Source organism: Apodemus sylvaticus, chromosome 6, assembly GCF_947179515.1.
Source record: "Apodemus sylvaticus chromosome 6, mApoSyl1.1, whole genome shotgun sequence".
Taxonomy (NCBI): Eukaryota; Metazoa; Chordata; class Mammalia; order Rodentia; family Muridae; genus Apodemus; species Apodemus sylvaticus.
The window spans coordinates 68,018,278-68,123,541 of record NC_067477.1 but is presented as its reverse complement, the minus strand read 5'-3'; the positions used below and the strand labels follow the sequence as shown (position 1 = coordinate 68,123,541).

General features: G+C 44.9%; 1 protein-coding gene, 1 long non-coding RNA gene and 4 other non-coding genes across 7 annotated transcripts; 1 reads left to right on the top strand and 5 right to left on the bottom strand.

Annotated features, from left to right (window-relative positions):
* Positions 1 to 14,414: 14,414 nt before the first annotated feature.
* Positions 14,415 to 14,578, top strand: LOC127688107 (U1 spliceosomal RNA). Its single transcript, XR_007978561.1, has one exon. It is a non-coding gene; the product is annotated as a U1 spliceosomal RNA (small nuclear RNA).
* A 2,557-nt stretch (positions 14,579 to 17,135) lies between these two features.
* Positions 17,136 to 17,299, bottom strand: LOC127688292 (U1 spliceosomal RNA). The gene has a single exon (XR_007978676.1). It is a non-coding gene; the product is annotated as a U1 spliceosomal RNA (small nuclear RNA).
* A 4,486-nt stretch (positions 17,300 to 21,785) lies between these two features.
* LOC127688094 (U1 spliceosomal RNA) lies at positions 21,786 to 21,949 on the bottom strand. Its single transcript, XR_007978553.1, has one exon. It is a non-coding gene; the product is annotated as a U1 spliceosomal RNA (small nuclear RNA).
* A 10,736-nt stretch (positions 21,950 to 32,685) lies between these two features.
* Positions 32,686 to 32,849, bottom strand: LOC127688083 (U1 spliceosomal RNA). Its single transcript, XR_007978546.1, has one exon. It is a non-coding gene; the product is annotated as a U1 spliceosomal RNA (small nuclear RNA).
* A 3,075-nt stretch (positions 32,850 to 35,924) lies between these two features.
* LOC127687337 (uncharacterized) lies at positions 35,925 to 39,836 on the bottom strand. Its single transcript, XR_007978371.1, has 2 exons — positions 39,343 to 39,836; positions 35,925 to 39,115 (listed from the first exon to the last, which is right to left on the bottom strand). It is a non-coding gene; the product is annotated as an uncharacterized LOC127687337 (long non-coding RNA).
* A 1,064-nt stretch (positions 39,837 to 40,900) lies between these two features.
* Positions 40,901 to 81,422, bottom strand: Snx6 (sorting nexin 6). Of its 2 annotated transcripts, XM_052185858.1 has the most exons (14): positions 81,215 to 81,422; positions 81,022 to 81,069; positions 70,324 to 70,428; positions 69,615 to 69,725; positions 66,026 to 66,147; positions 62,737 to 62,860; positions 57,649 to 57,744; positions 55,668 to 55,773; positions 52,446 to 52,521; positions 49,628 to 49,667; positions 47,204 to 47,290; positions 44,930 to 45,089; positions 44,770 to 44,855; positions 40,901 to 41,016 (listed from the first exon to the last, which is right to left on the bottom strand). In XM_052185858.1, exons 1-14 carry the CDS (start codon positions 81,218 to 81,220, stop codon positions 40,963 to 40,965), a joined length of 1,221 nt encoding a protein of 406 aa, XP_052041818.1. In that variant the 5' UTR covers positions 81,221 to 81,422; the 3' UTR covers positions 40,901 to 40,962. The 2 variants fall into 2 exon arrangements, with proteins under 2 accessions (XP_052041818.1, XP_052041817.1); XM_052185857.1 differs by lacking the exon at positions 57,649 to 57,744 and having other exon boundaries at positions 81,215 to 81,313.
* Between the last annotated feature and the right edge of the window lie 23,842 nt (positions 81,423 to 105,264).

Sequence of the window (105,264 nt, the reverse complement as noted above, 5' to 3'; positions counted from 1 at the left end):
GACTTCAGAAGGTCAGAAAGCATTGGTAGCCGTGGCTTTTATAGGACAGTCAGCTTCAGATATCAGAAAGAAACTTCAGAGGTTAGAAGGAATGCAGGATATGGATTTAAAGGACTTGGTAAAAAAATAAAAAAGCAGAAAAAGTGTATCATAAGAAAGAGACAGGAGAAAGAGCAGAGAAGGAGGAGAGAGATGCTAAGAAAGACAGATGAGAAAAGAGACAGGAGAAAAACTTGACCAGGATCTTGGCTGCAGTAGTAAAAAGAGAAAATAGAGACTTTAGAAGACAGACAGGACCTAGGCAGACTAGGAACCTGGGCAACAGGGCTCCACCTCCAGGTGGTCGGAACCCTCTTGACAAAGACCAATGTGCAATTTGCAAGGAAAAGGGGCATTGGGCTCGAGACTGTCCAGGAAAGAAGCAGCAAGAACCAAAAATTCTTGCATTAGAAGATGAGGATTAGGGGGGACAGAGTTCAGACCCCCTCCCCAAGCCTAAGGTAATGTTATATGTGGAGAGAACTCCAATAAATTTCCTAGTAGACGAGGAGCTAAACACTCCATGTTGCTACAACCATTAGGGAAACTAAAAGACAAAAAGACCTGGGTGTTAGGGACAACTGGGCAAAAACCTTAGTCATGGACTACCCAAAGAACTGTAGATCTGGGAGTGGGATGGGTAATCACTTATTTCTAGGGATCCCAGAATGCCCTGCATCCTTATTGGGTAGGGACCTCCTCACGAAGATGGGAGCACAGGTCTCTTTCAAACAAAGGAATCCCGAAGTGTCCATTGAGAGTAAACCAATTACCATTTTAAGTGTCAAATTAGAAGATAAATATAGATTATTTTCTGCTGAACCAAAGTCAAGTGAAAACATGTAACACTGGTTACAAAAGTTTCTTCAGGCTGCATCCACCCCAGGGGTCTAGTCCAAACCGCCCTAGGGGAGAGGGTGTAGTGGGAGCCTTTATATTTGGATCAAAGTATCCTTCTATTTCCCAGTTGGCTGGAGTCCCAAAGGCTATTTTTCAAATGTCTGGATACAGGGGGGGGGGGGGTCCACCATGTCCTTGGGGGATGAATAGCTGTTACTGACCACATCACATCCCCGGCCTGTGACAGGACCTGTGTCCTTGGGGGATGGATAGCTGTTACTGACCACATCACATCCCTAGCCTGTGACAGGACCTGCCGTGTTAGTTGTTGCAGCAAGTGGGGATTAGTACTGGTTGTTACCATCAGGGTAGGGAGCTAGACGACAGAGGTGAAGCTTGAGGGGCTCTCAGTCCTTTCAGCGTTTCATTCATGGTCAGGGGTTGGTGTTAATTTGACTTGTGAGGTGTGGATTTGGGCAGAGATTCCTTCCACCATTATGGCCGTCGGTGTGGTCAGGAGCACAAGGTAGGGGCCTTTCCACCTGGTCTCGAGGTTCCCAGCTCGGTGGCGCCAGATGTATACCAGTCCCTGACCTGGAAGCAATGTGGGATCTGCAGGTCTCCTTCTCTGGAGTAAGCCTCTTGGAGCCATTTCCACATTCGCTGCCTCACCCACTCAAGTGCCTTGAGTCTAGAGAATAAAGGCTGAGAAAGCACTGCATCAGCATTGTGTACTTGGGCAATTTCGATCAGTGGAGGACCCCCACCCTGTATTCGTAGGACTATGTAAATGACCTCAATGTAAACATGTACATGTGTAATGTAAACTTGTAACATGTAAAATTGTACACTTGGGACCTGCTTGCTTTATATTGCAGTGTGTAAAACAATAAAGTTTGACAGCTTGATCAGAATACTGTCTTGCTGTCCGTCTCTTGCAACTCTTGTCTCTCGTCCTCTCCAAAGTGGTCCGGGGACCCTGTTGACTGTCCTGCCGGCTGGAACAATCCCCAGTACTTTGGCCAGTCCCTGACTTACCTGGGCAACAAAAGCTGGACCATTGTCTGACCCAATTACCTTAGGTATCCAAAATCTTGGGAAAATTTCTTCCATTATCTTTTTAGCCACTACAGTGGAGGTATCCTTCTTGGTGGGATAAGCCTCCACCCATCCTGAAAATGTATCTATAAAGACTAGTAAGTATTTATTACCATATTTGGCTGGCTTTACCTCAGTGAAGTCCACGTCCCAGTGAGCACCTGAGTGGCTCCCTCTCAGTCTTTTTCCAGGAGGCCTTTTAGAAGGATTGGCATTAACCAGCTGGCAAGGCACACAGTGTTGACCACTGAGTCAGCCACCCCCAGTAGTCTCAGGACATAGTAAGGGGATGTTTTAACCAGTCTCTGCAGATGTTTAGCACTTAAGTGGGTCAGGCAATGTATCTGTTGGACATATTCTAACCTCTCTGTAGTGGCTATTCCTGGTTGTCAACTTGATTATATCTGGAATGTACTACAGTCTAGAATTGGAAGGCTCACCTATGATCCTAATTTGGATGCTCAGAGATATAAGTTTCTGACCTGGATCTTGGTATGGAGATCTTGAAGCATAGTGGCTAAGACAAGGAGATCTCCGAGTTCACGATCATCTGGGATTAAAGGCATGGATGACATGCCTTTAATCTGGGCCACACCCTCTTCTGGAGACCTACAACCTTTAATCTGGGCTACACACTGGCTGGAGATCTATATAAAGACATTGGAAGAAGGAAGATTACTCACTCTTCCTTGCCTGCTTGCCTCGTGGGACTGAGCAACTGCTAGATCCTTGGACTTCCATCCACAGCTGCTGCTGCCCATTTTGGGGGAATTAGACTATAGACTGTGTCATCAACAAATTCCCTAACTATATAGAGACAGCCCATACATTCTGTGACTCTAGAGAACCCAAATTAATACAGACGTTGGTTCCAGGAGTGGTTCTAGAGGAGCAGAAGTATAAGGGTGAATGTTTCAAAATTTTGGAGTTGATTGGCATCTTCAACTACTGAATAGCACCTTCAACTACTGAAACTTCTCCAGATTCTCTCCCTCCTGGGAGCTCGGAGAATATTGAAGACCCGTGGATGAAACTATATCTCAAGCTTAAAGAAGCTAATGCCTTTGATTATCTCGATGAATTATGTGATTCAGTGGTATACAATACTTTCTCCAAGTTGGGGAAATAATCGGAAAATGATTTTGCTGGCTGGTTGCTCTTAGCATCTCGAGAAAAAACAATGAAGGAAAGAAAGGGTTGTGTGATAAAATCGAAGAGCTCCAGACTCAGGTAAACAATCTAAAAGTTGCTACGTGTGCCCTTGAAAAGAATCTACTCTCTAGCAGCCATAGAGCTCAAGCAGCAGAAAATCAAACTGAAGCCCTCATTATAAGGTTGGCTGAATTTCAGCGAAAATTTAAGTCTCAACCTCAGAAGGTGTCAGCAGTTAAAGTAAGGGCATTAATTGGCAAAGAATGGGATCCTATAACTTGGGATGGGGATGTGTGGGAAGACCCTGTTGAAATTGAGAATTTTGAATCTTCAGATTTTCAAGGATTTGCTCCACCTGAAGAAGTAGTACCCTCAGCCCCACCCCTTGAAATAATGCCTTCTCCACTTAAGGAAATTAATCCCTCAGAGCCTGATAAACCATCAGTGACTTTTGCTGACAATATTGATGCTTCTCAAGACCCACCAATAGTTTCTTTTAGACCTATAACCAGACTCAAGGCAAAGCAGGCCCCTAGAGGGGAGGTAGAAAGTGTAGTCCATGAGGAAATACACTATACTAATAAGGAGCTTAATGAGTTTGCTAATTCATTCAAGCAGAAGTCTGGAGAATATGCATGGGAATGGATTTTCAGGGTGTGGGATAATGGTGGAAGGAACATAAAACTAGAGCAGGCTGAGTTTATTTGCATGGGCCCTCTGAGTGGAGATTCTAGGTTTAATATGGAAGCTCACACAGTTACAAAAGGTGTCAAAAGTTTGTTTCATTGGTTGATTGAAGTATTTATCAAAAGATGGCCTACTGAAAAGGAGTTGGAGATGCCTGATATCCCTTGGCTTAGTGTTGATGAAGGGATTTTAAGGCTTAGGGAAATCACAATGCTAGAGTGGATACTTTGTGTAAAACCTAATCCTCCACAGTGGGAAGGTCCAGAAGATATGCCCTTCACCAGTCCTATAAGACACAAACTGGTGAGAGGGGTACCAGCATATTTAAAGAGTTTTGTTCTTGCCCTTTTCCTTGTGCCAGACCTTAGGGTTGGAGATGCTGCTGCCCAATTAGATTAATTAAATTCAATGGGTTTAATTGGGCCCTGAGTTAACAAGGGCCAGGTGGCAGCATGGAATCGCCAGAGACAAGGTGATCATAGTTATTAGTGGACCGAGTAGACAAAACAATGTTTATAATGACATATCCCATAATGGGCAGAGAGGTGGAATTTATAGTGGTATGACTCATTTGGACCTTTGGTGCTGGCTAATCGATCATGGTGTTTCCAGGGATGAAATACATAGGAAACCTACTGCATATCTGTTTGATCTGTATAAGCAGGAAAATCCTCAAACAAATGGTAGAAAGGCTGCATTGGATCATGGCAAAAGGCAATTTCGGCCAGTGAATCAATTTCCAGACTTGAGCCAGTTTACAGATCCAGAACCCCTTGAATGAAGGAGTGGCTGGATTCCCCTGAGGAAGGATCTTGATAAGACACCTAAAATTTTTGCTGTAAGTCTTTCTCCAATTCTTCCCCAGAGGGACCTACAGCCTTTTACAAGGGTAACTGTACACTGGGGGAAAGGAAATAATCAGACTTTCCAGGGGCTATTGGATACTGATCCTGAATTGACACTGATTCCAGGAGATCCCAAAAAACATTGTGGCCCTCCAGTTAGAGTAGGGGCTTATGGAGGACAGGTGATTAACGGAGTTTTGACTGATGTGCGACTCACAGGTCCAGTGGGTCCCCAAACACATCCTGTGGTCATTTCCCCAGTTCCAGAATGTATAATTGGGATAGATATACTCAGAAATTGGCAGAATTCTCATATTGGTTCTCTGACCTGTGGAGTGAGGGCTATTATGATTGGAAAGGCAAAATGGAAGCCTTTAGAGTTGCCTCTGCCAAAGAAAATAGTGAATCAAAAACAATCCCTGGAGCAACTGCAAAACTTACTGCCACAATCAAGGACTTGAAAGATGCAGGGGTGGTGGTTCCCAGCATATCTCCCTTTAACTCTCCCATCAGGCCAGTGCAGAAGACAGATGGATCATGGAGGATGACAGTTGACTATCGAAAATTAAATCAGGTAGTAACTCCAATTGCAGCTGCTGTACCAGATGTAGTTTCGTTACTTGAGCAAATTAACACATCTCCTGGAACCTGGTATGCAGCTATTGACCTGGCAAATTCCTTCTTCTCAGTACCTGTCCATAAGGACCACCAGAAGCAATTTGCTTTCAGTTGGCAAGGCCAGCAGTATACCTTTACAGTTTTGCCTCAAGGATATATTAACTCTCCTGCCCTGTGTCATAACTTAGTTAGAAGGGACCTTGATCATTTGTCTCTTCCACAAAATATCACATTGGTGCACTATATTGATGATATTATGCTGATTGGACCAAGTGAGCAGGAAGTAGCAACCACTTTGAATTCATTGGTAACACATATGTGTATCAGAGAATGGGAAATAAATCCGACCAAGATTCAAGGACCATCTACTTCAGTGAAATTCTTAGTACAGTGGTGTGGGGCATGCAGAGATATTCCTTCTAAGGTGAGGAATAAGATAAGTTATTGCACCTGGCCCCTCCCACCACCAAGAAAGAAGCACAACATTTAGTGGGTCTATTTGGATTCTGGAGACAGCACATTCCTCACTTAGGTGTGTTACTCAGGTCTATTTATCAAGTGACTCGGAAAGCTGCTAGCTTTGTGTGGGGCCCGGAACAGGAGAAGGCTCTTCAACAGGTCCAGGCTGCTGTGCAGGCTGCACTACCACTTGGACCATATGATCCAGCAGACCCAATGGTACTTGATGTATCAGTGGCAGATAGAGATGCTGTTTGGAGCCTCTGGCAGGCCCCTGTAGGTGAATCACAGAAGAGACCTTTGGGATTTTGGAGCAAAGCTCTACCGTCATCTGCAGACAACTACTCTCCCTTTGAAAATCAGCTCTTGGCCTGCTATTGGGCCTTTGTGGAAACTGAACGTTTGACAATAGGACACCAAGTTACTATGCGACCTGAACTGCCCATCATGAGCTGGGTGTTATCAGACCCTCCAAGTCATAAAGTAGGGCGTGCACAACAGCAGTCTATTATCAAATGGAAGTGGTATATATGTGATCAGGCCAGAGCAGGTCCTGAAGGCACAAGCAAGTTACATGAAGAAGTTGCTCAGATGCCTGTGGTTTCTACTCCTGTTACAATGCCATCTGCTGCCAAGCATGCGCCTATAGCCTCATGGGGTGTTCCCTATGACCAGTTCACTGAAGAAGAGAAGACTAGGACCTGGTTTACTGATGGCACTGCACATTGTGCAGGCACCACCCAGAAGTGGACAACTGCAGCATTACAACCCCTTTCTGGGACAAGCCTGAAAGATACAGGTGAAGGAAAATCTTCACAGTGGGCAGAACTTCGGGCAGTACACATGGTATTACAGTTTGTTTGGAAGAAGAAATGGCCAGATGTATGATTGTTCACTGACTCACGGGCTGTAACCAATGGATTGGCTGGATGGTCAGGGACGTGGAAAGATCACAATTGGAAAACTGGTGAGAAAGACATCTGGGGAAGAAGTATGTGGATAGATCGCTCCAAATGGGCAAAGGATGTGAAGATATTTGTGTCCCATGTAAACGCTCACCAAAGGTGACTTTAGCTAAGGAAGAGTTCAATAATCAAGTGGATAAGATGACCCGTTCTGTGGACAGTCAGCCTCTTTCCCCAGCCATCCCAGTTATTGCCCAGTGGGCACATGAACAAAGTGGCCATGGTGGCCGAGATGCTTGGGCTCAGCAACACGGACTTCCAAGGCTGACCTGGCTACAGCTGCTACTGAATGCCAGAACTGCCAACAGCAGAAACCAACACTGAGCCCCAGATATGGCACCATTCCTCAAGGTGACCAGCCAGCAACCTGGTGGCAGGTTGACTATATTGGACTACTTCCCCCGTGGAAAGGACAGCGTTTTGTTCTTACTGGAGTAGATACTTATTCTGGTTATAGATTTGCCTTTCCTGCACGTAATGCTTCTGCCAAAACCACCATCCGTGGACTCAGAGAATGCCTTATCTATCGTCATGGTATTCCACACAGTGTTGCTTCTGACCAAGGAACTCATTTCACAGCCAGAGAAGTGCGACAGTGGCCCACGATTATGGAATTCACTGGTCTTATCATGTTCCCCATCATCCTGAAGCAGCTGGTCTGATAGAAAGAAGGAATGGCCTTTTGAAGACACAGTTACAGCGCCAACTAGGTGGCAACAGCATGGAAGGCTGGGGCAGAGTTCTTCAGAAGGCAGTATATGCTTTGAATCAGCGTTCAATATGTGGTACAGTTTCTGCCATAGCCAGGATCCATGGGTCCAGGAATCAAGGGGTGGAAAAGGGAATAGTTCCACTCACTATCACTCCTAGTGACCCTCTAGGAAAATTTTTGCTTCCTGTCCCCACAACTTTAGGTTCTGCTGGCCTAGAAGTTTTGGTTCCAGAGGGGGGAGTGCTCCTACCAGGAGCCACAACAAACATTCCATTGAACTGGAAGCTCAGATTTCCCCCTGGCCATTATGGGCTTCTAAGGCCCTTAAACCAACAGACTAAGAAAGAATAACAGTATTAGGAGGGGTGATAGATCCAGATTACCATGGGGAAATTGGATTGCCTCTCCACAATGGAGGTAAGCAGGATTATGTCTGGAGTGCAGGAGATCCCCTAGGGTGTCTCTTAGTACTACCATGTCCTGTGATTAAAGTCAATGGGAAACTACAACAGCCTAATCCAAGCAGGATGACAAAGGACACAGACCCATCAGGAATGAAGGTATGGGTCAATCCTCCAGGAAAAGAGCCAAGACCTGCTGAGGTGCTTGCCGAAGGTGAAGGAAATACAGAATGGGTAGCAGAGAAAGGGAGTTATAAATACCAGCTAAGGTCACGTAACCAGTTGTAGAAATGAGGATAATAAGTAATATGAATGCTTCTATCTTATTTTGTTAAAGATACATTTGTCTTTCTTCCAATCTCTTTAACAGCAATTGGTATTGAGATACTAAAAGAATGTTCCCAAGGGACATTTCCCCATTGTAAATTTACAAATGTGTTTGCGATTGTACAAGGAACAGTTGTATCTTGTTAGGCGTATTCACAATCTTGTTATTGTTTCATGTGGACATGAGATATTATTTGTGTCAAGTTGACAAGGGGCGGATTGTAGTGGCTATTCCTGGTTGTCAACTTGATTATATCTGGAATGAACTACAGTCTAGAATTGGAAGGCTCACCTATGATCCTAATTTGGAGGCTCAGAGATATAATTTTCTGACCTGGATCTTGGTATGGAGATCTTGAAGCATAGTGGCTAAGACAAGGAGATCTCTGAGTTCAAGATCATCTGGGATTAAAGGCATGGATGCACACCCTCTGCTGGAGCTCACTCTGTAGACCAGGCTGGCCTCGAACTCAGAAATCTGCCTGCCTCTGCCTCCCAGAGTGCTGGGATTACAGGCGTGTGCTACCACCACCCGGCTAGAGACCTACAACCTTTAATCTGGGCTACACACTGGCTGGAGATATATAAGGACAATGGAAGAAGGAGGACTTACTCACTCTTCCTTGCCTGCTTGCCTCGTGGGACTGAGCAACTGCTAGATCCTTGGACTTCCATCCACGGCTGTTGTTGCCCATTTTGGGGGAACTGGACTATAGACTTTAAATCATCGACAAATTCCCTAACTATATAGAGACTGCTCATACATTCTGTGACTCTAGAGAACCCAGACTAATACACTCTCCTTTTGGGGTAGGATCTCTTTCCTGTCTAAGGTATAGCATGTCCCCTCTGGGATCCAGGAAATTTTCTTTCCATCAGAGACATAGTGCAGCCTCTCATGGATCTTAGCAAACAGGTCAATTTTTTTTTTAATCTCCCATATGTCCTCCAGAGTATATTGTCATCCAGGTTCTGGGTTTTGGATTTCTCCATAACAGGCAAAAGGCTAACACCCTGGGCTGCCTGCTTGGCTGCTTGGTCGGCCATCTGGTTTCCTTTTGTGATAGTTTTTAGATCTTTGGTGAGCAGGATAATATATAATTGCTATCCTCCTTGGTAGGTGGAGGGCCTCAAGTAAACTTGTATTTTTTTCTTTATTTTTCTTTTCCTGCTGAAGTCAGTAGTCCTTTGTTTGTAGATGGCCCCATGCACATGCACAGTAGCGAAAGCATACCTGCTATCTGTATAGATGTTTATAGCCTGTCCCTCAGCTAGGCACAAAGCCTGGGTGAAGGCCACCATCTCAGCTTTTTGGGCTGACGTTCCTTCCGGCAAACTGCTAGCCCAGATAGTCTGAGTCTAGTCCACCACCATGGCCCCAGCCACTCTTTTACCTTCTACAATGTAGCTATTCCCATCCGTGAACCAGGTCAGCGCTTTGTCAGGTCAGTGGCTGGTCAACCAGGTCTTTGTGGGTCCCAGTCTCTTCAGCCAGCAGGTGTCTCTATATAGTTAGGGAATTTGTTGATGACACAGTCTATAGTCCAATTCCCCCAAAATGGGCAGCAGCAGCTGTGGATGGAAGTCCAAGGATCTAGCAGTTGCTCAGTCCCACGAGGCAAGCAGGCAAGGAAGAGTGAGTAAATCTTCCTTCTTCCAATGTCTTTATATATCTCCAGCCAGTGTGTAGCCCAGATTAAAGGTTGTAGGTCTCCAGAAGAGGGTGTGGCCCAGATTAAAGGCATGTCATCCATGCCTTTAATCCCAGATGATCGTGAACTCGGAGATCTCCTTGTCTTAGCCACTATGCTTCAAGATCTCCATACCAAGATCCAGGTCAGAAACTTATATCTCTGAGCATCCAAATTAGGATCATAGGTGAGCCTTCCAATTCTAGACTGTAGTACATTCCAGATATAATCAAGTTGACAACCAGGAATAGCCACTACAGAGAGGTTAGAATATGTCCAACAGATACATTGCCTGACCCACTTAAGTGCTAAACATCTGCAGAGACTGGTTAAAACATCCCCTTACTATGTCCTGAGACTACTGGGGGTGGCTGACTCAGTGGTCAACACTGTGTGCCTTGCCAGCTGGTTAATGCCAATCCTTCTAAAAGGCCTCCTGGAAAAAGACTGAGAGGGAGCCACTCAGGTGCTCACTGGGACGTGGACTTCACTGAGGTAAAGCCAGCCAAATATGGTAATAAATACTTACTAGTCTTTATAGATACATTTTCAGGATGGGTGGAGGCTTATCCCACCAAGAAGGATACCTCCACTGTAGTGGCTAAAAAGATAATGGAAGAAATTTTCCCAAGATTTTGGATACCTAAGGTAATTGGGTCAGACAATGGTCCAGCTTTTGTTGCCCAGGTAAGTCAGGGACTGGCCAAAGTACTGGGGATTGTTCCAGCCGGCAGGACAGTCAACAGGGTCCCCGGACCACTTTGGAGAGGACGAGAGACAAGAGTTGCAAGAGACGGACAGCAAGACAGTATTCTGATCAAGCTGTCAAACTTTATTGTTTTACACACTGCAATATAAAGCAAGCAGGTCCCAAGTGTACAATTTTACATGTTACAAGTTTACATTACACATGTACATGTTTACATTGAGGTCATTTACATAGTCCTACGAATACAGGGTGGGGGTCCTCCACTGATCGAAATTGCCCAAGTACACAATGCTGATGCAGTGCTTTCTCAGCCTTTATTCTCTAGACTCAAGGCACTTGAGTGGGTGAGGCAGCGAATGTGGAAATGGCTCCAAGAGGCTTACTCCAGAGAAGGAGACCTGCAGATCCCACATTGCTTCCAGGTCAGGGACTGGTATACATCTGGCGCCACCGAGCTGGGAACCTCGAGACCAGGTGGAAAGGCCCCTACCTTGTGCTCCTGACCACACCGACGGCCATAATGGTGGAAGGAATCTCTGCCCAAATCCACACCTCACAAGTCAAATTAACACCAACCCCTGACCATGAATGAAACGCTGAAAGGACTGAGAGCCCCTCAAGCTTCACCTCTGTCGTCTAGCTCCCTACCCTGATGGTAACAACCAGTACTAATCCCCACTTGCTGCAACAACTAACACGGCAGGTCCTGTCACAGGCTGGGGATGTGATGTGGTCAGTAACAGCTATCCATCCCCCAAGGACACAGGTCCTGTCACAGGCCGGGGATGTGATGTGGTCAGTAACAGCTATTCATCCCCCAAGGACATGGTGGACCCCCCCCCCCCCTGTATCCAGACATTTGAAAAATAGCCTTTGGGACTCCAGCCAACTGGGAAATAGAAGGATACTTTGATCCAAATATAAAGGCTCCCACTACACCCTCTCCCCTAGGGCGGTTTGGACTAGACCCCTGGGGTGGATGCAGCCTGAAGAAACTTTTGTAACCAGTGTTACATGTTTTCACTTGACTTTGGTTCAGCAGAAAATAATCTATATTTATCTTCTAATTTGACACTTAAAATGGTAATTGGTTTACTCTCAATGGACACTTCGGGATTCCTTTGTTTGAAAGAGACCTGTGCTCCCATCTTCGTGAGGAGGTCCCTACCCAATAAGGATGCAGGGCATTCTGGGATCCCTAGAAATAAGTGATTACCCATCCCACTCCCAGATCTACAGTTCTTTGGGTAGTCCATGACTAAGGTTTTTGCCCAGTTGTCCCTAACACCCAGGTCTTTTTGTCTTTTAGTTTCCCTAATGGTTGTAGCAACATGGAGTGTTTAGCTCCTCGTCTACTAGGAAATTTATTGGAGTTCTCTCCACATATAACATTACCTTAGGCTTGGGGAGGGGGTCTGAACTCTGTCCCCCCTAATCCTCATCTTCTAATGCAAGAATTTTTGGTTCTTGCTGCTTCTTTCCTGGACAGTCTCGAGCCCAATGCCCCTTTTCCTTGCAAATTGCACATTGGTCTTTGTCAAGAGGGTTCCGACCACCTGGAGGTGGAGCCCTGTTGCCCAGGTTCCTAGTCTGCCTAGGTCCTGTCTGTCTTCTAAAGTCTCTATTTTCTCTTTTTACTACTGCAGCCAAGATCCTGGTCAAGTTTTTCTCCTGTCTCTTTTCTCATCTGTCTTTCTTAGCATCTCTCTCCTCCTTCTCTGCTCTTTCTCCTGTCTCTTTCTTATGATACACTTTTTCTGCTTTTTTATTTTTTTACCAAGTCCTTTAAATCCATATCCTGCATTCCTTCTAACCTCTGAAGTTTCTTTCTGATATCTGAAGCTGACTGTCCTATAAAAGCCACGGCTACCAATGCTTTCTGACCTTCTGAAGTCGGGTCGAAAGGTGTATTTCCTGAAGTCTCCCATCAGCCTTTCTCGGAATACTGATGGGGGGCTCGGTAGGCCCTGGTGAACTTCTCTTACCTTTGCCAAATTAGTGCCTCCTTGTGGCACCATGGAGACCCGCCACTAGAGCCTGGTGACAGGCTTTCAAGCTCTCCCTACCTTCAGCTGCATTGTAGTCTCATCCGGGATGGATCAGGGGAAACCTGCATCTATCTCATTTTGCAGTTGGGTGGGGTGCCTGTCATTCCCAGGGACATTTTTCCTTGCTTTCAGAAGAATTCTTTCACGCTCTTCAGTAGTGAAGACTGTCTGCAACAATTGCTGACAGCCACCCCAGGATGTGTGATGGGGAAACATGAGAGACTCCACCAGCCCTGTCAGGCGTTGGGGTTCCTCTGAAAAAGGGGGGTGATTCGTCTCCTCACCCCACCCCCTGTGGGACTGTGAAAGGCAGTCTGCGGCCTGGTTGAGTGAGGCTTACTCCAGAGACCCAGTAGAATATTATACAAGGGATGGAACTGTGAGCAATGCTCCTGACCCCAGCTTCACACTCCTGATTCCTCAACTCCACAATCCTGTGGCCATCAGTAGGGTCAGGTCCGGAGTGTTCTGGCTGGACACCACCCCCACAGTCAGATACCATTTAACTCAGTCCCAAGTGTACAATTTTACATGTTACAAGTTTACATTACACGTGTACATGTTTACATTGAGGTCATTTACATAGTCCACGTGGGTTCTTTCACAAGAATGGCCACTCTTGACACAGACAGGGCGTGCAAGATTTGGTGTGTGTATCCTGACTGAAGTAAACACAACGCCTGTGGGACTCAGGGTTGGCCTGGCCCTAAGCTAGCACAGAAGTCACTCAAGCTGTTGGAAAGCACAGGTGACTATCTCATAAGAATGGGTTTTATGGCCTAAAAGCAATGCTCAAGATTTAGGGGAAAGGGCCTGGGATAAGTAAATACAAAAAATTCTGGACGATATGGGAAGAGCCTGTCTCAGCAGACATCCAAGAATCACCAGGTTGTAAAACCACAGCATTCCTGGCGTTTCAAGAAGACCACTTCAGCACCTCATTCCCCTGGGGAGGTGAGCTGTGTGTTTAACTTTACTGGCAAAGCAGAGGAAGGGGCTACTCTGTCCATCCCTTGGTCGATCTTAATGGGAATTTTGTTAAAAGTATTCTTCTCTCTCTTTTTGTTTTCTTTTTGGTTTTTGATTTTCTTTTTGGGTTATTCTGTGTAACCGCCTTGGTTGTCCTGGACCTTACTGAGATTTGCCGTTCCCTCAGCATCAATGCCTCTGTAGCAAGCACTTGAACGGGCTAAGCCATCAGCCCTTCAGGTGAATTATTTTTTTCTTTTGAGACATAGCCCCTGTGAGCCCAAGCAGGCCTCACAGTCTCTACCTGGCCGAAGGTGACTCTGAACTCTTGTTCCTCCTTGTGCTGCACTGTGCTGGAAATATAGGCTCTGGTCGACACCTCATGGACACCCCGGCGTAGCGTGTTTCTGGAAGTTGAGCGCAAACGAGATCCGGACAGTGTCCCCACGGATGTTGTCTAAAGGGTGGTCGGTCCTTCGGCTCCGGTGTCGGCCCAGTGTCGGAGTCCCTTCAGGTTCCGTAGGGGCTGTCCCTTGGCGTTGCGCGCACAGTGGGCGGAGTCCCGGGGCGGGGCCGCAGAGCGGCAGGGAGGCCGGACCGCAGGGCCTCCGCTGTGAGGGCGAAGGCGGGGCGTATGCAGATGAGGTCACGCGCAGAGGCTGCCGGTCCCGTGGATGGAGGCGGGCTGTGTCCCGCGTATATAGTCGTACGAGGTGGGTGTGATTTGCGTAAGGGAGGATAAGACAGCATCGAGTCTGGAGGTCATGACGGCGAAGCGGACGCGCGGACGCGGGGACCGTATGTTGGAAGTGGGTGTGTAGTAAGGGAAAATGTGCACGCGGCGACTACAGCTCATACTTACCTGGCAGGGGAGATACCATGATCACGAAGGTGGTTTTCCCAGGGCGAGGCTTATCCATTGCACTCCGGATGTGCTGACCCCTGCGATTTCCCCAAATGCGGGAAACTCGACTGCATAATTTGTGGTAGTGGGGGACTGCGTTCGCGCTCTCCCCTGATCTCATGCGGTTTGCAAAAGAAGATCTGCTGTGGTGGCTTCTGCACAGCACCAGCCTTGATATCAAGTTTGGAAAGCAGCCCTAGCTAGGCAAGCCTTTAGACGAGAGAGTAGACTGTATTCTGACTTGCAGAGCAAAGGGGGGGAGTAGACTGTATTCTGACTTGAAGAGCGTACCTTGCAAGTCCGGCCTTGCTCCCCCCACTCACCCCCAATACAGCACAGGTAGCCAGTGTTGGACATGGGGATACACGTGTGAGAGAGAAGTAGAAAGTTTTCTGTGTTCCAGGCCTGCTAAAAAGCAATATAGACAAGCAACCCAACCAACCAAAAGTTATGGCATTGGCAAGGACCGGAGAGAAAATTTCACGGTTAGGAGTATGAGTTGCTCTTCCAGAGGAAGCTGCATTCACATGGCAGCTCTCAACTGTTTGTAAGTCCCAACACACTCTTCTAGCAGTCACAAGCATTGCATACATGTGGTGCAAAGACATACACGCAGACACACACACAAACACACACACAGGCAAAATGTCCATACACGCAAGATCCAATATTTTCTTGGGCTGAGATGACCCAGCAGTTAAGAGCACTGACTGCTCCCCCCTAGGTCCTGAGTTCAAATTCCAGCAACCACATGGTGGCTCACAGCCATCCGTAAGGAGATCTGACATAAGGAGACTCTTCTGGTGTGTCTGAAGACAGCTACAGTGTACTTACATATAACAAATAAATAAATCTTTAAGAAAAAGAAAAACATCTGCCTGTAAGGCATTTTCTTAATGAGTGTTTGGTGGGGGAGGGCCCAGCCCATTGTGGGTGGGGCCACTCCTGGACTGGCAGTCCTGGGTTTTATATGAAAGTAGGCTGAGCAAGGCATGAATCCGGAACAAGCCAGTACACAGCAGTCACGGTCCCGAGTTCCTTCAGTGTGGAAGCGTAGACAGATAAACCCTTTCCTCCCCAGGTGGCCTTGCTCGTGGTGTTTTGTCGCAGTAATAGGAACCCTGACTGAGACACCTGCTTTACTTATTAGGTCCGGGTCACCAAGCCAAAACCGGCGGTGACCAGGCCTCTTCTGAGGAAAGGCGCACACATGGAATGCAGACGGCTCTCCTTACAGCAAGGCCTGAGGAGTTGGGTCCCCACGTGGCAAAGACCTGTGGGGATATTCGTGCAGACCTTTCCGAGGGAATGCTTGGTTCGCTTTTGCCTTGCGTTTTCATTTTGGCTTTGCTGTTGGCAGTTTTTATTTTCGCTTTGTCTGTAACAGACATTTCCCCAGAATCAGAAAGCTTGGGCAGTGATTCGTTCCTATTTGTCTCTGAGAGAATGGAACAGACAGATCACTACTCCTTTGCTTGTGGTGGTGGTGGTGGTGGTGGTGGTGGTGGTGGTGGTGGTGGTGGTGGTGGTGGAAGAAGAGGAGGAGGGGGAGGAGGAGGAGGGGGAGGAGGAGGAGGAGGAGGAGGAGGAGGAGGAGGAGGAGGAGGAGGAGGAGGAGGAGGAGGAGGAGGAGGAGGGAGTCAACATGAGAGGCCCCGGTCTGGGTCCATCAGCTAATGTCCAGAGGCTCTCTCCTGATGGGAACTTGGTTCTGTCAACAGTTTGCCCACCGACCTGCTCCAAACAACAGTTAGGTGGGTGATTATCAGAAAGTTAGACGGGGCTTGCTGGATCGTTGGCTTCAAGCCTCAGTAAGAACATTCAGAAGCGAGCCGAGCAAGAATGAGGGACTGACTCCGGTTACGAGTTTGCCAAGAAACCCTGGGCGTTAGAGGATTTAGATCTCCTGATTAGGACGCGGGGAGACGCCAGGTGGCCTGAGTTGTGTCAGTGCCAGTGTGTGAACAGTACTCCTTGGTCCGAGTCTTCTTCGGCCGATTGCGTACACATCATCTTTCGTGTTCTGAGCCTGGACAAACGAAACCAACCAGCCAGCCAGCCAGCCAGCCAGCAAACCCCAAACCAGTCAAACCCACCCAGACCAAACAAGACATTTAGGTAGAGGAGGGGTACCGAAGAAGTGACTCAGTCGTTAAAAGCACTGGCTGCTCTTTGCAGAGGATCGGGGTTTGATTCCCAACACCTACACGGTGGCTGTACCTATCTATATCTCGAATTCTTGGGGAATCCATGAAGCTATCCTCTTTCCGGGGTCACTGTATAAATGCAGTACACAGCCATACTGATGCATTGTTTTCCTTTCTGTACTGGCGACCATGATTCCCAATACTGTCTAGTTAGGGTTTCTGTTGGAACCACTACAGCGAGAATGAACTTGGGGAGGAAAGGTTTAGGTGGGTTATATATATACTTCCACGTGGTAGTCCATGCCACTGATGGGATTGAGAACAGAAACCCAAAAGAGCTGGTGCATAGACCAGGGAAGCGTGTAGCTTGAGCCCCTACTCAGCCTGTGGTCGTACAGAACAGGACCAAAATAATACTCACGAGCAGGATTCTCCTCCAACCACAACGTAGAAGAGCAACATTTCACCCCATGTATGAACCTGCGGGTAAGCTAAGAACTCTTTATCTTTCAACAGGAAAAAGCCAGGGGAGAGCGCGAACGCAGTCCCCCACTACCACAAATTATGCAGTCGAGTTTCCCGCATTTGGGGAAATCGCAGGGGTCAGCACATCCGGAGTGCAATGGATAAGCCTCGCCCTGGGAAAACCACCTTCATGATCATGGTATCTCCCCTGCCAGGTAAGTATGAGTTGCTCGCCCCGCCACCAGCCTCTCCCTCCACACGCACTCCTTTCAAACGCACGGTCGCCCCCTACGCGCGACCGCCTCGACCTCACGCCCTCCGCACTTCTGACGCGATGCACCTCCCTCACGAAAATCACACGCGTGCCACGCCGGACACTCCACCCGAGACGCGGCCCGTCGGGTTCCGCGGGACCGGCAGCCATTGCGCGCATTTATCTGCATACGCCACGCCCTCGCGCTCTCGCGCTCTGGCTCTCTCGCTCTTTTTTGGCGGGCAAGGGATTGAGACCGGCTTAGGGTGACCTCACTATGTAGCCTATAGCCTAAGACGATGCTAAACTTTTGGTTGCACTATGCAATCGGGAGCCTGAGATGACCCTAAACTTCTGATCCTGCGTAGATGCCATCATCCATAGGGGATTTGTATATGCCAAGGTTTCTTACTGCACCCGGGACCTCCAGCCCAGGGCGTAGCACCGCCCCACTCTGGGCTGGACCTTCCCATAGTCACCACGGATTAAGAAAAGGCCCTTGGCGCTTTCCTGCCTGATCTTTTGGGTGAGGCAGTTTCTCAACTGAGGTTCCCTCCTCTCACAGGACGATTACTTGTATCTAGCACAAGCCAGCACAACCCCTGTTCCAGGGGATCCCGTATCTTCCTCTGACGTGCACAGGTCCTGGCACACAGGTTGGTATGCTGCACATACATACGTATGTACATACTTACATACGCTCAGGAGTACATGGATACACATTAAGTAAAAAAAAAAAAAAAAAAAAAAAAAAAAAAAAATTAAGTGGAGGAGGAAAACCGGTTGGGAAGAGGAAAGGAATCTGCAAGAGTGTGAGGGAGACCAGGAGAGTGGCCAGAGCCGTGAGCACAGCACGGTTGAAATACATTGTGTATACGAGCATGAAAACGTCATAATGAATCCACTATTGCGTATAACTGCCGTATGCTGATGATTACAAATAGGCAAAGGAAATTATTGTCACTTTCTCAACTTTGGGGATCCACGTTCGACTTTTCCATGTTTTTGTCATGACAACAAGGCAATGTTCAAGAAACTTTTGTAAAGGGCTGGAGAGATGGTTCAGCGGTTAAGAACACCGCTCTTCCAGAGGTCCTGAGTTCAATTTTCAGCAACCACCTGGTGGCTCACAACCAGCTGTAATGGGATCTGATGCCCTCTTCTGGTGGGTCTGAAGACAGCTACAGTGTGCTCATATAAATGAAATAAATAAATCTTTAAAAAAAAAAAGAAACTTTTGTAAAAGAATTTGTGCGTATGTATGTGTATGTGTGTGTATATATATGTACATGATATATATGTATATGTGTGTATATGTTTGTGTATATATGTTTATGTATATATGTACACACACACACACACACACACACACATATATATATATATATATATATATATATATATATATATATATATATATATATATATAAACATAATTTGTTGAGCATATTGTGAGGCAGCAGAAACAAGAGTGCGGCCTGCTCCTGAAATTTCAATGAAAAAACTTGGACTTTGTGCCAGATAATCCCTCCCAGCACTCAGGAGGCAGAGGCAGTGGGATCTCTGGGAGTTCCAGGCCAGGCTGATCTTTGAAACGAGTTCCAGGACAGCCAGAGCTACACAGTGAGACCCTGTCTCAAATCGCTGACGAACAAGAACTAGGGCTTGGGTAGGGGCTTGGTGGGAGAGGACATGCCTAACATTGAGGTCGATCCACAGCACCAACGAATTAAATAGATAAAAATGCTCAATCAAAAATCCCGGGATCAGGCTTTTGACCAGCACCACATTTGACAGGCCCCGGGTGCCGGGACCCCGGTAGTGCTTCTAAACGGAGGCACTGGCCACCAGACTTGTTGACGTTACCTTGGGACCCTTGATTTAATTGCGACCAAGGTGAAAAACAAAACACAGGACCAGTGCTTCAAACTTGAAACCAGCATGTCAGGAGAACTGGGGTGTGGTTCTCCCGACTTCAGCAGCCCAGGTTAATTGAGATTATACTGAACTCGACTTTTGAGAGTCTCCTGAAGCTGGGAACATGGCTCAGAGGTTAAGAGCAGTGGCTGCTCTTCCATGGAAACGGGGCTCAAGTCGCAATCATACATGCAGGCAAAACATCCACACACAGGAAACGATCTTCCTTTCCTTTCCTTCTTTCCTTTCTTTTTGTTTCCCCTTTCCTTTCTTTCTCTTTCCTTCCTTCCGTTCTTTTTGTTTCTTTTTCTTTTTCTTTCTTTCCTTTCCCTCTTTCTTCCCCCTTCCTTCCATCCTTCCTTCCTTTCTCTTTACTTTCTTTTTCTTTCCTATCTCCCTCCCTCCCTTCTCTCTCTCTCTCTCTCTCTCTCTCTCTCTCTCTCTCTCTCTCTCTCTCTCTCTCTCTCTCCCTTCCTTTCTTCCCAGTACTTGGAAGGCAGAGCCAGGTGCATCTCTGAGTTCCACGCCAGCCTGGTCTCTAGAGAGAGTTCCAGAATGGTTATGGCTATATAGACAAACCCTGTCTGAAAAAAAAAAACAAAATTAATAACAATACTACTACTAATACATTTATTATTATTATTATTATTATTATTATTATTATTTTGGTTTTTTTCGAGACAGGGTTTCTCTGTGTAGTCACGGCTGTCCTGGAACTCACTTTGTAGACCAGGCTGGCCTCGAACTCAGAAATCCACCTGCCTCTGCCTCCCAAGAGCTAGGATTAAAGGCATGCACCACCACGGTCTTGGCTATAATAAATTATTGGTTTGTTTGTTTGTTTGTTTGTTTGTTTTTTCGAGACAGGGTTTCTCTGTGTAGCCCTGGTTGTCCTGGAATTCACTCTGTATGTAGACCAGGCTGGCCTCGAACTCAGAATTCTGCCTGCCTCTGCCTCCCGGGTGCTGAGATTAAAGGCGCGTGCCACCACGGCACGGCTATAATAAATTATTATTAGTATTATTACTTAAGAGATTTGTTGAGTGTTTAAGTGTTTTGCCTGTGTGTCTGTCTTTGTATCACATGTGTACAGTGCCCAATAGAGGACAGAAGAGAGCATCAGATCCTCTAGAACTGGAGCTAGAGTTGTGAGTTACTACTGTGTGGGTGCTGGCATTTGAACCCGGGTTCTCTGGAAGAGCAGCCCAACACTATTAACTGCTGAGACACCGCCCTAACTTTTTTTTTTTTAAAGGGACGTGTCATCTCCCTTTCTGTTCCGGTGACAACCATCTAAGTACGTGTCCCCTGTTCATTTTCACTCCCAGGATATAGATACCTTCTGGACCCAAAAATCCGATGTTCCAACCATAGGTTTGCCCTAGTGATAAAGCTGGACGGCCATTTTCCGGCAGGTGAGGTTACTAAGAAGTGACTTGAACCTAGAAGAGGGCCCTCATGGAAATGACCACTCTGGCGTCCGAATATATCGACTTCCAGCACCTAGAACTAGCTTTTGATTCTGCACGACGGACACTAGAAGCTTGAACCAAAGAGATCGCTGACCTAGAAGCAGCCCCAGAGCCCAGCCTTAGGGATAACGAAGGTGCGGCCTCGGAGGCCTGGAGTTTGAGTGTGTGGACAGGTTCAACTGTGGTCTCAGCCAGCCCCCAGGGTTGACCGTGCTCTCTACTCACTCCATCTTGGGAGAAGCGACTGCCACCTGACCTACCTAGAAAAGAGGGGGTACTTATTCCCTTTTCTTGGGATCATTTCAACCAGCTTTTGGGAGGGAATTCAAGACAGGGTGTTGTCACTCAGCGACCTAGGCTGGCCTGGAACTGGTAGCGACCTCCCTCACCTGACTGACAACAGTATGCAGTATGAGATTAAGGTGTCGCCCCGCTCCGCTCCGCTCCCAGCAAGCACATCATGCGCTTCCTGCCAAGTGTTCTACCAACGAGAACCATCCCCTCATCGGGATTTAGATGTTCATGTGTTTGTGTCTGCCACCTGTGCGCAGAGGCCAGAGGAAGGAAGGAAGGAAGGAAGGAAGGAAGGAAGGAAGGAAGGAAGGAAGGAAGGAAGGAAGGAAGGAAGGAAGGAAGGAAGGAAGGAACTGTCAGGCTGGGTGGCAGTCATCTGACCTGGGGACCTCAGAAAAAGTAGAGGTGCTGGATTAGAAGGTTGATCAGAGAGGAACTGCACAGATGTACCCTGCATATCGGCTGAGGATGAAACCCTTCGAGGAAAAGCCCTCGTCCCTGCTGGCCGGCTTGCGGGTCCTCCAGGTGAAGTTGGCTGAGAAGTCCTACGTCTCCTTTCTCTGGGGTGCCCGAGCTGATTGTAAGGGCACGTGGGCGCTGGTGCTTGGAGCAAAGGAGCTATTTATTAACAGGAAGAAAAGAGAGAGACTTGGCGCTGTCCTAGGACCTAGAGAGAAACAGAAGGAAAAACGAAAGCAGGAAGCACTAAGGAGCTGATAGATAGCATGAGCAACCTCCACCGAATTTGCTTTGTCTTTAGGAACCGTAAAAATCAGGGGAGAGCGCGAACGCAGTCCCCCACTACCACAAATTATGCAGTCGAGTTTCCCGCATTTGGGGAAATCGCAGGGGTCAGCACATCCGGAGTGCAATGGATAAGCCTCGCCCTGGGAAAACCACCTTCGTGATCATGGTATCTCCCCTGCCAGGTAAGTATGAGTTGCTCGCCCCGCCACCAGCCTCTCCCTCCACACGCACTCCTTTCAAACGCACGGTCTCCCCCACCGCGCGACCACCTCGCCCTCACGCCCTCCACAACTCTGATGCGATGCTTCTCCCTCAAGGAAATCAATCGCGTGCCACGCCGGATACTCCACCCGAGACACGGCCTGTCGGGTTCCGCGGCACCGGCAGCCATTGCGCTATCTCATCTGCATACGCCACGCCCACAGGCGGCTTTTTTTTTTTTCTTTTTCCTTCCCCTGGCCTGCAGGAGACAGAGACTCGTGCACAGTGACAGAGACCTCTAGCACCCTTTGTGTGTATGGGATAAACTGACTAAGGTTTCTTTTCTTTCTTTCTTTCTTTCTTTCTTTCTTTCTTTCTTTCTTTCTTTCTCTCTTTTCTTTTTCTTTTCTTTTCTTTTTTTTAAATAAAACAAAAGGAGTTTATTTACAATATGTCGTACTTCAACAACAGTTACAACCAAGAAACAGGGTATCAAGCAACCCTAAATTTTCCTTGAGACGAAGTCTTACCCCAGAAGTTTGTAACACAAAGTCGTGCCCCTGACGACACTCTTCCCCCCTTCTCTGCCTCAAGAAGGACCAAGAAGAAACACCTCTGCTGGGGCTGGCTCCCGGCAGACATCAAACTGATGCACAAACCCAGCCATGACATGTAGCTCAGCTCTCTCTCAACACCCGAGTCATTTTGCGGGATCTGCACGGTGATGGTGTTTTGGTGCTATCCAGTCGACACAGATCCTGCTTCTGGTCTCCAGGATCGCCATGTCGTTTTGTTTGTTTCTTTCTTTCTTCTTTCCTCAGCTGAAACAGCTTTGACCACCCACAGGACACGGCTCTGACCAGTTAAGACACCAGTCAGTTCTTTCCTCAGCTGAAACAGCTTTGGCCAAGCACAGGACACGGCTATGATCAGTTAAGACACCAGTCAGTCCCCAGGGAGAGCATCTGCCAGGAAATGAACATCAAAGGCCCCTTTCCAAGTTTTCTGCCTCCCCAGCTGCTCTACTTGGAGATCAGGCTGAGGCCTTGGGAGGTACGGCGGCCGGCTCCGGGCCCAGTTGGCTGGTTTATAGTGCACAGCTCTCTCCAATAGGTCTTCTCTGAGTGTAGGGCGGTTGGGTGGGGTGGGGGATAGTCCTTCCTGTCTGGGGTGCTCAGTTTTAGTTACCCCCAGTCACAGTTAAATCCCAACAGATGCTTCTTCAGCGCCCCGAGTTTCAAACGAAAAAGACAGATGTGGGTAGACATGCTCCACCACACCACACAACGTAAAGTACACAGAGTTTCTCACCTCACTTCCTGTCACACACTTTTGTTTTGTTTCGTTTTGTTGTTGTTTTAAGTAAGAGTTGTTGTGCAACAAGACTGTTCTCGGGGAGATGCAACACACAGGTCTATGCACCCCGGATAGGGGGCCTACAGCAGACAAAAGTCCGGATACTGTAAGACCCCCCAAAATGAGGGTGCCCCAGCACCCCACGCCCCGGAAGGCGACACCCAAATGACTCACGAGAAACGGTCTCGATGCAATAACATGAGGATTTCTTTATTCCAGAATTCTGGGTTCCACAGCCATACACCGCGCAGGGCTAGAGGACTGTGGACCACAAGTGCCGAATTGCGACAGCTTTTATAAGTTTATGACAAAGCCCTCGAATCACAAACCAATCATTTCTTAGCATGGAGAGCCCGCGAAATGCGAGCCAATGATTTGTACCACTCTATAGTTTTTAGGCCAATCAGTTTAAATTATCAGAGCCCAGCACTCAGTGGACCAATTAGCTTCCTATTTTCTTGAATGTCTATAGTTGCGTGAACTCCTGCATAGGGGTAATGGCATAAGTTTACAGAAGCAAGATAAGCTTAGCCCATTTCCAGTTACCTTATGGGGCCAGGATCACCTATTCAAGGCCTTTCTGCTAGGTCTCAACAAAGGGCGGGCTCTGGAATGTGACCTTTTACCTAGTTTCTAACAAAGCCAGATAGCATTTTAAACTTCTGAGTTCTTGGGGTCATTAGAGTTAGGCTGTATAATTTTTTATCCTTTCATTCCCCAGTTCTTCTCTTGTTAATAGTTCTAATCTTAGAACTATAAAGCTAAATCTCTGACTCTATATATTCTGGATTGTCCTACCCTAAATCTCTGATATTGTTGGCATAGCATAAGAATCTGCACAGCACTTATTCGTTCCCTAATAAAAACTATTAACCGGTTAATCACACAGGTTCCAATTGTAAGCAAAAGGAGTAAAGTTACAAAGGGTCTCATCAAAGCAGAAAGCAGGGTGGTCAAGAGTACAGGATAAGAGCCTTTCCATCAAGTCTCAAGGTATTCTGCGCAGTGGTGTCTAACGTAGACCGAACCTCCAACTTGGAAACGACTTGCAAGTCTCTTTCTCCTGAGTAGGCCTTCCACGCTTGCTGCCTCACCCACTCGAGGGTCTTGAGCCTAGAGAAAAAAGGCCTTAAGAGCACAAAGGGTAGGAGAACTATCTAATCATTAACACCAGTCTCTGTGGTCAATTTGGTGAGGGTTTCTTTCATCAGGGTTCCAGCAACAGTTCTTGAAGCCTTCTTATACAGATCCAGTGCCCATCTGGAAGCAGTGAGGAGTTTCTGGCATGCCTGGAGCATTTACGACAAATCTCATATTGTGGGACACCTCCTGGGAGGGCCCAGTGGACACCAAAGGAGTTGAGGTATCAAAGAGGATCTCTAGGGGGGGTCAGGTTAAAATGGTAGGGGCTCTTCAGAAACGAGGGGAGAGGCACCACCCAGCCTGAGCCAGTCTCCAAGGTCAATTTAGTTAAGGTCTCTCATAGGGTTTTGTTTATTCTCTCTACCTGCCTTGAGCCCTGGGGACAGTACATCCAATAATGTTTCCAATTAGTCCCCAATATCTCTGTCAATTTCTGACTTACCTTAGAAACAAAAACAGAACCATGATCTGATCCAATTACCTTGAGCACTCTGAAACTCGGGGAAAATTTCTTCTAACCTTGGCAGCTGTTTCCTGCTTCAATCCATCTAGAGAAAAGTATCTATAAATGCCGGAAGATATTTTATAACCATATTCTCCTGCCTTAGCTTTTATAAAATCTCTTAATATATTCTAGGCTGTTCTCTTCTAGGTCTTTTGCCCTGTTTACTCTTTACTGCATAAGCATTTACTTGCTGGCATATCTTACACTGTTCCATTATCTCTCTAGCCTAAAACCTGAGTCATAAATATATACATTTGGTCCCTTAACTGCCAGGAAAAAGTTTTTTTTAATCCCCCTAAATGAGTCCATCTGTGCATTTGGACTAGTGACTCTTTGGCTTACTTTCTGGGGAGTATAGTTCTCCCTTCTTGTGTGCACCCTCTCTCGGTAATAGTTGGTTAGGGTGGTTAGCAATCTCAGTCCTTTTTTAAAGTGAGGCTGTTTCTTAATTCTGTCCCATTTCCCAATGGGTGTCTCTTACAGACCCATAATCAGTATAGGCTCCTGCATATCCATTCCTGGAGGTACTTGCTCTGCCTGGTTATTGCCCATTGAATCTTTTCCCTTTGGACATCCTGGGCAGTGAATACTCACAGTGGCTGACTTCATTAGGACATCTAAGAGGTCCAAGATTTCCTGTTGGTTTCCTCTGATGTGAGCAGTCCTCTTGGCATATATCCCTGTGGATGTGGGCTGTGGCAAAGGCATACCTGTTACCCATGTGGCTGTTGATTTTCTTGCTGGTTCCAAGATCCAAGGTCTTGGTGAGGGCAACGAGCTCTACTTTCTGCATTGACATGCCAGGGGGTAAAGATTCTTCTACCCAGATGACATTTGTGCTGTCCACCATAGCAGCACCTGCTTCCATCATGGAGAAAACTGCTCTGGTCTGTAGCGACTTTCAGCAAGGGTCAGTCTCTCTTTTTGGGCCAGTTAGCTGCAGCCCGTTGGGCAGGAAGCATATCTGTCCCCCTCCCCATTTTGGAGAGTATGTCTTACTCCAACAGAGAGTAGGAACAGTCTGGGGTGACCCTAAATGAATGGGCTTACCCATCCCATCCGTAGGTCCGCTGTTCTTCGGGTAGTCCATGAATACATTTTGGTGCCAGGGGCTTCTTGGATCCAAGATCTTTTCTTGGAAACAGCGCCATTGGCTTGGAAGACCGAGTGTTGAGCCCCTGTGTCCACCAAGAACTGAGTGGGTTTCTCTTTCACTCCCACTGTTATCCTGGGTTGGGGGAGGTGGTCAGGAAATCCATCTCCCCTAGTCGCTGTCTTCACCCAGGGCTAACACTTGGGTTTGCCATTTGGGGGCACTTTTCCCAAGACCTGGGAATTCCTGCTCCCGGCTTTTATTTCTTAGGGCACACTCTGGCTCAGTGGCCTCTTTCCTTATAGTATGCACATTGGTCCTTTTCTGTCTCCCTTTTCTGCTTTTTCTAACTATTACAGCCAGGATTCTCTGTAGCTTCCTTCCTTCTCTGTCATTTTCTTTCTTTTTCTCTGTTTCTTCTCCTCTGTCTCCCTGTCTCAGCAAACTACTAAATCTCTCTACAGACTTTCTCAATAACCTGCACTACTAAATCCTTCTACAGACCTTCTCAGCAACCTGCACCAAATCCCTCTAGCCTCTGAAGCTTTTTCCTGATATTTCTACTAGCCCTGTCTATAAGAGCCATTGTCATAGTAGCTTTATATTCCGAGCCCCTGCATTCATAGCATGTATATTGGCAGAATGCCTCTATGAGCTGCTCTAGAAAAGCTGCAGGTGACTCATCTGGTCCCTGCTTAACCTTACATACCTTGGTCAAATTCGTGGGCTGCCATGCCCTCGAGACCTGCCAATGGAGTCTGGTGTTGGTCTGTCAGATGCCTCTTACCTTTTGTCTGAGGGGGTAATCTTTTTGGCTTCCTGTATTACAAATAAAACAGTCCCAAAGAGATTAATTAGTCTCTTGGGAAATATACCCTTAGTGAGAGAGCTACCATGGTATCAGGATAGGTGGTCTCAGGTCCTCTCCTGCTCCATTCTGTGGTCTTCTCTAAATATCAATTGAGCATAATTATTACCATTTTGTAAATTATAAACTATAAGATAGACATAACACCTAGTTTATCATCCTGTCAATTAAACAGAACCCTTTTTATCTGTATTATCTTAAAAGACTGTCAGAATTAACACTTAATGTTGTATTCCGTAGCTGCCTGCCACTACTACGAACTGGGTTGCTGGAACTTTAATGTCAGTCAGACCTTTTACCAGTTTGGGCAAGCCCTTCCCCCCAGACCCCCCAGGCTGAGTTCCGGTGAAGCCATCTGGTGGTTCTTGACTCTACTGCTTGGGCAGCTGGGTGGGTCACCTGCTTAATTCAGGAATTCATGGACCTTGAAGAACAATGAGCTTAACCTTTACTCAGAGCTTCTCCAGCCCAGGTGGAGCAGGATCCTGAAGGAATCCATGCTCAACAAGGGCTGGGAGAAGTTCACCTTGACCAATGTCAAGTATTCTCTTTGCGCTACAGGCTGTCCTGGGTGGGATGCCTAGAGTGGCATATTCAAATAATAATATGTTTAGGCAGACAGAAAAACACATACATATCCACACATTCCAAGCATTTCACATATACACATATGTGTATATATACACATATGCACACATACACATATGCACACATACCTGGTGGGTGTATGGAACAAAGTTCCAACAGATTCCTAGAATTTCACACTTTACACATACAAACATATACACACAACTGGATGAAGCACGCTCCAACACACAGGCAGGCAAGCTTTATATACATACACGCATACATATATGTATAAAGATTTATTGGATGGAGCATAGTTCCAACACATTTTCATACAAACTTTACACATATTCATACAGAACTTTATTTTTTCTCCCTTGTCTTATACATTTCAGCAAAATCTTTCAAGCAGTGTAAAATTACCATGTGATTACATTTTAGTTTTCTTCTAGTGAATGACTATGAGAAAATGATGTTCCCCAATAACTTCACAAGGAATAATATTACATAGTACTGGCAAAGAAAACAAATGATTCCCAAGGACCCACGTGCATTCATAATGAAGCAACTTGTTATAGATTAACAAAGTGTAAATAAGCAAGGCAGTTTTCTCAGCCAGCTTCTCTTACTGTCAGGCAGCAATGTACAGTTAAAAACAAAGGATTGATTATTGTACTATCTGTCTTTAAAAGTAATCTCATAAGAATCAAAAAAAAATCACAAATCTAAACTTTGATATAAAAATGAGACATAGCTACCTTAAATCCTCAGAATGCACATCTACTCATCAGCAATTCTTAATAAATCACATCAGGAAGCCGAGGGCAAAATGTGTATAAGAACTCAATCAGCAGCAGCCCAGCTTCAGTGAGAGTCCAGGTAGCCAGTGTGGCCGCTGTTCTTGGTCCCTGACCATAATCGCTTAACTATTAAGAGTGTGCCTCTTTAGCCGTGCAGTGGTGGCGCACGCCTGTAATCCCAGCACCCTGGGAGGCAGAGGCAGGCAGATTTCTGAGTTTGAGGCCAGCCTGGTCTATAGAGTGAGTTCCAGGACAGCCAGGGCTATACAGAGGAACCCTGTCTCAAAAAAAAAAAAAAAAAAAAAAAAAAAACAAATCCAAAAAAAAAAAAAAAGTGTACCTTTCTGAACTTCAAATTGTTCCCTAAGATTTTCTACATCAGATTCAGTAGCAAAAATATTGTAACCTAGCTTCACTAACAGTTTTATTTTTCCAAATTTTTTTTTAAAGATTTGGGTTTTTGTTATTGCTGTTGTTTTGGTTTTTTGGATTTTTTGTTTTTGTTTTTGTTTTTTTTGTTTGTTTTTTGTTTTGTTTTTTTTTTGAGACAGGGTTTCTCTGTATAGCCCTGGCTGTCCTGGAACTCACTCTGTAAACCAGGCTGGCCTTAAACTCAGAAATCCGCAGGCCTCTGCCTCCCAGGGTGCTGGGATTACAGGCGTGTGCTACCACCGCCTGGCTGATTTGTTTATTTTTATTTTTTATTTTTTAAGATTTATTTATTTATTATACGTTAAGTACATTGTTGCTGTCTTCAGACACACCAGAAGAGTGCATCAGATCCCATTATAGAAGGTTGTGAGCCACCATGTGGGTGCTGGGAAATGAACTCAGGACCTCTGGAAGAGCAGTCAGTGCTCTTATCCACTGAGCCATCTCTCCAGCCCTCCAAATGTTTTACTAAGGGTAGAGGTCATTGTGGACAATCGCCATCTCTAAGTCCTTTCCTAGGGTGGTGATTGAATCATTGATCTACTCCAGCAGCGATGACTGAAAGCGATCCAGCACGATTGTTGTGAGAGCCAGAGATGCTGCCCAGTGAAGTGAGGGGCTGGACGCCCCCTTAGAGTTTCCATACAATTCTTGGGTTAAGAGGGAAGTGAGGGCAGCAAGCAGAGAACTCCTTAACAGCATGGAGTCCTCGGGAGATGTTAGTCGTCAGAGTCGGCCTCAACCAAGGTGTACCCATCGCAGCTGTGCTAACCCGTGGGCAGCATTCCCTGAGTTCTAAAGCCCTTCCTCCTGCATGGCCCTCAGCCGTTTCCAAACAGGAGAGGACTAAGAAGGAAAAAGTCCCTCATCCAACATAACTTTAGACTGGGAACAACGGGAATTACATGCGCTCCCATGAGAAAGACCAGGCCCAGCTGACAGAACCACCGACTCTGTGTGCGGTTTGCACCCCACCTTGGGTCCTAGGGCACCTGGGCAAGAGCTCTTCTTTCTAGCAGACAGCTTTTCTTCTATGCGGCCGTGGTAGCTTCCCAGTGGCTCTGTTGACGAGCGTCTACTGGCCAAGCTAGGGATGGGATCCAGGCAACTATGCTGTGCCTGCATTTTGGAGCGAAGTGTCGTCTGCCTCTGTCCAGCCGCACCCAGTGTATTACATCCAGAAAACCCGGTCACTGTACGTGTGGTAAAGCATTCCATGGATTTTGACTCGCCATTTCAAAAGAAATAAGGAAAGGAAAGGAAGGGGGAGGAAGAAGAGGAAAGGAAGGAAGGAAGGAAGGAAGGAAGGAAGGAAGGAAGGAAGGAAGGAAGGAAGGAAGGAAGGAAGGAGAATCTAGAGACTGGACTCAGGTCATCAGGCTTGTGAGCAAATGCTTTTTTGCCTGTTGAGTCTTCCCTGCCCCCCAACACCCTCACCTCAGGTTTAAAGTGGCAGGGCTTAGCTATGGTGTGGTGACACATTCCTCTGTTGGCAGAAGTCACTAAGTGGGATGGAAAGTTTGTCCTTAGAGTAGGATAATGTCAATCTGCCTTTCAGGTGTGTCCCACCACCATTGGCCCAAGAACGCTTTAGTTTGGAGGAGGTTCTCTAGTTTTGGGAGGTTTACATAGTTTCTCTCTGTATCCCTGGCTCTCTTGGAATTCAGTTGGTAGACCAGGCTGGCCCCAAACTCAGAGACTGGCCTGCCTCTGCTTCCCAAGTACTGGGATTAAAGGTGTGCGCCATTGGAAGCTGGAGAGATGGCTCAGTGGGTAAGACCACTGACTGCTCTTCCAGAGTTCCTGAGTTCAATTCCCAGCAACCATATGATGGCTCACAACTATCTGTAGTGGGATCTGATGCCCCCTTCTGGTGTGTCTGAAGACAGCTACAGTGTAATCATCTAAATAAATAAATCTTTAAAAAAAAAAAAAAGGTGTGCGCCATCACCACCCAGCAAGCTCTAATTTTTAAATTTTGTTTTGGATTCTGGAGAAACAGCTCACTTTACCCCTTAAGAGTAGTTGGTTCTGGGGCTGGAGAGATGCCTCAGTGGGTAAGAGCACTGACTGCTCTGCCAGAGGTCCTGAGTTCAATTCCCAGTCAAGCCATGGTGACTCACAGCCATCTGTAATGGGATCCGGTGCCCTTTTCTGGTGAGTCTGAAGACAGCTCTCATGTAGTCACAGACATAAAATAAATACATAAATAAATCTTTTTTTTTTTTTAAGGAGCACGTGGTTCTCATGTAGAGGGCCCAGCTTTGGTTCCCAGGTTACATCAGGCATCACAACTGCCTATAACTATAACTCCAGGGGGCCCAACACACTCTCCTGGCCTCTGCAGGCAGACACACACACACATACACACACACACACACACACATTTAAAATTTATTTTGGGCTGGGCCTGAGGCAGAGGCAAGCAGATCTCTGTGAGTTCAAAGCTAGCCTGATCTACATAGTGAGTTCCAGGAGGATTTAAAAAAAAAAAAAAAGCAAAAAGCATGTGGATATGTGTGATACGCCTGCAAGTTTACATGTATGAGCACATGTGTTTGAGTGTGGGAAAAAGTTACAGGTTAAGATAGAGTATCTTCCTTGATTTTTCTCTAATGTATTTACTAATGTTCTTGCTGAGCTTGGCACTTTGTCTTGGGAAATACTCCTTCTCTACTTCTGGAACTGGAGTTACAGGGAGATGGACTGGGAGGGAAAGTCCAGTCCTCTGCAAGTGTTCATAACCACTGAACTTTCCCTTCAGCCTCCTGCGCTGGTAACCACGGCTTCAGTGAGGTGATGCGTGCCACAGCTGTGTCCTGTCCAGAAGACAGCACTTAACAGCTCTCCTCCCGCCTGGCCTCTTCCGAGTTCCCAATGTAGACCATTCACCTGCAACTGAGCGCTGTTACTTATTCTTTTTTTTTTTTTTTTTTCCCGAGACAGGGTTTCTCTGTGTAGCCCTGCTGTCCTGGTAGACCAGGCTGGCCTCGAACTCAGAAATCCACCTGCCTCTGCCTCCCAAGTGCTGAGATTACAGGCGTGCGCCACTACGCCCAACTCTGTGCTACTTATTCTTTGCATTTTGACGAGGTGTGGATCTCCGTGGTAAACACATTAATGCGCTGCGGAAAAACGTTTGACGTTTTCAACCAGATAGTTGAAAGCAACACAAATCCTTGGGTATAAATATAAATATTTAGAAGGCAACTTGACAACATGATAATGTAGCAAAACAGCAGTACATTATTAGAGGGGAGACCCATAACCCCCCATATTACATTACATTTCGTTTCACACAGACAAGTCTAATGAAATTAATTGGGTCACAACAAATGATGCCTGTCTTAGGGTTTCTGGCCCGGGACCAAAGGCACTAACTTGGAGAGGAAGGGTTTCTTTTAGAACCTTCAGTACCACATCACTGAAGGAAGCCAGCTCAGACGTAGGATCAAGGCAGAAACTGAAGAAAAGGTCGTGGAGGCACATTGTATACTTTACTGGTCCCTCACACCTTAGCAGGCAGGAGTGCCAGCTCAGGCCCACAATGAGCCTTCCCACACCTCGTACTGACTAAGATGTCCAGTTTTGGCTGGGTAGTGGTAGCACTCGTCTAATCCCTGCATTGAGAGGCAAAGAGGCCATCCTGGTCTACAGAGTGAGTTCCAGAACAGGCAGAGCTACACAGAAAAACCCTGTCTTGAAAAAAAGCAAAAACAAATGAAAACCCCAAGCTTCTCAAACCGAAGTTCTCATGAAACTGGTTTGTCTCACTCCTTCTGGGTTTGATCTGAACACTCAATAGCGTTTAGCAGCTTTAGTATCAGCACTTACTTTTTCTAAAAATCCAACGTGCCTACTAGGCCAGTAATTTTCACTTTCGTGACTGTTTAGTCACATAGTAAGCGAAGGAAAACTTTTAAGATTCATCTTCCAAACTCTACTTTTGTTACTAAAATCTCAGGGGAGAGCGCGAACGCAGTCCCCCACTACCACAAATTATGCAGTCGAGTTTCCCGCATTTGGGGAAATCGCAGGGGTCAGCACATCCGGAGTGCAATGGATAAGCCTCGCCCTGGGAAAACCACCTTCGTGATCATGGTATCTCCCCTGCCAGGTAAGTATGAGTTGCTCGACTCGCCACCAGCCTCTCCCTCCACACGCACTCCTTTCAAACGCACGGTCGCCCCCTCCGCGCGACCGCCTCGCTCTCACGCCCTCCACAACTCTGATGCGATGCTTCTCCCTCAAGGAAATCAATCGCGTGCCACGCCGGACACTCCACTCGAGACATGGCCCGTCGGGTTCCGCGGGACCGACAGCCATTGCGCGTCTTCATCTGCATTCGCCACGCCCTCAGGAGGCTTTTTTCTTTTTGTTTTCCCTGGCCTGCAGGAGACAGAGACTGGCATGCAGTGACACACAGTGACCTCTAGCACACTATGTATGTATGGAATAAACTGACTAAGGTTTCTTTTCTTTCTTTCTTTCTTTCTTTCTTTCTTTCTTTCTTTCTTTCTTTCTTTCTTTCTTTCTTTCTCTCTTTTCTTTTTCTTTTCTTTTTTAAATAAAACAAAAGGAGTTTATTTACAATATGCCGTACTTCAACAACAGTTACAGCCAAGAAACAGGGTATCAAGCAATAATAAACTCAGAGATTCCACTAATCGTGTTTATGGCTAGAGTAGCTTCTCTTGCTGGCTAGATAGGTGTCCGTCCGAGTCCTCCACTTGCACAAGGCTATCACCACGGAACCAAAGGGCGCTGTGCGTGCAGCACAGTGTGACTTCAGCTGGTTTCTTGGCCTTCTTTTTCTCCTCCCTCGTTAGTTTTCTACTTTTCTCCGTCTCTGTTGACTCCTTCCTCTTTTTCTTCTCCGCTATCGGCTCCTTTCTCAGCCTCCTCGTCTTTATAACCGGCTCCTTCCTCTCCTTGGTTGTCCTGAGTACTGACAGAAACTGCTTTGTTAGAGCCTTCCGGTTCCGAGGAATTTCAATGGCAAAAAATGGAATCCTGCTGCAAAGATGGGGTTCTCTGCAGTGTAGTCCCTGGCAACCACCCAGTCGTAGTAAAGTACCTTAGTTATAATCTTCTACGATCCCTTCACATTTTAAGCCGAATGGTCTGCACTTCTCCTTAGCCGATTCTGATTCGCGTTCTTCTGGGTCGGATACATCTACCCCGAGTGTCTCAAAAATTTCACGGGACGCAGAGTAGATAGATGTCCGCATGGTGCCTCGCTCGCATGGCCCAAGCCATTTCCAATGATCGTCGTTGCCCTAGGACTCGGGAGGGTGGGACGGGAACCGGCTCTTCGTTCTCTCTGGCAGCATCCGTGTTGTCCCAAGCTTTCCCTTCCCGCCTGACTAAGGTTTCTTTATGGCCTGGGATGACCCTGGGGGGGGGGGGGGAGGGGTGTTGTGCATGCCAAGGCAAGTAAGTTCGTCTACCCTGCCGAGCTACACACTCAGCCCTAGGAGCTACACATAGAAACTCGCTACAGGTTCTCAGGCACAAAGCATTGCTACACTGACTATGGAGGCTCACGCCTGTATCCTAACGGTTGCCAACCAGACGCAAGGGAATGGCCTTCCTTTTAATATCCAGTCCCACACTACTGGTTTAGGTAGGGTTTTTCTATTTCTTCCACAAAACACCGTGACCAAAAAGTAAGTTGGGGAAGAAAGAAAGGGTTTATTTGGCTTACACTTTCAGATCCTAGGGACAGGAACTCGAGCAGGGCTAGAGGTGGGCGCTGATGCAGAGGCCGTGAGGGAGGGCTGCTTACTGGCTTGCTTCACATGCCTTGCTCTCTTGTGGAACCCAGGGACACCAGCCCAGGGACACCAGCCCAGGGACACCAGCCTAGGGATACCAGCCCAGGGACACCAGTCTAGGGACACCAGCCCAGGGACACCAGCCCAGGGACACCAGCCTAGGGATACCAGCCCAGGGACACCAGCCCAGGGACACCAGTCTAGGGACACCAGCCCAGGGACACCAGCCCAGGGACACCAGCCTAGGGACACCAGCCTAGGGATACCAGTCCAGGGACACCAGCCTAGGGACACCAGCCCAGGGACACCAGCCCAGGGACACCAGCCCAGGGACGGCTGGCATTAATTGAGAAAACGCCAGATCTCACAGAGGCATTTCTTCAACTGAGGTTCCTTCCTCTCTGACCCACAAACTCAGCCATGACATGTATGTAGCTCAGCTCTCTCTCAACCCCCGAGTCATTTTGCAGGATCTGCACGGTGATGGTGTTTTGGTGCTATCCAGTCGTCACAGATCCTGCTTCTGGTCTCCAGGATCGCCATGTCGTTTTGTTTGTTTGTTTCTTTCTTCTTTCCTCAGCTGAAACAGCTTTGACCACCCACAGGACAGGGCTCTGACCAGTTAAGACACCAGTCAGTCCCCAGGGAGAGCATCTGCCAGGAAATGAACATCAAAGGCCCCGTTCCAAGTTTTCTGTCTCCCCAACTGCTCTACTTGGAGATCAGGCTGAGGCCTTGGGAGGTAGGGCGGCCGCCGGCTCCGGGCCCAGCTGACTGGTTTATAGCGCACAGCTCTCTCCAATAGGTCTTCTTCTGGGTGTAGGGTGGTGAGGTGGGGTGGGGGATGGTCCTTCCTGTCTAGGGTGCTCAGTTTTAGTTACCCCCAGTCACAGTTAAATCCCAACAGACGCCTCTTCAGCGCCCCGAGTTTCAAAGGAAAAAGACGGATGCGGGTGGACGTGCTCCACCACACAATGTAAATAAAGTACACCGAGTGTCTCACCTCACTTCCTGTCACACACTTTTGTTTTGTTTCCTTTTGTTGTTGTTTTAAGTAAGAGTTGTGCAAAACGACTGTTCTCGGGGAGATGCAACACACAGGTCTATGCACCCCGGATAGGGGGCCCACAGCAGACACAGTCTGGATACCACCACAATCCAACTCCAACTCAGCGGACCAAGGAGTTTCATTGGAGTTGATTACAGGAATAAGGGTGAGGGGTGACTTACAGGAAGAAACAGGGGTGACTCAAAGACAGCTGTATAGAGACACTCGCTTGGGTCTTGTTTGGAAGCATCACCTGTCAATAAAATAGCTGATGGCCTATTAGCTCAGTCCGGAAATAGGAAGGAGGTGGGTGTGGTGTGCCTAGAAACGTCCGTGAACCCCCAGGAGACCAGCAAGGAGCCGAGTCGGATGCAATCACATTAGGATTTCTTTATTTAAGCTCGAGTTTGGGTCACATCACCGTCTGCGAGGCAGGAGAACGGGACTTGACCCAGAGCCTGGAGCCTGGCAGGCTCCTTTGAGGCAAGCATTTGTAGAGGCCGGAAAGGGGTATCTTGCCTAGTGCACTTCTGATTGGGTGGGGCCATTGCAGCCTTTACCGTAATTGACTAATGCCAGCCTCAAACTTCCGTTTTCCTCCTCACTGGTGCTTCACTTCTTAGGAAGTGAAGTGTCAGGGGTAGGCTTGTAACTTGGGGGTGCAGCCTTGTCCAGCAGTAACCTGGAGACTTGATGCTAGACGCAACTTTTGTTGGGAGGTAACCTGGTAACTGGTGCTAGACACAGGTCTTGCTGGGGGTAACCTGGAAACGGGTGCTAGATACCCTCTTGTTAACTTGAGTTTGACCTTAGGTCTCTATGATGGAGTCTGAACCCAAAAGATCCGTTCTCTTAGGAGTTCCGGCACGGAGAGAGGATACTGGGATAGAGTCGTTCCCCCGAATGCTGATGGACACTGTCACATGACCCCGAGGAGTCCGAACTAGCCCCGTGGCAGGCCCTGGAAGAGAAGGGTGGAGAATTGAGTACAAGCTAGTGGGACCGAGCCGAAGCTTTTGGCCTAGGCATTTATTCCCAAACAATTCAATCTCGGAGTCGTTATTCTGCCTTTTCAAGCTGCATCTCCAGCGCCCTCCCCGGCCTGGGAAACAGTTCACAGGGCCACAGGGCCTCCCTCAGGCGGGCCGCTGTGGAGCAGGCTGGAGAGCATCCCTTCCAGGAGGCTCAGTTGATGTCCACCTCTGCTGCTCGGCTCGCAGAGGCTCCTTTGCAGCTTGCTTCTCTGAGGGTGACACTCAGCAGCCTTTACAGTTCACTCCTGGGACGGTGGGGTGGAGGTGGGCGCTAGGAGAGCAGGTCGGTTTCAGCAACTTCCTGAAGCTATTTTGAGTTCTGTTGCCTCCAGCCTAAGAAGTTCCCATGGTGTGGAGAAAGGGTTACACAACAATGTACGCGTGCGCTGTGTGCACTTACACGTGCAGTCCGAGAGAAAGGTGTCGGCTCCCCGGAAGTGGGCATTACAGGCTGTCCTGGGTGGGATGCCTAGAGTAGATGATGATCCCGCTCTGGTCCTCTGCGAGAGCGGGGCAGGCTCTTGACAGATGCCACCCTCCCTTCCCCTCAGCAGATGAATCCCTTACCCGACAGCAGTAGCTTGCTAAAATCGGGCTGCTGGGACCTCCTCCATCCGTTTTCTGCACCGTGCTCCATTTGGCCCAGCTTTTCAACCTCACTGGCCAAATAAGTCCAGCCAGTGAAGGCCTAGGCAGCCGGAGCGCAGCAGGCATCGGGCGAGCAAGGGAAGCAAGAAGGCCTTGCCCTTCTCCCCCATTCCCTCTGCCTTGCTAAAATACCCTTAGATTACATTCCTAAAGCTGGCCACCAAGGTTATTTGGTCACTTCCTCCCCCAGAGGCTGACTACCGAGGTCCAGCTATGAAAGTATTCAAGTCCAGCAACCAAAGCCCCCCTTTGACCACCCCAATTACCACGTCCAATCAAGTTGAAACAGTTCATTTTAACGTGGGCTTTCCCATTTTACCCCATAAACTGCCATTTGCCAGGATGAAGCCTGTCTCCTCTTTCCAGAAGGAGTCCTTTGGTGGTCGCCCCACCCTGATAAGGAGCCCTTCCCCTCTGTCCTCTATCTCCTGTCTGTCTCTTATTCCCGGCCTTTTGTTTCTCTGGGGCAAATAAGTAAATAAGTCTCTTTTGTGCTGAAAACTTGGCTCTTTAGTGGGAGTGGGGTGTCTGGAGCTATTCCAGTCCCTCCAGCAGTTCTAGTGTGTGTGTGTGTGTGTGTGTGTGTGTGCGCGTGCACGTGCCTGCATCTCCCTCTTCACACTACCAAACACAACTCCTTCCCATCCCCACTGCTTTTCCAGGGCGTTGAGGGCTCAGTTTCATGTCCTGGGCCTCCCCAACCAGGGAGGTAAATTCTGCCCCTGGGCTCTGGCCACTGCAGGCCTCTGGCCACTGCTGGTGGTGCCACCTCTCCCCAGACTGCCAGGACGGTAGGCAAACCCGCCAGCCTCATCAGGAGTGAATCCAGAGTGGGTGGGCGTGTTTCAGGGGACTAGCAGAGAGCTAGTCAGTGGCCCGCTCTATGTGCACCATACTTTCCTAGCTATGCCCCTTACAGTACATTGTGTGGACGGACAGACATTCGTTTTCCTTTGGGTTTCATTAACTAAACCCAATCCTGTGCATGTGGGGGTGCTGTGCGTGTCCAGGTCAGAGGCTGACTTCTAGGAGTTGGTTCTCCCTCCAGGGGGTCTGGGGCTCAAACCCAGGTTCTCAGGCTTGGCAGCAGGTAACTACCCAGTGAGCCACCCTGTCTGCTGCTCCACAGTTTGGTGTGGGAGTGGGGTGCCACACATATGTAGCCCTGGTTGGCCTGGAACTTCCTGTGTAGACTAGGCTGGCAGGAGACTCGGGGTCCCCCTGTTGTTACAGGGGGACCCCGAGCTGATGTTACAGGGGTGCCCCACCTCACCTGCACTCCCTTGTTCTCAGAGGCAGCTGTTCACCTCTGGGGCCTGCCTGGTCTTAAACTCACAGCAGCAGTCCTGGGGTCACAGGCACGCGGCACACATTATTTTTTCCATGTGTTGGTGAGAAAGCCCTGCACACTCTCCTCTAGTTCTGTAGGCTTTGCGGCCTACCCAAGGCCCCCAAGGGAGTATATGCAGCTGCTACCAAGTACCCCCGGCCCCAGGACACACACTCACAATGAATCCTGGGCCTGCCAAGTCTCCTCAGGGGTGAACACACTTGCCCCATGGCTGGCAGCTGGAGTTTGAGCCCCACAATCCACGTGGTGGAAGGAGATTTGACTCCCACAAGCACGCCTCTGGCCTTCTCCAGGTCCCTCCTCACACGCTACACACACTCATCTGAAAATAGACCTCGGCGGTTGGAGACATGTTTCAGTGACTGAGCGCGCTGGCTGCTCCTCCCTAGGACCCGGTCGGTTTCCAGGCACCCACATTGAAGCTCCGGTTCTGGGGGATCCTATGTTCTCTTCTGCCCCACCTCTCCCCTTTCTGGCCCTCTCCTGCACTGCTCACATGGGGCCCACAGACCGATGGGCAGGCGAAAGCACTCCTACACAGTAAATAAAAAGTAAGCACAAATCCAATAAAAAGTTTCGGAGCACTCACTCCACCCACGGGTAAGAGAAGCGTCGTGTGCTTTGCCCGCTCCCCCCCCCCCCCCCGTGTGTGTGTGTGTGTGTGTGTGTGTGTGTGTGTGTGTGTGTGTTTACACAGCACCGTCACATTTCAGCACGGTACCTCACAACATCCCCGTGAGGTAGGTCAGCATGTCCTTACTGGATTGAGGCTTCAAGAGCAGCTGGTGAGGGCCGGACCGAATCCAGAAGCAGGGCCCCAGGTCCGCACTCACCCACTGGGACACCGAGTGGGTGTATTTCTACCAATGAAGGCCCAGCACACAAAGGAAGAAAACGATGTCTCGGCTGACCACAGGAAAACCAACATTCGCCCGGCACGGGGAACCATGCCAGTCACGAGAGCAAGCACTGCAACCAGCACAGGGAGGAGAGAGAGTGTGCGCCCAGAGAGGCTGACGCCCAGAGAGGCTGCGCCCAGAGAGGCTGCGCCCAGAGAGGCTGCGCCCAGAGAGGCTGCGCCCAGAGAGGCTGCGCCCAGAGAGGCTGCGCCCAGAGAGGCTGCGCCCAGAGAGGCTGCGCCCAGAGAGGCTGCGCCCAGAGAGGCTGCGCCCAGAGAGGCTGCATCTGGGTCTTGGGTGGATCCTAATCTCGGAATCCTCAGGATGGTTTAGAGAAATGTAAACAAACTAGGAACCGGTTCTGGGGTGACCGGAGAACTCCTTGTGGTTTCCAAACAGGAGAGGAGTAAGACAGAAAGATAAGAGAAGTCCATCATCCAACTCAACTTTAGACCGGGAACACGGGGATCATGTCTGGGCCAGTCAGAAAGAGCAGGCGTGGCTTTCATCCTGTTAGCACCCCACCTTTGGTCCCGCACACCTCTCCCCCCCCCCCCCCCCCGGGCTCCTAGCAGACATCGTTCCCTGTACCTCTTACCTTACTATGCAGCCTTGGCAGCCACCAAGTAGCTCGGCTGACAAACGTCCCATGGTTATCTAGTGAGACAGGAACTGGAGTCAGGAATCCGGGGACTCTAATGCTCCCGCACTTTGAAACAGTGCACCCAGAAGACTGGGCCATTGTACTTGAGGTAAAGAATTCATTGAACCTGGTTGGCCATTTCAAAAGGAAAAAAAGAAAATAGAAACAGAAAAAGAAAAAGACCTGCAGCGTGAAGCATAATGCCGGAGCAGTTTTATTACGGCTCCCCCGAATTCCAGAGCGGTACAAGGAGCATGGAGTAAGAACGCCGTGGGGGTCTCTGGGCGTTTACAATGTTGGTTTAGTCCACAAGTTTAAGGCAAACATACTAACGCATCTGCTTTTCTTCAGAGATCACACTTATAAAGCTTACACAAAGTCTGACCCAAAAACTTTTCATTCATTAATTCAAAGTAAATTTCGTTAAGATGCTTACACAGATACATGAAAGAACTAAGGAAACAGGATGCTTACAAAATATTCAGAAAGGCAACCTTTATCCTGTGTGAACAATGGACTTTGAGAATGTTAAAACGGGACGAGCGACTCTTGTAAGGTAAATAAGGCCTTCAGCCATAGAATCGCCACATACGAAATAAACACAGTTAAGACAGGCTACTTAGAGAACAGAGGGTTGGACTTTGGGCTTCTTGGAAGGTGGAGTTCGAGGTGGCAGGCCGCTGCGCTGTGGCCGGTGAGCCGCTCCACCGTCTCTCGGAAGAAGAGCCTATGCCCTGTGCCCGCTGTCTCTGTTGTTCCCAGTGAGCTTAGATGGGAGGTCGTCAGGAAAACAAACAGATCTGAAGGCAGCCCTTTTCAGCAGAAGGCGGAGGGAAGCCTATGTGTCTCCACTTAAAACTGCAAGGCAGTTCTGCAGCAGCTGGAGGTTACCCTAGGAAACAATCCATCAGGGGCTTAGTCCTAACAGCTGGAAAGAGTTGTTGCTTGTAAATATTTTTTTATTGTTATTTGATGTGTACGGGTGGTTTTGCCTGCATGTATGTCAGGGACCACACACAAGCAAGCAAGCAAGAAAGCATAAAAGAAAAAAATTATATTCTAATGTCACAATTCTAGAAACATCTCCATAACAGTTTAAAAATACATAGTACCAACTTGTTCAGTAAATAAATTTCTACCTAGATGAGAATGAATGGTTTAGACTGCTTTACTTAAAAAAAAAAATCATTTTTATTTATGTGAGTGCTTTGCCTGATGTGATGCCTCTTCTCAGTCTGAAGAGGGCACCAGTGGCCCTGGAACTGGAATTGCTGCCACTTTAAGTCACCGTGGGTGCTGGGACTGAAGAACCTGGGTCCTCTGCGCGGCAGAGCAGAGCAGCCAATGCTCGAGCAGGCAATCAACTCTCCACACCCGCGACATGTTTTTGCCAAGGGTAAAATAAGACTTTTGAGTCCAAGGTTAACTAGTGAATGCTTTCTGATTGTGTGATAGGCCATTAAACTAGTATTAAAGAAAACCCACTAACATTGCACACAAAAGTATTCTACAGAATTTACACATGGGTAGCCATTTGTAGAACATTTGAAGTTGCTTCAGAGTTTAAGAGATATGCGTAGGCTCTGGTGAGACACTCCGTTAATCCCAGCATTTGGGATGTAGAGGCAGGTAGATGGATCTTTGTGAATTCTAGTTTAGCCAAGACTACAGGGAGAGACTCCCCCAAACCCACTGTGGTGGTTTGCGTAAGGATGGCCTCAGAAACTCATATTTGAATACTTAGGTAGTGGCATTAGATGTGGCTTGTTAGAGGAACTGTGTCATAGGGCAGGTAGGGATGGGGTGGGCTTTCTTGGCCAGTGGATCAGAATGTGAAGGTCTCAGACTGTTCTAGCTACATGCCTCTGTGCTCCATACCATGATAATAATTGACCACCCTCTGAAACTGTAAGCCAGTCCTAGTTTAAATGCTTTCTTTTATAACAAGTTCTTTGAGCTGGATGGTGGTGCCTTTAATTCTAGCCCTCAGGAGGTAGAGGCAGAGGCTGATGGATATCTGTGAGTTCCAGGCCAGCCTAGTCTACACAGAAAAATCCTATCTAAAAAAGAGTTGCTTGGGTCATGGTCTCTCTTCACGGAATTAGAACAGTGACTAAGACACAACATTGTGCTAAAAGGAAGAACTTTCCATTGGGTGCAGAGGTTTATGCCAGGAACCCTAGCCCTGGGAGCCTGAGGCAGGAGATTGTCAGTTTGAGACCACGCTAGACTATCTAACAAAAACCTGTGGTGTAGGGAGTGGGAGGCAGGGCAGACAAACAGGTAAAGGCATTGGCTCCCCAAGAATGATGACGATGACCTGAGTTGAGTCCCTGGAACCCAAATACAAATCTGAGTGTAGTGGGACATCTGTAATCCCAGATGGTTGTTAGTTAGGGCTTCTATTTATTGTGAAGAAACACCATGGCCATGGTAACTCTTATAGAGGAAAACATTTATATTGGGGCTGATGTACAGGTTCAGAGGTTTAGTCCATTATCATCATGGTGGAAACATGGTGGCTTGGAGGCAGACACGGTGCTGAGAGTTCTGCCTCTGGATCAGTAGGGAGAGGGAGAGAGAAACAGAGACAGAGACAGAGACAGAGATAGACAGACTATAGCACATTCTGGTAATCCCAGAACTCAGGACAGAAATATTGCCATGAGTTTAAACCAAGCCTGAATTACAGAGTGAGTTTTGGGAGATTTTAGTCTCAAATTAGAGAGAGAGAGAGAGAGAGAGCGAGAATATCAACCTTTGAAGATGGGGTATAGCTCAGTGGAAGAATACTTGCCTAGCATATGCAAAGTCCTGGATTTGATCGGCATCACAGAAAAGAAAAATAAAAATCAACATTCCAAAGCCAGCATAATAGTAGATTCAAGCAAGACCCATCCATGGATTAAAACAAAAATCTCAGATGTACGTATGTATATGAGGTTTTGTATGCATGTATACATTGTATGAGTGTATGTATGCATACTCCATGCAGGCCTGGTACCTGCAGAGGGCCTGTAATTCCCTAAAATGGAGTTACAAACCACATGTGAGTGCTAGGAATGAAACCTATCCCCTCTCAGAAACCTAGCTCTTAGCTTGTTGAGTTATTTGTCCAACACACATTGATGGGTTTTAAAACACTAAGGATCTTGGGCTGGAGAGATGGATGGCTCAATGATTAAGAACACTGCTCATTCTTCCAAGCCCGGGTTTAGTTCCCAGTGTGGCAGCTCACAGCTGTCTGCACCTCCAGTTCCAGGGGATCCCACACCTTCACAGATACACACCAATGCCATGAAATAAAAATAATTAAAAAAGATTATCTTGCTGGGTGGTGGTGGCACATCTTTAACCCATTGCTCTGGAGGTAGAGCCAGGTGGATCTCTGTGTTCAAAGCCAGCCTGTTCTATAGAGCTAGTTCCAGAACAGCCAAGGCTATACAAAAATCCCTGTCTCAAGAGAAAAACAACAACAAAAAAATCTTCCATGCTCTACTAGGACTTTATTTCTTTGCTTATCATAGAATAATAGCCTATATACTACAGTTCATCCATTCACCCACTAGCTAGAATATTGATTGCTTTCATATTTTTTCTGAGACATATCTTTTTTTAAAAAGGTATGTTTTTATTTGTATGTGTATACCATCTTTATCCAGGTGCTTATGGGGGCCACAACAGGATGTTCTATCTTTTGAACATGGAGCTAGTATGGTTATGAGCCACTTGATCTGGGTGCTGCTTATAACTGCTGTGTTAACTCTCCAGCTCCAAAGGTGTAACACAGGCTAGCCTTGAACTTGTGACGCTACCTCTGCCTCTTCAAGTGTATCCTACAGGTAAGCATTACCAACAATGGCAAATACCAGTTTGGTGTGTGCGTGTGTGTGCATGCATGTATGTATGTGTGAGTGTCTCAGCATGTGTATAGGTCAGAGTAAAACCTCCCAAGTAGAGGCTGAGGCAGGAAGATCACTGAGTTCAAGGCCAGCCTGGTCTACCTAGTGAGCTCTAACCAAGCCTATAGAGTTAAGAAGCTGCCTCAACAGCAACAGACAAACATCCTGTGCTGTCAGGATGGGAATGTAGCTCAGTGACAGAACGCTGGCTGGCATACAGAATCCTAGGTACAATTCTAGTACTGAAAACAACAAAACCCCAAGTACGGCCCAGTGAGAGGGCTAATCAATCAAGTATGAGCCCTTACTGCATAAGCCTGAACCCTCAGTTCATCTGGAAACTTATACAAGGGAGAAGTAACCCTAGGAGGTGTCTTTGACCCCCCCACATACGTACATGCAAACATGTACACGCACACACAAGTATAAAAGAAAACATCCAAATCATCCAAGGACAGTTGTGCCAATCTCCTGTAGGAGGCTGGTTAAAGGAGTTATTTTATAACTGACTCAATTTAAAATTACATGATTAATATTCTTTTAAGACTTATTTAGTTTATGTATGTGAGTATACTGTCACTGTCTTCAGACACACCAGAAGAGCACATCAGATCCCATTACAGATGGCTGTGAGCCACCATGTGGTTGCTGGGAATTGAACTTAGGACCTCTGGAAGAGCAGTCAGTGCTCTTGCCCTGAGCCATCTCTCCAGCCCCCATGATTAAATATTTAATGGCACTACCTTTGCATGCTTCAGTTCTAGTTCTGCAAGTTCCACTAAATTTTTTCTGAATGCAGCAACTCTTCTTGTCTTAAAATCTATCAGTTCTGTAAACAAAAATAAAACAATTAGAACAGCTACCATAAAGCATGCGCAGAGCCCAAAGGTGCATCATCAGTACCTTGTTTTGCAGATTCAGATATTTTTTCAAACTTCTGACAGCACAACTGTTGAGAAGTTTCGGCTTGTAGAACATCTTTGTTTTTCGCTCTGGCCTTGTCCAGTGCTTTATTGGCATTTTCATAGTCCACCAGCGATCTAGACCTTCTATAGAGGAGGTCCTACAAGACAGAATAGTCACAGCGTGTGCTGCGCCCTTACTGCAGTTAGATACAACACTACCATCAGCATTCACACACCAGGAACTCTAAATACTCTGTTCTGGGCTTGAACCAGGGCTCACTAATTATGCTCCCAGCCCCTAAATGTTTTTTAATAAATAATAGCTTAATTGAAATAGAATTCACATACTTTACAACTGATCCATTTAAAATATACAACCCAGAGCTTATACTACGTGCACAGAGCTGAATACCTATCGGAACCAATGTTAGACACAACTCACCATTCAATAAGAAAGCCTCTACTCACTATCAACTTTCAGTCTCATGATTCTGCCTATTCTGGACAGGGTCCCAAGTAGTCCAGGATGACTGCAAACTCTCTACAAAGCTGAAGATGACTGAACTCCTGATCTCCAGCTCCACTTCCCAAGGGCTAGGACAACGGGCATGCCGAACAATAGACCTGATTCAGCACCCCACCTCATCCCTCTTTTCTTTCTGTGAGACAGAATGTTTCACTATGTAGCCCTGGCAGGCCTGGCATTCAACAGAGCTACAGCTGCCTCTCTGCCTTCACAGTGCTGGGACTAAAGGCAAGGCTACCACACCCAGCTGATTTCTTCCTTCTTTAATCCCACAATATTTATTAAAAGGTAAAAGCTGAACCTCACATGAGCTTAGAAAATACTGAACTGGGTGTGGTGATTTGTGACTTTAATCTGAGGCGGCAAAGGCAGGCAGATCTCTTTGGGCTGTAGGCCATCCAAGGCCTTACAGTGAGACCACTCCACCTCAAGCCCCCAAAAGCATTCATGAATTTGCCATCATTCTTACATAGGGGTCACACTAATCTTCCCCATACATTCTGATTTACTATGTGTGCTGCTGAAGTAAGGAGCAGCCAGACTTACTTTTAAAGTCACATCTACAAAGTTACCTATTTCAACCACATTTTCAAACAAAGCCTTCAGAAGTGAGGAGCTGGGCTGGGGATAATGCTAAGTAGCAGAGCAAATGCAAGAACCACATTCAAGCTACTTGGGGAAGCACATCTTTAATCCAAGCAAACTCCCCACAAACCATGGCCTTACCATGTAAATTCACAAACCATAACCGGTTTGAAAATTAGGGTATTCTCAGTGCTTTTTAATGCACCTGTCTTAAAATATTTGTTTTTATTTTTTCTACATCTTTGCTGTTTGAAAATGAAGTCTTTTATATATAGCAGGAAATGTGTGAGTTGCATTGAAATACAAGGCACTTCTATTTAGTAGTGTTCTCAAGTCAGCCAGAGACTTATTTAGACCAAATCAGAAACCAGTAGGTATGTGAATCTTATCTGAGCACTTTACTTTTTTTAAACAGGGTTTCACTGTGTAGGCCAGGCTGTCCTGGAACTTATATACCAGGCTGGCCTCAAAGTCAGAGATCTACCTGCCTCTGCCTCTGGAGTGCTAGGATTAAATATTTAAAGATGTGCACCAGGGGGCTGGAGAGATGGCTCAGTGGTTAAGAGCACTAGCTGCTCTTCCAGAGGTCCTGAATTCAATTCCCAGCAATCATATGGTGTCTCACAATCATCTGTAATGGGATTTGATGCCCTCTTCTGGTGTGTATATTCTCATACATAACATAAATAAATCTTTTAAAAAAAAAAGTGAAAACATAGCTCTTTTTATTTTTTATTTTTTGGTTTTTTGAGACAGGGTTTCTCTGTATAGCCCTGGCTGTTCTGGAACTCACTCTGTAGACCAGGCTATCCTCGAACTCAGAAACCCGCCTGCCTCTGCCTCCCAAGTGCTGGGATTAAAGGCGTGCGCCACCACTGCCTGGTGTAAGTTCAAATTAAAAAACCAAAAATCAAGGGGAAAAAATGTGTGCACCACTATGCCTGGCTCCAGGAAACAGCATTTATTTATCTTTTGAGACAAAGTCTCACTACATGGCCCAAGATAGCCTCACGCTCGTTTCTCCTATCTACCCTACCAAGTGGGAGGATCCCAGCCATAACAGAACACTGCAGAAAGCATGAAAATACAAACCGGTGTCCCCATAAACCAACTCTTCACACTTTTCCATCCAATCATATCTGAAGAAATGACAGCAGTTACCTTAGCTGCTTGAGACTCCCGCAAGTAGTACTTTAATAGGTCAGAAAGCTTGAGGTCTTCATCAGCAGACACCCGAGCTTCTATTTTCTGAAAAAGGGGGACCTGTGTATTAGATCACCTGCTATATTCTACTTTAAGTCAAAACACTGAAGAACTACAGACCCCATTCTGCTTTTTTCAGGGTGTCTTTTGTAATTCCAATAAGAAATAAACAGAAAAATCAAATAACATTAATGAATTTATGTAATTATAAGTAATGAATAAGTGGAATAACATTAATGAATTTCCATATTTGAAAACTGGTTTTCCTGCCATTTTTAGCTTCATCATTATTGAATCTACTGCAGTGCACTGGAAGGTGCTCATCAATAGATGAAGCAATTTGAGATGAGATGGAGAGACAGGTGGTGGTGGTGATGGCTAACACCTTTAATCCAGCACTCCGAGGCAGAAGCCAATGGATCTCCGAGTTTGAGGCCAATCTGGTCTTCAGATCAAGTTCCAGGACAGCCAGGACTACAGAGTCTCCAAAAGCCGTCCCCCTCCAAAAAAGAGATGATGATAAAGGTAATGTTTTAAAGAAAGTGTCTCACTATGTAGCCCAGGATGGCCTGAACTCATGATTCCCCTGCCCCAGCCTCCAAGCGCCGAGATTATAGGCATGCCCATTACATCTGGCTCATATAATTTGGAGGGGGTGGTTCTTAAAACATTATTATTGTACATATGTGTATGTGAGTGTGTACACACTATGATATGGAGGTCAAAGAACAACTCTTGCAAATTGGTTCCCTGCTTTCAACTTTACATTGGTTTCAGGAACTTTGGAAAGCCTTTACTTGCTAAGCCATCTTACCAGCTTCCTCCCAGTTCCTTCTCCCTCCTCCCCACACTCTCCTCCACTGGGACAGGACTCAGAGATTCAACTACCTCTAATCCTGAGTGCAGGGATTAACCCAACACATCTGTCTAAAGAGATGTTTTATATGTTAAATGCAATAAGGGATCTAATGTGTCTTCTGACTTAAGTTACACCACAAAAAGTCACTTAATTACTTAGAATGTAAAAGGAGAAATCTGTATTGGTGGTATTGAGAAAAACATATTACTGGCTATATTTTTTGTTTTGTTTGATTGTTTGAGACAGGGTTTCTCTGTGTAGCCCTGGCTGTCCTAGAACTCTCTCTGTAGACCAGGATGGTCTTGAATTCAGAGACCCACCTGTCTCTGCCTCTCAAGTGCTGGGACTAAAGGTGTGTACCACCGCTACCTGGCTTTCCATTTTTCTTTTTTCTTTCATTTTAGTATTGGCTATATTAAAAAATAATTCAACTTTAAAATTACTGTTAAAATTGCTGTTTATTTCTTAAAGGCACACTTACCAAGTAGCTAAAACACAGGTGACAAAAAACCCCACCTAGTATGGGCAAGCTCACAGAGAGCATCCTGAATGCACAAAGTTATTCAAATGGGAACAGAACGTGGTAGAATGGAACTGCATGTGGTATTGAAGGTCACAAGTCAGCCTTTAGGAGTTGGTTCTCTTCTTTCATCACATTGGTTCCAAGGATCAAGCTCAGGTCATGACAGCAAAGGCCTGTACTTTACCTTGAGCCATTTCACTGTTCCTAAGAGATTTTTTTCTCAGATAGGTCATGCTGTGTAGTCCAGTCTGGTCTTGAACTCAGACTCCTCTTGCCTCAGCCTCCTGAGGGCGAGGATTATTGGTAGGGGTCACTGTAGAGAAATGGCATGAGGACACTGCTCCCAGCCTGCTAGCTTCGAGGTGACTGAAGGATAGCCGAGAATCCCAGCATACTGGGACAAAAAGTAAGCATACTCTCTCTTTAGAGAATCCTGATGTTCTGTCAAGTAAGCTGCATGCCTGAGAAAGTGGCCGTCACGATCCTTTTCTCATGAGAAAGTACTTTTGCTGTTAATTATAAGAAGCAACACATCTAAGAGTTGGACTGCAGACAGATGTCTCAGTCTGCAGAGGTGCACAAGGTCCCTTTGAACCAAGATAAGCTATTGCTAGGGAAACAGCAGCTGGTGAGAACTGCAAACTGTGGGGAATCTTTAGTGTTTTGACTTTAAAAGAAGCTGAGACTTTGAATAAAGTGTGCATTGGCTGACTTGGCTGCGCACACTGTGTCCTGTTAATGCGGCTCTACCCGTGGGACCCCAGCACACTATATGTTGACAGGTCACCACAGCGGATATTCTGAACATGTTTTTTACATTACTATTACTTTTACTTTGTGCCACCACGCATGCATGGATGGAAGCGGGACAAGTGAGAGGCGACTCTTCTGCTATGTTAGTTTTATAGTGTGATACTATGTTTAAGTTTCACAGTGGATAAAATGTTAGTTTTACAGTGCAATACAATGGTCCAGCAGTTCTCTCAAGTTTAGTACTTACTCTTGTCTTATCAAACAGTTCTGAAACTTTGAGGAAAAATCTGCAAGGGAAAAATACTTTCATCAGAAGCATCACTTGGTTAATTTTTCACTCTGTTTAGAGATAATGACTCCAAACCATATTAATAAAGGACGTTTTTGTTTCATCACGTAAAACATCTGATGATTTTGTTAACTGAAGACTTCCAACAGTTAAAAAAATACTTCCTTATAACACTTATAACAATAAACTGCTTATTAAAAACCCAGAGTATTTTGATTCCCTAGAATCTATATGTTGCTAAGGAGATAAAAATTCCCACAAGTTATTCTCTGATCTCTACATTTATGCATACATACAAGTGTGTATGTGCATAAATAAATAAATAGCCAAGTGTGGTGATGCACACGTTTAATCCCCAGCTCTCAGGAGGCAGAGGCAGGTGGATTTCTGTGAGTTCTAAGCCAGTCTGGTCTACAAAGGTCTACAGAGATACAGTGAGACACTGTTTCCAAAAACAGGAAAAAGTTAAAAAAATTTTTTTAAAGCAAGCAATTAAAGGAAAACACTGAAGTCAGAATAGTTTTTAGAGTCATCTAATAATATGTTTGGTTCTGGGGCTGGAGAGATGGCTCAGTGGTTAAGAGTACTGACTGCTCAGTTCCTAGCAACCACATGCTGGCTCTGAACCATCTATGATGGAATCTGATGCCCTCTTCTGGTGTGTCGGAAGACAGCTATAGTGTACTAACATATATAAAATAAGTAAGTAAATATTTTTTTAAAAATTGTTTGATTCTTTATTTTCGGCATTTAAGAAAATTGAGGCCAGGGCCTCATGCACTCTAGGCAAGGGCTCTACTACCAAACTACAGTCCCAGTTTAAACACTAATAGATATAGCAGCTTTGTTCTGAAAACAAAAATAAATAAGCAATTGCTATCTCAGAATTTACTTTCAAATAGACAGTGTGGCAAGTCTAAATATCAACTTTTCAATAGTGCGGGCTGGGTGTGGTGGCTCAACCCTTAAATCCCAGCACTTGGGAGACAGAGACAGGCAGATCTCTGTGAGTTAAGAGACCAGCAGCTACATAGTAAGAATTGATCTCAACAAAAACAGGGTTGGAAGGGGAGGGGGCCTGTAGTAGATAGCTCAGCAGTTAAGAGCCCTTGCTATTCTTCTAGAGGACCAGAGTTCTGTTCACAGCACCATGCAGATGACTCCCAATTACCTGTAACTGCAGCTTCAGGGGATCTGACACACTTCCTGTTCTCTGAGGGCATGAGCACACAGCTGTCACACACTCACACACATACATACAAATGGAAAGAAAAATATGTATGTATATAGAATATATAAAGAATATATGTGTGTGTATAACTTAAATTACTTTTTATGTATGACTGTTTTGCCTGCATGTAAATATATATAATTAATAATGTATGTATGTATGTATGTATGTATGTATGTTTGCTCTGCTGCATGTATATCTACAGGCCAGAATAGGGTACCAGACTCCCTTATAGATGGTTGTGAGCCACCATGTGGTTGCTGAAAATTGAACTCAGGAAGAGTAGCCAATGCTCTTAACTGCTGAGCCATCTTACCAACTCCCTAAATTTTTAAATTTTAATGTAGGTATGTTGTGTGAGTATTCTATATATGTGCAGAAGGAGGTGTTAGATCTCCTGGAAATGAAATTACAGGTAGCTGTAAACCACAAAGACACATGCTGGGAACCAAACTGAGCCATTTCTCCAGTTCCAAGATTTAATTTTTTTCCCTTCCTTCTTGGTTTGATGAAACAGGGTCTTACTATGTAGTCCAGGCTAGCCTAGAACTCAAAATTGCTCTGCCTCAGCCTCGGGTACTAGGATGAAATATATACCACATCTGCTTCCCAGTTTTATTTTTGATACAAGGTATCATGTATATCAAACTTGATCCAGTCTCAATTCCATGATGCGCTGTGATATACATCTCTATCACACATACATACACAAAATAAATAAATGTAAAATAAATTGTTTAAATTTCAGTTTCGGTGCAAGGAGTACATGCCAGTAAATCCCAGCAGCCAGCATTGACTGAGGTGCAGCAGGAAAATTCAGAGTCCAAGGTCATTCTTGGCTACATATGACCTTGTGACAAAGTGTTGAGAAGGGTAATGGGGTGGGGGTGGGGGTGGGGTGGGGGCACTGGTTATTTAGCTCAGTGGTAGACAACTTTAATTGTTTAACACTGTAAAGGTTGGCCCCACCACTGGAGCAGGGAAAAAGGTAACCAAGGCATTATAAAAAAAAAGTTTAACCTGACTTCCAATGAAATATATAGCAAGTTTGTCCAATGTCTGTCTGTCTGTCTCTGTCTATAGAGAGGTTCTATCTATCTATCTATCTATCTATCTATCTATCTATCTATCTATCTATCTGTCTATCTATCTATCTATCTATCTATCTATCTATCTATCTATCTATCTATCTATCTATCTGTCATCTATCTATAGAGAGGGTTTCACTATGCACACAGGCCTGGCCTGGAACCAACTGTGAGGAGCATGCTAGCCTCATACTCACAGATATTGCCTGCCTTTGTATCCTAGGTTCTGGGATTAAAGGATGTACTACCATGCCCAGCCTGAAGTGTTGAACATTTTAAAATAATAATTAGAAAGTGAGAAGACAAAAAAGAAACCAAGTATTTTATAATAATAAAAAAATGGGTTGATAAAAATATCCTAAAATGCCTATGGAAATTACAAGTACTATTTCCTTTGCTGCCAGCAAAGCCCTTCATCTGCTTGACTTATATTAATGTTCTTAGCTATAATTCTTACTTGCATATATCTGTAGAGTCCTGAGTTCCTAAAGCATATAATGAAGACCCAATTCTATTGTAATCATCAGCAGCACCTATGGAGAAAGTTTTAAGAATTAAAAAGCAAGTTTTAATAATATATTAACCTGTTGATTTAAAAAATACTTACTGATCACCTATCTGCAAAATGTAATATAAGACACCCAGTAAAGGAACAAGCGACTGTAATGCAGTATGGTGGACAACATCTGACATGTGAAAACTGCTTTAGGAAGGATGGGAGCAGAAGTGTATATATACACACATATGTAAGACACCACCGAAGCTGGGGACACGGTGGAAACCACAGAATGAACTCTTGTGTAGGATGAGCAAATCTTTACCTGACTGACGGGAACTGCATGGAGAAGGGTCGCAGCATAGAGAACAGCACACCCAGGGCAGGGGTGACTCAGTACTGCTGGAAACAAGGGCAGCAGGGGACGTGAAGACAGGAAGTCTGGACGCACTCTGGAAGTCAAGATCTTACAAACCACCAGAGTTTGGGTTTGGGTGATAAATATCACGAAGTATTCAAGCCAAAAGGTGGCAAAATCAACATAAAAAGGCTTGTAGGGCACTCTACCCCTCTAGAAAAGCCTGCTATTTACAGTCTAAAGCAGAAAGACTGGAAAAGCAGAATGACCAACCAAGAAACAGGCACAATGATCTGGTAATAGATATTAGCAATGATAAAAGTCACTGAGAAGGCCTGATAGGTAGGAATCATAAAGAAGAGACTTGATGTACATAGGGGACATACACAAATGATAGCTCCTTTATTCAGATGCTACGGGGCAAAGGACTGAATCTGAGCACAATTCCAGGGATTTCCCGCAGGCAGCTCACTTGCTGAGAGAGCATTATAGTGAGTGCTTCTTTTAGTTCAGCATGAAAGGAACGCAGTGCAACATGGGACCACTCTGACCTTGGGTGCATCCCTGTGTTTGCAGCCTTATATGGAAATGAGGATGACAATGGTACCCATACCATAATTTATGTGGAGGATTCAATGAGTTATTCAATGTTACAGTGTCTAGAAGATAAATTACATGCAACACAAGAACACAGCACAAAGGAATTACCACATAGTAATAAACAAGATTGCTCTCTGAGAATTCAGTAGCAGTATTTTTCACTAGTGTCTGTCTCTTAACAAAACAATAATCCATATAGTATACTTACACTGCACAAAATTAACGGATAAACACTTGACTATTAGCTATTTAAATTAGAATGGTTCTAATATTTTCACAATTTAAAAACATTTTAAATTATAAATATCTGTGTAAGGGTATGTGTTCCTGTGTGCATACCTCCTTGGAGGCCAAAAGAGACCGCCGGCCTAAAATTCCCCTGGAACTAGATAGAGTTACAGGTGGTTACTGAGCTGTCCGACATGGGTTCTGGGAATCAAACGTAGGCCCTCTGGAAGAACAGCAAGTGCTCTTAGCCACTCATCTCTCTCTCCAGCCTCAACGTGTCTGTTACATTTCGGGATACATTAGATGTGATGGTGCACACCTGTAATTCTAGAATGTAGTCTAAAATGACCCAAGGCTGGCTCAGTCCTGCCTCTGCCTCACAGGGCTGGGATTATAAGCGTGTCACCATGAGCTGCTTTATCTTATTTGTGAACATCAACCAGGAATACACACTCATCTTCATCTATCTTTAGGCACATCTATTTGGACAAATTAATACAAACCACTAATACGTTCTTCAATTCATTTTCTCCCTGTACCTTTTTCTTTTTCTTCTTTAAAAATTATTTATTTAGCCGGGCGGTGGTGGCGCACACCTGTAATCCCAGCACTCTGGGAGGCAGAGGCAGGCGGATTTCTGAGTTCGAGGCCAGCCTGGTCTACAGAGTGAGTTCCAGGACAGCCAGGGCTATAAAGAGAAACCCTGTCTTGAAAAAAACAAATCCAAAAAAACAAAAAACAAAAAAATTATTTATTTAAAGTTTATTATTAGGGGCTGGAGAGATGCTCAGAGGTTAAGAGCACAGGACCAGAGGTCCTGAGTTCAATTCCCAGCAGCCACATGGTGGCTCAAAAAAAACCAAAAAAACCCCCAGACAAACAGTAATGGGATCCAATCCCCTCTTCTGGTATGTCTGAAGGCAGCTACAGTGTGTACTCATACACATAAAATAAGTAAATCTTAAAAATAAAAATAATAAAGAAAGAAATGAAACATTATTATTTAAGTGTATGTTTTGAGTGCGGCACAGGGGCGTCAGCACAAGTGTGTGCGTCAGCACAAGTGTGCAGGTGACGACAACTTTATGGAACTGATTCTCTTCCTCCACCTTTATGTGGGTTCCTGGGATTGAACTAAAATCATCGTGCTTATACAGTACAAATCTTTACCCACTGAGCTATCTCATCTCACTTGCTACATAGCCCAGGCTGGCCCTCAAGCAATGGGATTACCAGTATATACCAACAAAACCTTAAAAAGGTCTTAGGGGCAGCCAAGGCAGGACACCTCACAGCTCAAAGGCCAGACTGAATCAAACCAGGTAGGGGCTAAGTCTGTGCCTTAACCAGGGGTGTGTTTACCAAACATTCACAAAGCACTGGGGTCAAGGGCCATCACCACATAAAAACTGGGTAGAGCACATACCTATAATCTCAGTTTAGGCAAAGCAAAGGCAGGAAGATCAGAGGCTCAAGGACATCTTGGTTACAAACTGATTTCAAGAACAGCTTGGGATATATTCTGACCCAAAAAAAGACACTTGGGGGCCTGAATGTCACAGGCTACTGTTCTATATTCAGACTTTTAAATTGTAAATAACATGTTGACTTTACAACTATTTCAGTTACAGTCTAAGTTTGGAGGGTAGGGGCATGATGCAGTTAGTGATTAATAGCATCTGCTGGCCTCGTAGAGGACCTGCCTAGCTTTGGTTCCCAGCCCCGTACCAGGCGGCTCACAACCACCTACAACTCCAGTTCCTCTTCTGGCCTCCACGGTGCACATCCACATACCAAGGTATATATGAACACACATATTTTTTGGGGGGAGGGTGGTTGGGACAGGGTCTCTCGGTTGTCCTACAACTCATTATATAGACCAGGCTGGGCTTGAACTAACAGACTGCCTCTGAGTGCTGGAATTGAAGACATGCATCACCATGACCAGCAAAACAAACAAATCTTAAAAAAAAAAGTTTTTACCACAGAAGCCTTACTTTTGTGAGATCTTGTCATTCTGTCAGATTTAGCAGATGCATCCTTAACTCGGTTGTGATATTCTAAAAGGAATGTTCGTTCATGCTCAAAGAAGTCGTCTACATCCTGTGGGACGAGGAGAGAGCAGTGGCTGTTTACACATGCTTGCTCGACTGAGATCTAAAACCTTGCTGTCATTTACAGTCAGGAAGGGAGCGCTATCTCCCAGTGCTCTGGCTTGAGCCACTGGCACAGGGAGATGCTCGCAGATAAGCCATGGTTGCCGGCTGAAGGCTAGAGTGTCTCTGTTTACCCTGGAACAGACCCGGGCTGGGCTCTGCTGCCACAAACGTCACCACAGGAGGAGTGAACAAATGCGTTTGAGGAAGGGGGAAGTTCTGGTATTTATAAATGAGAAACCCATTTTTCCTGTTCTATTATACATTTCACAGGTCATTCAGGCTAACACAGTTAGCCTAGCCAACTAATTGCTTGGACAAAGCCAGCCAAATGAGTTCTGTGGGAACAGTGATACACTTAAGCACCACTTTCAATATGTATGTATGTATGTATGTATGTATGTATGTATGTATGTATACATTTTAACACTTACCCATTTTCCTTTCACTGGTATGTATGTATGTATGTATGTATGTATGTATGTATGTATGTATGTAATTTAACATTTATCCATTTTTTCCCCACAGGTATCGGTGTTTTGCTTGCATGAATGTCTGCGCACCACCTGTGTGCCTAGTGCTCACAGAGACAAAAGAGGACACTAGATTCCCTGAAACTGACCATGTGGATACCAGGAATCAAACCTGGGTCCATTGGAAGACAACTGTGGTATTGACACTGAACAATCATTTCTCCAGCCCCCAATCTCTTCTTGAAATAAGGCTAGATATATGTTGTAAATAAAAAAACCAAATCACTATTAGTGCTTTCTAGCAATTGTTCTTTGAGTTACTGATATAATTTACCATTTATAGCAACAAAATCTGAGCAAGAATCTGCTCTAAAAAAAGTGCCATTCAACCATCACTTCAAACATACCACTTTTGTTAACCACAAAAATGAGGATAAATATCTAACTTGTAAGGTTATAATGAAGACTGTAAGCTCAAGCCTTAAATGAATATATTATACACATTCAAAAATGTCCACTAGCTAAGAAATTGCTAACTATTAATGTACAGCAACAGCGGAAAAGACGCAGACTGAGTCTCCATGAGAGAGCAGTCAATACCTGGGCTGTGAACACCAGCCCAGAGTGTAGGTCAAGTAGCACACACTAGCTTCCCTGCAGACTTAAGAGCTGGCAGTAATAATGAAACAGAAACACTATTTATCTTAATATTTACTGATATTGTAACATTTACAGAAAAAAGATGCCAGATAAGTAAATTCTTATACCATTTAAAAAACATCATTAAGAAAAAAGAAATTGTTACTATTTAGTAAGGGACTAATAAATATTTTCTCTCATATTTCATTTATCTTTCCCATAATTCCATGAACCAAGTGATATGACTTCATTTGAAGATAGAGAAACAGATTCAGAGAAGGCAGTTTTCCCAAGATCACACTTTACCCAAAGACACTACCAAAACCTCAGTTGATAGCTACTTAAATCCAAACCCAGGTCTGCACCAGTATTTGCAAGCAAGAGCAAGCGCTCAGAGGCAGCCCATCTACAGCTGTCTGTCCTGTACTGGAGGCTGGTGTAATGGGATTTAACATCATTCTACACAGAAATCTCCCTTATCTCTCTCCTCTACTCAGCTGCCTCATGACCAGACCTGTAGAGCATTCATAAAGCACACAGGGCAGTCAGGTGTAGCCACACACCTTTAATCCCAGAATCCGAGAGGCACAGGCAAATGGTCTGTGTGAACCGCAGTCCAACCAGAACTACAAAGACAGACCCTATCTACAAAACAAAGTCTATATTCTCGACTAATGCTGCTCATCAAGTATAAGTTTTATACATTTTACCTTTACTCCTGAAACAATTACTCCATCTGCTGACTTAACCATGTTTTTAAAGAAATCCTCGAGTTTTTCTTTTTTATTTTTTCCTCGAACACTCAACTGAAAGGCAATTAAAAACAAAAAATAAGTAAGGTTAATACAGGACTTCCTTTATACATAAGAAATGCAGTAGGGGCTGGAGAAATGGCTCAGAGGTTGAGAAGACTGTTTTACTAGAGGGCCTGAGTTCAACTCCCACCAACCATGTGGTAGCTCACAACCATCTGTAATGAGGTCTGGTGCCCTCTTCTGGCACACAGGCATATATGTAAGAAGCACAAATAAATACATCTTTTTGGGGGGTTAAACAGGGTTTCTCTATGTAGCCCTGGCTGTCCTAGAACTCACTATGTAGAGCAGGCTAGCCTCGAACTCAAGAAACTCGCCTGCCTCTGCCTTCCCAAGTGCTGGGATTAAAGGCATGCGCCACTACTGCCCGGCATAAATAAATCTTAATAAAGAAACAAGGGGTTGGTGAGATGGCTCAGCAGTTAAGAGCACCGACTGCTCTTCCAAAGGTCCAGAGTTCAAATCCCAGCAACCACGTGGTGGCTCACAACCATCCGTAATGAGATCTGACACTCTCTTCTGGTATGTCTGAAGACAGCGACAGTGTACTCATATACATAAAATAAATATATTAAAAAAATAAAAAATAAAAAAAGAAATGTAGTGGACAACAACACATTGTTACAATTCTCTACTAGGTCTGAAATACATTAGGAAAATTCCTTTTTCTTTTCTTTTTTAAGATTTATGTATTTATCTTATATGAGTACACTGTAGCTGTCTTTAGACACACCAGAAGAGGGCATCAGATCCCATTACAGATGGTTGTGAGCCACCACGTGGTTGCTGGGAATTGAACTCAGGACCTCTGGAAGAACAGTTAGTGCTTCTAACCGCTAAGCCATCTCTCCAACCCAACGCAACTTTCTTATTCCCCTTACTCAGAACAGGACCGTTTGTCTTCGGTTGGGGTTGGCAACTTAAAAGTACAAGGGAGACAAAAGATAACTTTGAACAGCATGAATGATTACTGGATAAAACAAAAAGCCCCATATTAAACTTGAGAAGCCTTGAGTTGTTTGTTCAGCAGGGATGTCTGTGAGAATCCTAAACATAGTATATTGCTATTGCTCTTGGTTACACCCCCATAAGTAAGAGGTAAGTCTGTACTGCTGAAGATACTATGCACTTCAGAAAAAGCCCAGAGGCTTCTGCGCTGGAACTGACCTCAATTCCCTGTCCATGAAGACTAGCTTTCATGGTACCAGAAGGTGTCATGTACGCTTCCAGAGGAGGCCCTACCTAGCTACGATGCCTATGAGCCACAGGAACAACCAGCATGGCTTGGTGACCCTGCAAACGCCATAGCGGCACATATACTTTGGTGGTAGCCAGCAACTCTCTAACTGAACTTAAGACCAATTCAATAAGAGGGATCATGCCTGGTATTGAAAACTTAGCTAACTACCCTGCCTGGTACTGAAAACTTAGCTAACTACCCAGAGCTAATGAAATCATGATTATTGTAGGAGAATCTACAACTTAATAGTTTACTAAGTCAGCACAGTCCCTAACAACAGTCTATAAACATGTTATCCATAGATAATTGTAGTTCTCACTCATCAAGGAAACCCATCTTTGCAACAGATGGATACCACTACAGAAAAGCACAACCAATCAAAATGTAGAACCGTAGCCAGGCAGTGGCGGCGCACACCTTTAATCCTAGCACTTGGGAAGCAGAGGCAAGTGGATTTCTGAGTTCGAGGCCAGCCTGGTCTACAGAGTGAGTTCCAGGACAGTCAGGGCTACACAGAGAAATCCTGTCTTGAAAAACCAAAGAGAGAGAGAGAGGGGGGGGGGGAGGGAGGGAGGGAGAAACATTATATGGCTTCAACAGGTCTAGAAATATATATATATATATACAAATATATAGATGCTGCAATAACCATGACTGATAAAGAGGCCGTGAGTTTGAAGGAGACAGGGGAGGGGCACATGGGAGGTTTGCAGAGAGGAGAGGGAAGGGAAAATGCTACAATTATAATGTTAAAAACAAAGAAACAAACCTCTAGCAAACAAGAAGGAAAAAAAAAACTCAACTAATATAATTATTTAAAAAAAACAGGGGCTGAAAAGATGGCTCAGCAGGCTCACAAACAAAAACACAAATAAAAACAACAACAAAAAAAACCCAACAGCAAGGAAAAAAACCCCCGAAAACCAGAACTGAGCTAGATGTAATGGCACACACCTTTGCTCTCAGGACTGGGAGGCAGTAGCAGATGGATCTCTCTGAGTTCAAGGCTAGCTTGGTCTATATAATGAGTTTCAGAACAGCACAGACCTTGTCTCAAAACAAAACAAAACACAAAAACAACCCAAAACCTAAAGTACAGCCAGGCACGATGCACACACCTTTAGTCTCACCACTCTTGGTGGCAGAGTTGGGGGATCTTTTGAGTTAAGAGACCTGACTGGTCTTTAGAGCTAGGGCTATATAAGGAGACCTAGTCTAAAAACAAACAGAAGGCCTGGCGATGGTGGCGCACGCCTATAATCCCAGCACTCTGGGAGGCAGAGGCAGGCGGATTTCTGAGTTCGAGGCCAGCCTGGTCTACCGAGTGAGTTCCAGGACAGCCAGGGCTATACAGAGAAACCCTGTCTCGAAAAAATCAAATCCAAAAAACCAAAAACCAAAACAAATCAAAACAAACCAAAACAAACAGAAATGCTACATAAATCATCCTCTTTACTCAGCCTCTCTACAGGAACATAATGAGAGGCACACTGAATGGTCAGTAGAAGGCACTAACTATATCTACTTTCTAACTGGGTGTGGTCGCATGTACCTATATTGCAACACTAGGGACACAAAGCAGGAGAATTCTGCAAGTTTGAGGCTAACTGACCTTGTTTCAAAAGGCAAGGCCAAAATAAAATTAAAATCTAATCTCTATTCCTTTTTTTTAGGGCAGGTGTGGGGAGCGGAAGACGACAACAGGGTCTCTATGTAGCCCAGCCTGGCCTCGAGAGAGCCACCTGCTTCTTCTTAGTCTACCACACTGGCTTTGTTAAAAACTTAAAAAAGTACAACTTCCTGTCCTTGACAACTCAAATGCTACCAATAGCTGTTTCAAATATTAGTCAAAAAGAAGGCATGAGTAATAAACTGTATTAAATAAAGGACAAACCCACATTATCAAACCAGGAAGATGGCTAAGTAGGTAAAGGAACTTACTACTGAACCTAACAACCTGCCTTCAATTCTGGAATCTACATGGTAGAAGGAAAGGCCTCTCACAAATCATCCTGTGACCTCCATAAGTGTACTCACATACAATAAATAGATGTAATTAAAAATTCTTTAAAAAGTGTTGGAGTCGGGGCTGGAGAGATGGCTCAGTGGTTAAGAGCACCGACTGCTCTTCCAGAAGTCCTAAGTTCAATTCCCGGCAATCACATGGTGGCTCACAACCATCTGCAATGGGGTCTGGTGCCCTCTTTTGCTGTGTCTGAAGAGAGCAAAGGTGGTATATTCATATGCATAAAATAAATACATCTTTTTTTTAAATTTTATTTATTTTATGTATATGAGTACACTGTTGCTGTCTTCAAATACGTCAGAAGATGGCAGCATCTGATCTCATCACAGATGGTTGGGAGCTATCATGTGGTTGCTGGGAATTGAAGTCAGGACCTTTGGAAGAACAGTCAGTGCTCTTAACTACCGCTGAGCCATCTCTCCAGTCCCAAATCTTTGAAAAAAAAAAAAAAGCGCTGGTGTCAGGAATACTGGTGCATCTCACCACCTCAGCATCAGGAGACAACCTGGTCAGCTCCTAGTGTGGAGTTCCAGAGCAGCCAGGAGGGCTGGGAGCTCAGGAACCCAGGCTCTCTCGTGCAGATGAGCATGCGTTATATCTTTAGCCCTTTTACAATTATTTACTTTTTAAAACTTTTTTATTTATTTTTATTTCATGTGCACTGGTGTTTTGCCTGCATGTATGTCTGTGTCAGCATGTCTAATCTCCTGGATCTGGAGTTATAGACAGTTGTTGAGTTGCCATGTTGGTGATGGGAATTAAATTCAGGTCCTAAGCCGGATGGTTGTGGCACACACCTGTAATCCCAGCACTATGGAAGGCAGAGGCAGGCGGATTTCTGAGTTCGAGGCCAGCCTGGTCTACAGAGTGAGTTCTAGGACAGCCAGGGCTATACAAAGAAACCCTGTCTCAAAAAAAAAAAAAAAAAAAAAATCCAAAAAAACAAAACAAAATAAATAAATAAATAAATAAAATAAAATAAAATAAAATAAAATAAAATAAAATAAAATAAAATAAAAGGTTTAGGTTTCAGTCTGGCTCTGGTGCTGCATGCCTGTAATTTTAAAACTAAGTAAGCAAGCAGAGACAGTTATTGAGTTTGAGACTAGCCTAAAATACAGACTAAAAAATAAAATAAAAATTAAAAAAAAAAAGGTTTGGGGCTGGGGATGTAGCTCGGTTCAGGGAGGCTAAATAAATCTCTAGGCTATATCCGCACACCACATTCAAACTGGCATACCAGCACATGCCTATAATCACAGCAATCAGGATAGAAAAGAGGAGCAGACATCCTATACCATCCAGGGCTGCACAGAGTTTGAAGTCAATCTGGGATACCTTGGTTTCTGTTTCAGAGAAACAAAGTTTTTGATTTCAGGCTTTTGGATTATGGAAGTTCAATTTATAACTTGATTTAACTGATCCACTCAAGTTCTACTGAAACTGTACTTCGCTACTGAAAATGTGGCACTTTAAACTGCCGTGAAAAATCAAAGCATTCAGACCCTGAAAAATTAAAGGTGTCCCCGGCAACATAAGTGTGACCTTCAGGTCCCAGGAGGCGGACGGAGTTCTTTATCTCTCCCCGACTCTAACGCGTCCTGTGCTGGCATCATGCCCAGCCAGGCCAGCGCAGGGCTCCTCCCCCACCTTCCAAACCCTTAATAAAATAAGCAGTAACAACTTCCATTGCTGCTTTCATTAATTTGACACTCACATCTTGATTATATTCCAAGAAGACGTGGAAATTTAAATCTTTTCTCAAAATAGGATGTGCTGCAACACGACACAGGAACACCTCATGCATCGCAACTGTCTTCTTGAAGATTGCCAGGTATTCACTGGAAACAACACGAAAATACGAGTGAACAATGGATCCAACTATAAACTCATCCCGAGCTCCATTTGCTGGAGCATTCTGAATATAAAACTAAAAATGCAAAGACATAATTCATATCAACAAAGCATTTAGTTGAACTGTTAAGTAAAGTTTAAGATTCATATCTGAGAAAGACTCATGCTATTTTAGTATTTACTGTATCTAAATGTTAAAATCTCAACTCTTTATAAACTTTTCTATTATGAAGTTGATGTTAGGTTGGGGTATTTGTTTTTTTAGGTATAGAGTAATTATTTGATACAACCTTAACACAATTTTTATATGATTTCAGCCTAAATATATAAATATGCAAAAAAATACCCAAATCTCATTAATCATTTTTCAGTGTTAATATTATTTTCACACACATATACCACAGAGCAACTACTTATGACATTATATTGAAGAAATGTGTTTAAGTTATATTATCAATGAATTCAAACAACCATAGAGCAGCACACACAGTTTTGGTTTTGTGTGTGTGTGTGTGTGTGTGTGTGTGTGTGTGTGTATGTGTGTATGTGTGTATGTGTGTGGGTGTGTGCAGTGGTGGTGGTGGTAACCAGTCAAGAAAAAAGTCTGAAATTCTTGCTTCAACTTCATACAAGAAGCATAAGTTTACCTACCAGCACCCCAACAGGGTCAGCGTTGGGAGCAGTTTGACCTCTGGGAGGGTGGTCACTCAGTGAAGACAAAAAGAAAGGTGCAGAGGATGAAGGTGGCAGTAGGGCAAACCCAGTATTCTGCTCTCCAACCCCTAACCAGACCACATGACCAGGGCCCGGGGAAGCCAGAGCTTCAATGGTAATGTGTTCCTCTAGGTTCTAGCTTCTAGTCGCATTGGACTACTGCTGCACCCAGAACTGACAGGATTCTGATGTGCCACTTTACATTCTAACAACGATCTACTCTGTTCATTTATTGTTTCATAATAACTCACTCAGCATTCTGAATAGGAGTTTAGTAGCACTGTGATTAGATGCTTGAAAGCAAAGATAAAGATAAAGAAAATGCGCAAAGGGAGAGCCGGCCATACTGTGTTCAGGGATCATCACCTAAGATCTGGAAAGGTGGCTGACGAGCACCTTGGTGGCAGGCGGTAGCCGGGCGGATGCTCTGGGATGCAAGATCACACATGATGGCATGCCTCCTATCATAAAGACTAGAGGAAATTTCCACACCTCCCAAAACTACAAAGTTCGAAAGAGAGTCAAACTATTTTATCAAATATGTTAAAAGTAAAAATTATCAAAATTTCAAGGACTTAATATGTTCTGAGTATATATAAAAATAATAATTTGGTCTGCATGTGTTTGTGCACACGTGTTCGATTGCCAGGGAGGCCAGAAGAGGCTGTCAGATACCCCAAAGCTGGAGTTACAGTTGTAAGTCATCTGATATGCTCTGGTCCTCTGCAAGAGCTGCAAGCACTCTAGCTCTGAGCCATCTCTCCAGCCCCCTAAAAGAAATTAATGAGAAAAAAACTTGTCTAACTATTCTCATTGGTGTGGTCCTAGTTGTCTTCTTTAGGTCACCTAGAACTGGCAGAGGAAAGGAAATGAAATATACATGTACTTTACACTTTTTGTTATTGTTTTTTTTTTCTGAGACAGGGTTTTATGTGGCCCAGGTTAGATTTTTTTTTGGATTTTTTTGGATTTGGTTGTTTTGAGACAGGGTTTTCTCTGTATAGCCCTGGCTGTCCTGGAACTCACTCTGTACACCAGGCTGGCCTCGAACTCAGAAATCTGCCTGCCTCTGCCTCCCAGAGTGCTGGGACTACGGGCATGCGCCACCACTGCCTGGCCAGGTTAGATTTAAAATCACTATATAGTTGAGGCTGGCCTTGAACTCCTGATCCTCCTGCTTTTACTAATAGTACCCTCCACCCAAGTACTGGGATTAGAGGTCTGTGCCTTCCCCCCCCCCCCCATTTTGTTTGTTTTTTGAGATTGTGAGTCTCTCCAGTTGACCTGGAACTCACTCTGTAGAGCAGGCTAGCCGCAAACTCACAGAAACCTGCCAGTCCCTGCCTTGGCAGTGCTTGGATTAAAGGCTTGAGCCAGCAGACCTAGCTGGCTGGTGCTACTATGACTAGGCTCTTTTCCTTTGGTTGATGTGTTTTTGAAACAAGAAGTCACAGTGTAGCCTTGGTCAGCCTGGAATCCACAGTGGAGACTCCATCTGAGATGCTCCTGCTTTTGTTCCCAAGTGCTGGTTCAAAGGCATGCACCACCATGACTGTTTTAGTTTGTTATTTATCTTTTGTTTTCTGTTTGTTCGAGTCAGGGTTTCTATGTGTAGCCCTGACTGTCCTGGAGCTCGCTCTGCAGACCAGGCCATACAAGAAAACACGTAAGAGTTACTCAGCACACTATCTATAAGAAATGGAAGTTGTGGAGCAGATACATATTGACAGGCAAAATCTTATGCACCCAAGGCTGGCCTTTGGTTTGCTGTATAGAGCGCACCAGCTCCCTGAGTGCTGGGATTAAAGGTGCATGCCCCATGGGCAGCCTTTCGGTGCTGCAAAACTCCTACCCCAAGCCAGTGCCTCACCCTTTGAGGACCGTACTAAAACAGACAGATAAAGTATGATGGGGGCCGGCCACTTGGAGGGGTGAGGTTAGTATGACTGAGGCCTTATAAATAATTTTTAGAAAATGTATACTGTTTTAAAAGTCATATTGCCTTCCTACTACTTCAATAAGGTTTTAGATACTCAATTTACAATTTTCAGAATCTATTTAACTTAAAATCTGACAGTGAAGACAATGGTATACTTTTCCTGAAGAGGCTCTGAGCATGGTCATTAACAGACTGATATGACTTACCCTGTGACCTTCAGTCACTATGGTGAAATGGGTATCAGAGAGCACATTTAACAAAAGTAGCAAGCCAGGCAGTGGTGACGCACGCCTTTAGTCCCAGCACTTGGGAGGCAGAGGCAGGCAGATTTCTGAGTTCGAGGCCAGCCTGGTCTGTCTACAGAGTGAGTTCCAGGACAGTCAGGACTACACAGAGAAACCCTGTCTCGAAAAAAACCCAACCAACCAACCAACCAACCAACCAAACAAACAAACAAACAAACAAAAATCCCCAAAAGTAGAAAAAAAAAATCACATACGCTTCCAGTTCCTGTTTCATCTTTGTGAATTCTTCCTTTGTCATCGAGCCTTCCCCTTCTCCAAGCTTCTGCAGTTTTTCCCGTGAAGCATCAAAATCAGGTCTTGGTGGTGCTGGTGGGATCTATAACAAAACCAAATAACTAACTTTAAGGAACAATTTCATTTTTTTAAATATTTGTGTGTGTGTGTGTGTATACACACTAGTCCTAGCATGTACAGTGATCAGAGAACAACTTGCAGGAACTGGTTCTCCTCTTCCACCCTCTGAGACCTGGGGTCAGACTCAGGCCTTCAGGGCTTGGTGGCAGACACTTTACCTGATGACCACCTCACCAGCCCTGTTCCATTTCTTAAAGTACTGTGCACGGCATCTGAGGATGATGGATCCAGCACTCAGGAGACTGAAGTTGGATGGCTGCAAATGTGAGGCCAATCTAATACTTCTGAGTACAGCCTTAATTACAAGTGAAACTCAAACAAAATACAACACTGTGTTGATAATGCCAAAGTATAAAATATGAACTGAGCACCAGAAATGCCAAGGTTCAGATAAGAAAACATCTCCAGTTTGAGAAATCAAGATCTGAGGGTTCTACTGGTGGTGGTGGTCCACATCTTCAATCCCAGCCCTTGGAAGAAAGAAGTAGGCTGATCTCTGTGAGTTCGAGGCCAACCTGGCTGGCTTACAGATTTATATAGAGTAAGCCAATCTTGAAAAAAACCAAACCCTCTTGCCTCACCCCTCCAAGTGGCCGGCACCCATCATACTTTGTCTGTTTTAGCACAGTCCTCAATGGGTGGGGCACTGGCTTGGGGTAGGAGCTCTGCTGTACCGAAAGGCATGAGGCATGCACCTTTAATCCCAACACTAACGGAGCTGGTGCACTCCAAAGGCCAATAGCAAACCAAAGGCCAGCCTTGGCTACATAAGATTTTGCCTCAAAGACAGTGGCCGCGCCCTTGGAAGCAGATCAGCATCATGCTCAGCCATCAGAGAAGCTGATGGGGACAAGGACAGAGAGCCACCACTGGTCCATGATGGGGACAAGGACAGAGAGCCACCACTGGACCATGTACAGAGTGAGACCGGGGAACACCCAGTTCTAAACGGATGTCTTTAAACCCTCCCTCCCAGGGCTCTGAGGAAGTCACCAAGGAAACAAGGCCTTCACTCCTTCTAGACACAACAGGACTTGATGCACATATGAACTTCTACACTGGCAGCATGCACAGGGTCTGCACAGGTCTAAGCCCTAGCAAAGAAGTTATCTCCAATTGATAATTTCTCTCAAAGGAAAATTAGTTTTCTACAACAGAGCCTCACTGTGTATAAAAGTCACACTTAAGGGCAAGCCCCGCTGTAGCAGCAAATGGCCAACACAAATGAATTCGATAGCATTTTTTATAGATGTGTGTTTTAACCATGATGTTCTCCCCGGGCGTTTTCAACCCTACCACTCTTTCACTTATGTATATATTCTGGTTTTGAATATGTGTGTATGCACACGCTTCTCATGCCCCCTCCGTATTTGTTTTTATTGTCTGTTTTCTAAACAGGAAGGTGTAGGGATGGATGGATGTGGGGATGGACAGGTGGGGAGTCGGGGAGAATATAGGAGGCAATGAAGGAAGGGAAACCATGATTAGATGAAAAAATCTATTTTCAATCTTAAAAAACCCAAATAGATAAATATGAATTGAAATTTTTTAATTAAAAAACTTGATGTGCATTTGTGTTTTGCCTCTGATTATGTCTGCATACCACATGTGTGCCTAGTGCACACAGAGGCCAGAAGAGGGCATAGGATCCCTGGAGTTCCCAGATATTGGGAGCTGCCATGTGGGTGCTGGGACCTGAACTTGGGTCTCTGCAAGAGCAGCAAGTGCTCCTAACTGTTGAACCATCTCTCCAGTCCCCCTAGTTAAAGAAACAAATCAAACAACAACAAATTGCTCTGAGAAAAGGAACAGAGTCAGCTAGCATCGGATACAGTTCAGGGTATACACATTAAACAGCTCATGTAACAGCATCATCAGCTAGCATCGGATACAGTGCAGGGTACACACATTCAACAGCTCCTATACAGCAGGCACCATGGTGAGCAAAGAGTTTAAAGATAATTTGTATTCTTTATGAAGCCTTAATTGATGAGGAATAGTTAGCCTCCTGGTAGAGAAAGCCGAAAAAAGGCACCCTCACATAAGCGGTGGGGGAAAGACAGGATTAGAATGCAAAAGAAGGCATTAAAACCTGAGCTACACACAGCAAGGGAGGTGCTGGTCTCAGGATGGAGGCACAGTGAAGTCGTGATGACCTCAGAGAATTCATAAATGTCAACAGCTGGGGAAGAATAACCAATTACTCTTGATCGAAATGTCTTCAGAAACCTTTACGTACCTGCCCACTCAGAGTCCAAATCCAGAAAACATTTCCTCATTAATTATCTACTCCAGCTGGGCAGTGGTGGTGCACGCCTTTAATCCCAGCCTTGGGAGGCAGAGGCAGGTGGATTTCCGAGTTCGAGGCCAGCCTGGTCTACAGAGTGAGCTCCAGGACAGCCAGGGCTATACAGAGAAACCCTGTCTCGAAAAATAAAAACAAAACAAAACAAAACAAAACAAAAAAATTATCTACTCCAATCTAATAGTAGCTAAGCAAGCTCAGAAGAGCTCCTGTCTATAATCCTAGCACTTGACAGGCAGCATCAAGACTGTTGGAGGTTGGACTGGAGAGATGGCTCAGCGGTTAAGAACACTGACTGCTCTTCCACAGGTCCTGAGTTCAATTCCCAGCAACCACATGGTGGTTCACAACCATCTGTTATGAGATGTGATGGCTTTTTCCGGTGTGTCTGGAAACAGTGACAGTGTACCTACATACATGAAATAAATAAATAAAAATAAATCTTAAATAAAAAAAAAAGACTGTTGCAGATTCAATGTCAGCCTGGAAAATATACATATACATGCATATATATATATAGTGAGTTCCAGATCAGGAAGGGGCTAGGCAATACAGCAACACAGTAAGACTCTATTTTGAAAAAAAACCCCAAAGAATTCAAGATCAAGTAAGAAATGTAACAGATTCAAAGTAAGACATGACAGCCCAGGGTAAAGGGTGGTAAGCCAACGCCTCTCAGCTGCCATTTTATAAATCACATCAGTTACTAAAAATGCTAAATGAAACCATTTTCCAAAATGCTCTTAGAAAACGAGAACTCGGGCTGGGGAGATGTTTAGCAGGGAAGATACCAGTGTCTTGCAGAGGACCCAAGATCAGTTCCTGATACTGTTGTGTGTCCAGCTCTGGGGACATCCGATGCCTCAGCCTCCATAGGCACCTGTACTCACATGCACACACCCACACACAGATACACATATACATCATTAAAGATAAACTAAGAGCTGGAGAGATGGCTCAGCAGTTTGGTTCCTAGCACCCATGTCAGGCAGTTTACAACTTACTGTAACTCATATTCTAGGGTATCTCTCCTGGCCTCTGTGGGGACCTGCACATACAACACCTAGATACATGCACATCGGGGTGAGGGGAGAAAAAGAAAAAGACCCCCGCCCCATACTTACAATGTAACCTGCATAGTCTTCATTTTCAACAAAGGAATCATGAAGCCAGATAAATTCCTCATGTTGTCGAACGACTGAAAATTCATTTTGCTTAAAATTTGGCAATGAACTCTGTAAAGACAACAATTTTCTTGAATAAAAGCAAAATTATCCTCGGATCTTTGAAAAACAAGTTAATAGGCACTTATATATTGTACTATCGTCCCTTAAGATTTATACTTTAGTTGGGTATGGAGGTGCCCACCTTTAATCCCAGCAGTCATGAAGCAGAGTCAGGCACTTCAACCTAGGAGTTGAAGTGAGCAAAGTCTATACAGTAAGTTCCTGGACAGTCAAAGCTACTTGGTCAGACATATGTACATGCACACGCAGACCGACAGACAGACAGACAGACAGACAGACACAGACACAGACACACACACACAGGAAAGCAGAAATATAATTTATGTCTAGGTTCTATGATAATTCCTAAAACCATTAAATAAGTAACTTCACCAGCCTAGTCTACGTAGGCAGTTCCAAGACAGGCAGAATTACATACTATTTCAAAAAACACTTAAAAAGTAACTTCCCTAATCTTGTTTGTTAAAATAACAGTCAATTAAGACCTATGACTCTTTCCAATATATTTAAAATTTAAGTTTCAATCAACATATTACACAAGTAACAGCCTTTCCAAAGTAACACAGAGTCCAAAGGCCCACTTCACCTTTGTGTGGACAGTGAACTTGACTTTGTCCCTCTCACTGAGTGCGTCTGAAATGTCCACTTGCAGGGCAGCGTCACTTTGGAGATCGACATTTATTGCTTTAAGCTAAAAAAGAGAAAGTACAACATAAAGAAAGATGTCTGTTTTATCTGTGTGTGTGTGTCTGGATATAAATATGTGTACCATGTGCATGGAGGAGCCCAAGAGGGTTAGAAGAGGCCGTAGGACCCTCTTTGAACTGCATTACTGGCAGCTAGGTGGTCTTAACCAAGGAGTCATCTTTTCAGTCTTTTTTTTTAAGTCTCTTTTTGGCCTCAAACTTGTGATCCTACTCCCTCTGCCTCCTGAGGGCTGGAATGAAAATGTATTACCAAACCTGGTTCTGTATACTTTTATTTCAGTGTTCTTCCAACAAGACAAGAGAAAACCAGCAGAGACCAGGCTTGCAGCCTTGCACTCCCCTATGGTCCCAGCACACAGGAATCTGAGGCAGAATGGCAAATACAAGACTAGCCAGACTCCATCTTAACCTCCACCACCAAACATGGAGGGACTCTTTTTCCTTTTTTTTTTTTTTTTTAATTTAAACTCATGTTCAAGCCACTTTTAAAATAATTACTGTGGCAGGCTGGCTAATGGCTCCCAAAAAATATCTATATACAAATCCCCACAATCTGCAAATGGGCTTTATGTGGCCAAAAGGATTTTGCTGATGTGATTCATTTAGGGTTTTCCACAGGAGACCATTCTGGTGTACTTTAAGTCTTAATCATTTTTATTTTATTTTATTTCATGTATGAGTACACTGTAACTGTCTTCAGACACACCAGAAGAGGGCATCAGATCCCATTACAGATGGTTGTGAGCCATCACGCAATTGCTGGGAATTGAACTCAGGATCTCTGGAAGGGTAGTCAGCGCTCTTAACCGCTGAGCCATCTCTCCAGCCTGTACCAGTCTTTAGGGACAAATGACTTTGTATGGAAGTCCTTACACTCTGGAGGAAGAAGCAGGTGGAGCTCTGTAAATTAGAGGCAGATCAAGTTTCAAGCCAGCCAGGGCTATATGGTTTTGAGATCCTGTTTCAAAACAAGAACTAATCCAACTGAGAGAAGGCAACAAAACTGCAAAGTTCAGAGCAATACTGCCACCTACTTCTAAGTTGAAAGAGAAGAATAAGACCCTAGAGGACTCTGGAGGGAAGATCCTGGGTCTCTGGGCAGTCATGCTGATTTCTAATTTCTAGAATAATGAAAATTACTGTTGTTTTAGCCCATTTGAGGTGAATTGTTATAACACCCAAAGCAAGCCAGTATACTCATCATAGTTTTGGGAATAACTTTACCTTTATTTTGTTCTTTGTGCAGGCATGCAAGGGTGGGTGGGTCGTGGTGGGGTAGGGTATCACCATCGATCCTAGCACAAGGTGAGCCAGGTGAGCTACAGCCCCAGCTCACACTTCCCCAAGAGGTGTTTACACTGTCCACATTAGCATTTGCTAAACACAACTGATAAGAATCCACAACCAGGAAAGGTGGTGCTCTCTGAAATCCCACAGACAGAAGGCCCATCAGGAGTCAAGTCTGTGGCTATTTAGGCTACATAAAAGCAATGGGCTAGCCTGAGCTTTATGCGAGACTTTGTTTCAGAAAACAAAGATTTACTCCAGGTAATTTAAAGTTTTTTTTCCTACAACTTCCTCACTTTCTACACCAAATACAAAGCCCTCCCCCTTCATCAAAGGCACAAAGCTTGGCTTATCTGAGACAGGTTTCACTTTACAGCCCTGTTTGACCTTGAATGCTGGGCTCCTTAGAGCTAGTATTTACAGGTACAAAGGAACCATAGGCACCAACCCACCACCAAGCCCCAAAAGACTTTTGATTCTATCTTTACAAATATCCCTGTGTCACATAAAGAACTTTTATTTAATCCAGTGGGTCTCAGCCTTCCTAATGCTGCCATGCTCTAATATAGATCCTCACGTTGTGGTGACCCTCAACCATAAAATTATTTTCATTGTTACTTCATAACTAAAATTTTCCTGGTGTTATGAATCATAATGTATCTATGTTTTCCAATTCTCTTAGGCAACCCCTGTAAATGAACTGTTTGACCCCCAAAGAAGTTAAAATCCATAAGTGTTGATTTAGTCCATGATTATAATTTTTAGGTATGATTTACATATAATATGCAAGTCTTAAAAATCACATTGCAAAATGCCAAACTGAGATAATGAAAGTTTTTTTTTTCACTTTCAGAGAGTTCCTCTGCATCCCTTTAATAAACTTTACGTTTCCGCCTTTAGTTCCTGTGTGCGGCTTGTGACCATGTGGGGAGTGTGTGTGCTGTGTGCTGTGAGAGGCAAGTGTCAACGGCAAGTGTCACCCTCGGTGTAGCTCCGCCACACTAGAACTTGCACTTTGGCATCATAAAACATTGTAAATTTAATGCCAACCACATAAATTATACAGATTTCTCAGGTAGACTTTGTTTTCCATTCAGAGGGAAAAGCCAGTGACTTTAAAAGGTTTTAATAAGGGAAAGACTTAATGTAGAGAGATCTTATGATCACCAACATTTAATCAAATTTCTGCAACTAGTGAGTTCAGTTTGAGGAAATTTCTAACTAGACTTTAACTGGTTTAATCTTTATTTGACCCAATAAACTTTGTACTTCAGAGATAGTAGGTTAAACATTTGTGTGGTTCTTCATCAGACAGACAAGGATGTAAACGGTAAGCAACAAAAAGTACAGTATCATTAAAAATAAAAGACCAGCGAAGTGCTGCACACCTTTAATTCAGGGCTGGCAGCACCAGGCAGATCTCTGGAAGCTTGAGGCCAGCCTGGTCTACATAACAAGCTTTGTCTCAAAAAATCCATACAAATAAATAAAATAAAAATTTAAAGATCTTGAGCTGGAGAGATGGCTCAGCCGTTTTAAGAGTACTTGCTATTTTTCCAAAGAATAAAGGACAGAAATTTGATTTATAGCACCCACATGGTGGCTCACAACTACTGATAATTCTTCTAGCTGCAGAGGATACAACACCTTCTGGCTTTCAAGGGCACCTGCACTGCAGGTCCTTCTATAAACACATAATACACACTTTAAAAAACGAAAACAAATAACAAAACCTTAAGATGATGAAAATCACCTAAAGACCCTAAGCCAGGAGTGGTGGTGCACTAGGGAGGTGGAATCCCCTGGATCTGAGGTTCAAGGTCATCCTCACCTATATAGGAAGCTGAAGCCAACCTAGGCCGCACAAGACCAAGGCTCTAAGCACCACAACACAAAAAGAAAAAAGATGCTGACCAGTTGCTAGGTGGTTAATTCTCCATTTATAACTACTTAGACCAAAAGACATTTTCAGGGTGGTAAGATGGCTCAGTGGGTAGATGTGTTTGTTGACAAGCCTGATGACCTGATCTGATACCGGGAACCCACGTACTAGACGGAGAGAGGTGACTTCAGCAAGTTGTCATACACATGTATGCCGACACAAGATAAATAAATATTAACAAAATTAATCAGTTTCTTTTGCTAGAAAAGCATTAGCATTAGAAAGTATGTAGAGCTGGATGAGGAAGGAGAAAAATAACAATTATTATAATCTCCTGCTGGTTTCTTGTTTCTGTTTTGACCTTCAGCAAACTGTTCCTTATAGACTCAGCGCTACAATCTCATTACTCTAGACATTATTCCTGAGTTCAAAAAGGTTTCCAATTGGAAGAGCCAAAGTCACTGCAGCAATCCACTGGGCATTCTAACATCTCACCTGACATCATCTCTAGTCCACTATGACTCTGGCTCACTGCGGTCCTGCCACGGGCCCTTGTCATCTAGAGCACAGAAGTCTTTGCACCATACCACAAGGGAATCCAATGCTTTGTATTCTAAGTAAAATGAATCCCACCCCTTAGGAGAACTGCTGTGAGTCTGGGGCTAGTCTGGGTTATACAACAAGAACCAAATACAACTAAGATGACCATGGTGGCTTTTCATCCCAGCACTCCAAAGACAGAGTAAAGCAGATCTCCTAAGTTAGAGGCAGACTGTCTCAAAAACAAAATTATTTCTACTTAAAGAGGGATGGGGAGCTAAATTCATGGCAACAAAAAGGTCAGGAGCCCAGAACTGGAGCTCAACAGTGTGTCAACTACAGCTCCTACCAGCTAGAGATGACCACAGCCAGCTCTTTAATCCTTCTGAATCTGTATGAATGTGTAAATACTGTACAGGCACACAGATAACGCTAATATTTGTTCCAGGTTTTAAAAGAATTCCCAGCTGGGTGATGGTGGCACATGCCTGTAATCCCAGCGCTTGGGAGGCAGAGGCAGGTTGATTTCTGAGTTCTAGGACAGCCTGGTTGACAAAGTGAGTTCTAGGACAGCCAGGGCAACACAGAGAAACCCGGTCTAACAACAACAACAACAATAACAACAAAACAAAAAGAAAATGTGTGAGGAGCCCCTCACAGCACTGAACTGCATATACCAAGTAGACAAAGTGCAGAGGTGCTTCAAGGACAGACAGACAGCGCTTGTGAGGGGTGGGAGAGGCATGGGCAGCCACAAAGAGTTGTCAACACTGATAAATAAATAGAGCATAAGATGTCTGGACTTAACTCCAGAAGAAATGGGGTACAGGAGAGTCCTTTTGAGAAGTGAAGTGATTTGCTGATTTTAATTATGAGATGCTGAGAAAACAATAGGGGAGAACGGAAGCCAGAAGGACAGAAGAGTAGCAGTGAGTTCTGCTACACCAGAGAAACACCGAGGCTGCAGGGAAGAAGGATGGAGGGCCAATGAGATGCACTTGCTACTTGGGCTGATTTTTGTCAACACAGACCAGGAGTCACTAGAAAAGAGCAACTTAACTGAAGAACTGACTTCATCAGACTGGCCCACTGTGGGTAGGAAGCAGCTGACAGGCCAGCAGGCAGCACCCTCCACAGCTCTGCTTCAGGTCCTGCCTTGAGCTCCTGCCCTGGTTTCCCTCACAAATGGATTATATAACCTGTAAGCCAGAAAGCCTCTCCTTCCCAGGGTGGCTCTGATCAGTGTTGTATCACAATAGAAAGTAAACTACACCACCACACACGCTGAGCGCCTGATGACCTATCCCTGGAACCTACGGAACGGTAGAAAGAACCAACTTCATGAAGATGTCCTGACAATTAACAATAAATAAAAGTCTTACAAGTTTTTAAAAGATACAGCAAAACTTTCCAAGGTGAACTTAAGCTGGCCTCCATTACTGCTCTGATCTGAGGATCTGTGTGTGACTAAGCTGACCGAGTGTTCTTTGCACAGCTGGAGTAAGACACCACTAAGAGGTGAGTCCAGAAGACGCAGCGCCCCGCCCACTACAGCTGTGTCTAAAACAGATACCATTTAGAATTAAAAGCACATGCAAAGGGAATTAGGCCATCACTCTGACACGAATTGCACATCAAAACATAGTGATGTTCCAGGTCAAAGGACTCATTTGTTTATTAAATGATATGTTACTGTCCTTCATTTCCCTGTATGGCTCCTGAAGAGGTGGAGCTGAAGAAAACCAGGCTTTGCCCATAGCTGTGATGCTGTGAGGTTGTATCGTTTCTTAACTTTTGGGGGTAGAGCCCACTCTTAGTCCAGCCATCCCTCTGCCTCAGTTCTCTCAAGAACATGGATTCCTGGTATATGTCACCAAATATACTATTTTAAGCCTTCCTTTTTAGTCATCATAAAACATTTTCTTTTTGTCCTGAGCCTGTCCTGATAAAATACCATGGATGAAAACCTACATCTGCTTTAAAAGATCTCCTTTAAAATACTGGCTTTACTTTTACCTACTCATTATTTGACATGCCAGTGTTATTTCTGAGTCTTTAAGGTTTCTTTTTGCTACCTAGATCAAACACTCACTTTATACTTTTTCCTCAGACTCCCTTTCAAAAGCTGGATGTGATGGTGCACACAGGCAGTCCCAGTACTTGGGAGGGGGAGGCAGGAAAACCAGGGTTTGGGGGGTATATAGGGAGATCTAGCTGAAGACCAAAACAAAGAGAGGGAGGAAGGGGAGAGAGGCTGGTGCACTGGCTCCGTGGGTGAAGGAGTCTGAGGTGAGCTCCCACATGGCAGGAGAGAACCAACACCTGACACATGCATCTCTCACACAAGATAAACAAACATACACAATGTGAAGGGGGAGGGGGAGGAGAGTCCCTTTTCTCTTTTCTTTAGGCTGGGCAAAATGATCTAAAGCAGTAGTCCTCAACCTTCCTACTGTTGCAATCCTTTAATACAGTTCTTCATGTTGTGGTGACCTTCAACCATAAAGTTATTTTTGTTGCTACTTAACTTTGCTGTTATGAGCGGTAATGTAAATATCTGTGTTTTCTGATGGTCTTAGGTGACCCCTGATAAAGGGTCCTTAGATTTCCCACAAGGGAGTCACGGCCTACTGGTTGAGAACTACTGATCTGAAGTATAAACGAAAACTGTAATGCCTTAAAATCTGACTGCTGGGATCTATTTCTAACAGGACAGTCATGACACATGCAAATTTAAACAGGCCAGACACTTCTATTCCAAAAATGAGGAAACAGCAAATTAAATGTGCAAGAGTAATCAAACTTCAGTGAACAAGAAACTTCATGGGCTGTTGGAACCAGGGCGAGAGAGCTGAGTAAGGGAAGTGTTTGCTGTACAGGCCTGCTGACCTGAGTTCAAGCCCAGAGACCTACTGTCAGCACAGAATGGCGTCCTGAAGGTTGTTCTCTAACCTGTGTCCAAACACGGAACTGAAGGGATGGCAGCATGCCTGCGCGTGTCTGCTGCTCTGTGATTGGTTCCTACGCTCACGCTCCTATGGCACCGCCACACACACACACACACACACACACACACACACACACAGACACAGGAATAAATGTAAAAGGAGAGAAAAACTAGGCTTTCTTCAGGTATTGGCTAAATAGTTGGCACAGTGCTCAACACAACGTCCAGCCCTAACCGCTGACTCACCAGTTCTACAGCGCCACAGCAAGGACGAACTGGACGGTATAACAGCCTACAACATTTCTTTTTAGAGATTCAGGCTTTCTACTCTTTTCCTTTTTTTCTTAAACATTTTCCTTTTCCCAAGAGAGGGAGGAGGCCGGGCACAGAACGCACGTGGAGGTCAGTCGCTGGGTGCCTTGTGAGAAGTGGTCTTCGCTCCATCATCTGCATCCCAGGGTGGACCTCAGCAGTTCAGCCCCGGTGGGACCCATGCTTGCGGCACACAGCCTAAGTCATGATGGCGTTTCCACTTCAGGGAGAGAAGTCCAGAACCAGTCCCAGAACCACGCTGGACAAGCTGTACCACTGGGCCACCCTCTAGCCTGGGCTGTGTTTGTGTGTGTGTTTACATGCCGCCTTGGAACCCCTCCCACTCTCACTTTTCCTTAATAAATTGACATTTGCTCTACTAAAAATAATTTTTTTATTCACAACATTCCAGTTACCCTGGGGCAGCTGTGCCCTTTGCTTTCTCTCTAATTTTGTGACGTGAAAAGTTCTCAGACATACCACTGAAGTACTTTCAGTTCTGTACATAAATTTTACAAAGGCAAAAAGCCACCAATACAATAGAAAACATTCCACTTTTCATAGCATTAATGTAAAAAAAAATATATTGGGGTTGGAGAGATGGCTCAGTGGTTAAGAGGTGATCTCCTAAAGATCTTGAGTTCAATTCCCAGCAACGACATGGTGGCTCACAACCATCTGTAATAGGACCTGATGCCCTCTTCTGGTGTGTCTGAGACAGCTACAGTGTACTCACATATATAAACTAAATAAATAAATCTTTTAAAAAGTATTAAAAAAAAAATCAGCTGGGCAGTGGTGGCGCACACCTGTAATCCTAGCATTCTGAGAGGCAGAGGCAGGCGGATTTCTGAGTTCGAGGCCAGCCTGGTCTACAGAGTGAGCTCCAGGACAGCCAGGGCTACACAGAGAAACCCTGTCTCAAAAAAACAAAATCCAAAAAACCAAAAAAAAAAAAAAACCAAAAAAAAAAAAAAAAAAAATCAACACTTTAGCCAGGCTGTGGTGGTGCATGCCTTTAATCCAGCAGAGATTAGGAGGCAGAGACAGGTGGATCTCTGAGTTTGAGGCCATCCTAGTCTACAGAGTGAGTTCTAGGATAGCTGGGGCCACACAGAGAAACCCTGCTTTGAAAAACCAAAACCAATCAAACAAACAAAAATAACAAGAACAATTCCTGTTTGTTTTTTAAGGTAGACTACAAAAGACAGTTTTTTATCTAAACAAAGGAGACTACATGCTTTTAGAACAATCAGTTTAACTCAGCTAAAACTAATCTTATTTCATCAATTAACTGCTAGTTTATCCTGTTTTATATCCAGTATCAAGGATCTAGGCCAAGGTCTTACACTCACCACTGATTTTCAACCCCACTTCTTTTCCCTTAAAATCCAAAATACGCCGGGCAGTGGCTCATGCTTTTAACCTTAGTGCTGAGGAAGAATAGGCAAGCAAATACCTATGAGTTCCCAGTCAGTCACAGCTACAAAGCGAGACCCTGTCTCAAACATTAAATAAAACAAACTCCAAAATACAATTAGTAAATTCTGTCTTATCCAAAAATCTGTCTTATCCAAAAATCACACACACACACACACACACACATACTTTGTAATTAATATACATAAACATTGTTTTATAGTTAACTAGAAGTTAAATTTTGGAAACCAGAAATCATATCATGCTGCTATGTAAACTGAGGGAGTTAATTTACCATTTACAAAAACATCTGGCTGCTACTCTCAAGTCTCCCTTGATGAGTCTATATCACACCACAAGTCTTTTAAAGACACCTTAGAGAAACTTACACCCCATGCTCTTGGGTGTGTCTGTCTTTTTTGAGGGAATGGCTCTCTCCTAACCCTCATGTTTAAGTCTGTATTAGCTTTATTAAACCCCAACCTTGGCCTGCAAGATGGTAAGTAAAGTGTGTGCTAACAACCTGAGCTCAACCCCAGAACCCACGTGTAAGCGGAAGGAGAGAGCTGAGTCTACGAAGCTGTTCTCTGCAATGGACTACATATGACAGCAAAGCAGAAAGGCAGCTATGTGGAGGAAGGGAACGGAGCAGCAGTAGGATGGGCCCCTCTGCGATACTAACTTCTTAAAACTCTGCTTCGGGGGCTGCTGAGATGACTTCAGAAGTTAGAGCACACTGCTCTTACAGACCTGAATTCAGTTCCCAGCATCCACACAGACTGCTCTCAACCACCTGTCGCCAGCCTCTAGGATCTGACACCGTGCGACCTGCAGGCACCTGCACACTGCTGGACCTCCCCACCACACACAGACAAAGAATCTCTTACCAACAACAGCATCCTGCATTGTTTATCATCTATCCCAAACCACTAACACCTGCATCTCTCACATTATTTAGGATGGATTAAGTAGAAGCAAAATAGAAAACAAAAGGGAAACTAGGCCGGGTGACATGCCCCCTCTCACCCACACTTGGAAGGCAGGAAAAATGCCTTGCACAAGGAAACACATCTCAAGCAAAACAAAACAAAATGAAAGAAAGCGTGAACTGTTAAATGATAAAATGGTGACAATGAAACTTTGCTTAGCGACAATCACACTTCAGTAGCAGTATTTTTTAATCCTGCACCTGTATAAGACACGACAAGCATTGCTACCCTTCACTAAGACAAATGGAGCACTGGTGGGGGGGTGAAGTAGAAGGGAGAAAGGAGACCTTTCAACAAGGGGGAGGAAGGTGGAGGGGAGAGCGGTCAAAGGATATAAGTTTTAATTCAGTTTTAAGTTCTGAATACTTAATGTCCAGTGGAGTGATTAATAATAATAATAATAATAATAATAATAATAATAAAAGCATAATAATAATGCATACTAGAAACTCTACTAAGAGTAGACCAAGTGTTCTCTTCAAAGAAAATGAAGGCACCCGAGTGAGGTCCTGAGTGAGGTCTATGCTAATTAACTTGACAATGGTAATTATTTCACCACCTCTACACGCAAAAAATATCACACTGTACATCTGTATATAAACTATTATTTTGTAAGTCATACCTTGATAGAGCTAGAGATGGGAAACAATACCGAGAGAACCCTGAAAAGGATGGGGTTGAGGAATATACTAGAAAAAGTAAAGATACCAAAGACTATCAGTTCTTTGCAAAATCTTTTAGGGCACGACTGAGATTTGCTGACTGCAAAAAAATCATTACAAAAGAGTAAATTTAGACAAATCCATACCATTCAGCAGAGAAAGGAGAAACGAGGTTCCAGAAAGCCACAGAAAGAAGATTTTTGCCAGTATCACCGGGAAGGTCTGAAAATGGTTTTCCCGGCCCAGAGAGTCAAGGATGGGGGCGTTCCAACCCGGCCACCACCTTCGCCACCCCACCTGCAGCGGGGCCTGGGAAAAGCAAGCTCAGCACAGGGTTAGATCGCCCGCCCAAGGCGAGAAAGCGGCCACGGGACCAGCGGAACCAAGAAGCCCGACCCCAGGGAAGAAGGGCTGCAGAAGGGCGGGGCGCGCGCCGCGGAGGTCGGAAGGGCGACGCGGGGCGGCAGCGCAGCCTGCGACCCCTCAGGCCACGGCTGGGGAGGGACCGAGGGTCCTAGACGACAGAAGACACAACTTACTCCGCGGTCTTCCTCCGAGAGGAAGTCGGGGCCGTCATCCAGGCCTTCCTGCAGGGTCGGCGGGCCCAGCACACCGAAGGGGAGGAAGGGAAGGGGGAGACACAAAGAGAGACATTAGCGCCCAGCCCGCGCCGTCCCCGCGCCCGCCGCCCCCACCGCGCGCCCCGAGTTCGGCGCCGCCGTGAACACCCACCATCATGGCTGCTTCGAGTCCAGGGCTCGCGCAGTCGCACAAGCAAGGCCAAGAACCGAGCCTGCCGCGCGGGTGGGGCCGAGGGCGGAGCCGCGAGCAAGCTCCGCCCCCTGCCCGCTCCTGGAGGGGGGAGCTGTCCCTGACGCGGAAAGGACGCAGGATCCTTTGCTCTAGGTAACAGGGAGGGTCGCCCAGAGTAATAGTCGCTGCTCACAGCTGCTAAGCTCAGGCTTGGGAAGGCCCCATGGCCACCGGGAGAACGGACCAGTTCCCTTGCCCCGAGGGCCCCTAAAAAACTGTACACCCACTCCCAGGAAGTCACAGTAAATGTTCTTGTCTTTGTATTGAGTTACATGATGATTAATCACCATTAATACCATATTGCCTGTGAAAATTTCAGGAACCAAGAGCCTTCACACAGTAAGCAGACAGGGTCTATAATCAAGCTTTTACTGCTGGGGAAGTAATAACTACCTCAGTTTGGGGTGCTAATGACTGAGCACCATAAAAACAGAGCTGTTCTCATTACAGAGTATTCCTTGTCTTTATACTAAGAAACAATCTCCAGACCTGATCTAACTGTCCAGCCTAATAGCACCAAACCAGTATCCACAGCTGCTTCAAGAAAATACTCCTTTGGGCCAGCATGAGGGCTTAGCAGGGAGAAAAGTACTTGCTGCTAAGCCTAGAGACCTGATGAGTTCAGTCCCCAGGACTGACCCACAAGGTAGAATGGTACTGCAGATTGTCTTTTCACACACACTCACACACACACCCCACATGTAATGTTATAATTTACAGCATCTCACTTCTACAAAGAATCACTCAAGCAAAGTGTGTGTCTCCACTTAATGGCATCATTGCTTTCAAGGTTCAAGCCAGGTTTCTGCTTGTCCTGTTCAAATCCTTCATCTCCTCACTCTTCACATCCAAACAAATACTGCCATGTCTGCAATTGACTCATTTTCTCCACCTCCCTTCCTACACATACACATGTATATATCCATCCCCTGGCGTGAATCTTCCCCCGTCCCTGACCTTACCAGCATCTCAGCCTTCCTGGTCCTGACAGTGACACCCTAATTTCAGCTAAGAAGCAGTTACAGAGAGATTACATTGCTCTTTATCATCAACAAAAAGTCTGAAATGTCAGATCCAAAGGGAAAAAATGGCTAACTGTGGTACCTATTAGTGATCAAAGTGCATGCAGGCCTCTCAACATCTCAGACACCTGCTACAGGGCCCATGCTGGCAGCCGGCTTCTCGCAGCTCTTCAACCCTCCCTGCCCTGAACATCTGCAGCTCATGGGCCTCCCCTTCCCAGCGTCCCTTCCTGTATAGCCCTGCCATTCTGACAGTGTGTTCTCTCAGTCCCTTCTCTCTTGGATCTCTCTTCCCTCCCTCTTTCACTCTCCCCATCCCCCCCTTCTCCTTTCATGCCCTGGTCCAGTCTGCTGCTCATGTACAATCTACTTTCTCTCCTGGCTCTGGACTCTTCCAGATGCCTGTACCCTCTCTTGTATCTACAATTAGAACCTCACCTCAACCATGCCTTGGAGAGACTGTTGAAGTAGAAACTTTAAGGGTTTTGGGGAGGCTGGAGAGATGGCTCAGTGGTTAAGAGTACTGACTGCTCTTTGAGAGGTCCTGAGCTCAATTCCCAGCAACCATCTGGGCTCACAACCATCTGTAAGGGAATCCAATGCCCTCTTCTGGAGTGTCTGAAGAGAGCAATAGAGTACTCACATAAAATAAATACATAAATAAATCTTTTAAAAAGAGGGGGGGAAAGCCGGGCGGTGGTGGCGCACGCCTGTAATCCCAGCACTTGGGAGGCAGAGGCAGGCAGATTTTTGAGTTCGAGGCCAGCCTGGTCTACAGAGTGAGTTCCAGGACAGCCAGGGCTACACAGAGAAACCCTGTCTTGATAAAAAACCAAATCCAAACAACAACAACAACAAAACAAATGAAAAAATCAAAATAAATAAAATTTAAAAAAATAGAGGGGGGATTGGAACAGTTGGATGGCGTTTTGCTGGGGCAAACATGTTAAGGAATGTTTTGTTAAAGTGGACACAGGTGAAAGGCTAAGGCAGACTTGTGAAGGAATGTTTGGCTGAAGCAGACACAGGAGAGAGGATATTCTGCTAAAGCAAGGACGTGAAAGGACACGTGATGAAAGATTCTTTGCCAACACACATGTATTGGTCTGTCTTACATTGCACATTTGAGCTGTATTTGTCAGGACTCCATAGAAACACACCAAAAACTTCTGGTGGTGTATTATGGTTTGTTGCTACTTCCGAGGACTCAGACTGATTGCATGCATGTACTGAGGCAGGAGCTGCACTAAGGTGAGGTACTCGGAGGACACGTGATGTTTGGAGGTTATAGATAGGACTCTGTGGAATGAGGGAGGGAGACAGGGCTTGGCTTGCTGGTACAGCTAGCTGGGTAACGCTGATGGGTCTCTTGTCTTCGCTGATCTTCGCTTCCCTGAGAGAGGCACAGCTGAGAACTTCTGGTGTTCCTGTTGGTCCCCCCTGCTGACTCAGGGAAAGGCCTGAGGTCAGGCTGTCTCTGCTAGGTCATATCACTGCTGTTCCTAACCGGACTCTACTGAACTGGACTGCTGGTGTATCTGTAAGGTGTTTGCGAGTGGATTGAACTGCACTGCCTGCTAACCTGTGAACTGAACAGTTGGTTTCCAGACAACACAGATGGGAGTTGCTCCAAAGAACCTTTCTAAACAGGTCCACTTCCCCTGTATACTTTCTTTTCCACTACCTCTGTTGGGCAGTGGGTTACAAGGAAGGTTAAAACATTTAAGAACCATCATCAAGGGGTTGGAGAGATGGCTCAGCAGTTAAGAGCACTGGCTGCTCTTTCAGAGGTCCTGAGTTCAATTCCCAGCAACCACATGGTAGCTCACAACCATCTGTAATGGGATCCAATGTCCTCTTCTGGTGTGTCTGAAGACAGTTACAGTGTACTCATATACATAAAATAAATAAAGTCTTAAAGAAAATCATTAAAAATAGGATTTGAAAAAAAATTCAAGTTACAGACTATGCCTTCACTTTGCAGTTTTTTGAGACATGTACCTCTAACTGGCCTCAGACTTGCAGAGCTCCTCCAGATGCCAGGGTTATTTTGGTGGCGCGTGTGTATTTTCTTTGTTTATTCCCATAGTATTTTTGGGGATTGGTCCCACTTCTCCACTTCTACAGTAGTTACGTTCATCTCTCTTCTCTGGCCATTTGCAGTTATCAGTCATCCTTCCCCAAGGCTTTCCAGGTGACTGTGTAGCCTAGGTTGTTCTCAAGTTTGTGATCCTCCTGACTCAGCCTCTTAAATGCTAGGATTATAGTGTGCACGATATATCTACTCTCTACTGAATATCTCCTAGTTTCTCTTATGCTCCCATCTCTCTCTCTTATCTTGCACACTGTTTCTAGCTGTCATCATACAACACAGATGTGGATTGTTGCAAAGCTATTCTGCTTAATAATTCATGTATTCAAGCTATGGTTGTATAGATGTGTATGCATGTCTGTGTGCAACTCACCCCATGTGTACATGTGTAAAAGGTCAGAGGTTAAGGGCACTATCTTCCTTTATCATGCTCTTCCTCATTACTAGAGACAGGCCTTCTCACTGAATCTGGAGTTGTCTATTGGCTAGGCTGTCTGGCCATCAAACCCCATGATACTCCTGTCTGTGCCTCCCCAGTCCTGGGATTATAGGTTCTTGCTGCCATGTTCATGTCCACGTTTTGTTTTTCTTTGTTTGGTTTTTGTCTTTTCAAAGTAACTGTTGGGGGTTTAAATTCAGATCATCAAGCTTGCATAGCAAGCACTTTATCTCCCAATTATCCTAATGAGCCACCACCATTCTGTAACGGTCCAAACTGTTCAGACTGCGATTCAAAGCCCCCCCTGTTTGTATACCTCCCGACTTTGCCATGTCTGCCATCCTGTCTCACTGAATTGAAGCTCTTAAGAAATGTCAAGTTTGCTAGTAATTCCATGCAGTTATTTTGTATGCCAGGAAAGCTGAGGCCAGAGAGCTGTAGTCTCTGCTCCAACAAAGGTTACTCCCCAAAATGGTGTGAAGAAGGACTTTACATTTTGTCTTTTGTTTCTGTCGTCCATTAGTAGCATTGTAATGGCTACTAAAGAAGTCTTACTAAAGTCTACTAAAAAATGTACTGCTGGACAGTGGTGGCATATGCCTTTAGTCCCACTACTCAGAAGGTAGAGGCAGGTGGATCTCAGAGTTCAAGTCCAGCCTGGTTCACAGTGTGAGTTCCAGGACAGCCAAGGCTACACAAAAAACAAACAAACAAACAAACAAAAAAACCCAACCTTGTATCAAAAACAAAATGTTTGTATGTATGTGCATGTGTGCGTACATGTGTGTAGGTCTAAAGACGACCTCAGGTGTCCTTAGGAAGGCTGTTCACTTTCTATAACATGGGGTTTTTCATTTGACTGAAGCTCACTAATTAGGCTAGACTGTCTTGCTAGCAAGATTTCCTCATTTTTTGTTTCTTTGTTTTTTTGGATTTGGTTTTTTGAGACAGTGTTTCTGTATATAGACCTGGCTGTCCTGGCACTCACTCTGTAGACCAGGCTGGCCTCGAACTCAGAAATCCGCTTGCCTCTGCCTCCCAGAGTGCTGGGATTACAGGTGTGCGCCACCACTGCTAGGCGATTTCCTCATTTTAAGCACTGGCATCACAAACATGTCATAGCATATAAACAGGCAACACCATCTCTAGCATTTTCCCACAGGCTCTAGGGATGGAATTTACTGAGTCAGATCCATAGCCCCTAAAATAGTCTTCTAAACTTTAAGCCATGAGGCATCATTCGATATTGTATTAATTAGGTGTGATAAAGTAACAGGAGAAACATTTAAATGTCAGCCAGGCATTTGTAGTGGTTCACATTGATAATCCCAATACTTAGGAGGTTGAAGCAGGAGAATTATCAGGAGTTGGAGGCCAGATTAGGCTACATAGTGAGTTCTGGGACAGCATGGGCTACTTGTGAAAACCTACCTTAAAAAACAACACTATAAGCCCAAACAGGTAGCGGTAGGAAGATGAGGACCACAAGGCCTTCCTCAGCTACAAAGGGAATTTGAGACCAGCAGAAGCTACATGGGATCCTCCTACCCTCCCTCTGTCTCTGCTTCTCTCTCTCTCTCTCTCTCTCTCTCTCTCTCTCTCTCTCACACACACACACACACACACACACACACACACATGCACGTAAAAAAGGGAGTTCTTAAATGATTTGTTAACAGATATAAAGGTGCTAACTTGTTTTCTGGCTGAAGATAATGGTGCCTGTCATGAATAGGCTGAGAAAGGGGAGTGGAGCTTCAGTTAATGAGCAGGATTGTGTACAGCTCATAGCAGAGTGGTGTTTGGCCGCCTACATGAAGGTTGAGAAGGGCCACATGGAAACACTTCAGGTGCTTTTGATTATTAAATTTCTTTTTTTAAAAACATTTTATTTATTTATTTTATGTCTATGAGTACACTGTAGCTGTACAGATGGTTGTGAGCTATCATGTGGTTGCTGGGAATTGAACTCTGGCCCTGCTCGCTCTGGCCCAAAGATTTATTTATTATTATATGGAAGTACACTGTCACTGCCCTCAGACACACCAGAAGAGGGCATCGGATCCCATTACAGATGGTTGTGAGCCACCATGTGGTTGCTGGGATTTGAACTTGTAAGACCCCCCCAAAAAACCAAGGGCGCCCAGCACCCCACACCTCGGAAGGCAACACCCAAATCTCTCTCGAGAAACGGTCTCGATGCAATAACATGAGGATTTCTTTATTCCAGAATTCTGGGTTCCACAGCTGTACACCACACAGGGCTAGAGGACTGTGGACCACAAATGCCGAATTGCGACAGCTTTTTTAAGTTTATGACAAAGCCTGTGAATCACAAACCAATCATTTCTTAGCATGGCCACGAAATGCGAGCCAATCGATTTGTACCACTCCATAGTTTTTAGGCCAATCAGTTTAAATTATCAGAGCTCAGTGGACCAATTAGTTTCCTATTTTCTTGAATGTCTATAGCTGCAAGAACTCCTACATAGGGGTAAAGGCGTAAGTTTACAGAAGCAAGATAAGCTTAGCCCATTTCCAGTTACCTTATGGGGCCAGGATCACCTATTCCAGGCCTTTCTGCTAGGTCTCTACAAAGGGCAGGCTCTGGAATGTGACCTTTTACCTAGTTTCTAACAAAGCAAGATAGCATTTTAAACTCCTGACTTCTTGGGGTCATTAGAGTTAGGCTGTATTATTTTCTATCCTTTCAAACTCAGGACCTCTTAGAAAAGCAATCAAAGCTCTTAACTGCTGAGCCATCTCTCCAGTCCTTAAATTTCTTATTTCTTAATATGAGTGTGTGTGTGATGTGAGTGGGTGTGGGAAGGCACATGCCATGGTGTACTGAGGAGGTCAGAGACAACTTTTGAGAATGTTTCTCTTCTTTCGCCATGTGGTCACTGAAGTCTTGAACTGAAGTAGTCAGCTCTACGTGTAAGAACCATTACCCAGGGGCCATCTCATGGCCTGACCTCAGTCACTACCCAAAAGTCAAAAGTGTCATTTAAATGAAACCCAGAAACACTGTAATCTTTATATGCCAAAGGGTTAAAATCCTTACTTATAAAAAAACATACAGGACAGGATTGAAAATACAAGTAGCGCAATTGAAATGACTAACGAAGACCTAAGGTACTGTATTCCTAGCAGCTGTATTCCTAGCAGAAAACTCATGTGCATAAAGAATTTGTCCTTGAAACAATAAAGTTGTTAACTAATACCCAAGCTTTCCTTTCTGAGCAAAGGTCACAAACTGTATTCTGTGTGTGATTTAAAAAGTAATTATCAGCAGACGGGGACGTGCACACCTTCAGTCTGAGCCCTGGAAGCCTGAGGCAGGTGGGTGTCAATTCAAGGTCAGTCTTATCTACATAGTGAATTCCAGAACAGCCAGAGCTACAAAGAGAGAGAGACTATCTCAAAAAAAAAAAAAAACAGTTAGTATCAGTAACTGATAGTAAACAACCCACACAAAGTTCTAAAAGTTAAGGAGAGGCCTGGAGAGGTGGGTCCAGGGTCAAAGTCTTGGGCTGCTCCTTCTAAGCACCTACATCTTGTAACTCCAGCTCCTGGGGTCTGACACCCTCTTTTGGTTTCCATGGGCACCCATGGCACATCCAGATCCATATACACATAAATTTAAAACTAAATAAAAATAGTTTGAGCCAGTCTGGTCTACAGAATGAGTTTCAGCACAACCAGGGCTATACAGAGAAACTTAGTCTCAAACAAACAAACAAACAAACAAACAAAAATCTGATTTAAAGCTTTATGGAGGGGTTTGGGGAATGGCTAGGTGAATAAGAGCATTTGTTTTATAACCACAAGGACCTCAGTTTGAATATCTGGCACCCACATAAAAAACCTTGTTCATCAAGACAGCCTATCTCAAGGCAGTACGGTGGACGATGACAGAAAAGAACACGTGACATCCTGCTCTGGCCTCTGAATTCTCACTCATGGGCTCATGTAATCTCATATGCACGCACTGCCCACATACAACACACATACACACACTACAATTAAATTAATTTTTAAAAAATGGTGAGATAGTTTGGTGGCACACCAACTTGAGGGCACACCTTACTGCATGAATTCAATCCCTGGGACCCTGGTGGTAAGAGAGAAGCTATCCCTGAAGTTGTGCTCAGACCTCCACACTCTGGCCACAGTGTGTGTATCCACATACATAAACACACATACACTAATTTCTTTTAAAAGACCATGTACAGTAGATGTGGTGGTGGTTTGAATGAAGATGACTCCCCAAAGGCTTTTATGTTTGAATTGGCCCCCAATTGTTGGAACTGTTGGGGAAAGCGTAGGAGGTGTGGCCTTGATGGAGGGGGCGTGTCTCTGGGAATGGGCTGTCCAGAAGAGTCTCCATCCCCAGTGTCTCTCGTCTCCTACTTTCAGATCAAAGTGTGAGCTCCCAGCTGTTGCTGCCATCGTGCCTTTGCTTCTCCATTATGGGTTCCAACTCTGAAACCATTTGAACAATTTCTTAATAAGTTGCTTTGGTTGTAATGTGTTGTCCCAACAATAGAAAAGTAAGACGGAAGATGATATGACTCAGCAGGTAAAGATGTGTTCTGCCAAGACAGGGACCTGAGTTTGACTTCTGGGACTCCATCCAAAAAGAGAATTGACTCTGGCAAGTTGTTCTCTGATCACATGAGTGTCATGGGATGCCTGTGTGTGTGTGCGTGTACACTTAAATCTTGAAGAAAGTTGTCTGTCTACTAGTTGTCTGTAGACCAGGGAGAAATCCTTAAGAGACCTTCAGCAAATATTTTTAATTGAGTTGCAATAAAATACAGAAAAAAGCTGAAAAATAGGAAGCAAGACTAACAGAAGGGCTAGAGAATGGGGTTTTCAAACATTGGCTTAAATCAGACAGAACTGCTTGGATGTGAGTCTTGGACTTGCCACTTAAATGGAGTTTGCTTTTGTAAATACTAAAATACCAAGTTTAGCCTATCACAGTGTCACACGCCTTTAGGCCCAGCACTTGGGAGGCAGAGGCAAGCTGATCTCTGAGTTGAGGCCAGCCTGGTCTACATAGTGAGTTCCAGGACAACTAGGCTATACAGTTAAACTCTGTCTTGAATGAATGAATGAATGAATGAATGAATGCCAAATGTAAGTCTCTAAATTTTGATGTCTAAACTTTACTTTGCAGCTTCCCATTTCTAGGCTAAGATTCTGAAGGTTTTCTGCTCCAAGTTGAGGCTCTTCCTTCCATGGGAGCACTGTGAGATGGGAGCATTGTGAGATGGGAGCACTGTGAGATGGGAGTACTGTGAGGTGAGGTACCAGCAGGCTGCCCCTTATTATTCAGTGCAGCTCCATTCAAGCAGAGGGAACTCTGGTGTGTGGCTTTCCCTGTGGTATGGTGGAACCTTCAAATCTTCCCTTCTCAACCTGTGTGAGCCCGTCCTCAAACTCCGGAGCCAGCCACAGATCTGTGCAGCAGTTCTTCCATGGTAAAGCTCCTACATAACAAGACCTGTTTCAGATAGGAGGAGTAGGGGGAGGAGGGTGGAGGGAGAGGAGGGTGGAGGGAAGAAGTGGGAAGAAGAGGAAGGAGAGGGAAGAAAGTAAGAGAGGGAGTGAGGGGACAAAAAGAAAAGAAAGCCTAGGCCCTAATATAAAGGCTGCCATCCTGGCTTAGGCCCTCTTCCTGTCTGTCCTACCCTTTATCTGTTCCCACTCCTAACCATGTCTAGGATGGATTTAGTTCTTCCGAGAAGCCCAGAGCCAGAACCCAAGACCTCCTGCTGTTTGTTTCTGCTCTGGAGTCCAGAAATGAATTGAATTATTTACTCTGAGATTCCACAGTGAGATTAGCCACTTCCTCGGCCTTGCTGTTTACACAATTTCCTTAGCTCTGAAGTTTCTAAAGCGAGTAACACAGAACATGTGTGTGTGTGTGTGTGTGTGTGTGTATCCTCACTTTAGAAGTACATAGACAGCATACACTGAAATTTAATCAGTGTATCAGTAAATTTAATCAGATTTTTTTTTTTTTTTTTTTTGGTTTTCTGAGACAGGGTTTCTCTGTATAGCCCTGGCTGTCTTGGAACTCACTCTGTAGACCAGGCTGTCCTCGAACTCAGAAATCCTCCTGCCTCTGCCTCCCAAGTGCTGGGATTACAGGCGTGCACCACCACCGCCCGGCCAGATTATTTCTTTACCCCTCTTCCATTAACAAAACAGTTACCTTACCTGTGGCTTAGGAAAACTTTAAAACTTACAAAAAAAAAAAACACCCCCAAAAATACAAAATAAAAACAAAAAAAAAAACCCAAAACTTCCAAAAGAAACCAACTTCAGTTGTGCAGAATTCACCAAGTCACTAAGGCTGTAAAGTGTGGCTGTAAAGTATCATGAAAGTGTGGTGTGGCCAAAGTGTGTATTCTTTTTTTCTTCAAAGTTTGTTGTTCTTGTGGAGCCTAACAGCATTTACCTAACTCTTGGTATCCAATGCCTAGAAACTTCCATTAAAGTCCATAAAGGAGGCAGGTCAGGAGCCCCTGTGTAAGAGATTTCAATGGCCAGTGGCTGGAAATGATGCCCACATCTACCCCCAATAAACCTTCTCACATGGTTAAAGTCAGGGCTTGGCAGGCCAGGAACTCTCTAGAGACTTGCAGGAGGTGCAAGTCCTTGCCTCCTCTGCCTTCTGCATTCTTTGGTTTTATAATCCTTTCTTGCATCGCTCTAAGTACTAAATCTTCTGTTTTGCTAAGTTCTTTCTGCTTTGACTTTTGATCTTTTTAAAAATATTTATTTATTTATTTATTTATTTATTTATTTATTTATGTTTTTCGAGACAGGGTTGTTCTGGGTAGTCCTGGCTGTCCTGGAACTCACTCTGTAGACCAAGCTGGCCTCGAACTCAGAAATCCGACTGCCTCTGCCTCCCAAGTGCCGGGATTAAAGGCATGAGGCACCAACACCTGGCTTGATCTTTTTTAAAACAACTTTTTTTTTTTTTTACAATTATCGATTTCTGTATGTATTGGGAGGCAGGTGGGGACTCAAACTCACAATCCTCCTGCCTCAGCTTCCTCTGTTTCTCATTACAGTTGTGCACCACTATGGCTGGCTCCTTTTTAGCCATTCTGCCTTCTTTTCTGTTGTTTCTTCTGTTTTCTGGTTGGATACAACTATGTGGCCCTCAACAAGAACTGTTCTTGACAGAGGAAGGGAAGGACGCTCCCCCTGCGATCTAGTTTACCTTTCCAAAGGTCAAGAATTTGACCACAGCTGATAATGCCTAGATTGCCTGGACAGAGAATGTGTGTTTCCCTACAGACTTCTCAAACAAGGATTGTTGAAAACAACAATAACCGTGCCTAGTCAGGGCCAGGGTGCTGGCAACCTTGAGTTTTACTGTTTAGAATTCCTGTGATCCTTACATCTAAACCTCATAAAATCACACTTCAATTTTGTTTAGAAAAGGAAACCCTTTAGGTAAGAGAAATGAGTAAACCATGTTTTTACTTAATTGTTAAACTCTTATTTTTTTAATTTTCTTAATCTTTAAACTTTATTGTAAATTATATCCTATAAGTATTGTAACTTAAACAGTCATGGATCTGGTTCTACTAGCAGTCCTGTGATCCCAGCACTTGGAAGGTAGAGGTAAGAGGGGTTGAAGTTTAGGGTTTATGCTACATTAGACCCTGTCTCAAAAAATGTATATGTACGTGTACGTGTATGTGTATATGTGAGTCACCATGTGGTTGCTGGAAATTGAACTCTGGACCTCTGGAAGAGCAGTCGGGTGCTCTCAACCATTGACCCATCTCTCCAGCCCATTTTTTAGGAATTTTTGTTTTTTTGTTTCTTTTTCTTAATTAATTTATTTATATATTTTATGTATGTGAGTACACTATCACTCTCTTTAGATACACAGAAGGCATCTGATCCCATTACAAATGGTTGTGGGTTTTTTTTTAATTTTTAAAGATTTATTTATTTATTTATTATAAGTACACTGTAGCTGTCTGCAGACACACCAGAAGAGAGTGTTCGATCTTATTACAGATGGTTTTGAGCCACCATGGGATTGCTGGGATTTGAACTCAGGACCTCTGGAAGAGCAGTCAGTGCTATGTATATATGTATGTATATGTGTATGTGTTTGTGTATGTATATGTGTATGTGTGTGTATGTGTGTGTGTATATGTGTGTATGTGTATGTGTGTATGTGTGTGAGTGTGTGTGAGTGTGTATGTGTGAGTATGTGTATGTGTGTGTGTATGTGTGTGTATATGTGTGTATATGTGTATGTGTGTGTATGTATGTGTGTGTATGTGTATGTCTGTGTATGTGTGTGTATGTGTGTGTATGTGTGTGTATGTGTATATGTGTGTGTATGTGTATATGTGTGTGTGTACATGTGTGTATGTGTGTATGTGTGTGAGTGTGTGTGAGTGTATATGTGTGAGTGTGTGTATGTGTGTGTATGTGTGTGTGTACATGTGTGAGTATGTGTATGTGTGTGTGTATATGTGTGTGTATATGTGTGTATATGTGTATGTGTATGTGTGTGTATGTGTATGTCTGTGTATGTGTGTGTGTATGTGTGTGTGTATGTGTGTGTATGTGTGTATGTGTGTGTGTATATGTGTGAGTATGTGTATGTGTGTGTATGTGTGTGTATGTGTGTGAGTGTGTGTATGTGTGTATGTGTGAGTATGTGTATGTGTGTGTGTGTGTGTATGTGTGTGTATATGTGTGAGTATGTGTATGTGTATGTATATCTCCACAAGGGGAACTCTCCAACTGGAAAGCACTTAGGCTTATGCTCCATTTTCTAAACCCTCCATTTAAATCTAAAGTGTATATTCTCCTTTATCTTAATAAACTCACACTCAGGGGCTAGAGAGATGGCTCAGTGGTTAAGAGCATTAGCTGCTCTTCCAGAGGACCCAGGTTCAATTCCCAGCACCCACATGGCAGCTCACAGCTGTCTGTCCAGTTCCAGAGGACCTGGCACCCTCATACAGAGAGCCACGCAGGCAAAACATCAATGTACATAAAAATAAATAAGTCTTAAAAAATAAAGTCAGACTCATCTTAAAATTGTTTTCTGAGACATGATCAAGAATCTAGCTTCACGCTGGGTGGTGGTGGCACACGCCTGTAATCCCAGCACTCTGGGAGGCAGAGGCAGGGGGATTTCTGAGTTCAAGGCCAGCCTGGTCTACAGAGTGAATTCCAGGACAGCCCGGGCTACACAGAGAAACCCTGTCTTGAAAAATCCAAATCCAAAAAACCAAATCCCCCCCCACCAAAAAAAGAATTTAGCTTTCCCTGAATGAATAGCTCTCAGTGGGGAGGGATGGTGCTCCTGTTTTGATTAACATATAGGCCAGGCTAGTCTTTTGTCTCTTGGTGGTGGGATTACAGGCATGCACGATCATACCAGACTTCCTTTGACCATAATGTCTTCCTTTGTGGTAGAGATAAAATCCAGGGCCTTGTAAATAAATGCCAGGCAAGCACTTTACCACTGAGCTGCTCTCCTTGCCCTTAACTGAGCCTATTATGCAAGAAAGGGAGAGAGAGAGAGAGAGACAGAGAGAGTTGTTTATTAATCTTGCTTTTACAAAGGCCTATAGGACTCCTAACCCTGTGAATCTAAAATAAAACATAAATTGGACATGGTAGGCTATGCGTTCATCCCAGCATTTAAGAGGTTGAGGGAGGGAAATGCTGAGTTTGAGGGCAGCTTGGGCTGCATAGTGAGTTCCTGACCAAGCTATGCTAGAAGTAAGACTGTACCTCAGCAACAAGGTGTGGTGGCACATGCCTTTAACCCCAGCGCTGCAGAGGGGGACAGGTGGATCATTGTAAGTATAAGGCCAGCCAGTCCTACATAGTGAGGGCTTGTCTCAAAAACAAACAAACAATAAAAAGCCCACAAACTAGGCTCTGGAGAGATGGCTCACCGGTTAAGAGCACTGACTGCCTGACTGCTCTTCTGAAGGTCCTGAGTTCAAATCCCAGCAACCACACGGTGGCTCACAACCATCTGTAATGAGATCTGACACCCTCTTCTAGACTGTCTGGAGACAGTTACAGTGTACTTACATATAATAATAAATCTTTTTAAAAAAAGCCCACAAACAAAAACATTTTAAGGGGAATTAGTGGGACGGCTCAGCGGTTAAAAGAGCGTATCGCTTGTCACTGAGCCTGACAACCTGAGTTTGACCTCTGGGATGCACACGGCAGAGCAGAACCAATTCCTATAACCTCTCTCTTTTTTTTTTTTGGCTTGGTTTTTTGGATTTGGTTTTTTCAAGACAGGGTTTCTCTGTGTAGCCCTGGCTATCCTGGAACTCACTATGTAAACCAGGCTGGCCTCAAACTCAGAAATCTGCCTGCCTCTGCCTCCCAGAGTGCTGGGATTATAGGCGTGCGCCACCACCGCCCGGCCTCCTATAACCTCTCTTATGGTTTCCATAAACATCCCTTCCCCCATATGAATAAATGTTAAAACAAAATTAAGAACTCAGGAAGACTGCCGGACATTGTGGCATATGTCTTTAATCCCAGCACTCAGGAGGAAGAAGCAGGCGGATGGATCTCTGTGAGTTTGAGGTCAACCTGGTCTACATATGAAGTTATAGGACAGCCAGGACTATATAGTGAAATCCTTTCTCACAAAAATAAACCAAACAGACAAGAAGAAGAAGAAGAAGGAGAAGGAGAAGGAGAAGGAGAAGGAGAAGGAGAAGGAGAAGGAGAAGGAGAAGGAGAAGGAGAAGGAGAAGGAGAAGGAGAAGGAGAAGGAGAAGGAGAAGGAGAAGAAGAAGAAGAAGAAGAAGAAGAAGAAGAAGAAGAAGAAGAAGAATCTTCTAATAAAGAGCTCACTGTGCAGGGCTGAGCTGACTCCACACACATGCCCTCCAACATTCTCCGTGTCATGAACCACCATCACACATACACACATTTATTAAATCATAATAAACCTGTTAATCCCATGCTCTTTGGCCTCCCTGCCACAAGTGTTCTGCTTCCTGTAGCCTCTGGTTGGGCAGGGTTGGGAGGGAAGGAGTGTAACATATTATTAAGACTTGATTTGCAGCTTACTCAGGCAAGAAGCCAAAAGCTAAGTCTGGGGAGAGAATTGTGTTTAACCCTTTGGGAAGCTTCAACAGCACAAGTGGAAATGACTGGGTTCCTGGGCCTGGCTGTGCTCCACTGCCTGCCTTAAGCCCAGTCTAGTCAACCAAATTCTATTGCCCCAACACCCTGTTCTTTGTGTGTTGTCCCAGGCTGGCCTCAAACTTACTATGTGGCCAAGGATGACCTTGAACACTCAATCTTCCTGCTTTCACACCCCCACCCCCACCCCCATTTCCCCACCCCTACCCCTACCCCGACACCCTCCATCTCCCCACACCCCTACCCCTGGTGCTGGCATAACAGTGGTTCCTTACCATCACAGCCTACTCCAGGTTGGTTTGTTTGAGACAGGAATTCACTTTGTATCCCAGGCTGGCCTGGAACTCACTATGTAGCTTCCAACTTGTAAGAATGAGCCTGCCTTAGTCCTAGGATTGCACGTGTGAGCCATCATGCCTAGTTGAATGATTGTGGTTTGAAACCAATAATGTTTATGGTAACTTACTTGAAAGCAGTGACTGGCATAGCCACTGAGATTTGTTTTGTTTATTAAAATAAGGTCTCACCATTTAACTCAGAATGGCCTTGAACTCATGGCGGATGATCTTCCAGCCTCGGGTTTCCAAATGAAGGGATTACATGTACATGCTAATAAACCTCCCGGAGACTGCCTTTTGATCCTTCCTTCCTTCCTTCCTTCCTTCCTTCCTTCCTTCCTTCCTTCCTTCCTTCCTTCCTTCCTTCCTTTCTCTCTCTCCCCTTCCTTCCTCCCTTCCTTTTTTCTGAGACCAGGTATCACCATGTGGCACTGGCTGCCCTGGAACTGCCAATGTAGACCAGGCTAGACTCAAACTCAGAGATCCAATTGCCTTTCTGCCTGCGGGATTAAAGGCTGTGCCCAGCCTGAAAGTGGAATTTCAATATTGATTGAAAATTAGGACATACCTGTTTCTAGATATGGTGGAGGAGAAGGTTTTTACTGAAGATGAGAGGGAGAATGTGGCAGGATATTTGGTCACATTGTGAACCCCTAGATTGTGAATGAGAAAAACCTTGTTGTGTTGTGGCTCAGCCCTAGCACACACCTTTAACCCAAGAGCTAAATAAAGTCAACCCTAGGTCAAGAGACTGAGCAAGCAACCAGCTGACAGGGACTGAACGGAAGTAAACAGGAAGGAGGGACGCTGAGTTGAGGGTTACTCAAGACAGCTGGAGATGGAGCTGTCTCTCTGGGATACTGGTGTAGTAGCAAGGTCAGCTGGGCGCTTTCTCTTCCTCGCTGAGGTAGCAGGTTTTCACAGAGCATCTGCTTCTTAAGTCTTCGATAGTAAGACTGAACAACTAGGATTTAGTTACTTTAAAACAAAAGAAAACATCCAGAGGCATCTGGAAGAGTCCAAACTGAAGAAGGCCAGAAGAAAAGACCAGAGTATGAGAGGAGAGAGATAGGAGGAGAGCAAGAGAAGAAGAGGAGAGGGGCAAGAGAGGGGCCCAGGAGCAGTGGACCAAGATGACGAAGAAGACACTGAGACCTGGTGTCTGAGATGGCAAGCTTTTATAGGAATCAGAAGCTGGGAGGCGCTCAGGGGCTGGGGAGGTTTCAGGTAGGGGGAGGAGTGAGACGTGCTGGGAGGAATGGACTCTGGGACAGAAACCAGGAGGCCAGTTTGTACTTTGGTGTGTTAAAGAGGCACCCAGTTAGCCATTTGCGCCGAGTTTCTTTGGGACCTGACAATATGTTTCACACACAGGTTAGTATAAAACAGGAGTTAGGGCAGTAAGTGAGTGAGGATTGTGGGAAATCGGAACCAGAGTGCAGACTGGGAGTCTTATCCCAGTGTGGCAGCTGTCCTCAATGACAGACTGAAAGTGCCATTGTGGAAGAAAGTGGAGGAGAGGGCACCAGACAGAAGCAGACCAAAGGTGATGGCAGAACTGGAGAGGAATGCAACACCTGTCACATGACAAATACCTGAGCTGCTGCTGACTGGGCAGCCTGGGCTTGAGACCGGAAAGCTAACTTTGGAAAGAAAACATTTCAAGTTGTTAGAATGTCCTTTGAACTGTTCCCTGTGTTGAAGACTCTGCAAACCAATTAGACTGTGGTAATTGCAGAGAGTTGGAATGTAACAGATCCAGAGCCACAATTATCTTGGGGTACCCTTCATCTCCTTAATAGTAATCACTACCATGTCTATATCAGACTTCCCATCCTTTAAACCAGGAGTTCCCAACCTTCCTAATGCTGCCACCCCTTAATACAGGTCTTAATTAATACACCCCTCCTGTTATGGAGGACCCCCAACCATAAAATTATTTTTGTTGCTACTTCACAACTGTAATTCTGATACTATTATGAATTATAATATAAATGTGTTTTTCTAATTCTCTTACTGGACCCTCATGAAAGGGTTGTTTGATCCCCAAAGGGGTAGAGACTCACAGATTGAAAACACTGCTTTAGACTATCAAGATCTTTGTACTATATTAACTTATCTGGTCAGTAGTTCCCTCCAATTTTAAAGCTAAGAATATCAATTGAAAGCACCTGAAACCTACAGAAGAATTCTATCTAGCCTCTTTGCTCTAATCCAGATACCTAATGCCCCCACTGGTGTATTTAATAAATACATATAGTTATGACTTTATTTTGTTTTGTTACTATGAAAAGGTCATGTAACTGAACCTGGGCATGGTGTAGCATGCTTGCAATTCCAGCACTGGGAAGGTAGGGGCAGGAGGACCAGGAATTCAAGGTTATACTTAGCTACAAAGGGAGTTTGAGAATAGCTTGGGCTAGAGACCTTGTCTCAAACAAATAACACAGTTCATCTGGGTAAGGTAGTGCCTGATTTTAACCCTGGTAATCTAGAGGCAAAGAAAGGTAGACCGTTGTGAGTTCAAGGCCAGCCTGAGCTGTCTCCAAAAGATAATATGCAGTCCTAGCAGGCCTAAAATTTGAATGCTGGTACTAAGTGTGGCAGTGTACATCTTTAATCCTAGCACTTGATAGGCAGAGGCAGGGGGATCTCTGTGAGTTCAAGGCCAGCCTGGTCTACATAGTGAGCTCTAGAACAGCTAAAGCTACACAGAGTGAGACTGAAAGGACTTAAAAGGGGAGAGTATAGGGGGTTAGGTGAGTGTGGCTAGGCGGCGTGGGGGGAAGGTGTCCAGGCGGGCCCTTGCCTGGGCACCTCTGCCCCTGAGGGACCACACACACACACAGACATGATATAGAATAGAGTTTATTCAGAGTAGGGGATGGGAGTTAGTGGTAGAGAGAGGGAGAGAGAGAGAGAGAGAATAGAGAGAGAGTGGAGGCGGGCCATGGTGAGAGAGTGTGGGAGAGCAGAGAGCAAAAGAGAGAGAGGAGGGGCAAGTAGCCCCTCTTATAGTGGGCCAGATCTCTGGGGCGGGGCATACCTGGCTATTGCCAGGTAGGTGTTGGGTGGAGCTTAGACAAAACCCCAACAGAGACCCTTTCTCAAAACAAAGACAAACAGGGTGGCCAAGTACCTGAGACCAGATAGACCAAGGACCTAGGGGAAAACCAAATACTAGTGTACTGCTAAAGGAATATAGCCATAAAAAACCTCCTAATAAGATCCTGTTATTCTCCTAGACTAGTGTCTTTCTCAGTCAACATCAGAGGAGCTTCCTTCTGCAGTAATTAGAACAAATACAGAGACCCACTGTCCCACTGTTGGATTATGTGCAGAGAGCAAGAGATCTTCCAACACTCAGTTCTTTTTTTTTTTTTTTTTTTTTTTTTGGTTTTTCAAGACAGGGTTTCTCTGTGTAGCTGCTATCCTGGAACTTACTCTGTAGCCTTGAACTCAGAAATCTGCCTGCCTCTGCCTCCCAAGTGCTGGGATTAAAGGCATGTGCCACCACTGCCCGGCTCAACACTTAGTTCTAACTGGAATATCACTTTTTGTTTTTGTTTTGTTTTTAATGTATATGAGTACACTGCAGCATCTTCAGATACACCAGAAGAGGGCATCAGATCCCATTACAGATGATTGTGAGCCACCATGTGTTTGCTGGGAATTGAACTCACGACCTCTGGAAGAGCAGCCAGTGCTCCTAACTGTTAAGCCATTTCTCCAGCCCCCTAACTGGAATATTTTCATCAAATTCCTCCCTGCAGGGTTCAGGGAACTCTGAGGAAAAGATGGCAGAAAGCACAAGGGCTAGAGAACACCAAGGAAACAAGCCCTCTAAACACAGTAGGACTTATACACACATGAACTCACAGAGACTGTGGCAGCATGCACAGGCCTACGTGGGTCCAAGCCAGATGGGGGTCCCAGGGCCAAGAAGGGAAATGAGCAGAAGCCCACATTCTTAACCCTCAGCACCCAAAAATCCCCAAACCCAACTGCCCCTCCTATCACCATATCCTGGCCCACACCTCTAGTGGCCTCCTACCCTATCATTGGCCAGGCCAGTATTCTGAAAACCAGGAAGAAATCTCCTACCTCACCAGAGGCCAGGCTGGTATCCTGAACTCCAGAGGATCCAGGGCCAGATCAGAAGGCACACACATCAACAGACCTTCAGACCACATGCGGAAAACCCCCCTGCTTAACAAGAGGCCATTCAGTGACCCGTCCAGCAGGTCCAGTTATTCCAGGGTCTCGAAGAGGCACTACCTGAGGGTCAAAAATGGGGGAGAGAAAAGGGAAGCCAAGCACGCTAACAAAATCAGAGTCAGTTTGGGTTGTGTCAAGGCTTCATTTAATGTCGGGGAGGTAAGTGGGTTTTAAGGCTTACAGAGAAGGAAATAACCTTCACACCAGACAAAGGAGGGAAGGGCAGAGGCACCCCTAGGGGTCAAAGCAGGAAGCAAGCGAGGAGGTCATCTGGTCATCTGGAGAGGACACCCAGAGTTAACGCCGGCAGGTACATTCCGTGGTTAGGGCAGGAACATCTTGTGGTATTCTCGGAATCTTCTCACACCGATAGCTCAAAGAGAAGGCTCTAGTTAATTGTTCTTATATTTTAGCAGTCACCACCTTAGGGCCATGAGTAAGCATTAGTCCGAATAGCTCAGGATGACTTCCCACAATTCAAGCCATAAGAAGTCCAGTTCCCAACTTAGGTGGAGATCCTCTATTCAACAACAGGCCACTCCAGCCAGAAGACCAGAAAGGAAACAGAGACCAAGGAAGAAAACACCCATCCAACAAAGACAAGCCCAGAAATCAGCACCTAGACCTATAATCACTCCAATTCCACACGATTAAACATCAGTGTAAGAATATGGTTGACGACCACCAGGGCAGCATACCACCACCAGAGCCCAGCCATCCCACTACAGCAAGCCCTGACTCCAACACAACTGAAGAAAACAGCCTCAAGATGGTCATGGTGGTGCATGCCTTAATCCAGACACTTGGGGACAGAGGCAGGTGGATCTTGTGAGTTGGGAGCCCAGCCTGGTCCACTAAGTGAGTTCTAGGACAGCCAGGGAGGGTTGTTACATAGAGAAACCCTGTAAAAACAAAACAAAACAACAACAACAAAAATCAACATTAAAACAACTTTATGAAGATAATGGAAGCCTTAAAGAAGAAATGAATAAATCTCTTAAAGAAATCAAGGAAAGAACAATCAAACAAGTGGAAGAAATCAATATATCTATTAAAGAATGTCAAGAAAACCAAGAGAAAACAAATAGTTCAAGGAAATGAATAAAATTGTTCAAGACCTGAAGATGGAAATAGAAGTAATAAAGGAAACACAAACTGAAGGAATTCTGGAAATGGAAAATCTAGGTAAGTGAACAGGAACTATAGATGCCAACAAAATACAACATCACCACCAAAATACAAGAGATGGAAGAGAGAATCTCAAGCATTGAAGACACATGGAAGGAATAGATACATGAGTCAAAGAAATTGTTAAGTTGGGCTGGAGAGGTAGCTCAGCGGTTAGGAGCACTGACTGCTCTTCCAGAGGTCCTGAGTTCAGTTCCCAGCAACCACATGGTGGCTCACAACCATCTGTAATGAGATCTGATGCCCTCTTCTGGTGTGTCTGAAGACAGCAACAGTGTACTCATATACATAAAATAAACAAATCTCAAAGAAAAAAAAAAGAAAGAAAGAAATTGTTAAGTCTAAAAAGTTTCCAACAGGAAACATCCGAGAAATCTGGGCTATTATGAAAAGACCAAACCTAACAATAATAGGAATAGAAGAAGAATGCCTGCTCAAAGGTCCAGAAATATATATATATATATATTTTTTCTTTTTTTTTTTGAGACAGGGTTTCTCTGTGTAGTCATGGCTGTCCTGGAATTCACTCTGTAGACCAGGCTGGCCTAATATATATATTTTTAAAGATTTATTTATTATATGTAAGTAAGTATACTGTAGTTGTCTTCTGATACCAGAAGAGGGTGTCAGATCTCTTTATGGATGGTTGTGAGCCACCATATGGGTGCTGGGATTTGAACTCATGACCGTTGGAAGAACAGTCTGTGCTCTTACCCACTGAGCCATCTCTCCAGCCCCCAGAAAATATTTTTTTTAAAGATTTATTTATTTATTGTTATATGTAAGTACACTGTAGCTGTCTTCAGACACACCAGAAGACCAGAAGACGGCATCTGATTTCATTACGGATGGTTGTGAGCCACCATGTGGTTGCTGGGATTTGAACTCAGGACCTTCGGAAGAACAATTAGTGTTCTTACCCGCTGAGCCATCTCTCCAGCCCCCCCCCCCCAGAAAATATTTTTAATAAAATCATAGAAGAAAAACTTTCCTAACATAAAGGGCATGCCTATAAAGGTACAAGAAGCTTGCAGAGCACCAAATATTTTGCACCAGAAAAGAAAAATCACCTCACCACATAATTTTTTTTGTTTTGTTTTTGTTTTTGTTTTTTAAGACAGGGTTTCTCTGTATAGTCTTGGCTGTCCTGAAACTGACTCTGTAGACCAGGCTGGCCTCGAACTCAGAGATCTGCCTGCCTCTGCCTCCCAAGTGCTGGGATTAAAGGCGTGTGCCGCCGCCGCCGCCGCCGCCGCCGCCGCCGCCGCCGCCACCACCACCACCACCGGCACCTCACCACATAATTAAACACAAAACATATGGATCAAAGAAAGAATATTAAAAACTGCAAGGAAAAAGGCCAAGTAACATATAAAAGCAGACCTATTAGAATAACACTTGAATTCTCAATGGAGACTCTAAAAGCCAGAAGGCCCTGGACTGATGTGCTGCAGACTCTAAGAAGGTTAACTACAATCACACAGACAATAAATAATCTCATACAGCAGAACCCAAAGAAAAGAAACACACACACACACACACACACACACACACACACACTCACACACTCATGCACTACCACCACTGCCACCAAAATATCAAGAATTAAAAGTTTCTGGGCCGGGCAGTGGTGGCACATGCCTTTAGTCCCAGAACTTGGGAGGCAGAGGCAGGCGGATTTCTGAGTTGGAGGCCAGCCTGGTCTACAGAGTGAGTTCCAGGACAGCCAGGGCTACATAGAGAAACCCTGTCTCGAAAAAAACAAAACAAACAAACAAAAAACAACAAAAAAGTTTTTGGTCTTTTATATCTCTAAATATCAATGGACTTAATTCCCCAATAAAAAGCCAGAAGACAATTAAAAGAATGAGTTCAAAAACAGAAACCATCATTCTACTACATACAAGAAACACACATCACCATCAAAGGTACACATTATCTCCAAGCAAAAGGTTGGGAAAAGATTTTTCCAAGCAAATGGCCCCAAGAGGCAAGTTGGTGTAGCCATTTTAATATCTAATAAAAGGGTACCACATATGTGAAAGAAATACTATTATAGCTTAAATCACACATCTACTCTCACACTCTCAAACATTGATAGTGGGAATCTTCAATACCCAACTCTCACCAATAGACAGGTCATCTAGACAAAAGCTAAACAGAGAAATAATGGAACTGACAGTAATCTATAGAACATTTCACACAAACACAAAAGAATATACCTTTTCTCAGCACCTCACGGAACATTCTCCAGAATTGTCCACATACTCTGTCACAAAGCAAGTCTCAGCAGATACAAGAAAATGGAAATGACCCTTTGCATCCTATCAGACAACTAAAGCTGGACTTCAATATCAACAGAAAGCCTACAAATTCATAGAAACTGAACAACTCTATAGAGTGACTACTGGGTCAAGGCAGAAATAATGCAATTAAAGATTTCCTAGAACTCCATGAGAACCAAGGCACAACATACACAAACATATGGGACACAATGAAAGCAGTGTTAGGTAGGAGGAAAGCTCATAGCACTAAGAGCCTTCATAAATAAATTGGAAAGATCCCATACTGGTAACTTAATAGCACACCTGAAAGTTGTAGAACAAAAAAAAGCAAACACACCCAAGAGGAGTAGAAGGCAGGAAGTGTTCAAACTATTCCTAAGGGTAGGCCCCATACGCAGAAGTAGTTGGCCAACACGAACAACTCAGTGGTCTTTGGAGGTTCTTTGTTTCGTAATGTTTTGTCAGGACATCTTTTTTTGACCTGACAGATCCTTTGTGTATATATTATGACTTCTGGTTATGAGTTTGATGGGCTTCCTGTGTGTGTGCATGCGCTTTGCTCTGTATGTGTTTCTTATGCTTTTTCTTTCTTTTTTTCTTTTCTTTCTTTTTTTTTTTTGTCCTAAGCCAGTTTTGTTTTATCTTGTTTTATTATTGTTTATATGCCTGTTTGGTTTCTTTGTTTCTTTCTTTTTTAAAAAGATGTATCTATCTATTATATGTAAGTATACTGTAGCTGTCCTCAGACACTCCAGAAGAGGGCATCAGATTTTGTTACGGTTATGGAATGAGGCAGAGTAGGAAACCGAGATGACATTGTGAGAAAGACACCCCCCACCCCCACCCCCCATCTCTGGCTAGAAGGCGGCAGTGAGCCAAAGCTAAGCGTGCAGCTGGGTTCCGGGTTCCGGGTTCCGGGTTCCGGGTTCCGGGTTCCGGGTTCCGGGTTCCGGGTTCCGGGTTCCGGGTTCCGGAAGCAGGACAAGACCAGGAAACAGACTGTCTCTAGAAGGCACGCTGCTCGGCCAATACCCTGATGGTAGACCTTGATTTTAGTGAAGTTTCTTTTGCACTCTGATAATCCACAACCTTATTAGTGTTTTGTTTTTGGGTTTTGTCTTTGGGGGCTTTGTTTGTTTGTTTAGGTTGTTTTATTTTAAGACAGGGTCTCACTATGTAGCCTTGGCTGTCTTGGAA

Bases quoted from the DNA above. Each gene is read 5' to 3' on its own strand.
- Snx6 (XM_052185858.1), bottom strand. The intron at 70,429-81,021 runs GTAAGTTGTGTC...TCTCTTTTTTAG, and splicing joins TCTCGGAGGAAGACCGCGGA to CTTAAAGCAATAAATGTCGA. The intron at 47,291-49,627 runs GTAAGTACTAAA...CCCCTTTTTCAG, and splicing joins AACTGTTTGATAAGACAAGA to AAAATAGAAGCTCGGGTGTC.